Source organism: Macaca mulatta, chromosome 9 (assembly GCF_049350105.2).
Source record: "Macaca mulatta isolate MMU2019108-1 chromosome 9, T2T-MMU8v2.0, whole genome shotgun sequence".
NCBI lineage: Eukaryota > Metazoa > Chordata > Mammalia > Primates > Cercopithecidae > Macaca > Macaca mulatta.
In genome coordinates this window covers 38,607,352-38,728,752 of record NC_133414.1, presented here as the reverse complement: position 1 = coordinate 38,728,752, position 121,401 = coordinate 38,607,352, and the positions used below count along the sequence as shown (strand labels likewise).

Sequence of the window (121,401 nt, the reverse complement as noted above, 5' to 3'; positions counted from 1 at the left end):
GAGAACTCACTCATTATGGGAGAGGAAGGCACCAAGACATTCATGAGGGATCTGCTTCCATGACCCTAAATACCTCCCACCAGGACCCACCTCCAACATTGGGGATTACATTTCAAGGTGAGATTTAGAGGGAACAAACATCCGAACCATATCAGGTCTACTCTGATAGAAACATTGTTTGTTTATGCTCTCAGGTACTCTTATTCAATGGAGCAAACTATCTTCATTTTCCCCATTCTAACTTGTGAATAGAACATTTTCTTCTTTAGTCACAGTGACCATTGCTCCATTTAAACAAAGAAAAAGAAACTTTGTCTTTGCATTTCATGCACAGGGGTTGTAAGGATGTTAATTCAGAATAGATGTGATTTTGAAATCTTAAAAAGTAGTCTTCTGTGTAAATGTTACATTTAGTAGAATTTTAATTTTATTAAAGGTAAATATAATAAAAAGTGGCTATTGCAATGACAGTACAATATTGCAAAAATACTAAAATATAAACTACAGGAGTCAAGTTGAAGTAAAACTCACAAGTGGTAGTAAGATATGTCAGTTGTGGTAGGCAGAATTCTAAGATGACCCCCAAGGTTCTCACCTGCTGGTGCCACATGCTCTCAATAATCCCTTCCTCATGAGTGTAGGTTGGACCAGTGAATATGATGGCATGTCATGTCTTTGCTTAGGTTACATATTGTGGAAAAGAGAAAAGATTTTGCAGATGTAATTAAAATTCCTTGTTAGTTGACTTGAAGTTAAGCAAAAAGAGATACTCCTAAGTGGCCATGACCTAATCAGATGAGCCCTTTCTAAGAGGCTCTAAAGGTCTGACATGGAAGAAGTCAGAGAGATTCAAAACAAGAGATGCTCTCCTGTTGGGCTTGAAGAAGCCAACTGCCATATTTATGGAGAGGGCCATGTGCCAGGGAGTGGTGGACAACCTTTAGGATTGGAAGGCCTCAGTCCTACAACTGCAAGAAATTTAATTCTGCTAGCACCCAGTGAGCCTGGAAGGGGAACCTGATCCTCAGATTGGACCACAGCCCTGGCTGGCACCTTGATTACAGCCTTGTGAGACCCTGAGCAGAGGACCCAGTTGGGCAGTACTCAGACTACTGACCCATAAAAACAGTGAGATAATAAATACATGTATCTGTCCGCTAAATTTATGGTAATTTATTGTGCAGCAGTAAAAACTAATAACACTTGTATTATGGGACCGAACCTGTCTGTATGGTGGCTTCCTTCATCAAAGCCAACAGGGAAGGGTCAATAGACTCTGCTAACAAGACAGAGGTCATAATTTTAGGTTACATGATCATGAAAGTGACATCCATCTTTGCCAAATTCTGCTGGCTAGAAGCAAGTCACAGGTCCCACCCACACTCAAAGTGAGGGAATAGCACAAGGGCATGAATACCAGAAGGCAAGGATCATAAAGATCATCTTAGAACCTCCCCACTGTACTGGTCATTTGGCCAGTCATTCAAAGAGAGAAAGGGACAGCTTAGAGACCAAGGAAATCAAATAGCTTTTAGGCAAATAGCTTATTTCCAAAGAAAGGATTAAGTCCAGACACTTGGAGGAGGTGCATGAGACAAAGAAGATGAAGTCTCCCTGCTTTGTTAGAGGTCTCAAAACAATTGATACTTTTTAATAAGGTGATTTGTTGAAAATCATCAATACCAAGAGATAATTTTAATAATAAGGGTACACATTTTTATAAAAACCACTATAAAAACATACCAGCCATCTGCCCTTGGGCTTTGAATACTTGTATTATATTTCTTTTCTAGATTTGGTTCCCTATCTGGCATTTACATTGAAGAAATACCAAGTATCTCCTATATGCCAGAAACTAAGAAAACAAAGCTACAGTTACATGTGAGTGAAATGAAGAAAATGGGGTGTGACTCTGATGATCAATAAGAGATATTATGGCAATTTAAAAACCTATTTTCTAAATGAATGGACACTAAACTTAAAATATATCTGAGAACTCTTTAAAAACACAGAAGAGATAATCGATAGAATTGAATATAATGATCAATTTATACTAGTTTCAAAAATAAATGGAGTTGCATTTACTGATAACTTATTTATTTGAGACAGGGTCTTGCTCTGTCACTCAGGCTGGAGTGTAGTGGCGTGATCTCAGCTTACTGCAACCTCTACCTCCTGAGCTTAAGTGATCCTCCCACCTCAGTCTCCGAAGTAGCTGGGATTACAGGCATACACTACCACAAGCAGCTAATTTTTGTATTTTTTTGTAGAGTTGGGGTTTCGCTATGTTGGCCCGACTGATCTCGAACTCCTGGGCTCAAGCAATCTGTCTGCCTGGGCCTCCCAAAATGCTGGGATTACAGGCATGAGCCACCGCTCCCGGCTGCCCTTACTGATAACTTTATAGCTTTACAAAAAGTTAAATGATTTCTTCTAATCCCCAAACTACTCATATTTGTTATCTTTCCTATTCATTCCTTTCTCCTCTCTATAATGGTATGACTTTACACTTTCTTACTGACCTTAATGGGACCTGAAAAATAGAATCCATTGACTTGAGCATTAGGGAATCATTGACATTGTTCAGATATATTATGAACAATTGACATTGTTCAGATATATTATGGATCAAGTGTTAAATAGGTATTAATTTTTTAAATATCAGCAGTGATAAGATTTTTAGGTCTTATAAAAAAGCATGCAAATCCTTGTCAAAACATTTAAGATCAAAGAAAATTGGGTATTCAAAAAGTCCCTCCTTATACAATAAGAAAATGTAGTTTTGAAAGGTGCTTTTATATAATATTAGTTTCCCAGGGCTGCCTTAACAAAGTACTACAAACTGGGTGGCTTAAAAGAGCAGATACGTGTTGCCTCGCAGTTCTGGAGGCCGGAAGTCTGAAGTCACGGTGTTGGCAGAGCCGTGCTCCCTCTGAAGGGACCAGGGAAGGATCTCTCCCAGGTGTCTCTCCTAACTTCTGGTAGTCTCAGGCATTCCATGGCTTACAGATGTATCACTGGAGTCCTTTGTCTTCATACTATCTTCCTTCTGTGTGTATTTGTGTCCACATTTCCTCTTTTTATAAGGATACCAGTCGTAATGGATTAGAACCTACCCTAAGTATTCCCTTATAACTTGATTACCTCTCTAAAGACCCTGTTTCCAAATAAGATTACATTCCGAGTCACTGGGAGTTAGGACTTCAACATATCTTTTTGGGGGAAACAAAATTCAGCCCATATCAGTGCTTCAGTTTGACAGCTACACATCATACCAAGAAAACCCTTCAATTGTTTATAGTGTCTGGTCTCCTAAATTCTTTCGCTAGAAACTCTTGCTAAATCCTGGATATTTAATGATATGTCTCCGGTGGAGGCACTTTGTGATGTTAAAACTTTCATTTAATGTATCTCCAGTTACATCAAGGCAGGAATTGTCAGGGTTATCTTTTTCAGTATCCTAGACACAATGAGCAAGTATTAAATGTTAAGTGATGACTAAACAAATGATCACATTTACACTTGTAGTGTTTGGACAAGGATTTGTTTCTCAGAGATTTGTGCACACATGCATTAAGGTTAAACTCCATTTTTGAAAATATTTGCCACATGCTTCATTGCGGTACAATTCTGTTACCCATACGCTATTATAAATCCATAGAGGGAAAACAAAATCTTTCCATGAGCAGGGAAGACTGTGTCTCTTCCAACAGAACACCGTCAGAAGCATCCAAAAGGGGAATATTTGGTCAACTAGTATTATAATCATCAGGGTTGTGGCAACAAGAAAGAAGTTATTGTCACAGACCGCTACCCACAGGAGACCCAAGTGGCCACAGGATTAGAGATAAGATGCAGAATACGCATTATGGGACAGAGCCATACTGATTTCTGTACTATGTTCGTCAACTTCAGTTCAGAGATTTTCTGCCCACTTTGATTTTGTGAGGCAACCAAAATCGAAAGTATTTCTGTACTTAATATTTCCTTTTGCTGGGGCCCATGATTTAAAGATTTCTCATCTGATAGTAGTTCTTTAAAAAGCATAGAATACCCGCCAGGCGTGGTGGCTCACACCTGTAATCCCAGCACATTGGGAGGCCGAGGGGGAGGTATTACTTGAGCCCAGCAGTTTGACGTCAGTCTGGCTAACATGGCAATACCCCATGTCTATGAAAAATACAAAAATTAGCCAGGCATGGTGGTGCTCGCCTGTAATCCCAGGTACTCAGGAAGCTGAGGCAGGATAATTGCTTGAACCTGGGAGGCGGAGATTGTAGTGAGCCAAAATCGCACCACTGCGCTCCAGCCTGAGTGACAGCAAGACTGTTTCAAAAAAACAAAAAAAGGCTTAGAGTATCTTTTTAGACAGAACTTTAACATGTGCTTTACTTTTTTACCTTGTAAGAATAAGAAACTAGTAAGTAAAAAGAGGAGGCAAATCAAAAGGTTGGAAAAATCTTCTCAGGAATGAGGGAGATACTTTATTGAATTGAACAAAGAATGCATTTAAACTAGGAGTCACATAACTAAATTGTTTTCACTGGCTGGGCAGGTAAGCACATTGGAGCTGCTGCCAGTCTGTTCTAGCTGGCAATTGCTCTGTTTCCCAGTATTGTGCTCTGATTGCCAGCCCCTCAGCTGTTTTAAAAAGAAGCTGGAAATCTGGGTTTTTATATGGATAACTCATTCACATACACATGTGTGCATGCGTGTGTGTGTGTGTGTGTGTAATCTTAGGGCCAAACCATAACTACAGGCTGAATTTGGCTCTCAGGGGGCCAAGTTGTGACCTCTGTTTTAAACAACGTACATTATTTTGGCAAGAGAAAGTAGTTTACAAGGAAAACATGTTGAAATAGACCCTGGATTTATCTCAGTTGTAATCTTTCCTAATTTGATCTCAGATTTTAAGCAGGAAATGAGAGCTAAAGAATTGACTAGAAAAGTGATCATTCTACTAAGGTAATTGAAGTTTCCTGTTGCATACAGATGCATACTAAGCCTTTGGAGTGTGGGGAGTCAGGATCATGAGGTAGTGCAACTGTATTCAACAGTGAAGTAGGATGTTTCTGTTGGAAGAAGCTACAGGAAAGTTCAGAGACAGCAGACAGACTTGATAAGCAGTCCCTCTAACAATTGTGACAGAGGAGTACTTTGGCATAGTGTTACTGTACAATACTAATCACCAAAAACATCAGGAAATGTTATCCTAACCCTGAAAATATTCACTAAAACTACAACATGAAAACGTATCTGGCCACAGCAAGCTGCATTCCCAAATAGTTTCACTTGCTTCTATTTTCATCTGGTATGTATACTGTGTTTATTATAATAGATGAAATGTCTTAAGTAGCAGTGGGCTAGAGAACTGTATCTAACTCTAAGGAATGTGTAAGTGACGATAAGACACTTTTTATTTTTACTTAAGAAAGATCTTATCTGGTTCAGTGGTAAAAATCTGTCCCATCCTGGCTAACATGGTGAAATCTTGTCTCTAGTAAAAATACAAAAAAATTAGCCCGGCATGGTGGAGGGTGCCTGTAGTCCCAGATACTCGGGAGGCTGAGGCAGGAGAATGGCATGAACCTGGGAGGTGGAGCTTGCAGTGAGCCAAGATCGCGCCACTGCACTCCAGCCTGGGTGACAGAGTGCGACTCCATCTGAAAAAAAAAAAAAAAAAAAAATCTGTCCCAAGGTGAACACCTTTTCACCTTTTTAATATTCTAGAAAATCTTTTGAGTTTTAGAAGCAGTCTGTCCAAGTAATTTGTTCAGAACCTGTCAAAATAGTAGTACACTACTTTTAAAGATTTTACAGAATTTTCCCTGTGGACACAAAGGTTATTACAGCAGAAAAGTTTTCTGTTGTATTGTTTTTAGCCTATAATTACTTAAAAATCATTAAAACTCTGTGCATGTGAACATTTGATTTTATATTTATAGGTAACATATGTTACAACTTGCCATCAGATTTATATTGACTTCTTAATTATTACAATTATTTAATTTACTGCATATAGCAATTAATTAGAAAATTAATATAAAAGTTTAAACCAATTGGAGAAAACTTTAAGCAAAAGATAGACGTATAAGTTGTTTTTGTCAGTAATTACTAGATAATATAAGACTTTAGAAATTAAAGCTGGAAAATTTACTGTAAATATTAAACTTGTTTGTTTAAAATTAGTCTGTTGTGGTTTTTAAAAACTTTTTTATTTTGAAATATTTCAAATATACAAGAAAGTATAATATAGTAAATACCCAAGAACCCATCACATAGATCTTTCACTTATCCTTTGCTATGTTTGCTTCATGTTTTAACTAGACATCCTGACATTCCAACCTTAAATACATCAGGATGCATGTCAACAAATGACATTTTGTGCATTGTCCTGTGTAACCACAATACTCGTATCTTGCCTAACAAATTTAGCAATAATTTTCTAATGTCAACTGCTACCCAATCTCATATTCACATTTCCGTTGCTCTTCTCAAAATGTCTTTTACAAGCTGGTTCATTTAAACTGGAAATCAATCAAGGTCCATGCCCTGCATTTGTTTGTTAGTCTTTTAAGTCTCTTTCAATCTAAAAGAGTTCTCTTCCCATTTTTTTTTCATGGCATTGACATTTTACAAATAGGGACAGTTGTCTTGTAAAATGTAATCATGAATTTAAAAGCAAGTCTCTAGATTTCTAATAATTCCCAGTAAGTGGCTCAGACCATCCTACCACTGGGAACAGGTAGAAAAGTTGGACTAAAGTATATCTATTGAAACAAATTTGAAAGTATCTGAATGCTATCAGAACAGTAAAGAAGTATGAGGTTCGGATCACCTGAGGTGAGGAGTTCAAGACCAGTCTGACCAACATGGTGAAACCCTGTCTCTACTAAAAATACAAAAAAATTAGCCAGGCGTGGTGGCATGCGCCTGTAATCCCAGCTAATTGGGAGGCTAAGGCAGGAGAATTGCTTGAACCTGGGAGGCGGAGGTTGCAGTGAGCCAAGATCAAGCTACTGCACTCTAACCTGAGCAACAGAGCGAGACTTCATCTAAAAAAATAAGAAGAAGAAGAAGAAGAATTATGAGGTCAAAATTTGGGAGAGAAATGAAGCCCAAAGACATGTGCCTGGCACATGGGGCTGCTTTTCACCACGAGGTATTGGTTGTTTCTGAAGTTTAATATTTTCAAGGAATTAATACAAAACAGTGAGAACTTTAGTAGAAAATGGAAGCTGTGAAAAAAATAATAAATTTTAAATTCTAGAACTAAATACAAACAGTAAAATGAAGACATCAATGTGTGGATTTACTCATATATTGATGGAAGGAAAGTAAACTGAAAGAGTCCAGAAGAAAATATGATGTGAGAGACAAAATTATGCAAAATACAAAAGAGAGTTGTTGAGATATTTGTAGTAGTATGACATGATCAAATATATGTGTAATTAGAATCCCAAAAAGAGAAGAGAAAATGGAACAAAAGCAATAGTTGAAGAAAAATTTCTGAGAACTTTTCAAAATGAAAGGTCATAGCCCAAAGACTCAAGAGGCACTAAAAACCCCAAGCAAGAAAAATATAAAACAACACTAATCCATAATAAAATTACTTAACACCTGCTAGAGTGTGACTCCATTGGTGATGTTCATTGACAATTTTTAAGCCCACTCCTCCCTGTTTCCCTCTGCCCTACATCTGGGCAAGCTGATAAGAAAGCCCAGGTGCTCCCTCCTTTGGTAGTAGCTGGAAGTTCAAAACACTCAAGCCTCAGCCTGCATGTGGGAACATTTATCCCAGCCCCACCCCTCAACTACCATAAAAATCCCAAGTCAGTCTTCTTTCTCTATTTTCTCAAGACGTTTTCCGACCAGCTTAGGATGCGTGCATGCCTGCTTTCCCCAGTAAGACTCATCATGTATGTAATAAACATTTTCATACCTTCTGGATGTGTATGTGACATCATCATAAGTAAATCTTGTGTTGGGGGGAAATTCATTTCACCTCTGTGAGGTGACCACAGCACCACCAAACATAAAAATATTTAAAGCTGTCAGGAAGAATGGCATATTGAAAGGAACACTATGAAGACAAAACTGACTTCTCAACAGAAACTGTGAAAGCCAAAAGGTAATGTAATTATTTTTTAATGTAATGAAAGAAAACAGATCAGGTGTGGTAGCTCATGCCTGTAATCCTAACACTTTGGGAGGCCAGAGCAGGAGGATCACTTGAGCCCAGGAGTTCGAGACCAGCCTGGGCAACATGGCAAAAGCCCATCTCCACAAAAAATACAAAAACTAGCCAGGAGTGGTGGTGTGCTTTTGTAGTCCCAGCTACTTGGGAGGCTGAGATGAGAGGATTGCTTGGGCCCGGGAGGTCAAAGCTGCAGTGAGCCAAGATCATGCCACTGTACTCCAGCCTGGGTGACAGAGTGAGACCCTGTCAAAAAAAAAAAAAAAAAAAACCCTGCCGAATTAGAATTTCAGATCCAGAGAAAATTTATTTCAGAAATGTAGGTAGCAGAAACATTTTAAAACAAAAGGTGATATTTCAAAGGGATACCTGCACCCCCATGTTTATTGTGGCACTATTTACAATAGCAAAGATATGAAATCAACCTAAATGTTTATTAACAGATGAATAGATAAAATGTGGTGTATATATACACAATGTAATATTATTCATCCACCAAAAAGGATGACATCCTGTTATTTGCAGCAACATGGATAGAACTGGAGGTCATTATATTAAGTGAAATAAGCTAGGCACAGAAAGACAAATTTCACATATTCTCACTCGTGTGTGGGAAACAAAAATGTTGATTTCATAGAGATAGAAAGTAGAATGATTGTTACCAGAGGCTGGGACAGGTGCATGGAATGAGGATGAAGAGAGGTCAGTTAATGGATACAAACATATAGACATCGGATGTACAAACATATAGATAGAAGGAACAAGTTTTAATCTTCAATAGTAGAGTAGGGTGACTATATAATTAACAACAATGTATTGTATATTTCCGTATCGTTAGAAGAGAGGACTTGAAATGTTTCCAACACATAGAAATGATAAATACTTAAGGTGATAGATCCCTTAAATCTGACTTGATCATTACACGTTCTAAGCATGTAATAAAATACCACACGTATCTCATAAATATTCACAAATATGTATCAGTAAAAATTTTAAATACAAAAGGTGATATTTGTCACTAGCAGTCTCACACTAAAGTAATATTAGATGTTTCAATACCTTTAAGGCAGTATTCCTCAACCAGGGAGATTTTCCCTCTCCTCACCCCAGCGGACATTTGACAATATCTGGAGACATATTTGGTTGTTACAACTTGGAGTGGGGAGGTCGTGAGGAGAATGCTACTGGCATGTAGTGAGTGGAGGCCAGCGACACAGTATCCTACAATGCACAGGATAACCCTGAAAACGACTTTTCCATTCCTAAGTGTTAATAATACTGAAGTTAAAAACGCCTGCCCTCAAGAAAGGAAAACTTAGATTCACACAAAAACTTGTATTCGAATGTTTTATAGAAGCTCTATTCACAATCTCCAACACCAGGAAACAACACAAATATCCTTCGATAGTAATTGGAAAGCAAACTATATTAGGTCTGTATAATGGAATGCTACTCGGCCTTAAAAAGAAATAAATTGTTGATATCTGCAGCAACTTGAATAAATCTCAAAGGCACTATGCTGAGTGAAAGAAACTAATCTCAACAGTTTACCTACTGTATGATTTCATTTCTATGAGAGTCGCGAAAACACAAAACTGTTAATGATGGATGACAGATCAGTGGTTTCAAGGGGTTAAGGGTGTGACTTCAAATGAGTATTATGAGGCAGTGTTTTGAAATAATGGAATGGTTTGTGTCCTAATTTTTGTGATAAAGCATGAAACCGTAAATGTGTAAAATTTATAAAACTGTAGAACTGTTTACACAAAAAGATCAGTGTTATTACATGTTAGTTTTTTTTAAGTACAATCAAAATATACTTTAAAACAACCCAATCCAGGAAAATAAATTATATGGCCCCAAAACAATGAGGTCAGATAATCTGGCTTCATCTAAAGATAAAATCTGGGTTATCTTAGAGTAGTGATTCCTAGCCAAGGGTATATGTAAAACACAAGGAAGTTTTTCAAATATAACTGCCTATGTCTTATCTAGTTCTGATTCACTAGGTCAAGGCTAGTCTTTTGGGATATACGTCTTTTAAAATAGCTTCCTAGTAATTCTGATACAACACTAAGAATTGAGAATAACTGATCTGAACTTAAAAATTACTATACACCTTCAGAATGTTATTTCTCACAAATAAGCTTCTGGTAACAATTAGCAGAAATTTCCAGGTTATATTCTCTGAAAGTCACGGTTGTGTTAGTCTGGGAGTTTAACTGCTCTAACAAAGATACTCCAAATACGAGTTGTTAAATGATGAATGTTTATTTCTTGTTCACATCATAGTACTCTAAGGGTGAGTAGCTGGCTTTGCTCCACACATTCAGGGACCTTAGCATCTATCATCTCATGGCTTTAACATTTTCTTTGGGCCTTGGCATTTTCGAGGCCTGAAAGTGGCATGTATCACTCTGCCCACACTCCATTGGCGTTCAGTGACATGTGCCCAACTTACTACAAGGGGAACTGGAAAGTGTAGGCTAGTTGTGATCCCAGAAAAACAAGGAAACTACCACAATGGAATATACCTACTCTGTGTGCCAGTGAAGAGCAAATCCACATGCTCTCACAACTAACTCAGTGAAGGAACATGAAATATTTATTTTAATACTTTTTATAATTTAAAACTCGTTTTTAGAAGACAATTCAAACAGCATAAAACAGTCAAGTTTTCTCCAAAGCGTAAATGTGTTTTGATTTTCCTCTAATTCAGTCTTGAGGAATCTCTCTGGGGAGTGGCTATAGATTCTAGCCCTGCCCTGACAGAACTCCAGGGGAAGGTTACAAACAGCTTTTCATGGGACACCACTTTTTTTTTCTTTTTTTTCTTTCTTTCTTTTTTTTTTTTTTTTACCTGAAAGCATTTTACTGGGTCAAGAAAGACACAAAAAGGATCATGGGTCGGGGGTGGTGTTCACAGGGTTTGAAAATCTGATTGCCTCCAGCCCAGAGGATTTAGAAACCAGGCTCTTCAGGGAAAAAGCCAGGAGACTACATGTGGTCACAGTGTTCCCAGGCCAGGTGTGTGTGGAGCGGGACAGGTGCTGATCTAGGATGACAAGATGTCAGGGACTGATATGGTGGGACTGATCAGAAAGCAGGTGTATGTGTGCTGGAGGTTAGGGGGCAGGCCTAGATAGAGTCACAATGGCCTCAGGTGTCCCCAGGTCAGGTGGGTGTGAAGAGAAGGGGAGCCATCACTTGAGCACAGGTGACAAAGTCCTCGGGCTGGCTAGGGGTCGATGTGCATTTCTGGAGAGGTCAGACATACACTCACCAAGATGGTGGTAGTGAAACTGGTCACAGGGGTTTGACGAGGGCTGGTGTATGTGGGAGGGGGTTCTGCTGAACCCAATGCCAAGGTCATCGTGGCCAGGTTGGGGAAAAGGGACAACCACCCTCCCCCACGCCAGACACCGTCACAGGAAGAGCGAGTGGGAGAATCCTCGGGTCAGAAGAGATGGGGAGGGGTTCTATGTGGTCAGGTGACCTCAGGTGTACCCAGGCCAGACGTGCGTGTGTACATGGATTGTCTGCTGCACTGCCATGACAAACTCCCAGGCCGAGGGAGGGGGGTGCTGGACAGTCTCTGAGATGACGGGAGTGGAATCATCAGGTCAGAAAGGACGTGTCTGTGTTTTTGGGGCGACCTGGATGTGGTCACGGTCGCGTGGAGTCGGGGGTCCCCGGCCCTGAGGATCACGGCGATGGGGGCGGGTCATAAGCTGGGGGCCTCGCCTGGGTCCGGGAACTGGGCTGCCAGTCCCCCAGGGTGCGAACCTCCCAGAGCTCGCCGGCCCCATGCCCCCCAGGTCACCACGACCCTCGCCGCGTGAGCCCACAGCGAGGGGTAGAGAGGAGGAGCGCGAGCGCCCCTGAAGTGGGGACGGGGCCTCGGGACACTTCTTTATCCTGGTAGACAGTCTCATTCCTAAGTGATCAACTCATGACCAGGTGTCCCTCTCACAAGAAAGTTGTTTATAGTCGCAGACGCCCTTGTGACCCTTGTCTGACCTGTGTCCGGTGTATTCCTGCCAAGAGAGCCACTCTCTAGGAGAACGCCGACTGGGAAGGAAGTCAGGTCCGGGTGTGCGGGTGGCGTGAGACACAGAGAGGCAGCTCCACAGAACGCGTGAAATACCAGAGGCAGCGTCTTCTTTACAGATTCCTCTCAGGGCCAGCAGGAAGGAAGAAACCCTCTGGGCCAGCAGGTGGGGAGCAAGAGAGAGTGAGGGCCCTGTGGGCCTAGGCCTTAATCCGGGTCCAGGCATTCCCAGGCCGCTTTCCCGTGGGGAGTTCTCCTCGGTGGGTTGAAAGCCAGCAGGCAGGAGTTCCACGGAGGCACGCTGTGACTGAGAAGGGGTCACTGTGGCAGATCCGTGCGGCCCATGCAGAGTGTGGGGGGTCAATGGGGCCAGTCAAGTAGGTTGTATCTGGCTGTCCCGTAGGGAGGTGGTCACCAGCAGGTGACTGTATAAGGTGGATATCTGGATCGACCACATTGAAGAACAGGGAAGAGGTGGAGAGCTGGAAACTGTGTCAAGGGTGACTAAGCCCTGCTTCTGGTATGAGAAAGTCCAATATATTCAAAATGATGCTGAGACAACATAGTATAAAAATTCACTACATGTGTAGTCCTAAGAATACGAGAAAAATATGTAAAAGAGCTTAACTGAGTCCCAAATTCCCTTTTGCTAATGTAAGTACACTCTAGCATCATATGATGACACAACTTGGCAAGGCTCTTTGACCCTTTCCCTTCTCATCCCCAGTAAGTTTCCCCCATTTGACCTCTAATAACCCAGGATTTGGTCTTCCTATATATTCAAAGACTGGTGCCATAGCTATAACTCTCTTTTAAAAATATTTAGAAGCCTCCCTCCCCATTCTTACTTCTGATCACAAGGACCTGCGAACATCACCCCGATTGTTTCTCTTGTACCCGAGTGAACGATTTTGTTCTCCATGTTTTGTTCATCAGCTCTTTCTCTTCTCCAGAGTATTCAGTGAAGATCCAAACACATGTGTTTTCTCTTCACCTCCCATACTGATAATAGTGTGGACTCCAAAAAAATCCACGCAGTGCACATTCATTATTACAGTATGTACAAATATTATCCCTAACCGTAACATATGTACTCTAAGTCTTATCACATCCAGTAAATTGGATGTGGGCCGTGGGATGGGTATCACAGAACTACTCCAAGAAAATGGCATACACATGGAATACCCTTTATCCCATTCTTCACGCTCCACTTTAGTGCTACAAAAAATGATTCTTTGGCTTTTAGGATAGTGGTGGCAGCAACATTTTTAGTGGGTATGTGTGGGAAGGGGTGGGTAGAGGAGGAAACAGAATAATGGAAATTGTCTACAATTTACTAAGGCATGAATTTATCACTACTTTCTTAGATGGGCCTAAACATCAAATAAATGGAATAATCAATGCATTCTGTTTGTTCCCTAAGGCTGTAACAGACTCTGTTTGAATTTATTTGAAAGCAAGTTTTGTTTCCAAGATTAGATGACTTGCAAGGGATTTTATGCCTTCTTCTTGAAAACCTGAATAGAGCATCATAATTGGGTGATATTTTAGTCATTTTTCACAATCATTAGTAAAGGGATTACTCAGGCCACAAATATATCCAAGTCAGTGATTTCAGGAGTCAGAAGAGAAAATACTCCAAAAGACTGCACCCCAGTCTTCAGCATGGGGTCAGTGTCAGAACTATAAGATTATGCCTTCTTAGTGACAGGATTTCATATTTATAAAACCAGCAAAGTCTACTTTCATCAAGGATTGAAATATAAGACACAGGGCTCAGACAGTGTGTGGGTGAAGCAATGCAGAAAGGAGTAAGAAGGTACATGTGTAAACTGATAAAATTGATGTCAACTAGACAGTGGGTGTATAATTTACATGCCTATATGTTACTTATTCTCTAAAGTTCCTCCATGATGTAAACTTTGCATTCTCGAGACCTAGCAGAGCACTTTCCTAAGGGTTGGTATCCAATACCAAGGGAAATAACCATAAAAGAGAAATGTGATGGGTTGGAAGAAATTAGACATTAAGTAAACCATAGGACACATTAAAAAGAGATCTTGAAGGGATTGAAATGGCCAAGGTTGAAAGAAATGGAAATCCAGACAACACAGAGAAACATGGACCTCCCTCTGAACTATCTGGATTTGAGCACAGCTGAAAAAACTGAAGAAAAACTTGTTTTTTTAAGCAAACATAGTACACTTTGCTTAAAGCAACTGCCTGCCGTGACCAAGTATCTGAAAATAATATGAATTATGTTATCAATAATAATTCCAGAGTAAAAATATAACCTTCCATAAACAACTGCAGGAAACATTATTCTTGTATTTGTGTAAGACTCAATGGAGTTGGCAAATAGTTTTTGTTTCTTTTTCTTTTTTTTTGAGACAGAGTTTCACTCTTGTTGCCCAGACTAGAGTGCAATGGCATGATCTGGATCTTGGCTCACTGCAACCTTCACCTCCCAGGTTTAAGTGATTCTCCTGCCTCATCCTCCCGAGTAGCTGGAATTACAGGCACCCGCCACCACACTCAGCAAATTTTTTTGTATTTTTAATAGAGACGGGGTTTCACCATGTTGGCCAGGCTGGTCTCGAACTCCTGACCTCAGGTTATCCACTGGCCTCGGCCTCCCAAAGTGCTGGGATTACAGGGGTGAGCCACCGTGCCTGGCTTATATTTCAACACTTAATTGTTAATCACAAAAAACCTTTTAGAAAGAAAGCAGAAACATAATAACATTTGAAAATAATTATTTTCTCTGCCTTTTATGAATAATCTCTGTTTCAGAGATTAACAGTATGTCATTAAGTAATTTACTCTTTACAGCTGCCAAAAAAATAAAATAGGGCTCAAATAAATTGACCAAACTGACAGTTTAAACAGCTTTGTTAAAATCTTCATTACAAGAATGCCCTCTCTCACCACTCACATTCAACATAGTATTGGAAGTTCTGGCCAGGACAATGAAGCAAGGAAAGAAATAAAGGATATTTACATAGGAATAGAGGAAGTCAAATTGTCTCTGTTTGCAGACAACATGATTCTATATTTAGAAAACCCCATCATCTCAGCCCCAAAAATCCTTAAGCTGATAAGCAACTTTAGCCAAGTCTCAGGATACAAAATCAATGTGCAAAAATCACAAGCATTCTTATACACCAACAATAGACAAGCAGAGAGCCAAATCATGAATGAATGAACTATTCACAACTGCTACAAAGAGAATAAAATACCTAGTACTACAGCTAACAAGGGAAGTGAAGGACCTCTTCAAGGAGAACTAAAAATCACTGCTCAAGGAAATAAGAGACGACACAAACAAATGGAAAAACTTTCCATTCTCGTGGACGGGAAGAATGAATATTGTGAAAATGGCCATACTGCCCAAAGTAATTTATAGATTCAATGCTATTCCCATCAAACTACCACTGACATTCTTCACAGAATTAGAAAAAAACTACTTTAAATTTCATATGGAACCAAAAAGACCCCGTATAGCCAAGACAATCCTAAGTAAAAATAACAAAACTGGAGGCATCATGCTACCTGACTTCAAACTATACTACAAGGCTGCAGTAACCAAAACAGCATGGTCCTGGCACTAAAACAGACATATAGACCAATGGAACAGAACAGAGACCTCAGAAATAACATCACACATCTGCAATCATCTGATCTTCAACAAGCCTGACAAAAAGAAGCAATGGGGAAAGGATTCCCTATTTAATAAACGGTACTGGGAAAATTGGCTAGCCATATGCAGAAAACTGAAACTGGACCCCTTCCTTATGCCTTATACAAAAATTAACTCAAGATGAATTAAAGACTTAAATGTAAAACCCCAAACCATAAAAACCCTACAAGAAAGCCTAGGCAATATCATTCAGGACATAGGTGTGGGCAGAAATTTCATGATGAAAACGCCAAAAGCAATTGCAACAAAATCTAAAATTGACAAATGAGATCTAATTAAGCTAAAGAACTTCTACACAGCAAAAGAAACTATCATCAGAGTGAACAAGCAACCTACAGAATGGAAGAAAATTTTGACAATCTACCCATTTGATAAAGGTCTAATATCCAGAATCTACAAGGAACTTAAACAAATTTACGAGAAAAACAAACCCATCAAAAAGTGGGCAAAGGATATGAACAGACATTTCTCAAAAGAAGACATTTATTCAGCCAACAAACATACGAAAAAAAGCTCAACATCACTGATCATTAGAGAAATGCAAATCAAAACCACAATGACATACGATCTCACGCCAGTCAGAATGGCGATTATTAAAAAGTCAAGAAACAATAGATGCTGGTGAGGCTGTGGAGAAATAGGAATGCTTTTACACTGTTGGTGGGAATGTAAACTAGCTTAATTTACATTGTGGAAGACAGAGTGGTGATTCCTCAAGGATCTAGAACCAGAAATACCAGCAATCCCATTACTGGGTATATACCCAAAGGAATATAAATCATTCTACTATAAAGACATATGCACACATATGTTTACTACAGCACTATTTACAAGAGCAAAGACATGGAACCAACCCAAATGCCCATCAGTGATACACTGGATGAAGAAAATGTGGTACATATACACCATGGAATACTATTCAGCCATAAAAAGGAATGAGATCCTGTCCTTTGCAGGGACATGGATGAAGCCAGAAGCCGTCATCCTCAGCAAACTGTGACAGGAACGGAAAACCAAACGCCACATGTTCTCACTCATAAGTGGAAGTTGAACAATGAGAACACATGGACACCGGGAAGGGAACAGAACACACAGGGGCCTGTTGGGGGGTGGGGGAGGGAGAGCATTAGGACAAATACCTAATGCATGCAAGGCTTAAAACCTAGATGATGGGTTGACAGATGCAGCAAACCACCATGGCACACGTATACCTATGTAACAAACCCGCATATTCTGCACATGTATCCCAGAACTTAAAGTAAAATAAAAAGTAAAAAATTCATTTCAGTTATTGTGCTTTTTAACTCTATAATTTTTTTTATTTCACTATTAAGATTCTCTATTTGTTAACTCACTATTAACATATTTCCTTTTAATTTATCAAACATAGTTTTCTTTAATTTCTTTGGCAAATTTATAATACCTGCTTTGAAGACAGTCTCTGCTAAATCCAACATTTGAGTTCAATCAGAGTCAGTTTCTATTGACTACTTTTCCCTCTGCGTTTAGGTTACACTTTCCAGTTTCTTTATATGTCTATCAATTTTTAGTTTAGAATTGAACACTTCAGGCTACTCTCGGCACACTGCCTATAGGGTAACCCTGCTCTGCAAGGAGCAGTATTAAAAAAAATAGAGAGAGAAAAAAAGAAAATTGAACACTTCAGATAATATTTTATAGAATATATTATAATGATTCTCGATTGTTTTATTTTTCTGAAGCCTTTTTCTTTGTTTATTTTGCTTGTTTGGTGTTTAACACCTTTTCTGAACTTAAACTGCAGCATCTGCCTTCACTCACCTCACTCCTAGTATGCAGTCACTGATGTCTCTGCTCACATTTTTAATTCTTATTTAACATTTCAGCCCAACTTTCTAAAGATTGCCCCCATCTCTGAATAACTTAGTGATTGCCAATTAATTTGGCTGAGGTTGTGTTGAAACAGTTTGAGCTTATAAGGCTTCTACCCTCTGCTGATCGAACTATGTGTGGTTAAAAAATGTATTCAAAGTTGCAGCCAGTTTTCATGTTTCCCTTGGCTTTCACTTTTCCCCAGGATCTTTTGGGTCTCTCCCATGTGTTTAATTTGGCCATCCACCCGGGAAGTATGGAGAGCTTATCTCAGCACTTCTATGGTTCTCTGACTTCCAGACTCTTCCCGTTAAATATATGGCTGCAATCACCATTCACCTCGAACCAGGACCTCAGCCTTGGGAAACAAGCAAAGCTGAGGCTTTCCCCATCTATTACAAACTAAGCCCACCACTTATATCTGCAAAATCTATGGGTTTTCACCTTCCTCTTTATCCTTTACAGGTGTTACTCTTAATATATCTCCTGTACATCTAACTCCATATTGACATCTGCTTTCCAGAGGGCCTAAACTGACATGACACAGTTGGTGTCATAGTTAAATGGGCCATAAACTCTGCAGTTGTCACTGATAGGATGTCTAAACTAGAATGGATGATCCACATTATCATCATTTATAAAACTAGGATTGTGCTGGAGCCACCAGCTAGTCTCTGTCCAGGCCTATTGGCTGAAATCAAAGACACTGCTTAATGCTTTAAGGAACCCCAGGGTGAAGTTCCTCATGTAGAAAGGAATGAGGGAGAATTCAATGGTCATTTGAATTTGGGCAGTTGTCACCAACCTGAGGTGGGAAAGCTAGATTTGGAACTGAAGGAGGATCCATAGGAGATACCATTCTGGCAAAGAAAATGTTTCTAAAAACCTTCCAGGACTTCCTGATTGTATTAAGTATTGTATTCAGCTAGTTGTAACAGAGACTTGAATACAGTGGCTAAAAACACAATAGTTTATTCTCTTGCACAAAACAAGCTCATAGGTATACAGACGACAATTGGTATGATAACTTCACAAAGTCATCGGGAATCTACGATCATCCCAACTTTTTGCCTAGCCATTCTTACCATGCAACTTCTGTCCTTTAGGTCATCCCACATCCCAAAGTGGATGCTGGAGCTCCAGCCATTATGTCTGTATTCCATCTAGGAAAGAACAAGGAAGAAAAGCAAAAAGCCCTCCTTTAAACACTTAGCTCCTTTAAACAGCCTTCCCAAAGGTTGCACACACCTCCTCCACTAAATCCCATTGGCCAGAACTTGATCACATTTCTGCAACAAGGGAAGCCAGAAAATGTAGTCCTTTATTCTTAGAAGAAATATTCCTAGCTAAAAATCAGGATTCTCTTATTAAACAGAATTATTTGCCACACATCCTTCAGTTTAAAAAAAATCTACATTGATCTGATTTAAGTTGAACAGCATGGTCAGATAGAGAGGAATGTGGGTAACTTTTTTCCATATGGGTCCCCTGGAGACAAGAGGGCTGATGGCATGGAATCAACCATGACAATCAGGAAGAGCCCACTCACTACCTAGAGACCTTGAAAAGAATGCAGACATAAGTCTCAATGAATGCAACTGTATGATTTTTTAAAGAGATGGGTCTTGCTGTGTTGCTCAGGCTAGAGTGCAAAGAAGCAGTAGCAGATCACTGCAGCCTCAAATTCCCGGGCTCAGGTGATCCTCTTGCCTGAGCCTCCTGAGAAACTGCGAGTATGGGAATGTGCCACCATGTTCAGCTTGCTCCACTAATTTTTTAAAAATTTTTTTTGTAGAGTCAGGGTCTTGCCATGTTGCCCAGGCTGATCTTGAACTCCTAGCCTCAAGTGATCCTCCTGCCTCTGCCTCCCAAAGTTCTAGGATTACAGGTGTGAGCCACTACACCTAACCATCTCTATGATGTTTTTACATGTCATTGAATACCTTTTTTCTTTTTTATAAGAGAAATTGGAAAAGCCCAGCCATACCTGTTAACAAAATGCCATCAACCAAATTGGCTGTGAACATCTACTAATACAAACTCTGATTTGATAATAGCCTCTTGTGCACAGACACATACACACAAATACATACAGATGTTCGAGGGAAAATTATCAGCAGATCTAGAATTGAGTCTGATAAACCACAATTGTACTTGCTTGAATACCCTGGCTTTATTTACCTAAGAGGATGCCTTAACAGAAGACACAGGAAAAATTTTAGAAGAGTTTCTTTTTTTAAAGTAGATGGTCTCTGCTTTCTCTCGAATTATTCACAGAATGTGAATATATCACTGTTCTAGGTCAGAAGCCCCATGTCAATGACACACGTAAACATATATGCACGTAAGGTCGGTGCAAAAGTAATTGCGGCTTTGCAATTACTTTCAATGGCAAAACCACAATGACTTTTGCACCAACTTAATATATAAGTGATAATAATTCATGTTACTGAGCTATAGGTTATATCAGACATCTTTTTGAAAGGGAAGCATTCTGCAAGAGAGACTACAGACTTGGTTTTCCCCATTCTGGACAACAGCATCTTGCTTACAACTCTCAGGCAGGGGTCCCCATTCCAAGTACCTATCTGCCATAACACATGGAGCAACATTTCACCTGGAACTTCATAAAGACAACGTAGAAATTTACTGAGCATCATAAGTGTGTATCTTACATAAAGTTAAAGCATGGTTATATGTAATAACTAAAATATTAACATTTAATAAGCACTTATGCACCAAACACAGTTACAAGGGCTTTATTTTTATTAACTCTTTTAATCTTCACAACAACCCTATGAGAAAAGTTTTACTATCCCCATTTTATAGATTTAGAAATGAGTCACAGAGAAAAGAAGTCACTGTGTAATATCATACAGCTTGTAAATGGATTTTTGACTTTACAAAATCAGTGCTCTTAATCACTATACTTTAAATTGTGTGCAGCACTGACTATAATCATTTGATTTCCTACATTTAGTTTTTAATTGTTTTCTCTATGAATTGATGGATATTTTTAGCCAAGTGTGGCTGAGATAATTGTCTTCATTTTGATTTTTTTCTTACTTTGTTGTGTTACTCAAGTTCTGGGTGTCACACTGCCATCACTTTTCTGAGTCTGTATTACGTTAGGCTACATGTAGTGGTTTTGTAGGTCAACTTAGCTAACTTGGAACTATGTTTCTCAGAATTTCCTTCCCTGTGTGGTTCTCTTTTGTGGTTGGCCACATGAGAATTTAGAAGGTAAAGGTGAGGTAGTAGCCATTATTCTCTGCAGCTCAGTGTAAGGTGCCAGGCAATCCTGCAGGCTGTACATATCGCTGCGGATATGCTGGGTCACTTTGTTGATACGGGACAACAGCTGGACCCACAGATTCTTTACCTCCTTCCTGACCTCCTTCAGTTTCTTTAAGTTCTGAGCCAGATGCATATGCAGCTCCGTGACAAAAGATGCCAACTTCTGCAGGTCACGCACATCATTGAAACTGGAGACGGTCAGTAATGGATGGTTTCCAGTTTGTCCTTATGGGCTCCAGTTTGGCCTTGCTTTCTCCCACTTTATATCCAACGTTTCTTTCTGACTTCTGGCCCTGCTACCTACAGTGACTTCACACTCATCATCATATGCAGAGGCCATAACTCTTTTTTTGGCTATGATTTTATTTATTAGTTATTAATGTATTTATTTTCAATTTTATTTTAGGTTCAGGTGGTACACTGCAGATTTTTTTACGTGGGTACATTGCATGTTGGGGGTTTGGTGCACAGATAATTTTGCTACCCAGGTAGTGAGAATAGTACCTGATATGTAGTTTTTCAACCCTCACTCTCCTCCCACCCTTCACCCTCAAGGAGGTCCCTGTATCTATTGCTTCCTTCTTTGTGTACTCAATGGACAACAGCTTTCTATATGGTTCTTCACCAGCTTCCACAACTCCGTAAGATGTAATCCTTATCATAAATTCAAAATTCCATATCACTTACAGTATCTCTGCTTTCCTAATCCAACTCGAATGGATAAACCAATTCAAAATATAACAAATACACATCCAAACAAGTGACTTAATACAACAAAGGTTTATTTTGAGCTCAGGATATAAGTTAAATGTGGGCCAACAAGGTGAGCATTGCGGGTAGCTCTGTTCCACATAGCGACACAGGCTAATGGAGACGCTGACATCTTTGTTTTTGTTTGTTTGTTTTTTGAGACGGAGTCTTGCTTTGTCGCCCAGGCGACACTGCAACCTCCACTCCCCAGGTTCAAGTGATTCTCCTGCCTCAGCCTCCTGAGTAGCTGGGATTACAGGCGTGCTCCACTGTATCTGGCTAATTTTTGTATTTTTAGTAGAGACCGGGTTTGGCCATATTGGCCAGGCTGGTCTTGAACTCCTGACCTCGGGTGATCCACGTGCCTCAGCCTCCCAAAGTGCTGGGATTACAGGCGTGAGCCATCGTGCCGACGCTGATATCTTAGCATTTGAGCTTCATGATTGCTGAGGCAGGAAAAGAGAAGAACTAGGAGACTCTTAAATGCTTTGCCTTGAAAGTGACAAATTTTACTTCTTCAAGCACTTTGGCCGCATGACCCCATTTATTTGTAAAGAGGGCTTGGAAATGTGGGGAAACACATGGATATTCAATGTGCACTAAATGCTTCTGCCACGGTCCACACTTCTGTTTACCAAATATCCCCTTGCTTCCATTAACCCTGTAGTAGATGCTATTGGTGCTCCCCACCTTGATGACTTTCACCAGGCAGGTGCATACATCTCCCAGCTGCTGTTAGTGTTGGCCAGTGGCTCACAGCTGCTTCCTTTTCTGGAAAGTTGTCTTTAGCCAAAGGGAAACCTCCTCCTGATCTAAATACATTCCCATGTATAGAATACCCTCCACCATTCCCCAAAGGAGGCCACCCAAAGTCCCATGTAATCTATTAATATAGTTTATAATTCTGCATCTCTGGGCAATGCATGATAGCCTTCACCTCTGGACCAGTCCTGGTTCTTCTTGGTCCAAAAGCCTAATGAAAACAACAAATTGTCTGGCCTCCCCTTCCAACACACACCTAACATATAATGGTGGAAATAAGCACTCTCATTTGGAAAGGGAAAGAAAGAGACACACAGCAGTTACCGGATGTAGCAGTTCCAAAACTCTGCTGTGTGTGAGTGGAGGCCCCCATCCTGAGAGTGAAGAACATTCTGAATCAGGCCCTGATTTTTTCTCTGGAAGAAACTCTCTTGTCCATTGTTCTTGGTGGTCCCTGGCCTGCCCTCTAGCAGCTCTCCTTTTTCTATTCCACTTCTTGCAATAACTAGTTACTGAAGAACATACATGCCCTCCTTCAGTCTATCTAGTGTTGTCTGCTGGCCTTAGAAGACTGGGGACCCAAAGATGGTTTATTTCGTTTTATTTGTTTTTTTTTTTGGGGGGGGGAGGGGGGACGGAGTCTCGCTCTGTCACCCAGACTGGAGTGCAGAGGCGCAATCTCGGTTCACTGCAAGCTCCGCCTCCTGGGTTCACGCCATTCTCCTGCCACAGCCTCCCGAGTAGCTGGGACTACTGGCGCCCGCCAGCACACCCGGCTAATTTTTTGTATTTTTAGTAGAGACGGGTTTTCACGGTGTTAGCCAGGGTGGTCTCGATCTTCTGACCTCGTGATCCTCCCGCCTCGGCCTCCCAAAGTGCTGGGATTACAGGCGTGAGCCACTGCGCCCGGCCTATTTCGTTTTATATAAAAAAAAAATTTGATTGATTAAATAAAGGTTGTATGTACTCAAGGTCCTTGGAGGATTTTAAGGCTTGAATAGTCGTCTTATTTTGTTTCATTTGTTATTGCCCAGACTTGTGGCTTCTCCAGCAGTACAAGATTTTTTTTTTTTTTTTTTTTTTTTGAGACAGGGTCTCACTCTCTTGCCCAGACTGGAGTGCAGTGGCCCCATCTGGGCTCACCGCAACCTCCACCTCCCAGGCTCAAGCAATTCTCCTGCCTCAGCCTCCCGAGTAGCTGGGATTACAGGCTCGCGCCACTACTGCCCAGCTAATTTTTGTATTTTTAGTAGAGACAGGGTTTCACCATGTTAACTTGGCTGGTCTTGAACTCCCGACCTCAAATGATCCACACTCCTCTGCCTTCCAAAGTGATGGGATTAGAGGTTTGAGCCACCACACCCAGCCACAAGATTCTTAAAAACTTATTAGACTTAACAATGGGTAAACTGATTAATAAAAATGGTACATCTATGTAATGGAATATTATTTATCCATAAAAAGGAATGAAGCAGTGACACATGCTACAACACGGATGACCCTTAAAAACATTATGCTAAATGACAGAAGACAAATGAGAAAGGCTATATTTTATATAATACAATGTATAAGAAATCTCCAAAATAGGCAAATCCATAGAAACAGAAAGTAGACTAGTTTCCCGGGGTTAGCAGGAGGGAGGAATGAAAAGTGAGTGCTAATTAGGTATGATGTGTCTTTTGGGGCTGATGAAACTGCTCTGGAATTAGTGATATTGGTTGTACAACTTTGTGACTATACTAAAACCGCTGAATTTGACACTTTAAAAATAAACTTAATAAAGCCTTATTAGACTTCTTAAAATATGGTTGTAGTCAATGCTATGTAACAGCCACACCCATAGTTCTTTTGAGGACATAATTAACAGATCTGGCACATTTTTTGCTGTTTGTAAATCCCACGTCTTTCTCTCTCTATTGATTTAATAATGAAAGAATCTAGAAGAGGGCAGAGAAGGCCATCATCTTAATTATATTTTTTTCCCTGAGTAATGTTGTACAGGTGAGAGATTTTATTGAGGGCTACACCCTTAATCTGATCTTTACCTTACAGCAGTTTTGACAAAATGGTTTTATTGAAGTATAATTGAACTGCAATAAATTGCATATATTTAAAGTGTACAGTTTGACAAATGTTAACAAGTATATATACCATTACCACATTCAATATAATGAACACATCCATCACACCCAAAAGTTTGTTTGTACCCCCTTGTAACTTCTCTTTCTGCCCCTCTCCATCCCCAGGCTATTACTAATGTTTTCTCACTATACGTTAGTTTAATTTGTCTAGAATTTATAGAATTGGAATAATATACAGTATGTACCCTTTGTTCTGGCTTCATTCATTCAGCATAACTCTGATTTGGCTCATATGATAGATGTATGGTTAACTTTTAAAGAAACTGCCTATTTTCCAAGTCGTTGTACCATTTGATATTCCTACCAGCAGGGAATGAGAATTTTAGTTTCTCCATATTTTCCCCAACATTTGGTATATATAACCAGCCTTTTAAATTTCAGCCATTCTCATAGGTATATAGTAATATCACATTGTGGTTTTAATTGGAATTTCCCTAATGATGTTGAGCATCTTTTTGTGCTTATTTGTCATCCATATATCTTCTTTCGTGAAGTGTCTATTTCAAATTTTGGGGGCTTCTTTATATTCTTATGATTGGTTTTAGAGTTCTTCATATATACTGGACATGTAATTTACAAATATTTTCTCTCCACCTGTGGCTTGTCTTTTAGTTCTGTTAACATCATCATTGGAGGAGCATACATTTTTCGTTTCAATGAAGTTCATTCCACATTATTTTCCTCTTTTATAGATCGTGCTTTTGGTGTCATATCTAGGAAAGCTTTGCCTAGTCCAAGATCACAAAGATTTTCTTGTACGTTTTCTTCTAGACATGGATCAAAGTGCTCTTTTTATTGGCATATAGATGTGTGATTGTTACAGTATCATTTGTTGATAATACTATCTTTTTTTCACTATATTGCCTTGGCACCTTTGTCAGAAATTAATTGATCTTGTATGTGTGGGTCTATTTCTGGAGTTTCTCTTCTGTTGCATTGATCTGTTTGTCTGCCTTTACGCCAATACCACATTATCTTCATTAACATAGCTTTTTAATAAATCTTGAAGTCAGGGAGTGTTATTTCTCCAAATTTATTTTTCTTTTTCAAAGTAGTTTTTGCTGCTCTAGTTCTTCCCATTTCAATATCCATTTTAGAATTTGTCTGTTAATTTCCATGACAAAAGCCTACTGAGATTTTGATTTGGACTGAGTTGAATGTAAAGATCAGTTCAGGGAGATTTGACATCTCAAAAATATTGAGTCTTCTGATCCATGAAATTTAATTTTTCTCAATATTTAAATGTTTTTAGTACACGGATCTTGCACAGCTTTTGCCAGATTTGTCTACAAATCTCTCATATTTTTAATGCTATTACAAATAGCATTATTTTAAAAATTTCAATTCTGATTGCTTGTATAGTAAATGGTATATATAACTTACTTATTAGTTCTAACAACTTTTTTGTAAATTCTATTGGATTTGGGTTTTTTTAATAGACAGGGTCCACCATGTTGCCCAGGCTGGTCTCCAACTTCTGGCCTCAAGTGATTCTCCTGCCTTGGCCTCCAAAAGTGCTGGGATTACAGGCATGAGCCACTGCACCCAACCTGGATTTCCTATATAGACAGTCATGCCATATTTGAATAGATAGTTTTATTTTTTTCTTACTAATCTGAATACATTTTATTTTCTCTTCTTGCCTGATTTCATTGACTAGAACTTCCAGTACAATATTGAATAGAAGTGGCAAGAGCAGATATCCTTAGGGAAAATTATTCTACCTTCACCATTAAGTATGATATTAACTGCAGTTCTTTTGAAATGTTCTTTAGTGGTTTGAGGAAGTTTCCTTCTAGTCTTAGTTTGCAGAAAATTTTACCAGGAATAGATGTTGAATTTTTGTCAAATGCTTTCTCTGCATCTATCGAAATGATAATACTGTTTTTCTTTTTTGATCTGTTAATGTGATAAATTACACTGATTGAATTTTGAATGTTAAAACTACTTTGTATTCCTAGGATAAACTCTACTTGGTTGTGATACATTATACTTTTTATGTTATATATTGCTTGATTCAATTTACTAAAATTTAAAGAATTTTTACATCTATGTTCAAGAGGGAAACTGGGCTGTAGTTTTCTTTTTTTGTAGTCTTTGTCTGGTTTTGCTATCAGAGTAATTCTGGCCTCATAGACTACAGAGGAACATATTCTCTCCTCTTCAATTTTCTCTAAGATTTGATGAGGATTGGTATGATTTCTCCCTTAAATGTTAGATAGAATTCACTAGTGAAGTCAAGTGGGCCTGGCATTTTCTTTGTGGGAGGCTTTTAACGACATATGTTGGCTCTTAAATGCTTAAGCCTAGGAATAATATATCACACTTTTCACAGCCAGAACCAGCCGTATGGTTCTACCTAATTGCAGGAAGGCTAGAAAATGTAGAGAAGCACATAGATATTTGGTGGTCAGTAAATGTCTATGCCATAGGGTCTTTCTGAAAACATATAGAAAACTATGTCTACATGAGTAATTGCTCAAAAATTAAAGTTTTGAGATGTAGCAATTATATTACTAGGCTAGTTCATCTCCTCCAACATTCTACAAAAATCCCATTGCTTTTATTGTACAACTCTGGAAATAAAATCTTATTCTCTGTGCTGTGTCTCTGTCCTCTGTTCTATGGAAACTCAGTTTTCTCCTCCTATGGCTTCTGCTCCACATTTGTGAAGAAGAGGATTTTATCCAAGTTAGGCTTTAGCAGGAAAAAAATAACTTCTAGATTGGATCCAAGGTGAAAATGGTTCTTCAGTGTTACGGAAACACAAATACCATGATTCTTACTGTCTTACTCTATAAATATTCCAGTGTCTGCACAGCTTCTCTTGGCTATGGAATCATTTAAACATTTCATGTCTGCCAATATTTGAACTACAAAACCCCTAAAGTTTTAATTTTATTAATATTTTCATATTATTAACACTAATTAATTAGGCATGTCAGATACGTTTGTTCATAAATTAAGAACTTATTAGAAGTTAAATTATTCAGGGTAGATGCCAAGATGCTGTGACAGCGACCCACTGTAGATTGGCTGATTCAGGGTACATATTTCTTTCTCAGATCACAGTCCAGAAACGTGCAATCCAAGGCTAGTAAAGCCACTCTGCAATCCTCAACATGCTTCCATTTCATAGTTCAAGATGGCTGCCCAGTTTTCATCTCCCAGCCAAGATTAAAGGGAGAGGCTCAGGATAGCATGTGAACCTTCCATTATCAAGGAATAACTTGGAAGTAGCATACATTACTTCCACTTACATTCAGTGACCAGAACTTAGTCTTATGACTACATCAGATTGCAAGGGAGGGTGAAATATCCTGAGCTGGGAATTCATGTGCCTAGCTAAAGCTCAGGAGTTGTACTATTAAAGAAAGAGAGACTGGATATTGGTGAAATGTGAGCAGGATTTCAGGAGTACGCAATGTGGACAGGAAGGCAGAAGAAAAGGTTTGGAAGCAGGCAAAAGAGGGGCAGCTTTGAGTGGGCAGGGGTGGAGCACTGGGAAATAGGCATTGTAGGAACAGTCAGCGTGCTGCTATTGAAATTTTAAAAAATACAACCATTTTGTCACTTATTCTGTCTCTTCTTCTAATTCAAGGTCCAGATGGCCAAGAAAAGGTGCCTGCCTTACACTATATCAAGGAAATAAAGAAGAATCAGGTGGATGCTACTTCCTGAAACTCTTGGGCTTTCATAGTTGGATGGGGAGACATCTGGATTTCCCATTCCACCAGATTTTTCACAATAGGGAAAGGTAGCTCCCCAGAAAGAAATTGAGGCACCATTTGTTCTGGGCTATCACAAAACACAAACAGACCACGTCAACCACTTAAAATGTTTGCCAGAATATTGATTCCATCATTTAATTCGTTTGGCCATTCCAAAAACAAGGAAGTTTGTGACTATTATAAAAATGAAGTCACCATCGTACCTCCTAAAATCATACCTTACTCTAGACCAGTACTTTTTTGTTTCTTTTTTTGTTTTCTTTTTTGTTTGTTTTGTTTTGTTTTGTTTGAGACAGAGTCTCGCTCTGTCACCCAGGCTGGAGTGCAGTGGCGCTATCTCGGCTCTCTGCAACCTCCTCCTCGCAGGTTCAAGGAGCTCGGACTACATACAGGCGCATGCCGCCACGCTCGGCTCATTTTTTGTATTTTAGTAGAGACGGGATTTCACCGTGTTGCCCAGGCTGGTCCTGAACTCCTGAGCTCAGGCAACCCGCCCGCCTCGGCCTCCCAAAGTGCTGGGATTACAGGCGTGAGCCACCGCGCTTGGCTGACCAATGCTTTTTAACCATATTTTTATTATGGCTTCCTTAAGGAGCCTTTTTAGAGATTTCTTTTTTCCTAATTGCAACTTCATTCAATCCATAACACTTGAATGCTGGTCATGTGCTCTGAAGCAGCGCTGTGTGTTCTGGCCCCCTGGAAGCCTATGCACCACTGAGTATCTGAGATTTGTTTTGCCCCATCCTCAAGGAGCAGTTGTTGCTCCTTGGGGGTGATAAGTCACCCCTGCTGAGAATGCATGCTCTCGGTAAGGCTACTTCACATTGGTCATTGTGGAATATTTTTATAAAAGAGAGGATCTGTTTCCAGATTCTTTTCTGCAGGAAGAGAACCTGCGGTTATGCCTTACTCCCCCATTTTGTACAGTCAACTGCCTAGAGAAGTTAAGAGATAATCGTCCACTATGTTAATTTCCCCAGGACTAGGGCAACAGTGAGGGGAAAAATGGAGCCTTTTCTCTGATCACTCTCCTGAATTTTGTTTCACTTCTGAGAACTTCATATAATTGGGTCCTCAGAGGCTGTAGCTCCACCCAAAGCTGGATATAAAACTCATGGAAGAGGTTGGCCTAAGGTTAGACCACTAGTTCTGGGCCTAATCCAGACCCCAAGCTTACAAATACAAACTTAAATGGGCAAAGCCTATTTCGAGGCTAACAGAAACATGTGTTAAATATTTTATCCCAGGTAGAGAGGTTGGTACTGACCCAACACATTGATTACAATGGGAAACTGCTCAGGGAAATAAAGTTGTGTCTGCCTTTCCCAGCCCATACCAACTCACCCCTCCCATGCCACCCACACATTTAATCTCCTCTTTGTTTTCCTGAAAACCTGACAACCATGTGGTTTCTACTGTTAACGTTAAGATTTTTCACCTTCAGTGATGTTGGCTTCAGTTGAGGGCTAGCCATTTCCTGTCCAGAGATCACTATGTATTCTCCCATGCCCAGAGCTCCGGAAACAACTATGACTTGAGACATAGAGAATGACTTACCCACTGAGGTAGAGAAGATTAAGGTTTCTTCCTCCTTCCCAGGAGATCTGGGACCTACACCACCACTGAGTTTATACTATTAAAAATATCACACTCATCCCACAGCTATGAAAAGTGTAAGAAAAATATGTGTAAGCAAAATCTACCTCTATGTAAATAGTATCACCAACAAAAAGAGGATTCTATTTCAGCTGCAACAACAATCAATGGTGTCAAAAAGAGTCACATTTTACATTTCACTTCCACATATTTCACCTCATAACTAGATTTCAAAGTTCTACAATGTAATTCTAATGTTTCTAAATGTCTATCAAAAGCCAACCCAAAAGAGGTCATACCTTTCCAGCAGGTATATACCTATCCTGTGTCCCCGTTTTTCTGCTCCACGATGTTCTCTTCAAAGTTCTAAAATAAAAACAAACCAACCCACACACCCACAACCATCCTGCCTTGTGCTTTGCTATGATTCTTTCAGCCTCTTCCACTCTTACAGAAGCCTTGCCCAGTCATCTTAAATATTACCTTGTACAAACTAATTGAGTATCCGGAAGAACTGGAGAATCTGACTCCTTGAGACTCTATATATTTTGTTCATCAAGGGTTAATGGAAATATCTTGGAAGAAGAACTGAGTGGAATTCCCACCATGGTAGGACTTCATTATTAGATATTAATGCTCTACAGACCCAGTGTGAATTGACTGATTTTATGATTTAGCAATTATAATGAGAACACTCAAAATTATATCCCAAGAGTTACTCTACTTCGCTGAGTACAGTTAGATGATGAAGTTGAGTTTTAATTGCAGTGAATTTGGAATAGGGCAGTATATTTGTTAGACATGAAATTTCACTTGTGGGCAAATTGCCTCTGTAATAGGATCCTGCCTTCCTCATTCGGAATATCCCTCCTTTCTCTTCCAGCCTTCGCTGACCCTCTGTTGCAGGGGATCCCAATTAGACTGGGAAAGCTACTAAAATGAGCAAAAGGGTCAGAGGAAATGAGGGAGAGGTGAGACAAAAAGGGAATGAGAATAAAAGAGAGGGGAGACGAGAGAGCACTTCCCATACTTCACCCAGAGGGGATCTTTTGCCAGACATTGAATTTCACTCCAAGTCGCTTTAGCAAATATGGGTCCTTTCACATGGTACCTCAAGGGTTTTCATCTGGAACTTTGAAATACCTTGCTAGTGCTGAATTTCACAGCTTTGCTACAAACAGAAATCTGATATTTATGATTAACACTCTTACAGAAGCTCCAGGCCACAGACAGTCAGTGATCACAAGCACAGAAAAAATAGTCAGCAGAGCTGTGAGGGGCCATGTTGTGCCAGCACTGCCCTTAAACGCCTCCCTGTCTAGGCCACACGTGGTACTAATTGTCTTGGTACAGTTATCTCTTTAGATGTGTATTGCTTTTCTTCCCTAAATTAGAAGTTTCTTGAAGGCAGGGATTGTATTTTATTCACTTACATATTTCCTACAGGCTCAACAAACATTATAGTAAGTACATAATAAATAAGTTATTAGCTGATAATTAACAGTGAACTCTCCTATAATAATACACAGGGGTTTAGGATATTGAAGTCATCTCAACCAAAGAACCTAGTAGGCACGCTTTTGACATGCTGCTGCTGATCTTACCATAAAAGACAGATTTCATTAAATAGTGACGACCACCTCCAAAAATAAAAGAACAAGATGATTTGGGGAAAACAAAGAGTGGCCAAAAAGGAAGGAGGGAGGGAGGGAGGGAAGGAAAGAAGGAAGGAAGGAAGGAAGGAAGGAAGGAAGGAAGGAAGGAAGGAAGGAAGGAAGGAAGGAAGGAAGAAGGGAGGGAGGGAGGGAGGGAGAGGGAAGAAGGGAAGGAAGGAAGGGAGGGAAGGGAGGGAGAGAGGGAGGGAAAAATAGTTTAAGGCTGTTTCTCTTTAACTTCACCACCTACTTCTAGACCACCTGCCCCAACCCAGCAGCAAGAAGATAAAATTTCCCTTTGGGCCTTTATCATGGAGGGAAGAGATATCTAAGAACAGGCTGAAGACTAAGGAATAAAAACCTTCCATCCCATCCCTTTTGCTTAATTACAGCTGACAGGAAATCTCCTTAACATCCTGTTTGGATGTTTCCTATTTATAAAGGTCAGAGAAGGAAACACGCAGGACTGAAAGTATTCGGCCTTCCCCAGATCGCTAACAAAACTCCTGGAAAAGTACTCACCCAAACCGACTCCAGTCTAGCTTAAAGACAGTGTGTTTGCCTCAAACGCTACTATCTTTGTTTATCTCTACTTGTTTCCAGGCTTGAATACCTGGGAGAGTTCCATCTTGGCTTTATGTTGCAAACCTGTCAATGGCTGATTTAAGACTTAAAAGGAGGCAAAATCCTGACAGTTGTACAAATGCAGATCTAGCTGGAGACTTTCTCCTGAGGCTTCCAGTAATGTTCACTCAGAGTTCTGGGAAGGCTTAGGCCAGTGCTGGAGGCAGATTAGAAAAAAAAAAAAATCTGAGAATTGAAAAACCTGTCGTTGTAGCTGTGTGTTTCCACATATATTTAAAAGCATGGATATTAACAACAACAACAAAAAAAAAAAAAAAAAAAAAAAAGGCCCTGTATACAAACTAAGAGGCTGTGGAAAGAAGTGATCCTATTCTCTTGCTTTAAATATGTCAACTAAAACATATATATGTATATCTTTTGATAAAGCACAAGGGGAAAATAGTTTTTCTTCTGTTTGCAAAGGAAGGGAAAAAAGTAAACCAAAGTGAAAAACTGGCACTTTGTGTTTTTTCACTGAAGCCAAGCTATGTCAATCACAGGGATGTTCCTAGGGCCAGGAAGGCAGAGCTGTCCAGCCCAAAGCCCAGCAGGGACTCAGAGGGGCAACCTGCAGGGGAGCTGTGCACCCTTGAGGCCGGAGTCTCAGAAAATGCCATGCATCCAGGTCACAGAAGCTTGGAGATGCAAATTACTGCTATTCTATTGCAACTAGCTCTGCAGAAACAGAAACTAAGGGTGGGTGGTGATTGAGTTCTACCCTCAGAGATAAGAGCTGGGAGAAATAATTCCATGGGGTTTCCAGTTTCCATGTTGGCAAGGCAAAAAGAGATGGAAGGGGAAAAAGTAAGCTGAGTACCTGGGGCCAGAGAAAAGGTTTTGCATTTCTTTCAGGAATCTGTGAGCAGCTAGTCTGCTCTCACGTGGTCCCAGAGCTTAATGTTACAGATATCTTTGTGGGGATCTAACCAGAGAAATATCTAGAGGCAGCAAAGCATGCCTTAAAATGCTTTAAATCACTCAAGGCAAGCAGGTACCTACTTTGTCCTTGTGAAGAAGGACCTCATGCACCTGTTCATGCACCTGTTCACTGAGGCCCTGCTCTGTGTCAGTGGCTGAGATTCCAGTAACATGAGCAGAGCTCAGAGAGCTCGGCCCCCATGAATCTCACCATCCAGTAGGGAAGGAATCCCAGTCAAATCACACCAAGAATTGCAAGCAACTTCTGTAATAGAAGAAGGGTAAGAGCTTATGAAAGTATATAATAGGACTCCTAAACAGTGTCAGCTGTAGAGAAATCAAGTGTACACATGAGGATGAAAAACAGTATGTCTCAAGATGAGGCCGTACCCTTCACAAAATTCTGATTTAAAGTGGTGTTAGTGGGTTTTGTTAGGTAGCCAACTATTGTCAAAATCTTCCATGCTAGTTTTTTTTTTTTTTTTTTTTTTTTAGACTCACTCTGTTGCCCAGGTTGGAGTGCAGCTGCATGATCTCGGCTCACTGCAACCTCCACCTCCTGAGTTCAAGTGATTCTCCTGCCTCAGCCTCCCAAGTAGCTGGAATTACAGGCACCCATCACCATGCCCGGCTGATTGTTTTGTTTTGTTTGTGTTTTTTAGTAGAGATGGGGTTTCACCGTGTTGGCCAGGCTGGTCTCAAACTCCTGACCTCAGGTGATCTGCTCTCCTTGGCATCCCAAAGTTCTGGGATTACAGGTATGAGCCACTGCACCCATCCAACACTTGTCTTTATAACACATTAAAATTACTCTAAGCTGCCCACTGCCCCCCACCCCCCACATACATACAAAAATCTAATCGAGACCAATGACTACTGTTTTAATAAACGTTGGCTATCAGAAGATTCCAAGATCACATCTCTGGTGTACCTTGAACTAATTAGCAATTTAGCCTGAGTAGAGAAGAAGTTCACTCCAGGCGCTTTTATAGTGAAGATAAAGTACAAAGTTATTTTGCATATCTTAACTCATTTTTCAAAAAAAGAATGTCCGGAAGGAAACTTAATACCAGAAATGATTTTAGAGAGGCAGAATTTAATTATAACTCTCACATTTTCTATCTTGAAAATGCTGAATGAATCCTGATTGAGATCCATAAAAGAGATACGTACACACAGGGCTCATGATAAAAAGAACAATGAAAGAATAGTATTTCTTGCATTAGTTGCTTAAGATAGTTGAGGTTTTATTTTAGATGGTTGAGGTTTTATTAGGTAGTAATATCAAGCATTTTAAATAAAAAAGATCTGAATGACTTTTCTCTATATTTTGTTTTATCTGTACAAAGTATTCCCTTATAAAGGTATGCTTTCAAATGATAGTAAAAGTATTATTCACAACAGCAAAGACATGGGATCAACACGGATGGCCATAAATGGTGGATTGGATAAAGAAAATGTAATACATATATAGCATGGAATACTATACAGCCATAAAAAAGAACAAAATCATGTTCTTTGCAGCAACATGAATGTGGCTGGAGGCCATGATCCTAAGTGAATTAATGCAGGAATAGTAAACCAAACACTGCACATTATCACTTGTAAGTGGAAGCTAAACATTGGGTACACGTGGACATAAAGATGGCAACAATAGGCAGTGGGGACTACCAGAGGAGGGAGAAACGGAGGGGGTGTGGGCTGGAAAACTACCTATTGGGTACTATGCACATGCCCAGGTGATGGAATCATCTATACCCCAAACTTCAGCATCATGCAATATGCCCATGTTATAAACATGCCCATGTATCCCCAGAATCTAAAACATAAGTTGAAACGTTTTCAAAAAGATGCTAAAATGTATTGGCAGCTACTGTGGGAGACAGCAAAAATAGCCCCAATGTTAAACCTGCCATTTGTGCATACACTGCCATGTACCTTTGCCTCGAAATCATACTTTGATTCTGTCACTCTAGCTAAGAACTTCCAGGGTCAGCAGACAGCCAGGAAATCCATGAAATATGAACAAATCCAGTAGAGACCAGCAGGGCCACCTACAGCATCAGAGACACATCAGCAATTAGAGCTTTTCCCACATCCCAGACCCATGAGCAAAAGAGCTTACCAATGCATGCAGTTGAGGATTGTGGTGGTTTGCTAGGAGCAACACTGTGGCGATAGAGAGCTAAAGCAACTACCATCCCCAAATAATCATTCTCTTTCCAGCACACTCGGCTCTCTTGCCTTCATGCCCAATGTTACTCTCCTGAAAAATTCCATCCATGGATTCATCTAGCTTTCTGCTTCCTCCACTGCTACAACTGTGTGGCTAAGTAATCCTGGCAAAAAATCACAGAACCATTCAGACAGGGGCTACTAGAAACTGAGGATATTCTAGCTCAGTCATTATCACACACAGCTGAGGACCTCTGTACCATATCTGTGATGAGGTCCCTCCCTGATTCTCCTGGGGAGCTGCTTCAAACTTTGCTGGTGTACCTAAAACTCCCAAGTCTCTCTCTATAGCCTTCTTCATCCAAAGATGTTTCTGCCTCCTTAAAACTGCATTAGAGTCATATAATCCAGTAAGAGAGAGATGTCTTATTCAGTAAAGCACAGCTCACTTCCACAAGAAACTGTAAAATAACTTCAGTCCTTCACTTGCGTTTCTCTCAGAAGGTAAGAAGGAAATCCACACACATATATTACTGCTGCACTTAATCCATTTCTCTTCTCACTTTCTTATTTTGTCTCCCTTAAAAAAAAACTTGAGAAATTCTCACCATTCCCCCAAAAACTCATCTGCACTAGACAAAACTTCTTCCTTAAGTTCTTTTTGCCTGTTACTTAAAAATACACAGTCTTAGCCCCAAACTTAGACCTGTTGAACACAAATTTTTATGGAAGAAGCCAGGTAATTTTCACAGTTTAAAAAGACCATGGGGAGTGCCCAAGATGGCTGAATAGGAAGAGCTCCAGCCGCCAGCTCCCAGCGTGAGTGACACAGAAGACGGGTGATTTCTGCATTTTCAACTGAGGTACCGGGTTAATCTCACTGGGGTGTGTCGGACAGTTCTTGCTGGTCCATGGGTGCAGCCCGACCAGTGAGAGCTGAAGCAGGGTGAGGCATCACCTCACCTAGGAAGCACAAGGGGAAAGGGAATTCCTTTTCCTAGCCAAAGGAAATTGAGACACACAACACCTGGAAAATTGGGTAATTCCCACCCTAATACTGTGCTTTACCAAGGGTCTTAGCAAATGGCACACCAGGAGGTTATATCTCACACCTGGCCCAGAGGGTCCCACACCCATGGAGCCTCCCTCATTGCTAACACAGCAGTCTGAGATCTAACTGCAAGGCAGCAGTGAGGCTGGGGGAGGGGCACCCGCCATTGCTGAGGCTTAAGTAGGTAAACAAAGCTGCCAGGAAGCTTAAATTGGGTGGAGCCCACCACAACTCAAGGAGGCTGGCCTGCCTCTGTAGACTCCTCTGCTGGGGACAAGGCATAGCTAAACAAAAAGAAGCAGAAACCTCGGCAGAGGTAAATGCCCCTGTCTGACAGCTTTGAAGAGAGCAGTGGATCTCCCAGCATGGAGGTTGAGATTTGAGAACAGACAGACTGCCTGCTCAAGACTGCCTGAGTAGCCTAACTGGAAGACATCCCCTAATAGGTGCAGATCAACACCTCACACATCACACGGCAGGGTACACCTCTGAGACGAAGCTTCCAGAGCAAGAATCAGACAGCAACACTTGCCTTCAGCTATATTCTACCTTCTGCAGCCTCTGCTGCTGATACCCAGGCAAACTGGGTCTGGAGTGGTCCTCAAGAAAACTCCAACAGACCTACAGCTGAGGGTCCTGACTGTTAGAAGGAAAACTAACAAACAGAAAGGATACGCACACCAAAACCCCATCAGTACATCACCATCATCAAAGACCAAAGGCAGATAAAACCACAAAGATGGGGAAAAAGCAGTGCAGAAAAGCTGGAAATTCAAAAAATCAGAGCACATCTCCCTCTCCAAAGGAACACAGCTCATTTCCAGCAATGGAACAAAGCTGGACGGAGAATGTCTTTCACGATTTGACAGAAGAAGCCTACAGTCGACCAAACTTCTCAGAGCTAAAGGAGGAACTACGTAAGCAGCACAAAGAAACTAAAAACCTTGAAAAAGAATGGATGAATGGATAACTAGAATAATCAATGCAGAGAAGACCTTAAAAGAACTGATAGAGATGAAAACCATAACATGAGAACTACGTGACAAATGCACAAGCTTCAGTAAACAACTCAATCAACTGGAAGAAAGATGTATCAGCGATTGAAGATGAAATGAATGAAATGAAGCCAGAAGAGAAGTTTAGAGAAAAAATAGTAAAAAGAAATGAACAAAGCCTACAAGAAATATGGGATTATGTGAAAAGACCAAATCTATGTCTGGTGTGCCTGAAAGTGACAGGGAAAATGGAACCAAGTTGGAAAACACTCTGCATGATATCATCCAGGAGAACTTCCCCAACCTAGTAAGGCAGGCCAACATTCAAATTCAGGAAATACAGAGAATGCCACAAAGATAATCCTCGAGAAGAGCAACTCCAAGACACATAATTGTCAGATTCACCAAAGTTGAAATGAAAGAAAAATGTTAAGGGCAGCCAGAGAGAAACATCGGGTTACCCACAAAGGGAAGCCCATCAGACTAACAGCAGATCTCTCGGCAGAAGCTCTCCAAGCCAGAAGAGAGTGGGGGCGAATATTCAACATTCTTAAAGAAAAGAATTTTCAACCCAGAATTTCATATCCAACCAAACTAAGTTTCATAAGTGAAGGAGAAATAAAATCCTTTACAGACAAGCAAATGCTTAGAGATTTTGTCACCACCCTACCTGCCCCACAAGAGATCCTGAAGGAAGCAATAAACATGGAAAGGAACAACAAGTACCAGCCATTGCAAAAACATGTCAAAATGTAAAGTCCGTCGATGCTAGCAAGAAACTGCATCAACTAGCGAGCAAAATAACAAGCTAATATCATAATGACAGAATCAAGTTCACACATAACAATATTAACCTTAAATGTAAACGGACTAAATAGTCCAATTAAAAGACACAGACTGGCAAATTGGATAAAGAGTCAAGACCCATCAGTTTGCTGTATTCAAGAGACCCATCTCACATGCAGAGACACACATAGGCTCAAAATAAAGGGATGGAGGAAGATCTACCAAGCAAATGGAAAACAAAAAAAAAGCAGGGGTTATAATCCTAGTCTCTGATAAAACAGACTTTAAACTATCAAAGATCAAAAGAGACAAAGAAGGCCATTGCATAATGATAAAGGGATCAATTCATCAGGAAGAACTAACTATCCTAAATATATATGCACCCAATACAGGAGCACCCAGATTCATAAAGCAAGTTCTCAGAGACTTACAAAGAGACCTAGACTCCCATACAATAATAATGGGAAACTTTAACACCCCACTGTCAACATTAGACAGATCAACGAGACAGAAAGTTAACAAGGATATCCAGGAATTGAACTCAACTCTGTACCAAGCAGACCTAATAGTCATCTACAGAACTCTCCACCCCAAAGCAAGAGAATATACATTCTTCTCAGCACCAAATCGCACCTATTCCAAAATTGACCACATAGTTGGAAGTAAAGCACTCCTCAGCAAATGTACAAGAACAGAAATTATAACAAACTGTCTCTCAGACCACAGTGCAATCAAACTAGAACTCAGGACTAAGAAACTCAATCAAAACTGCTCAACTACATGGAAACTGATCAACCTGCTCCTGAATGACTACTGGGTACATAAATAAATGAAAGCAGAAATAAAGATGTTCTTTGAAACCAATGAGAACAAAAATGCAACATAATAGAATCTCTGGGACACATTTAAAGCAGTGTGGAGAGGGAAATTTATAGCACTAATTGCCCACAAGGGAAAGCAGGAAAGATCTAAAATTGACACCCTAACATCACAATTAAAAGAACTAGAGAAGCAAGAGGAAACACATTCAAAACCTAGCAGAAGGCAAGAAATAACTAAGATCAGAGCAGAACTGAAGGAGATAGAGACACAAAAATTCCTCCAAAAAAATCAATGAATCCAGGATCCAGTTTTCTGAAAAGATCAACAAAACTGATAGAAGGCTAGCAAGACTAATAAAGAAGAAAAGAGAGAAGAATCAAATAGATGCAATAAAAAAGGATAAAGGGGATATTAACACTGACCCCACAGAAATACAAACTACCATCAGAGAATACTATAAACACCTCTACGCAAATAAACTAGGAAACCTAGAAGAAATGGATAATTTCCTGGACACTTACATTCTCCCAAGACTAAACCAGGAGGAAGTTGAATCCCTGAATAGACCAATAGCAGGCTCTGAAATTGAGGCAATAATTAATAGCCTACCAACCAAAAAAAGTCCAGGACCAGAAGGATTCACAGTTGAATTCTACCAGAGGTCCAAGGAGAAGCTGGTACCATTCCTTCTGAAACTACTCCAATGAATAGAAAAAGAGGGAATCCTCCCTAACTCATTTTACAAGGCCAACATCATCCTGATACCAAAGCCTGACAGAGATACAACAAAAAGAGAGAATTTTAGACCAATATCCCTGATGAACATCGATGCAAAAATCCTCAATAAAATACTGGCAAACCAAATCCAGCAGCACATCAAAAAGCTTATCCACCATGAACAAGTGGGCTTCATCCCTGAGATGCAAGGCTGGCTCAACATACACAAATCAATAAACGTAACACACCATATAAACAGAACCAAAGACAAAAACCACATGATTATCTCAATAGATGCAGAAAAGGCCTTTGAGAAAATTCAACAGCCCTTCCTGCTAAAAACTCTCAATATATTCGGTATTGATGGAACGTATCTCAAAATAATAAGAGATATTTATGACAAACCCACAGCCAATATCATACTGAATGGGCAAAAACTGGAAGCATTCCCCTTGAAAACTGGCATAAGACAGAGATGCCCTCTCTCACCACTCCTATTCAATATAGTGTTGGAAATTCTGACTAGGACAATCAGGCAAGAGAAAGAAATCAAGGGTATTCAGTTAGGAAAAGAAGAAGTCAAATTGTCCCTCTTTGCAGATGACATGATTCTATATATAGAAAACCCCATTGTCTCAGCCCAAAATCTCCTTAAGCTGATAAGCAACTTCAGCAAAGTCTCAGAATACAAAATCAACGTGCAAAAATCACAAGCATTCTTATAAACCAGTAACAGACAAACAGAGAGCCAAATCATGAATGAACTCCCATTCATAATAGCTTCAAAAGAGAATAAAATACCTAGGAATCCAACTTACAAGGGATGTAAAGGACCTCTTCAAGGAGAGCTACAAACCACTGCTCAGTGAAATAAGAAAGGACACAAACAAATGAAGGACATACCATGCTCATGGATAGGAAGAATAAATATTGTGAAAATGGCCATACTGCCCAAAGTAATTTATAGATTCAATGGCATTCCCATTAACATACCAATGAGTTTCTTCACAGAATTGGAAAAAACTGCTTTAAAGTTCATATGGAACCAAGAAAGACCCCACATTGCCAAGACAATCGTAAGCCAAAAGAACAAAGCTGGAGGCATCACACTACCTGATTTCAAACTATACTACAAGGCTACAGTAACCAAAACAGCATGGTACTGGTACCAAAACAGAGATATAGACCAATGGAACAGAACAGAGTCCTCAGAAATAATACCACACATCTACAGCCATCTGATCTTTGACAAACCTGAGAAAAACAAGAAATGGGACAAGGATTCCCTATTTAATAAATGGTGCTGGGAAAATTGGCTAGCCATAAGTAGAAAGCTTAAATTGGATCCATTCATACTTCTTATATGAAAATTAATTCAAGATGGATTAGAGACTTAAATGTTAGACATAAAACCATAAAAACCCCAGAAGAAAACCTAGGTAATACCATTCAGGACATAGGCATGGGCAAAGACTTCATGTCTAAAACACCAAAAGCAATGGCAACAGTAGCCAAAATTGACAAATGGGATCTCATTAAATTAAAGAGCTTCTGCACAGCAAAAGAAACTACCATCAGAGCGAACAAGCAACCTACAGAATGGGAGAAAATTTTTGCAATCTACTCATCTGACAAAGGGCTAATATACAGAACCTAAAAAGAACTCAAACAAATTTACAAGAAAAAAACAAACAACCCCATCAAAAAGTGGGCAAAGGATATGAACAGACATTTCTCAAAAGAAGACATTCATACAGTCAACAGACACATGAAAAAATGCTCATCATCACTGGCCATCAGAGAAATGCAAATCAATACCACAATGAGATACCATCTTACACCAGTCAGAATGGCAATCGTTAAAAAGTCAGGAAACAACAGGTGCTGGAGAGGATGCGGAGAAATAGGAACACTTTTACACTGTTGGTGGAATTGTAAACTAGTTCAACCATTGTGGAAAACAGTATGGCGATTCCTCAAGGATCTAGGACTAGAAGTACCATATGACCCAGTCATCCCATTACTGGGTGTATACACAAAGGATTATAAATCATGCTGCTATGAAGACACATGTACATGTATGTTTATTGCGGCACTATTCACAATAGCAAAGATGTGGAATCAACCCAAATGTCCATCAGTGACAGACTGGGTTAAGAAAATCTGGCACGTATACACCATGGAATGCCATGTAACCATGAAAAAGGATGAGTTTGTGACATTTGTAGGGACATGGATGCAGCTGGAAACCATCATTCTCAGCAAACTATTGCAAGAACAGAAAACCAAACACCGCATGTTCTCACTCATAGGTGGGAACTGAACAATGAGATCACTTGGACTGGGGAAGGGGAACATCACACGTCGGGGCCTATTATGGGGAGGGGGGAGAGGGGAGGGATTGCACTGGGAGTTATACCTGATGTAAATGACGAGTTGATGGGTGCTGACGAGTTGATGGGTGCAGCACACCAACGTGGCACAAGTATACATATGTAACAAACCTGCACATTATGCACATGTACCCTAGAACTTAAATAATAATAATAATGATGATGATGAAAAAAAAAAGTCCATACTACCCAAAACAATCTACAGACACAACACAATTCTTATCAAATTACCAATGCCATTTTCACAAAATTTTTACAAAAGCAATCTTAAAATTTATCTGGAATCAAAAAAGAGCCTGAATAGCCAAAGCAATATTAAGCAAAAAGAACAAAGCCAGAGACATCATATTACCTGATTTCAAAATATACTACAAAGCTATATTAAGCAAAGCAGTATGACACTAGTAAAAGCAATGAACACATATATCACTGGAACAGAATGGACAGCCCAGAAATATATACACACATCAGCAACCAACTGGTCTTTTCAACAGTCAAAATATATGCAATAGGGAAACGACACTGTATTCAATAAATGGTGCTGGGAGAACTGGCTAGCCATATGCAGAAAAATAAAACTGGACCCATACCTCTCACCATATAAAAAAATTAACACAACATTGATGAAACTTAAATATAAGACCTCAAAAAACAAAAATCCTAGAAGATAACCTAGAAAAATATCTTCTGGACATTGGCATAGGAAATGAACTTAAGACTAAGACTTCAAAAGCAAATCCAACAAAAATAAAAATTGGCAATTGGAATTCTGCACAGCAAGAGATACAGTCAACAGAGTAAACACATAACCTGCAGAATGGGGGAAAATATTTACAAACTATGCATCCAACAAAGGACTAATATCTGGAATCTTTAAGGAACTTAAATCAACAGAATAACATAAATAACTGCAACAAAGTGGTCAAAGGACAAAGGTCAAATAAACACTTCTTAAAAAGAAGACATACAAGCAGCCAACAAATATAAAAAATGCTCAACATTGCTAATCAACAGAGAAATGTAAATTAAAACAACATTGAGATACCATCTCACACCAGTTAGAATGACTATTATTAAAAAGTAAAAAAATGCCAACCAAGCAAAAACAAAAAAACAAAAACAAATATTGGCAGGGATGTGGTCTAGCCAAAGGTGGGGGGGGGGTGCGGAATATATATATATATATATATATATATATATATATATATATATTCTAGCAAAAAGTCACCTGAACTTGTATGTTTATTTCAACACTATTAGCAATAGCAAATACATGAAATAAATCTAGGTTCTTATTACAGTAGATTGGACAAAGAAGATGTGCATATACATCATGGAAGACTATGCAGCCATGTAAAAGATTGAAGTTATATTATTTGCAGCACCATGGTTGCAGTTGGAGGCCATTATTCTGAGTGAATTAATGCAGAAGCAGAAAATCAAGTACCAAATGTTATCACTTATAAGTAGGAGCTAAACAATAAATACACACAGACATAACGATGGAAACAATAGACACTGGGGACTCTGAAAGGTTAAATGGAAGACAAATTTACCATTATGTTGAAAAACTAGCTCTTAGGTACTATGTTCACTATTTGGGTGATGAGGTTAATAGAAGCCCAAATCTCAACATGTTACCTTGCCTCTTTCCCTTCATTTATCATTCCTTGAAATGGATAATAAATGTATTTGGTTTTCACAATTCATGACAGGCTTCTGAAAGTCAGAACAACCTTAACATCTGTTGACATGCTTGTATTTTAAAGAGCTTTACAGGCATATATTTTATATAATATAGTAATCCCATGTTTGAAGTGTAAATTTTCTAGCTTTTTGGTATGTTTATATCACGGGGAGGGGGGAGGGGGGAGGGATTGCATTGGGAGTTATACCTGATGTAAATGACAAGTTGATGGGTGCTGACGAGTTGATGGGTGCAGCACACCAACATGACACAAGTATACATATGTAACAAACCTGCACGTTATGCACATGTACCCTAGAACTTAAAGTATAATAAAAAAAAATGCAATCAGTTACAAAATAACTTTAAAATATTTCCACTTTTGAAAGAAAAGTGCACTCTATTTTCATTCTCTTTCCTTTAGCATGACAGATTTAGACAAAAATTAGTAAATTTTACATCTCTATACATGAGCCTATTATAAAGATTTAAAATAAATGGAATAATAAATGATGTGGTTATTTGGGTCTTTTTTTTAACTTAGCTTAATATTTTTGTTACATTCCTTTTGAAGCATGCATTATTATGTAACTCTATCAAGAGGTAATGTTTGCATAGATAATTTATTATTTTTTCTTTTACAACTTGATAGATATTAGGTTGTATCTACTTGTACATTTTATAAATCTTGCTGCTCTGAGAATTCACATAAAAATCTTTTTATGGGTGTAGAAATTTCCTTTTACATACATACATGAGAGTAAAATTTATGTTTTGTATGTTGATTATATGTTCAAAATTTTGAGGAATAGCCAATTATATTTTTATTTCAAAATGATTGCAATATTTACACTCCCAGTTCTAATGTATATGGGTTCCACATTCTCTGCATGTTTTCAACACTTATTGTCTCTCAGTTATAACCATTCTAGTGGCTGTTCACTACTATTTTATTGTAATTTGATTTGTATTTCTCTCATGGCTGATACTGAACATGTTTTTACATAAAATTTGGCAATGTGTGTATTTTCTTTGGAAAAATAAATTTATGTAATATGTATTTGTCCATTTAAATTAATTGCTTCATTATTGACTTGTAACAATTGTTTATAAGTTCTGGATATTATGGCCTAAACTGATATATAATTTAAAATTTGTTCTCTTATTAAACATCTTGTCTTTTCGTATTCTTCATGTAAATGTTTAAAAAATAAAACATTTTCAACAAGATACAATCCATTTTTTTTCCTTTTGATTATGCTTTTGGTGTTCTATTTTTCAAAGTTCTTACCTAAACCAAGATCACAAAAATATCTTTTTCCTATTGAAATTTCTTGGTATCTTTGACAAAATAAGTTTACCATATTAATGTATTTACTAATGGACTGTCAATTTTATTCTACTAGTCTACTTAGATTTATCTTCATAATAGCACTATACTGTTTATCTACTGTAACACTGTAGTAGGAATTGATATTTTTAATATAAGCCATTGGATTATTTTTCAAATTTGTTGTGTATATTTGGTTTTCTTTGTACATTCATATTTTATAAAAAGCTTGTCAATTTCTATTTTAAAACAGAATTGGGAATTTGCATTGAATCTAAATTTGTTGGTTATTTTAATCTAAATACTAAACATTGTTATTCTTAAACATTGGATAGCTCTCAATTTATTCAATTTCTTCAATTTATTATTTAAAATATTTTCATGTCATAATTTAAAATATTTTAATGTAAATATGTTTGTCTTGTAGTTGTGATGTTAACTTGATTAAGTTTTTAGTGAATTTGTTACATATTTTTATGTAGAAGAGTATGTATTGTGTAATAAAAGATCGTGCTTTTTTTCTAATCTGGATAATTTTGCTTATTTTTCTAGTTTAATTTTAGGGGATAATACCTCTAGTACAATGTTGATTAAAATGGTTTAAATTATTCTCTTGTTTCAAAACTTATAACTAATGCTCTAATTATTTCACTATTATTTATGTTAGCAGTAGGTTTTAATAGATGGCTTTAAGCAGGACTCAGATTCTCTTTCTTTCAGTAGTTAGCTGTGAATCTTATTACAAATGGATATTGGATTTCTCATCTTGTCTTTTTCTATGTCTGTTAAATAATTTCCCCTTCACTAAAGTATATTATGCAATACTTTGGTTAATTTTTGAATATTTTGCCAACATTGCATTTGTGAAAATATCCTTCTTTGTCATAATGTATAATTTTTTTTATACATTGTTGGATTCAATTTGTATTTTTGACAACCTATGTGTCTATATTCATACAAAATATTGGTTCATGGTTTTCTTTTATGCGTGATTCTTTTGTATGCTTTTTTTTTATTGTGCTAATACTAACTAATAGATGAATTGGGAAATGTTACCTTTTCTTATATTGCTCTGAGTTTTTGTATATAATTTGTATTAATTCTTCATTAAAAGTTGATGTAATTTATAATTTAAGCAATTTGTCACTGAGCTTTTTTATGCAAAAACATTTTAATATTCTCAACATATAATTATTTATAAATTTTGTTTTTTCATATATGTCTATTTATATATTCAATTTTTTAGTTAACTTTTATAGTTTGTACCTATCAAAACGTGTATTTCTATTTTGTAGTATTCATAAAAATATATTTTCTAGGCAGTTGGCATCAAAAACTCTGGAGTATCCAGAGGCAGTGGCTAATGCCTGTAATCCGAGCACTTTCAAAGACAGAGGTATCACCTGAGGTCAGGAGTTCCAGACCAGCCTGGCCAACATGGTGAAACCCAGTCTCTACTAAAAACAAACACAGAAAATTAGCCAGGCATGATGGAGAATGCCTGTAATTCCAGCTACTAAGGAGGTTGAGGCAGGATAATCACTTGAGCCCAGGAGGGGCAGGTTGCTGTGAGCCGAGATTGCAGCACTGCACTCCAGCCTGCGCAACAAGAGCAAAATTCCATCTCAAAAAAACCAAACAAATAGATAGACAAACAAACACTCTGGAGTAATAATATAGAATAAGGCTGTATCCCAATTAATGAATGACTTAAAATTTTCTGTGTTATAGGATGGAGAATATGACTATAACTGTGCTGTTTAAAACTTTTATTTACTGTTTGACAAAAATAAGTTACTGTATCTAAAGAAAATTATTGAAACTGCCATTTCACTTCAGAATTTATAAAGGCAGAATATGCCTACCTCTTATTTTTTAGCAACTTTTAGGTAGGCAAAAATAAACTTTAATAAAAATACAAAATAATATTATATTTGAAGAATTGTTTGATAAAAGACAATTTTGTGAAACAGAGTTGCCATCACTTAGTATATACAATATTTTAGGTGTCATTCTAAGGTATTATATATATGCTTAATACCTTAGAATTTAAACTTAATAGCCCAAAGATTCCTTGAGAAAAAAAAGTTTGCACGTTCTTGTTTATATTAGTTTATATTAAAATTTTCATTAAAAAATCAACTGTCTTGGTATACAACAAATGAATATAGATAAATAATGTTAAATAACTTTATTAGAAAGCTTAATTAAGGCATATAATTAAATGGTTAGCCTTTTTGACCAATAAAGAGAGAATGTACATTATTATCAAATATCAGACAAAGTATATTAAATGGAAAAACTTAAGGTCTAAAATACGTCATTTAATTCACAATGGCAGAAATTCAGCAGGTCATAGATTTTGGCCACTGAAAATGACAATAGAAACCATTAAATAAAGTGTAAGCAACAAATAATATTTAGCCACATGGACATTTCATTAAGATCTTCTTACTTCTGGATTAAGTGAAAAATTAAAAATTTTTTTTATGGATTCAGGAAAAGTCTAATAAGGAAACACTGTGATTGCAGTCAAAAAGCTTAATATGAAATAATAATTCTACCAATATTAGCTTAATGCTATAGAAAAAAGAGTAATTTCTGGCTACCTATAGGTATTATTCTTTGTAGTAGAGTATTATTATTTCAGCAATGTGTCTAACATAAAATTAGATTTTTAATATAAAAATATGCTCCATAAATTATTTTTATCTTATGATATATTGGGGAATGGGGGTGTGTTCCACTTGGGATTTCTCAAGAGATGCTGATGTGCCACAAAAAAATACATGTGAAATGTTTTCATGAGTAGTAATGAATTGACGTTTGCGCTTTTTGGGAAAATATATATTTTTAAACGTCTTAAGGCAGACAGCTACGATTTTCAGAAAAGTACAAGAATAACTAAAAAATATGTGACATCTGTAGAGCAGGGTTTGAAAAAATAATTTCTTATGAGCAGAAACCAAAAGCATGCAGAAGTAATTACACTTATGTAACATAAGACAGACTTTAATTCAAAACCAGTAAAAGAAGACAAAGAAGGACATTATGCAATGATAAAGGAATGAATTCAGCAAGAGAATTTAACCATTTTAAATATATGGGCACTCAACACCAGACCATTCAAATATATAAAGCAAATATTATTAGATCTAAAGAGAGAGATAGACTTCAATACATAATAATTGAAAACTTCAATACCACCCTTTCATCATTAGACATACCATTTAGACAGAATATTAAGTAACATTACATTTAAACTGCAAATTAGACCAAGTGGATCTGACAGACATTTATAGAACACTTCATCCGACAATGACAGAAGCAAATTTTTCTCATGAGTACATTAAACATTCTCCAAGACAGATCATATGTCAGGACACAAAACCAGTCTCAATAAATTTTTAATAGTCAAAACCATATCAAATATGTTTTCAGGCCACAAGGAAATAAAATGAGACTTCAATAACTGAGAAACTTTGGAAACTGTACAAATACATGGAAGTTAAACAACATGCTCTGGAATGACCATTGGGTCAAGATAAAAATTAAGAAAGATATTTTTAAAAATTGTTGAAACAAAAATCAAAACATGATGTACCAAAACTAATGGAATACTGCAAAAAACCAATGGTAAGAAAGAAGTTTATAGCATCAAACTATATCAAAAAAGTACAAAGCATTCTAATAAAGAATGTAATGTTTTAAATGAACCAAACCCAAAATCGATGGAAGGAAAAAAATAATAAAGATTAGAGCAGAACTAAACAAAATACAAACTAAACACACAATACAATCAACTTCACATAAATTGGATTTTCAAAAAGATAAGCAAAATTGACAACTTGCTAGGCTACCAATAAAAAGAGAAAATCCAAATAAATAAAATCTGAAATAAAAAAGCCATTACAACTGATATCACAGAAATACAAAAGATTATCAGAGATTATAATGAACAACTATACACTAACAAACTAGAAAAACCTAGAGGAAATGAATAAATTCCTGGACAAATGCAGCCTACCAAGATTGAAATCAAGAAAAAATAGAACACCTGAGTAGATCAATAATGAATAATGATATTGAATCAGTAATAAAAAGTCTCCCAACAAAGAAAAGTCCAGGCCTGGATGGCTTCACTGCCAAATTCTACCAAACTTTCAAAGAAAGTTAACACCAGTTCTCCTCAAACCATATCAAAACATTAAAGTTAAAAGGAAGAAATTCTCTCTAACTCATATTAGGCCAGCATTACCTTGATATCAAAATCAGACAAGAACACAAGACTGAAAGGAACTACAGGCCAATATTCCTGATATACATAGACGTAAAAATTATCAAAAAATACTAGAAAACCAAATTCAATAACACATCAAAAAATAATAATACAGTATGATCAAGTGGGATCTATCTCTGGGATGCAATGATGGTTCAACATATATAAATCAACGAACATTTAACATGACATCAACAAAATGAAGGAAGGGCAAAAATTTTATAATTATTTCAAACAATCAGAAAAGTCATTTGATAAAATTCAACAGGTCTTCACAACAAAAAAACTCAGCCAACTAGGCATATCATAGAAGAAACATACCTCAACATAATAAAGATCATATAATCAAAGTCACAGCTAATACTATGCTGAATGGTGTAAAGCTCACAGACTTTCCTCTAAGCATGGGAACAAGACAAGGACACCTGTTTTCACTACTTCTATTTATTTTAGTACTGGAAGTTCTGGCCAGAGCTATCAGGTAAGAGAAAGAAATAAAATTCATTCATGAAAACAAACTCGAATTGTCTTTTTTTTTTTTTTTGGTAGATGTCATGATGTTATATCTAGAAAAACTTAAAAACTCAACAAAAAAACTATAATTTCCATACAGTTTTAGATAAAAAACCAACAAATAAAAATCTATAACATTTCCATACACTAATAATGAATTAAGTGAAAAAGAAATCAATAAGGCAATTTCATCTACAATAGCTACAAAAATAAAATATTTAGTGAATACACTTAATCAATAAGGTGAAATACATCTAAAAAAATACAATAAAACTTTGATGAAAGAAAATGTAGAGGACACAGACAAATGGAAAGACACCTCATCTTCATGGAATGAAAAAGTTAATACCATCAAAATGAGCATACTTACCCAAAGCCAGCTACAGATTCGATGCAATCTCTATGAAAATACTAACACTGTTTTCAAAAACATAGACAAAACAATCTTAAAATCTGTATGGAACATCAACAAAAAACCTCTTCAAATTATATCCCCACTGTGTGTTTATTGCAGCACTATTCACAATAGCAACGATATAACATTAACCAGTTTCCATCAATGAATAATTGGACAAATGCAATGTGGTAAACGTGTGTGTATATATTTATGAACAGTGTTGGGCCATATAAATAACATGGATGGAAGCAGAGGTCATTAAGTTACGTGAAATAAGCCAGACATAGAAAGAAAATCTTTGCATGCATTCTCTCATACGTGGAAGCTAAAAAGATGATCCTTATAGACACAGAGAGTAGAATATTATATGCCTGAGGCCCAGCACAGTGTGTGGGTGAGAAAGGGAATGAAAAGAGGGTGGTAAATGAATACAAACCCACAGGTGGAAAAGAATAAAATCTAGTGTTTAGTTGCACTGTAGGTTGGCCACAGTTAATTATAATGTATTTTATATTTCCTTGCTAGAACAGATAACTTGAAATGTTCCTGACATATAGAATGGATAAATGCTCAAAGTGATGGATACCACAAATACCCTGACTTGATCAGTACACATTCTATACATGTAGCAACATATCGCATGTGCTTTATAAATATGTAAAACATTATGTAAATCAATTTTAAATCTACTTTTAGCAATTTCAAAATATATACTGCATTATTATTTATTAAACTCATTTTTTTTGCACTAGATCAATCTTTTGCCTCCTGTGTAACTGAAACTTGGGTACTTTTTGATCAACACCTTCCCTTTCTCCATCTACCTTCTTCCCTAGTCTCTGACACATTTTCACTCACATTAGGTGACATTTAAATTACAAAAGTGATGGTTTTGGTATACAGCAAGAAAATAAACATAATTAGTGTTAAATAAATTTATTAGAAAGTTTGACTAATTAGGCATAGAAATAAATGGGAAGCACTTTTGGCAGGAAAACAAAAGATAATCATTATTTTCAACTACCAGACCCAAGGATTTGAAATGGAAAGATTTAGGCCTAAAATATGTTATTGAATTTATGACAACAGAAATTCAGATCATATTTTCTGATCATTGTAAGTAACAGAAATTATTGGCTAATATGTAGCCAACAAATAATATCTAGCTACATTCAAATTTTATTAAGGTTTTAAAAATTAACTTCTGGGTTAAAAGGAAGATTCAAACTGAGACTGCATTTATGGATTGAAGGAAATGTTAATAAGGAAGAATATGATGAGAACCAAAACCTAAATTCAAATAAGTAATTTTGCCAATGTAAGATCATTTGCCAAAATGTAAGATCAGTTTTCTAATATTTAAAAAATTACACACTACCAATTTTTGTTACCTCATAGTATACTGGAGGAGAGCTGTCTTTTAAATGAGGTAACTAGGGTGTTACCAAGATGGTCGAATAGGAACAGCTCCAGCCTCCAGTTCCCAGTGTGAGCAACACAATAGATGGGTGATTTCTGCATTTCCAACTGAGGTACTGGGTTCATCTCACTGGGGCATGTCATGCAGTTGGTGCAGGACAGTGGGTGCAGTCCAACAAGTGAGAGCCGAAGCAGAGCAAAGCATTGCCTCACCCGGGAACTGCAAGGGGGAAGGGAATTCCCTTTCCTAGCAAAGGGAAACTGTGACACACAACACCTGGAAAATCGGGTCATTCCTACCCTAATACTGCACTTTACCAAGGGTCTTAGCAAACAGCACACCAAGAGATTATATTTCATGCCTGACTTGGAGGTCCCACACCCACAAAGCCTCCCTCATTGCTAGCACAACAGTCTGAGATCTAACTGCAAGGTGGCAGAGAGGCTGGGGGAGGGGCACCCGCCATTGCCAAGGCTTAAGTAGGTAAACAAAGTGGCCGGGAAGCTCGAACTGGGTGGAGCACACCCCAATTAATGGAGGCCTGCCAGTCTCTGTAGACTCCACCTCTAGGGACAAGACACAGCCAAGCAAAAGGCAGCAGAAACCTCTGCAGATGTAAATGTCCCCGTCTGACAGCTTTGAAGAGAGTAGTGGTTCTCCCTGCACAGAGTTTGAGAGCTCAGAACGGACAGACTGCCTGTTCAAGTGGGTCTCTGACACCCGAGTAGCCTAACTGGGAGATATCACCCACCAGGGGCAGACTGACACCTCAAACATCCCATGGCCAGGTACACCACTGAGACAAAGCTTCCAGAGGAACAACCAGACAGCAACATTTGCTGCTCAGCAGTAATCACTCTTCTGCAGCCTCCGCTGCTGATATCCAGGCAAACAGGGTCTGGAGTGGATCTCCAGCAAACTCCAACAGACCTGCAGCTGAGAGTACTGACTGTTAGAAGGAAAACTAACAAACAGAAAGGACATCCCCACCAAAATCCCATCTGAACGTCACCATCATCAAAGACCAAAGGTAGATAAAACCACAAAGATGGGGAAAAAGTAGTGCAGAAAAGCTGATAATTCTAAAAATCAGAGCACCTCTCCCCCTTCAAAGGAATGCAGCTCCTCGCCAGCAACAGAACAAAGCTGGACAGAGAATGACTTTGACGAGTTGAGAGAAGAAGCCTTCAGACAATCAAACGTCTCCAAACTAAAGGAGGAAGTATGAACTCAGCGCAAAAAACCTTAAAACCTTGGGAAAAGATTTGACAAATGGCTAACTAGAATAACCAATGTAGAGAAGTCCTAACACGACCTGATAGAGATGAAAACCATGACACGAGAACTATGTGACAAATGCACAACTTCAGTAACCTACTCTATCAACTGGAAGAGAGGGTATCAGTGACTGAAGATCAAATGAATGAAATGAAGCGAGAAGAGAAGTTTAGAAAAAAAAAAGTAAAAAGAAATGAACAAAGCCTCCAAGAAATATGGGACTATGTGAAAAGACCAAATCTACGTCTGATTGCTGTACTTGAAAGTGACAGGGAGAATGGAACCATGTTGCAAAACACTCTGCAGGATATTGTCCAGGAGAACTTCCCTAACCTAGCAAGGAAATCCAAAATTCAAATTCAGGAAATACAGGGAATGACAAAAAGATAATCCTCGAGAAGAGCAACTCCAAGACATTATCATTGTCAGATTCACCAAAGTTGAAATGGAGGAAAAAATGTTAAGGGCAGCCAGAGAGAAAGGTCGGGTTACCCACAAAGGGAAACCCATCAGACTAATAGCGGATCTCTCGGAAGAAACTCTACAAGCCAGAAAAGAGTGGGGGCCAATATTCAACATTCTTAAAGAAAAGAATTTTCAACCCAGAATTTCATATCCAGTCAAACTAAGTTTCATAAGTAAAGGAGAAATAAAATCCTTTACAGACAAGCAAATGCTGAGAGATTTTGTCAACACCAGGCCTGCCTTACAAGAGCTCCAGAAGGAAGCACTAAAAATGGAAAGGAACAACCGGTACCAGCCACTGCAAAAACATGCCAAAATGTAAATACCATCAATACCAGGAAGAAACTGCATCAACTAATGAGCAAAATAACCAGCTAACATCATAATGACAGAATCAAATTCACACATAACAATATTAACCTTAAATGTAAATGGACTAAATGGTCCAATTAAAAGACACAGACTGGCAAATTGGATAAAGAGTCAAGACTCATCAGTTTGCTGTATTCAGGAGACCCATCTCACATGCAGAGACACACATAGGCTCAAAATAAAGGGATGGAGGAAGATCTACCAAGCAAATGGAAAACAAAATAAAAGGTAGGGGTTGCACTCCTAGTCTCTGATAAAACACACTTTAAACCAACAAAGATCAAAAGAGACAAAGAAAGCCATTACATAATGGTAAAAGGATTGATTCAACAAAAAGAGTTAACTATCCTAAATATATATGCACCCAATACAGGAGCACCCAGATTCATAAAGCAAGTCCTTAGAGACTTACAAAAAGACTTAGACTCCCATACAATAATAATGGGAGACTTTAATACCCCACTGTCAACATTAGACAAATCAACAAGACAGAAAGTTAACAAGGATATCCAGGAATTGAACTCTGCACCAAGAGGACTTAATGGACATCTACAGAACTCTCCACCCCAAATCAACAGAATATACATTCTTCTCAGCACCACATCACACTTATTCCAAAATTGACCACATAGTTGGAAGTAAAGCACTCCTCAGCAAATGTACAAGAACAGAAATTATAACAAACTGTCTCTCAGACCACAGTGCAATAAAACTAGAATCCAGGATTAAGGAACTCAATCAAAACAGCTCGACTAAACGGAAACTGAACAATCTGCTCCGGAATGACTACTGGGTACATAATGAAAAGAAGGCAGAAATAAAGATGTTCTTTGAAACCAATGAGAACAAAGATACGACATACCAGAATCTCTGGGACATATTTAAAGTAGTGTGTAGAGGGAAATTTATAGCATTAAATGCCCACAAGAGAGAGCAGGAATGATCCTAAATTGACACCCTTATGTCACAATTAAAAGAACTAGAGAAGCAAGAGCAAACACATTCAAAAGCTAGCAGAAGGCAAGAAATAACTAAGATCAGAGCAGAACTGAAGGAGATAGAGACACAAAAAGACACTTGAAAAAACTGACAAATCCAGGAGCTGGTTTTTTGAAAAGATCAACAAAATTGATAGACCACTAGCAAGACTAATAAAGAAGAAAAGAGAGAAGAATCAAATAGACACAATAAAAAATGATAAAGGGGATATCACCACCGACCCCACAGAAATACAAACTACCATCAGAAAATACTATAAACACCTATACGCAAATAAACTAGAAAACCTAGAAGAAATTGGTAAATTCCTGGACACATACACTCTCCCAAGACTAAACCAGGAAGAAGGTGAATCCCTGAATAGACCAATAACAGGTTCTGAAATTGAGGCAATAATTAATAGCCTACCAACCAAAAAAAGTCAAGGACCAGAAGGATTCACAGTCGAATTCTACCAGAGGTACAAGGAGGAACTGGTACCATTCCTTCCAAAATTATTTGCATCAATAGAAAAAGAAGGATTCCTCCCTAACTCATTTTATGAGGCCAACATCATCCTGATACCAAAGCCTGGCAGAGACACAACAAAAAAAGAAAATTTTATACCAATATCCCTGATGAGCATCAATGCAAAAATCCTCAATAAAATACTGGCAAACCAAATCCAGCAGCACATCAAAAAGCTTATCCACCATGAACAAGTGGGCTTCATCCCTGAGATGCAAGGCTGGTTCAACATACACAAACCAATAAACGTAATCCAGCATATAAACAGAACCAAAGACAAAAACCACATGATTATCTCAATAGATGCAGAAAAGGCCCTTGACAAAATTCAACAACGCTTCATGCCAAAAACTCTCAATAAATTCAGTATTGATGGAATGTATCTCAAAATAATAAGAGCCATTTAGGAAAAACCCACAGCCAATATGATACTGAATGGGCAAAAACTGGAAGCATTCCCCTTGAAACTGGCACAAGACAGGGATGCCCTCTTTCACCACTCCTATTCAACATAGTGTTGGAAGTTCTGGCCAGGGCAATTGGGCAAGAGAAAGAAATAAAGGATATTCAATCAGGAAATGAGGAAGTCAAATTGTCCCTGTTTGCAGATGACATGAGTGTATATTTAGAAAACCCCATCATCTCAGCCCAAAATCTCCTTAAGCTGATAAGCAACTTCAGCAAAGTCTCAGGATACAAAATTAATGTGCAAAAATCACAAGCATTCCTATACACCAATAACAGACAGAGAGCCAAATCATGAGTGAACTCCCATTCACAACTGCTTCAAAAGAGAATGAAATACCTAGGAATCAAACTTACAAGGGATGTCAAGGACCTCTTAAAGGAGAACTACAAACCACTGCTCAATGAAATAAAAGAGGACACAAGCAAAAGGAAGAACATTCCCTGCTCATCAATAGGAAGAATCAATATTGTGAAAAGGGCCATACTACCCAAGGTAATTTATAGATTCAATGCCATCCCCATTAAGCTACCAATGAGTTTCTTCACAGAATTGGAAAAAAACTACTTTAAAGTTAGTATGGAATCAAAAAAGAGCCCACATTGCCAAGACAATCCTAAGCCAAAAGAACAAAGCTGGAGGCATCACATTACCTACCTGACTTCAAACAATACTACAAGGCTACAGTAACCAAAACAGCATGGTACGGGTACCAAAACAGAGATATAGACCAATGGCACAAAAGAGAGCCCTCAGAAATACCACACATCTACAGCCATCTGATCTTTGACAAACCTGAGAAAAACAAGAAATGGAGAAAGGATTCCCTATCTAATAAATGGTGCTGAGAAAACTGGCTAGCCATAAGGAGAAAGCTGAAACTGGATCCCTTCCCTACACCTTATACAAAAATTAATTCAACATGGATTAAAGACTGAAATGTTAGACCTAAAACCATAAAAACCCTAGAAGAAATTCTAGGCAATACCATTCAGGACATAGGCATGGGCAAGGACTTCATGTCTAAAACACCAAAAGCAATGGCAACAAAAGCCAAAATTGACAAATGGGATCTAATTAAACTAAAGAGCTTCTGCACAGCAAAAGAAACTACCATCAGAGTGAACAAGCAACCTACAGAATGGGAGAAAATTTTTGCAATCTACTCATCTGACAAAGGGCTAATATCCAGAACCTACAAAGAACTCAAACAAATTTACAAGAAAAAAACAAACAACCCCATCAAAAAGTGGGCAAAGGATATGAACAGACACTTCTCAAAAGAAGACATCTAAGCAGTCAACAGACACCTGAAAAATTGTTCACCATCACTGGCCATCAGAGAAATGCAAATTGAAACCACAATGAGATACCATCTCACATCAGTCAGAATGGCAATCATTAAAAAGTCAGGAAACAACAGGTGCTGGAGAGGATGTGGAGAAATAGGAATAATTTTACACTGTTGGTGGGACTGTAAACTAGTTCAACCATTGTGGAAGACAGAGTGTCGATTCCTCAAGGATCTAGAACTAGAAATAACATTTGACCCAGTGATCCCATTACAGGATATATATATAAAGGATTATAAATCATGCTACTATAAATACACATGCACATATATGTTTATTGTGGCACTATTCATAATAGCAAAGTCTTGGAACCAACCCAAATGTCCATCAATGACATACTGGATTAAGAAAATGTGGCATATATACACCATGGAATACTATGCAGCCATAAAAAGGATGAGTTCATGTCCTTTGTAAGGACATGGATGCAGCTGGAAATCATCACTCTCAGCAAACTATCTCAAGAACAGAAAACCAAATACCACATGTTCTCACTCAATGGTGGGAACTGAACAATGAGAACACTTGGACACAGGAAGGGGAACATCACACACTGGGACCTGTTGTGGGGTGTGGGGATGGGGGAGGGATAGCATTAGGAGATATACCTAATGTAAATGATGAGTTAATGGGTGCAGCATACCAACATTGTACATGTATACATATGTAACAAACCTATACGTTGTGCACAGGTACCCTAGAACATAAAGTATAATAAAAATAAATAAATGAACTAACTAGGGTTTTGTTACAAGATGCTGTCATCTACAACAGAATATATATATGGTTTTCCTCATGTGTACACTATTGATATTTGTGCTTTTTGAGAAAATACAATACACATTAAAAACATTAATTCAGAAAGCTAAAATTCTTAGAAAGTCATAAGAATTCTTAAAAAGGTGAATAGAGTTGAAGGGAAAATATTATAATCTCTCAGGTATATAACTAAAATAAAGAAACAGTCCAGAAACAACTCATCATGCTAAGGAGCAAGTGCTGCTCTTAGATATGGGTGACTATAATGATGCCAAATCCATGCAGGTTGTCCGACTTCCCCATAATGCATATGGAAAAAAAAAAGTCTTAAACTTATGGCAGATCTCAAATCTGAGAATCAAATTATAACTTACCTTGCACACAGAGAAAAAAAGTTACTAGAATGAGTGTCAGAAGAAATTCAATACATTAAAAAAAAATGTAAAAAAAAATGGAAAGAACAAGAAGTTACAAGCTCAAAACATTATATTCAGCCAAATGGAGGATAATTACAAATAAAACAAATCAATTTAATACTCAACATATAAGTTAAAAATTAAAGTATTATCTAAGCTGATGAGATTAGTGAACAGAAATTAGTGAACATAATTATTATAGTCCAATAGAGTAAAAGGAGAAAAGGTAATAGAAAACACAAATATAATTATACATACATGAAGAGTAGAAATAGAAGAATGAGAAACAAAACAAATATAATTTTTTCTGTAAAATACATTTTAAAATGAATAGCAATAGTTGGCTGGTCGAGGTGGCTCACGGCTGTAATTCCAGTACTTTGAGAGGCTTAGGTGGGTGGATCACGAGGTTGGGAGATAGAGACCATCCTGACTAACACGGTGAAACCCCATCTCTACTAAAAATACAAAAAATTAGCTGGGCGTGGTGGCGGACACCTGTAGTCCCAGCTGCTGGGGAGGCTGAGGAAGGAGAATGGCATGAACCTGGGAGGTGGAGCTTGTAGTGAGTGGAGATTGCGGCATTGCACACAGCCTTGGCAACAGAGTGAGACTCTGTCTCAAAAAAATATATATAGCAATAGTCAAACAATTGGTAATTTATAAGTTTGTACAATTGAAAACATGAATCCTTGAATTCAGAAATTGTGAGTTCACAAAAGAAAAAAATAAATAATACATAAAAGAAATCATAATCTGTATAACACCAAAAATGAGGAAAACACTAAAAATTGGCAAGAGAAAAATACATAACTTTCAAAGATGAGAGAAAAATTCCACAGCTTTTGTAGAGCCAGAAACAGAGAATGAATACTAATACAGGTGAGTAAAATATTAAAGCAAGAATTAGATACTTAGCTAAAATACCTTAGTCAAAAAAAAGTCTAAGTTAAAATATTTTCAAAAGAAAACACTAAGTTTTTTGGTTACAAATAAGAGCTTCTTAAGAGCACACTTCAAGAAGAAAGAAATGCTTTTTGTGTATACAGTTAAAATTTAAAGAGTATAAAAATTAAAGAGTAAGAGACTTGATTTGGGAATATCAAAACCTGGTGGACTTTGAACTAAGGAAACCAAATAATTCTTGGTAGCCTGAAATTCAAAAGTATTTAGATATGAAATTATAATTTCACACATTGTACTTAAGTCAGATGAAAATCCTGTGCTACTTCAATAATTTAACTGATGAAGGAAAAATCGCTGTTTTCAGAGGATTATTTTTTTGTTATGATCTTATTAAAAATGATGTCTCTTTGAATTTATTTTTGCAGAACATTTATTATTCCTTTATCAATTGATTTGTACAAAAGGACAAATTGATCTGTACCAAAGAACAAACGTAAGCCTAAAGATGGATCGTGAGCCTTTGGATATCCGGGATAACTGAGTTAAAAACCTACCACATGGTTAAGGAAGATAAAATAATGATGTCCACTGAGCCCATGATCACAAAGCAACTCACCAGCAGCAGGATGGTATGGGTGGCCCTTTTCTCTGGGGAGGGACTGGAGCAGAGGCTGGGGCTGTGAAGGTGCTGAGATCACCTCTGATGGTTAAACAAGAGTATCACCATGCACACAATTGCGAGCAACATAATTTCTACAAAGTAAATATTCAGGGAAAATGCCAGAATAAAAATCAGTCCCTTGATTATAGAGATTATCTGGGAAAATGAGCAATATTTACTTGTCAGTATTTATTTGTCAGTTGCCTGGTCTGTGTCACTTGAAATAAGCTACTGTATACATGATCGTGTTACTTCTGGAAAATAAATTGAGGAACCAAAAAAAGAAGAAAACATGGATAATGTAATTTATGGATTTATGCTTAACTCTTGACAACCAGGAGGTGCTAGGATTGATGGTGATGGCCTGGAGAGTGCTCAGGAGGCAGGAGGTGCAGATGGAGAGGCCCCCTTGTCACTCTGCTCAGGTAGAATTACACTTTACATCTGAAGTCATTCCAAAAATGAAGTGACTCAAATACATCTAGAGAAAACAAATCCATTACTATGAGAAGCATCACTAGGTGAATAAAGGCCAAGTGGCAGGTGATCAGGTCATGGGGACTTAGGCTTGTTATTCAGAAAGAATGTGAAGATATGGAGGAAAAAACAAACAAACAAACAAACAAACAAGACAGTGTTGGTGGACTCCAATGCCAGCTTGGAAATAAAAGGGATCTTTTAATGATAACATAAGTGGAAAGTGGGTCCTTCCAAATGGCAAAGAGAAAATCTATTTTGTATATCTGGCAAAGAAAGACTTCATATCATCAGTGTTTATTATTTAGTAGTCAATATCATCACAAATCATCTTCATTTTTTACATTATCCTCCTACCCTTGATAAACCTAGACTATCGCATATGACTTCTTGATCATTCAGCCTCTACATTATTTTCTACACCAAATTGTGTATGTAATAATTTAATAATAATTATTAAAACATACATGTATTAATATTTGTCTCACCAAGCCATCCACAATTATGACCTTACAAAATGTACACTATCTATACTCTAATTGTACCTGGGTCTCCCCTTTTAGACATTATACTTTTGTTTTATATTCTCTCACTTTATATTGATGCTGTTAACATATAAAATTATCCAATTATATGTGTATAGTTTATGTGAACTTGGTAGAATTTTAAGCTAATATGGAGAAAATTACCAAAGCAAACAGTTGAAAAAATCTTTCTAAGATGCCATCATTTTGACACTTTCCATTCTCTGTATCTCTTTCACATTTCTGGACCCTAATTACTACATTGAACTCACCATTATAATTCATAATATCCCCGTTTTTCATCAGAAGATTAGCAATCTTGATCTGAGGTGTAACTTTGTATGCCCATTGCCATGAAATATAATATATTCCTAGTATCTGAGAACTAGAATGTAAACATCTTTGGAGGGCATTGTTGTGCTTACCAAAACCCTCTTAGCTATACCACCTAAAAATGGCCCTGGGTCTTTCTCAGTTTAGTTTCCATCTAAGAGATTCTTTATGTAAATTCATTTCAACACATCCGCGTATTTCTGATGTCCATCACTGACTTTTCAAGAGAGTAAACACTACTTGCAATAACTTTATGAAAACTATAAAGTTGCGACAAAATGATCATAACATGATTTTTTTTTTTTGAGATCCCTCTTAATACAGGAATCCCCTCTTATGCCTTGAACAATATTTTGGTCTCCAATTTAAAATATAATTTTCCTCAAATTGTCTCAGGAAATACATGACATCAGAACACCTTGCATGATTTCACTGAACAATTTTGCAGCTACTAATGTTATTTGCCAGGATTGTAGGCACCATTGTGCTATCAAATCTATTTAATCCAGTGACTCAAACATTTTAGCCTTACATCACAAAAAAACGAAAAAGTACCATAATTACTCAGCCTCTTTTGAGATAAAAGTGGGCCCAATTATATGTCAAGATCAATTATGACTATACTGTAGAACATTGCTCTACAACCTCCTGATATCTATGAGTTTATAAGAAACACATTTTATAGTTAAAATTGTTATCTTTGTCCAAGAGCATAAGTTAGTAAAGAAACACATTCATCTTACTGCCAGAACCGATAACTGAGAGTGCTTTAGCATCTGTCTGCACCCTCAGAACAATTTTGCTCAGCTGTCACGATAGAACCAGGAAAAGCGTTAGGGTACTATTGACTTAAGAGCTTAATGGTATATTTTGAGGATTATACTTCCAGTAACATAATACTTGGACATGCACTAATAATATTGGCAACTATTTGTAAACTACATGTTTATATAATTTTATTAATACAATACACACATTATAAGCCACACACCAAAAGAGATAAAATAATTAGATAAAATAACATGAGAATTTGAATATTTTCTTCTTTTGCCTAGAATATATTCAGCTCACCCCATGTGTTTTACGGCCCTCTTTCTGCTAATAACAATAACACACTAAAAAATACTTGCTCTGAGTCATCAGATGGAGTCTTCCTTCAACAAGGCTCTTCAGGTCATTAGTACTGAGGCAGGACAGGAAAACAGCATGATATAATGGATTAGAATTTATAACTAACCCAAATGTCCATTAATAATAGATGGGATAAAGACAATGTGGCACATATACACCATGGAATACTATGCAGCCATTAAAAAGGATGAGTTCATGTCCTTTGCAGGGACGTGAATGAAGCTGGAGAGTATCAGTCTCAGGAAAATATCACAAGGACAGAAAATCAAACACCACATGTTCTCACTCATAAGTGGGAGTTGAACAATGAGAACACATGGACACAGGGAGGAGAAACATTACACACTGGGGCCTATTGGGGGGTGAGGGCTGGGGGAGGAATAGCGTTAGGAGAAATAAGTAAGTGAATGACGAGCTGATGGATGCAGTAAACCAACGTGGCACATGTATACCTATGTAACAAACCTGCACATTGTGCACATGTACCCTAGAACTTAAATTATAATAATAATAGGCCTGGTGAGGTGGCTCACACCTGTAATCCCAGCACTTTTGAGGCGGCAGATCATGAGGTCAGGAAATCAAGACCATCCTGGCTAACACGGTGAAACCCCATCTCTACTAAAAATACAAAAAATTAGCCGGGCGTGGTGGCAGAAGACTGTAGTCCCAGCTGCTGGAGAGGCTAAAGGACTTTATCCAAAATAGACAAAGAACTCTTAAAATTCAACAATAAGAAAGTAAACACTGTGATTTAAAAATGGGCAAAACACTTGGACAGGTACTACACCAAAGGAGATATAGAGATGGCAAGTGAGCAATTGAGAAGATGCTCCACAGCATATCCCATTAAGTTATTGTAAATTAAAACAACAGTGAGATGCCATAACACACCTCTTAGAATCACCAAAATTCTAAACACTGGCAACATCAGGTGCCGGGGAGGATGTAGAATAACAGGAACTCTCATTCACTGCTGGTGGGAATGAAAATGGTACAGCTATTTTGAAAGATGATTTGCAGTTTCTTATAAAACTACACGCTCTTTCCATATGATACAGTAATCTCTTTAGCATGTACTTGAATGAGCTGAAAACTTATGTCCATACAAAAACTTGCACATTGATGATTACAGCAGCTTTTTAAAAGAATTACCAAATCTTAGAAGCAACTGAGATATCCTTCAGGAGGTAAGGGGATAAACACATTGTGGTACATCCAGATGATAGAATGTTATTCAGTGATGCAAAGATATTATCCATAAACAGGAAACTTAAATGCATAATACCAAGTGAAGGAAGCCAATCTGATAAGGCTGCACACTGTATGATTCCAAGTATGACAACCTGGAAAAGGCAAAACTATGGAAGCAGTAAAAGAGTCAGTGATTGACAGGGTTTAGTGAGGAAGGCGGCGTGAATAGTCAGACCACAGGGGAGTTTTAGGGCGGTGGAACTGTTCTGTATGATTTTGTAATAGTAGGTACATATCGCTGCCCATTTATCAGAATCCATAGCATGTACAACACCAAGAGTGAACCCTAGTGTAAACCATGTGTAAACCATGGACTCTGGGTGATGATGATGTGTCAGTGTAGGTTCATCAGTTGTAACAAATGCACCACTCTGGTGGGGGATGTTGATAATGGAGGTTGGGCATGTTGGGGGAGGGGTAGAGGCTAGATGAGAATTCTCTGTACTTTCTTCTCAGTGTTGCTGTGGGACTAAAACTACTTTTTTAAAAAAATAAAATCCATATAGACAGGTCATGGTGGCTCACACCTGTAATCCCAGAACTTTGGGAGACTGAAGTGGGTGGATCTCTTGAGGCCAGGAGTTTGAGACCAGACAGGCAAAATTGGGAGACTCCGTCTCTACAAAAACAAAAATCTAGCTAGGCGTGGCAGAGTGCATGTGTAGTGCTAGCTATTCAGGAGGCTGAGGCGAGACGCCAGGAGTTTGAGACTGCAGTGAGCTATGATTGTGCCACTACACTCCAGCCTGGGCAACAGAGTGAGATCCTATTAGAAAGAAAGGAAGAAAAGGAGAGAAAGGAGGGAAGGAGGAGAAGGAGGGGCAGGAAGGAAGACAGGCAAGCAGGCAGGCAGGATCTGTATATAAAGAAGTAAATCAGATAACTCTTACTGGAAATCTAACAGAACAAATGTCTACCCAGATGTATATGTAAATGATCATAGCCACTTCATTCATCATAGCCCAAAATTAGGGGGAAAATTAATCTTTTGTCCTGATACCAGTTTGGTCAGGGAGATCCTAAACCCAGCGGCACTAGAGGAATTAAAGACACACACACAGAAATACAGAGGTGTGAAGTGGGAAGTCAGGGGTCTCACAGCCTTCAGAGTCAAGAGCCCCAAACAGAGATTTACTCATGTATTTATTAACAGCAAGCCAGTCATTAGCATTGTTTCTATAGATATTTGATTAACTAAAAGTATCCCTTATGGGGAATGAAGGGATGGGCCGAAATAAAGGGTTGGGTCTGGCTAATTATCTGCAGCAGGAACATGCTCTGAAGGCATAGATTGCTCATGTTGTTGTTTGTAGTTTAAGAACACCTTTAAGCGGTTTTCCGCCCTGGGTGGGCCAGGTGTTCCTTACCTTCATTCCAGTAAACCCACAACTTTCCAGCATGGGTGTTATGGCCATCATGAACATATCACAGTGCTGCAGAGATTTTGCTTATGGACAGTTTTGGGGCCAGTTATATAATAATAGGCCTGGTGCAGTGGCTCACACCTGCAATCCCAGCAGTTTAGGAGGCTGAGGTGGGTGGATCATGAGGTCAGGAGATTGAGACCATCCCAGCTAACATGGTGAAACCCCATCTCTACTAAAAAAATGCAAAAAAAAAAAATTAGCCAGGCATGGTGGTGGGCTCCTGTAGTCCCAGCTACTCAGGAGGCTGAGGCAGGAGAATGGCGTGAACCTGGGAGCCGAGATTGTGCCACTGTACTCCAGCCTGAGAGACAGAATGAGACTCCGTCTCCAAAAAAAAAAAAAAAAAAAAAAAAGAAAATCTTTTGTTAAGGAATTATTGTGTTCCTTTAAGGATGTCATATTTCCTTGCTTTCTTATGTTTCTTGTGTCTGTACATTGATTTCTATGCATCTGATGTAAAAGTCACTTTTTATTTTTGAATTTACTTTGAGGGTGAGGATTTTTTTCCTGAAGATGTGAGTAGAATGTTGGTTGGGTAGGGTTTATTGGCTTTGCATTCAATTGTGAAGTCTCTGTGCGATTTCTTTGGCTGTAAAATATCATTAGTGGTATCTATGGTTTCCTCAGTGCATTACAGTGGGGCTATTTCTAGGGGCTACAGTGAAGTTGTGCTGGTTACACTGAAATGCTGTATGGGCCCATCTCTAGGTTTCAGTGCTAGTGTTGGTGAACTAAGTTTATCTATCCTTTTGACCTAGAGTGACATATGCTGGCACCTGTGTTGGTGACTCCAGGCAGGCCACCAGCAGGGTAACTTACTCAGATGCCAGTTGTAATTGTAGCATACTGGGAGGGCGAATGGACTCTCAAACTTCTGGACAGTCATGGTGGCATGTGCAATGGAAAAATCAGTAGTGATGAAATGCTCTTCCAAGTCTCCAGTGCTCTTCTGAGTCCCAGCTGTGTTGGCAATGGTTGTAATGGGCTGTGTATGCCAGCATCTAGGCCAGTTGGTGGCACTTGCAGGTAAAAGCCAGCTGTGATGGAAGCAGTGTGTTGTTTATGCCCAACTTCAGTGACCCCAAAAGACACACTTTGTTGTCCCAGGTGGTGGATTAGGTTGGGGAATCTCCTTACAACCCTGGATCCTGCACTTTGTCCTAAGGAAGGGGTGATACTGGATGGAGCTGAATTGCACTCAAACTTCCCCAGTGATGAGTGCCTGCATAGAGGTAATTGGTAGGAGTGAGGCAATCCTCAGGGGGCTGGTGAAATGCTTGGGTGAGGGGCAACTGTCACTGCTCTGAGGTCCTGCCACAGGGAGGGTGGTGGTGGTCTCAGCACCCACAACTTTGACTGGTGGTTGGGCAAATTTATCCCTGTCATGCCCAGCCCCACTGGCGCTTGCTCCCTCCTCCCACCTGTCACAAACACCCTGGCTATTCTGTCAGACCTGAGAAATTTATGCTGTTCTTTAGTTCAACCCTGGGTCATAGGAACTCCTCCACAGCTCAAGATGAAGCCACTGTGACAACTGTCATCCTGCTCAAGTCCTGGGGATAATGCCCACTTTCAGTGCTGTTGGCTGCTGTCCATGTCATGCTTGCTTCTCAGTCTTGGTTGTGCTAGCCCACTCCCTGCTCATGCCCCAGTTCCATGCGCAGTAGCTTGAGTTTCCTTAATGACTAGGAATGACAACAACCCTGATGACTAGGACCATGAACACTCTGTTAGGAGCTAGGATTAAAAAGGTCATCTTGCTATAGCTTCTTAGGCTACAGGAAGTGTGTGGAACCAAGGGCATGTTCCCTCCCTTGAGTGGTTTCTTCTCAGTCACCTGACTGCTCCTTTGGCTAGATGCAGGGATTGGGAGGGTCAAAGTGCTCTCTCATGATCTAGATTTTATGATTCCCTAGTGAGAAAATGGACCAGAGAAATGCTGTTGCTTACTTTCTCCTATATTATAGAGTCACTCCTATTTTCCAGCCAGTCTTGGCCACACAGGTTGCCTGTTTTTCTTTTCCTTTCTAGTTTTTGTCATTTCCTGTCACTTTTCTGTTGATCTCTTGTGTTCTCTCTTGGACAACGTACTGAATATATGATTGTCTATATACTATTATGGTACTAAATGGATGCAGTTGGTTTGAAATGCTCCTAGTTAGCCATCTTAAAAAAAATTGTACCGATGTTAAATCATGCAACCTTGCTGAACTCATTTATTAGTTCTAGTGGGTTTTTCAAAATTTCTTAGAAATTTTTATTTGTATGATAACATCATATGTAAAGTTTCCAATCGCAGGTGGAGTCCATTCTTGTCTTTTTTCTAAAATAACTTTCCCAAACCTAGGTTTTAACCATTACATGTGACATTAGCTGCACATTTTATAGATGCCTTTTAGCAGGTCTAGGAAGTTTTCTTGTATTTCTGGACTGCTTTGGGTTTTACTTTAAATAGATGTTGGTTTTGTTAAATGTTCTTGTGTGTATCAAATTTTTTTTGTATTTTATTTTTATCCTGTGTTACACTGACAAATTTTTGGATGTTTAGCCTAATTTGCATTTTTGAGATAACTCCTTTTGGTGATGGTTAAACTATTAAAATTATCAAATCAACAGTGATACTATTTACATAGAGGTAGGTTTTTTTTTTTTTTTTTTTTTGAGACGGAGTCTGGCTCTGTTGCCCAGGCTGGAGTGCAGTGGCCGGATCTCAGCTCACTGCAAGCTCCGCCTCCCGGGTTTATGCCATTCTCTTACCTCAGCCTCCCAAGTAGCTGGGACTACAGGCGCCCGTCACCTCACCCGGCTAGTTTTTTTTTTTTTTTTTTTTTGTACTTTTTAGTAGTGATGGGGTTTCACTGTGTTCGCCAGGATGGTCTCGATCTCCTGACCTCGTGATCCGCCCGTCTCGGCCTCCCAAAGTGCTGGGATTACAGGCTTGAGCCACCGCGCCCGGCCGAGTAGGTTTTCCTTACACATTTTTTTTTATACTTTTTATATCTGTGGGATGAGTGTGATATTTTTTATTTTATAGTATAAACTCAGTGGTGGTGTAGGTCCCAGATCTCCTGGGAAGGAGGAAGAAACCTAATCTTCTCTACCTAAGTGTGTAAGTCATTCTCTATGTCTCAAGTCATAGTTGTTTCTGGAGCTCTGGGCATGGGAGAATACATAGTGATCTATGGACAGGAAATGGCTAGCCCTCAACTGAAGCCAACATTATTGAAGGTGAAAAATCTTAAGGTTAACAGTAGAAACCATGTGGTTGCCAGGTTTTCAGGAAAGCAAAGAGGAGATTAAATGTGTGGGTGACATGGGAGGGGTGAGTTAGTATGGGTTGGGAAAGGCAGACACAACTTTATTTCCCTGAGCAGTTTCCATTGTAATCAAATGGAAAATTTTTAAAAGTGATTTGAAAAGATCAAGGAATTATAAACTAAACAAGCATATTTGGAAAGGAGCCAAAGATAAATTGAAAAAAAATGAATAAGTTTAATACACAATATTTGGGTTAAATATCAAGTTAGACTCACATGATAAAAAGATTAGTAAACTAAAATATTGAGCAGAATGAATATCACCAAATAAAGACAAAGTATAAAAATATAAATATAATTATAGGAAGATTATGAGAAGGAAAATACATTTAAATTATCCAATAGAATATATAAAACTATAGAATATATAAATAGAATGTATAAACATTTCCACCAACAATAAATGAGAGCTCTTGTTACTCTACATCCTTGCTAGGGTTAGTGTAGTCAGTGTTTTAGATTTTAGCCACTCTAATATGGGTGTAGCAGTATGTCATTGTTATTTTAAATTTCTATTTCCTAATGACACATGATGCTGAACATCTTAACATATGCTTATTTGCCATACTTTCATGCTCTTTAGTGAAGCCTTACAACTTTTACATTTGTATTTGTTTGAATCCTTTGCCATTTTATAATTGGGTTGTTTATTTTTTTATTCTTGAGTTTTAAGTGTTTTTTATTTTTATTTTTATTTTATTTTATTTTATTTTATTTTTTGAGACGGAGTCTAGCTCTGTTGCCCAGGCTGGAGTGCAATGGCCGGATCTCAGCTCACTGAAAGCCCCGCCTCCCGGGTTCACGCCATTCTCCTGCCTCAGCCTCCCGAGTAGCTGGGAGTACAGGCGCCCGCCACCTCGCCCGGCTAATTTTTTTTGTATTTTAGTAGAGACGGGGTTTCACCGTGTTAGCCAGGATGGTCTCGATCTCCTGAACTCGTGATCCGCCCGTCTCGGCCTCCCAAAGTGCTGGGATTACAGGCTTGAGCCACCGCGCCCGGCCTTAAGTGTTTTTTATTGTTTATTTTTTGAGACAGAGTCTCGCTCTGCCGCCCAGGCTGGATTGCAGTGGCACAATCTTGGCTCACCGCAAGCTCCCTCTCTGGGTTCACGCCATGTCCTGCCTCAGCCTCCCGAGTAGCTGGGACTACATGCACCCACCACCACGCCACCTGGATAATTTTTTTCTTTTTTGTATTTTTAGTAGAGACAAGGTTTCACCGGGTTAGCCATTTTTAGTAGAGACAGGGTTTCACCATGTTAGTTAGGAGATAGTCTCCATCTCCTGACCTCGTGATCCACCTGCCTCGGCCTCACAAGATGCTGGGATTACAGGTGTGAGCCACTGCACCTGGCCGGGTTGTTTATTTTTCATTCTTGAGTTTTAAGTGTTTTTTATTTTTCGCATATTTGGATACCAGTCTCTTATCAGTTATGTGTTTTTCAATTATTTTCTCCCATTCTGTGCCTTTTCTTTTTATTCTTTTATCAGTATCTTTTGCAGTACAGAAATATTATTCTGTACTGACATATATGGCCAATCCACACTCAAGGGGAAGAGAATTATAATCCATCTCATATTGAGGGAAATATAAAGGAGTTTGTGGCTCTATTTTAATGTTTTGATTGATGTATAATTTCCATACTATAAACTGCACCTGCTTATAGTGTAAAATTTGGCTAAGTTTTGACACATGTATACCCATGAAACCCTCACCATTATCATGATAACAAACGAATTCATCAACCCCTAAAAAATACAAAACATTAAGTTTAAAGAAGCTCAGTGAGATGCAAGGGAAATCTGAAAACCAATAAAAGAAAGTCAGAAAATCAATTCAAGGTACAAATGAGAAAGGAAATAGGTATCTTAGAAAAGAAAATAAAAACCAGAAATTCTGAAGGAAAAAAAAAATTATTGGAGGAAACCCAAAACACATTTAAAACGTTAAAAAATAGGTTATACCAAGGAAAAGAAAAAAAATTCTATGACTTGAAGATAGGTCTTTTAAAATAATCAAGAAAAAATTTTGCAAAATGAATTTTTAAAATAAGTGAAACTCTTTGAGACATTTGGGACTACATAGGGCAAACCAATTTATGAATTGTATTATCATGGTTAGGAGAATTCAAAAGGCCTAGAGAACCTATTTAATGAAATAATAGATAAAATCTTTCCACATTTAGCAAGAGATTTAGACATTCAGATATGGAAGGCTCAGTGATCCCTAACAAATGCAGTGCAAAAAGGACTTCACCACAGCACATTAAAATCTGACTGTCTCAAATCAGTGTAAATGCACAGATTCTAAAATCAGAAAGAAAAGTGCATCTATTCACCTATGAAGGAGACACCATCAGACTAACAGTGGGTTTCTCAGGAGAAACCATAAAGGCCAGAAAACAGTGGGATGGCATTTTCAAAATGCTGAAAGAAAAAATAAAGTCAGCTAAGAATTCTACATTCAGCAGGGCTGAACTTTATAAATAAAGTATAAATCAATCTTTTCCAGACAAGCAAATGCTGAAGAAATGTGTCACCACTAGACTGGCCCTACAAAAAATGCTCAACTGATTCCTAAACGTGGAAGTAAAAAGACAATATTTACAACCAGGAAAACACATGAAAGTATAAAACTCACTGGTAAAGCAATCACACGAAGGAGGAAGAGAAACAAATCATAGGACTCTACTACAGGACTCCACCAAACAACGACAGTCAAAGAAAATGAAAAATTCAAATAATTTATAAATTAACTAGAAAACAACAACATGACAGGAACAAAACCACAGATATCAATGTAAACCTTGATTGTAAATGGATTAAATATTCATTTAAAAATATATAGATTGGCTGAATACACTTAGAAACATTTTTGAGCTATATGCTGCTTCCAAGAAACTCATGTTACCTGTAAAGGCGTGGAAAAAGATATTCCATGTAAATGAAAACTAAAAGCAAAAACGAGAAGCTACACTTATATCAGATAAATCATACCTTAAGTCAAAAACAGTTAAGAAAATGCAAAAGGATTATTATATAATAATAAAGGGGTCAATTCATTAAGAACATGCATATTATAAATATATATTTACAAAATGCTGGATCACCCACATTTATAAAACCAATATTTAGTCATAAACAGAGAGATAGGGAGCAATACAATAATACTTGGGAAATTCAACACACCATTCAGAGCATTAGGCAAATTATCTAGACAGAAAAGAAACAAACATTGGACTAAAATTGGACTTTAGACCAAATGACTTAAAAGATATTTACAGAACATTCTACTCAACAACTGCAGAATATACATTCTTCTCATCAGTACATGGATTATTGTCCAAAATAGACCATATTTTAGGCCACAAAATAAGTCTCAACAAATTTTAAAATACCAAAATCAGATTAAGTATCTTCTCTGACCACAGTAGAGCAAAACTAGAAATCAATACCAAGAGAAATTCTGGAAACTATACAAATAAATGAAATTTAAACAACATGAATGACCATGAAGTCAACAAAGAAATTAAGATGAAAATTATTTATAAAATGAATTCTAAACTTGGAAGCAAAAGGATAACCTTCATGAAAACACATAAAAGTAAAAAACCCATTGATAAAGAAAATACACAAAAAAAGAAGAACAAGGACTCATGGCACCACTATAAAAAAACTAACAAAGAGCAATGACAAAGTCAGATAAATAGTAAGGAACAAAGAATATATAAAACAGTTAAGACAATAACAGAAACACTACCTTAGATATCAAAGACAACCTTGAATGTAAATGTATTGTATTATTCACTTAAGATAATAGACTGTGTGAATGAACTTAGAAAACATGGTCTGACTATAGGCTGCCTACAAGAAATGCACCTTACCTATTAAGACAAATATAGACAAGAAAATAAAAGCATGAAAAAAGATATTTCATGCAACAAGAAACCAAAAGTAAGCAGAAATGTCTATACTTATACCACACAAACCAGAATTTAAGTTAGAATATAAAAATTCTGAGTATATATATTCACCAAACACTGGAGTACCCAGATTCATAAAGCAAATATTACTACATCTAAAGAGAGGAATAGACTGCAATACAATAACTGTGGGAAACTTTAACATCCCACCTCAGAATGAAAAAGATTATTAAAACAGTAAATCAAAAAACAAACATTGGATTTAAACTGGAATTTAGGCCAAATGATTTTCATAGATATTTACAAAACATTTTATCCAACAAAGGCAGAATAAACATTCTTTTTATTAGCATATTCTCCATAACAGACTACAAATCTCAACATCTGAAAAACAATAGGCTGGCCCAGCACGGTGGCTCAAGCCTGTAATCCGAGCACTTTGGGAGGCTGAGGTGGGCAGATCATGAGGTCAGGAGATCGAGACTGTCCTGGCTAACACAGTGAAACCACATCTCTACTAAAAGTACAAAAAATTAGCTGGGTGTGGTGGCCAGCACCTGTAGTCCCAGCTACTCAGGAGGATGAGGCAGGAGAACTGGTATGAACCCAGGTGGCGGAGCTTGCAGTGAGTTGAGATCACGCCACTGCACTCCAGCCTGGGTGACAGTGCAAGACTCTGTCTCAAAAAAATAAATAAATAAATAAATAAAAATAAAACACAATAGGATATACATGACAACACATTGAAAAAATATGTATTGCAAATAACTCAAACCACCATAAAATACAAGTAAAAATCTACACCAAGAGGATCTTTGGAAATTATATCAATACATGAAAATTAAATAACATAATCCCAAATGACCACTGGATTAATTAATAGTTAAGATGGACATTTTTTTGAACTTTAAAAATGTATTTTAATCTCATTCCAAAAGGAAATAAAATTTCTAGATACAAATCATCTCATTCAAATCACTTTTTAACATACATTCTGCAACTTAAAATATTATAAGGAATCAATATTCCCATCTTTTATAATCTCAATATATTATATATTTAATATATAATAAATGTACAATACATACAGGTAGTCAGCAGGTTTACAAAGTAATTTCTTTAAAGTCTGATCAGTATCGATAAATACTTTTAGACTATTAAAAGGAGCTATTTAGGATCATAGAATAAAATAAAATATGGCAGGTACAAGCCTAATGGCAAGATTACAAATGTTCATATGGCCAATCATTTTAAAAGAACTCTCTAGTTGGGTAGAGTATGTTTTAAAACAATACTCTTCCTATTCTCAAGCTGAAGTAGTTGTAGATATTAACCATATTCACCTCCATTAAATTTAAAATAACTATGCAGTTTTCTTTACTGTAATATACAGTAGCTATCTCTTCCTTTCTGTTGGATTTTATCATTTCAGGAGTAACTAATACATTACCAACAGAAGAGACTTTAGCCCCTTTCCCTCCCCTAAAGCATGGCTCAGTTTGAAGATTGTTCTATAGACAGCCACTATGACTACCAACAGTACCATAATACCGTTAAAAGCAATCAATAACTAGAGTCATTTGAGATGTTTCAAAGACTGCTGGAGGTTTCTGTCAACCAAGGTAATCAGAAATATTACCCTTGTAGATAGCCCTCTCATACCAGTAAATACAGAGAGTTAAAATTCCAATGCCACAGTGTAACAGTTAACAATCTATTTTGTAATTTTAAATATTATAACATTAATTCACCCTGAGAATACAAAGGAAACATTTAATACAAGATATTCTGATTTTTTTCCCATTGTATTTACTTTCTTCTGGTTTTCATCAGCCCTTTAAGGACACAAATATTTGAATTTAAAGTGTGATTTTGATATGTATTTTTGTTAACTGAGATTCATGCCACAGTCAGATATTGGTGATAAAAAAGCCCAAAAAGGCTTGTAGAAAAGAGGCAAGCAGCAATCCACCAGGTCAGAAAAGACAGAAGTCCTCAAAAAAGAAGAAGAGTAAAAATATTTTTAAGCTGCTCAGTGTCACTGTTATTTGTGTAACAGTAACCTTCATCTTCCCTTCAGCTGACGGTAATTCAGAGTAAACAAAATTGTAGAGCAGACTATTATCCACTGGTAAGGTAGAGATAGATTCTGGATAAATACCCCAGGAATGATTGCCTAGTGTTTTCAAAAGCAGAGTGGTGTGAAACAGCATTACCAGAGGCACCACATACTGCAGTGCAATGACACAAAGATAATAAAAGACTCAAGCCACCGTTTTCTGTAGCTCAACTGTACTTATTCACCCTGCTTCTTTCTTCATCTGATCCACACATTTTTGGGCTAAATTTAAATAAGCTTGCAGGTGACTACACATCATGGCCAACCACAAAGCACACAGCAGGATTATTAACCAGAGTCGCGGAGTATCGAATGTGGCTTCTGGCATTAAAGGGATACTTTCTTCACCCAAGGTTGGGTTCTTAATGTAGTCTTTGGTGACTGGTTTTACCCAGAGCAAAACCATAAATAAATGTGCCAAGAAGCTGATATGAAGTAATGTTTGTGTAATTTTTTCTGTTGTCAAATTCAGGGCATCCAGAAGCATTTGAGCCAGTCGTAATCAAGGAAATGTCAAGAAAGCCCCAAAGGGTGAACAGAAAATAGCCAGGAAAAATTTGAAAGTAAGTTTTGAAACAGGACTCTGAGATTCTAAACCTTGCTTTTCAAGAAACTGCATCACACTATCTGAAAAATTTGTAAATCCTGTTTCAAGTCCAAATTCCAGATAATTTTCTGTTACCATCAACACTACCATTGCTTTGTCAAAGAAAAAAAATCCAAAGGTGACACAAATAGATTTTTCACCACCATATTCTACTTTAATATATTGTGTAGTTAACGAAAATAGAACTTTGATTGCAAAAGACAAAACAAACCGGCACCAGACTAAGCTGATACTCATTTCCTGTGTAAGCCTCATAAACTTGTAATAGACTTCAGTTACTAGATACACAACTGTAGCAGCCACTGTGAAATCCACCAGTCACTGGTATTCTGGAAAATAATGCAATGCTAAAGTATCCACTTCTGTATCTGACTTTGTTTCTAGATGAAGGTCAATATCCTGTGGAATGGTTAATGACTTACTTTCAATGTGACCATTATATTTCCTACCTTTTTTGCTTTTCCCTTTTTGCTGATTCCCCGCAAGAATTCCACTGAGCAAGAGAATAGCAAGGTATAATCTTCTGCATGACACTGGCCATCACCATGGTAACAACAGCTGTATATCTATCACACACTATGAGTGAGAACATGCAGTGTTTGGTTTTCAAGATGGATATGTTTTTAACTATTGAAAGAAGTGAAAATGAAAACACGACATATCAAAATCTATACTATACAGCAAACACATTAAGAACAGGTAGGCAATAGCAATAAACATCTACACCAGAAAGCAGAAAGATTTCGTATAAACAATATAACAATGCACCTCAAGGAAGTGAAAAAGCAAGGACACAGCAAACCCAAAATTTGCAGGATGAAAGAAATAATAAAGATTGGAGAAAAACTAAAGAGAGACTAAGGAAAGAAATACAAAGGTCAATGAAGCGATATGTTATTCAAAAATATAACCAATATTGATAAACTGCTAGCTTGACTAACCAAGAAAAGAGATAAGAAACAAATCAGCAAAATAAAAGAACAGACATTACAATTGATATCACAGAAATACCAAAGATAATTAGAGAATATTATAAATGCTAACAAACAGGAAAATATAGAGGAAATGATTGAATTTCTATAAACACATAACCTATCCAGACTGAATCAGAAGTAGAAAAACTCAAGTGATCAATGAATAATGAGACTGAGTCAGTAAAAAAATGTCTCCCAACAAAAAAAGAGACAAAATCAGGTCGAATAACTGCTGAATTATTCCAAATGTATAAAAAAAGAATGAACACCAATCCTCCTCAAACTATTTCAAAAACACATAAGAGAAAGGAATGCTTCCAAACTTATTTTGTGAGGACACAATACCAAACAAGACAAGGATCCACCACCAACAACACAAAACTATGGGCCAATATCTGTAATAAACATAGATGCAACAATCTTTAATAAAATGTTAGCAAACCAAATGCTACAGCACATCAAAAGGTAATGCACCATGATCAAGTGAAATTTATACCAAAATTCAAGGATGCTTGCATACACATCAATACACTGAATACGTTGCCTCAGTAGAATGAAGGACAAAACCCATATAACTAGGTCAATAGATGTAGAAAAAGTAATTGATAAAATTTAACATCTTTTCATATTAAAAACTCTCAACAAACTAGACATAGAAAGATCATTCTGTAAAGTAGTAAAGGTCATATGTGACAAACCCAAAGCTAACAATATACTGAACAGACAAAAGCTGAAAGCTTTTTCTCTAAGACATCGAACAAAACAAGAACGTTCACTTTCACAAATCTTATTGAACATGAAAGTCCTAATCAGTAATCTGGCAAGAGAAAAAAAAAAAAAAAAAAAAAAAAACAGACATCCAAATTGACTTGCAAAAGGAAGGTAAATTGTCCACTTTGCAGATGACATAATTTTTTATATAGAAAAACCTAAAAAAGACTCCAATAAAAGACTGTAAGAACTCACAAACAAGGCCAGGTGCTGTGGTTCATGCCTGAATTCCTAGCACTTTGGGAGGCCAAGGCAGGTGACTCTCCTGAGGCCAGGAGTTCAAGAACAGCCTGGCCAACATGGTGAGACCCTGTATCTACTAAAAGTGAAAAAACTAGCCCATGGTGGCATGCACCTGTAGTCCCAGCTAGTCTGGAGACTGAGGCAGGAGAATCACTTGAACCCAGAAGGCAGAGGTTGCAGTGAGCTGAGATCATGCCATTGCACTCCAGCCTGGGTGAAAGAGCAAGACTCCATCTAAAAAAAATAATTAACACACAAAAATCAGTAGTTTTTTAACACATTGACAATAAAATAGTCAAAAAATGAAGCTAGAAGGCAATCCTGTTTACAATAGCTATATAAATTACCAACAAGTAAATTTAACCTAGACATGAAAAATGTTTGTGAAGATAACTACAGAACACTGATGAAAGAAATTGAAGAGGACACAAACAAATTTAAAGAAATCTCATGCTCATGGATAGAAAAAATTACTATCATTAAAATGACTACATCATCCAAAGAAATCTAGAGTCAATGCAATTGCTACCAAAATAACATCATTTTTATAGAAATTTAAAAAAACACAGAAATCTATCATTTGTATGAAACCTAGAAAGAACTACAATAGACAAATTAATCCTGAGCAAAACCAATGGAAGAAAATAGAGAACCCAGCAATACACTTCTGTTTGTAGAGCCAAATGATTTTCTACAAAGGTAGCTAGAATGTACACTGGGAAAAGAATACCTTCTTCAATAAATGGTGTTGGGAAAATTGACTATCCATATGCAAAAGATTGAAACTGTATCTCTCACAATACACAAAAGTCAACCCAAGATGGATTAATGACTTAAACATAAGACCTGAAAGTATAAAACTACAAGAAGAAAACATTATAAAAATCAGAACATTGGTCCAGGCAAAGATTTTTTGGTTAAGACCTCAAAACCACAGTCAACTAAAAGCAAAATTAAAAAATTGAAACTATCATAAATGAAAAAGCTTCTGCACTGCAAAATAAATAATCAAAACACCAAAGAGACAAACTGTTGCATAGAATATACTGAGAAGTGTTCAACTGACAACCAATATTTAGAATATATAAGAAACTCAAGCAACTCAAGAATAATATTAAAAAGACTCATTAAAAAAGTGGTCAAAGGACATGAATGGATATATCTCAAGTGATGACACATTAATGAAAAACAGGTCCATGAAAAAATGCTGAACATTCTCTGGGAAATGCAAATCAGAAGCACAATGAGGCATCATCTTACCTCAGTTAGAATGGCTATGATTAAAAAGACAAAAAATAAAAGACACGGTTGAAAATATGATAAAAATTAATGTTTATATGCTGTTGATGGGAATGTAAATTAGTACAACCAGTATAGGAAACAGTATAGATATTTCTCCAAAAAGTAAAAATAGAACTTCCAGATGATTCAGGACCCCACTATTGGGTATTTACTCAAAGGAAACTAAATCAGTATATCAAAGGGATACATGCACTCACATGTGTATCACAGCATTATTCACAATCAAAAAGACACAAAATCAACCAATGTTTCTTCAATGAGCCAATGGATACAGAAGATGTAGTACGCACTCACACACACAATGGAATATCAGCTATAACAAAGAATAAAATTAAGTCATTTGCAACTGGAGGTGACTACATTGAGTGAAATAAGCCAGGCACAGGATTCAAATACCACATGTCCTCAACTCATACATAAGAGCTAAAAACTTGGTCCCACAGAGATAGAGAATAGACTGATAGATACCAGAGGCTGGGAAGTGTGGAAGGGTGGGAGAGGAAAATGAACAGAGACTAGCAAATGGGAAAAACACACTTACATAGAAAAAAGTAAGTTTTAATGTCCAGTGGAAGGCTAGTGTGACTTGTGTTAACAATATATTTTATATTACAAAGTAGCTAAAAGAGAGGTATGGAAATGTTCTCATCACATAGAAATTATGTATATTCAAAATGATATCCTATATACCTTGACTTGATCATTACACATTCTCTGCATGTAATAAATACTCACATGTATCCCATACGTATGTAAAACATTATGTGTCAATAAAAGAAAAACAAAAAATACAAAGTTTAAATCTAAGCAACTTTAAAATAAATAGACAAAAATATCCCATAACAAACATTTTTATGTTGTTAATTTGCTTTAATGCCCCATTCCCTGTGGCAGCTAGTGAATAAACACAAGATTCCAACCTTTGTCATTGACTTTTTCTTTCTAGACCGTGGGATACATTTCCATATGATGGATGCATTCATTACTAAGAAAGAGCAAAAGAAAATTGAAGTTTCTTGAGACTCAGTCATCTCAATAGAATACAGGTGTTTCTAAGTCTCCTCAGGGTAGCATTAACTATTTTTTATGTAGCTCTATATCTACATGAGGCTGAAAAATTTTACTCATTATGTGTTGCTTCTTTGGATATGTTCTATAAAATAACAAATACTCATTATTAAACATTTGAAATACATGGAAAATCATCCACAAATATTGTTGATATATTGGTATATTTCCATTCCTTTTATATTTATTTAAATATTTTTATTTTTACTTCAATGATTTTTGGGGTACAGGTGGTTTTTGGTTCATGGGTAAGTTTTTAATTTCTTAGATATTTTTGCACGCATCACCTGAACAGTGTACACTGTACCCAATATGTTTTTTAAATTATCACCCCCTCCCAACCTTCTGTCTGGAGTTAAAATTAGTGATGTTTAGTATTTTTCGTATGTTTTTGACTGTGTATCATTTTTTGATAATTGTCTATTCATGAACTTTGCGTGCTTTCTGATGGAATTATTCACTTTTTCTTGCTGATTTGAGTTCCTTGTAGATTCTAGATATTAGAATAATATAAGTCCCTTATGTTAATGTTATTCTTATGCATTTGCATTCTCATAGCTTAGCTCCCCCTTATAAGCGAAAACATACAATATTTGTTTTTTTATTATTGAGTTTCTTCACTTAGAATAATTTCCTCTAACTCCATTTAAGTTGCTGCAAAGGACATCATTTTGCTCCATTTTAAGGGGGAGTCATATTTCATGGTGCATATATATCACATTTTCTTTATCCGCTCCTTGGATGATGGGCACTTAGGTTAATTCTGTATCTTTGTAATTGTGAATTGTGCTGCTATAAACATACTTGTTCATATGTCTTTTTCATATAACGACTTTTTTTTTAAGACTTATATTTTAAGGGGGGTGGGGTGGTAGATACCCAGAGGTATGATTGCTAAATTGAATGGTAGTTCTACTTTTAGTTCTTTAAGGAATACCCATACTGCTTTCCACAGTGGTTGTACTAACTTACATTCTCACCAGCAGTGCAAAAGTGTTCCATTTTTATCACATCTATGCCAATATCTTTTTTTTTTTTACTTTTTAATTATACCCATTTATGCAGGAGTAAGGGGGTATCTCACTGTAGTTCTAATTTGCATTTCTCTGATAATTAGTGATGTTCAGCATTTTTTCATGTTTGTTGGCTGTTTGTATATTTTCTTTAAAAAATTTTCTATTCGTGTCCTTTGCCCATATTTGATGGGATTATTTGTTTTTCTCTGGCCAATTTGCCTGAGTTGCTTGTAGTTACTGGATATTAATTCTTTCTGATATGCATAGTTTGCATGCAAATTTTTTGTCTCTGTGGGTTGTCTGTTTACTCGGCTGATTGTTATTATTTGCTATGCAGAAGCTTTTTCGTTTGATTAGGTCACATTTATTGATTTATTTTTGTTTTATTTGCATATGAGATCTAAGCCATAAATTCTTTTTCTAAGCCAGTGTCTGGAAGAGGTTTTCTGATGTTATCTTCTAGAATTTATGTGGTTTCTAGTCTCAGATTTCAGAATTTGATCCATCAGAAGTTAATTTTTGTATAAGGTGAGAGCTGAAGATTTAGTTTCATTCTTCTATATGTGGCTTGACAGTTATTCAAGCACCATTTGATGAATAGGGTGTCATTTTATGTTCTTGTGTGCTTTGTCAAAGATCAGTTGGCTGTATCTGGCTTTATTTCAGGGTTTGTCTATTCTGTTCTGTTGGTCTGCATGCCTATTTTTATACCAGTACCATGCTGCTTTGGTAACTAGAGCCTTGTAGTATAATTTGAAGTCAGGTAATGTGATGACTCCAGATTTGTTGTTTTTGCTTAGTATGGCTTTGGCTCTGAAGGCTCTTTATGGGTTCCACATGAAATTTAGAATAGTTTTTTTTTCCAGTTCTGTGAATAAAAATGATGGTATTTTGATAAAAATTACATTGAATCTATAGATTGCTTTGGGCAGTATGGTCATTTTTCACAATAATTTTTAATATCTATTAGCCTATTTTCATATGCTGTAAAGAAGTGCCCAAGACTGGAAATATATATATATTATTTATTGATATATAATATTTATATATTATATATGTTATATAAAAATATTTATATATATAATAAAATATAATGGAGATTTAATTGACTCACAGTTCCACAGGGCTTGGGAGGACTCACAAAACTTACAATTATGGTGGAAGGTAAAGGGGAAGCAAGCAAGGCACCTTCTTCACTTGGCAGCAGGAGGGAGAATGAACACAGGAGGAACTATCAAACTCTTATAAAACCATCAGATTTATAAGAATTTACTACCACAAAAATAGCATGGGGGAAATCACCCCCATGATCCAATTACCTCCACCTAGTCTCTTTCTTGGCAAATGGGGATTATGGGAATTACAATTAAAAATGAGGTTAGTGTAAGGACACAAACTTAACCATGTCACAATCTATGAGCATGAAATATGTTCCACTGCTGATTTCTTTCAGCAGTGTTTTGTAATTTTCCTTGTAGAGAGCTCTTTTACTTTTTTTGTTAAATATATTTCTAAGTATTTTATTTATTTATTCATTTATTTATTTTTGCAGCTATTGTAAAACAGATTGAGTTCTTAATTTGATTCTCAGCTTCATTGTTTTTGGTGTATAGCAGTGCTACTAATTTGTGTACATTGATTTTGTATCCTAAGACTTTACTAAATCTGTTTATAAAATCTGGAGGCCTTTTAGATGAGCCTTTTGAGTATTTTAAGTATATGATCATACCACCAGTGAACAGAAACAGTTTGATTCCTCTTTCCCAGGTTGGATGCCCTTTATGTATTTTTCTTGTTTGATTGCTCTGGCCAGGACTTCCACTACTATGCTGAATATAAGTGATAAAAGTGGGCATCCTTGTCTTGTTGCAGTTCTCAAGGGGAATGTTTTCAAATTTTCTTATTTAGTGTGATGTTGGCAGTGGGTTTGTCATAAATGGCTTTTATTTGTTTGAAGTAAGTGCCTTCTATGCCTATTTTGTTGAGGAAATTTATCATAATATAATTCTGGATTTTATCAAATACTTTTTCTGCATTTTCGAGATGGTCATACTTTTAAAAAAATTCTGTTCATAAGATGTATCACATTTATTGACTTGCATATGTTAAACCATCCCTGCATCCCTAGGATAAAACCTACTTTGTCATGATGTATTATCTTTTTGATGTACTGTTCAATTCAGTTAGCTGTATATTGTTGAGAAGTTTTGCATATATGTTCATCAGGGACATTGGTCTGTAGATATCCGTTTTTGTTGTAGCCTTTGCTGTAGCTATTAGTATGATACTGGCTGCATAGAATAGTTTAGGAAACATTTCCTCTTTCTTTATTTTTTGGAATAGTATTAGTAGAAATAGTACCAATTCTTCTTTGAATGTCTAATTGAATTCAGCTGTGAATCCCTCTGGTTTTAGCCTTTCTGGTTGTTGGCAACTTTCTTTTTATTACCAATTCCATCTTGCTGCTTGTTATTGAGTTCTTCATTGTTTCTATTTCTTACTGATTTAAGAGGGTTGTATATTTTCAAAGACCTGTCAATTTTCTCTAGATTTCCTAGTCTGTACATGTAAAAGTGCTCATAGTAGCCTTAAATAATTTTTTATAATTTTTGTGTTATTGATTGTAATATGTCCAGTTTTATTTCTAACTGAGCTTATTTAGATTTTCTCTTTTCTTTTCTTGACTAGTCTTCAAATGGGCTCTCAATTTTATCTTTTCGGAAAAATATCTTTTTGTTTCATTTATCTTTTCTATTTTTTGTTTCAATGTCCTTCAGTTCTGCTCTTATCTTTGTTGTTTCTTGCTTTCTGCTTTGTTTGGGTGTACTTTGTTCTGGTTTCTCTAGTTTCTTGAAGTGTGACCTTAGCTGTCTATTTGTGCTCTTTCAGACTTTTTGGTGTAGGCATTTAATGCTATAAACTTTTCTCTTAGCACCATTTTTGCAGTATCCCAGATGTTTGGATAATTTGTGTCATTATTATTGTTCATTTTAAATAATTGTTAAATTTCCATCTTGATTTAATTTTTAACTCAAATATTAATCAAGAGAAGATTGTTGAATTTTCATTTATTTTTAGAGTTTTAAGGGTTCCTTTTGAAGGTAATTTCCAGTTTTATTTCACTGTGATCTGAGAAAATTCTTGATATGATTTTGATTTCTCTAAATTTATTGAGACTTTTTTTTGTGGCCTATTATATGGTATATCTTGAAGAATTTTCCATGTGCTGAAGAGAAGAATGCATATTCTGCAGTTTGGGAGAACGTTCTGTGAATGCCTGTTAGGTGTATTTGTTCTAGAGTGTAATTTAAATTCATAGCTTCTTTACTTTATGTCTTGATGATTTGTGTAGTGCTGTCAGTAAAGTATTGAAGTTCCCCATTATTACTGTGTTGCTGTTTTTCTGAGTTCTCAGGTGTTAGTGTGTCCGGAATTGGTGGGTTATTAGTCTCGCTGACTTCAAGAATGAAGCCACGGACCCTCGCAGTGAGTGTTACAGTTCTTAAAGATGGTGTGTCTGGAGTTTGTTCCTTCAGATGTTCAGATGTGTCTGGAGTTTCTTCCGTCTGGTGGGTTCATGGTCTCACTGACTTCAGGAGTGAAGCTGCAGACCTTTGCGGTGAGTGTTACAGCTCTTAAAGGCAGCGCATCTGGAGTTATTCATTCCTTCCGGTGGTTTCGTGGTCTCCCTGGCTTCAGGAGTTAAGCTGCACACCTTCACAGTGAATGTTATAGCTCATAAAGGTGGTGCGTCTGGAGTTGTTCAGTCCTCCTGGTTGGTTCGTGATCTCACTGGCTTCAGAAGTGAAGCTGCAGACCTTCACCTTGAGTATTACAGCTCATAAAGGCGGCATGGACCTAAAGAGTGAGCAGCAGCAAGATTTATTGCAAAGAGTGAAAGAACAAAGCTTTCACAGCATGGAAAGGGACCTGAGCTGGTTGCCCCTGTTGGCTCAGGTGGCCTGCTTTTATTCCCTTAACTGTCCCCACCCATATCCTGCTGATTGGTCCATTTTAGAGAGAGCTGATTGGTCCATTTTACAGAGCGCTGACTGATCCATTTTACAGAGAGTTGATTGGTTCGTTCTGATAGAGTGTTGATTTGTGCATTTACAATCCTTTAGCTAGACACAGAATGCTGATTGGTGTGTTTATAATCCTTTAGCTAGACACAAAAGTTCTCCAAGTCCCCCACCAGATTAGCTAGACACAGAGTGTTGATTGGTGAATTTAGAAACCTTTAGCTAGACACAGAGTGCTGATTGGTGCATTTACAAACCTTTAGCTAGACAGAAAAGTTCTCCAGGTCCCCACTAGACCCAGAAGCCCAGCTGGCTTTACCTCTCAATGGTACTCACCACCAGACTGTGGCACCTAGCCCAAGAACTCTGGCAGCCCAGAGGGAGCTTGCCCCCAATCAAGCCCAGCAGGCACCGGCCGGCCACACCGAATGCAGGGCACCCAGAGCCCCTACCCACCCAGAACCTGCACCAGCCCACAAGTGCCACATGCAGCCCCGACTCCTGCCAGTGCCTCTCCCTCCACAGCTCCTTGCAAGCAGAGGGAGCCAGCTCGCCTTGGCCAGCCCCAGAGAGGGCTCATAGTGCAGTGGCAGGCTGAAGGGTTCCTCAAGCATAGCCAGAATGGACCCGGAGGCCAAGAAGGTACCAAGAGTGAGTGAGGGGCTGGGCGCGGTGGCTCAAGCCTGTAATCCCAGCACTTTGGGAGGCCGAGATGGGCAGATCACGAGGTGAGAAGATCAAGACCATCCTGGCTAACACAGTGAAACCCCGTTTCTACTAAAAAATACAAAAAAATAGCCAGGCGAGGTGGCAGGCACCTGTAGTCCCAGCTACTCGGGAGGCTGAGGCAGGAGAATGGCGTAAACCCAGGAGGCGGAGCTTGCAGTGAGCTGAGATCCGGCCACTGCACTCCAGCCTGGGCGACAGAGCGAGACTCTGTCTCAAAAAAAAAAAAAAAAAAAAAAAAAAAAAAAAAAAAAAAAGAAGAAGAAGAATGAGTGAGGGCTGCTAGTATGTTGTCACTTCTCATTAATAAGAATTGTTTTATAAATCTGGGAGCTCCAGTGTTAGATGCCCATAAATTTGGGATTGTAATATTTTCTTGTTGGACTAATCCTTTATCATTATATAGTATTCTTCTTTGTCTTTTTTTAAGACAAAAAAGGAAACTGATCTTCCTGTTGGATTAATCCTTTTATCATTATATAGTATCCTTCTTTGTCTTTTTTTAAATATTAAAAAGGATACAGACTGTACAGCAACAAAGCTTTGTAGCTTTAAGGTTTTTTTTGTTTGATATAAGAATCGCTACTCCTGCTTGCTTTTAGTTTTCATTTTCGTGGAATATCATTTTCCACCTTTTTACCTTAAGTTTCATGAGTCCTTATGTGTTAGGTGACTCTCTTAAAGACAGCGAATATGTGGTTGGTGGATTTTTATACATTCTGTCATTCTATAATCTTTCACTTGGAGCATTTAGGCCATTTACATTCAATGTTAATCTTAAGATGTGAGGTACTATTCAATTAATCCTGTTGTTACTTAGACACTTTGTATTTTTCATTGTGTTATTATTTTATAGGCCCTGTTAGTTTTATGCTTTAAAGAGGTTCTATTTTGCTGTATAGCAAGCTTTTGTTTTAAAATTTAGAACTCCCTTTAGCATTTCTTGTAGTGTTGGTTTGGAAGTGGCAAATTCCCCCAGCACTTGTTTGTCTGAAAAAAGTCAATGTGAAAGAGAGAATTTTAAGAGCTGTGAGACAGAGTATCAGGTAACCTATATATATTAAAAAAAAAAAACCTGTCAGACTAACAGCTAATTTCTCAGCAAAAACCTTACAAACCAGAGGGATTGGGGTCCTCCTGCTTTTAGCGTGGAACCTTATAAAAGCCAGCCAAGAATTTTGTGTCTATCAAAACTAAGCTTCATAAATGAAAAAGTGATAAAGTATTTTTCAAGCATTTTAGTGCATAGTCTGTGGTTTTGTTTTCTTCTATATAATTGCCTATATACCAAATACAGAATTTTCAGTTCTTTTTATTTTTAACACATTTTTCTATTCCATTATAAAATTCTCTTAAATATTTTAACGTCATTTAATTGACTACATCAGTAAAATTTTGCATAATTTACTTTATTTTACAGTATTATATAAATCATGTGTGCCTTTTATGTCCAGATAAAATAATAGATGTAATAATACTACAAAAAAAAAACTAAATAGATGTCATTCTTGCCTTTATGAAACTTAAAGTGAAGGAAATAGAGATTATAAAATCATACACATATTAATGTTATCATGAAAAGTTGCTGAGACCAGCTCACGGACACCCTAACCCAGCAGCGCTAGAGGAATTAAAGACACACAAACACAGAAACATAGAGGTGTGGTGTGGGAAATTGGGTGTCTCATAGCCTTCAGAGCTCAAAGCCTCAAACAGAGATTTACTCACATATTTATTAACAGAAAGCCAGTGATAAGCATTGTTTCTATAGATTATAGATTAACTAAAAGTATTCTTTATGGGAAACAAAGGGATGGGCCAAAATAAAGGGATGAGTTTGGCTAGCTATCTGCAGCAGGAGCATGTCCTTAAGGCACAGATCTCTCATGCTATTGTTTGTGGTTTAAGAATGCCTTTAAGCAGTTTTCTGCCCTGGGTGGGCCAGGTGTTCCTTGCCCTCATTCCAGTAAACCTACAACCTTCCAGCATGGGCATCATGGCTATCATGAACATGTCACAGTACTGCAGAGATTTTGTTTATGACCAGTTTTGGGACCAGTTTATGGCCAAATTTTGGGGGGTCTGTTCCCAACAAAAAGTTGAAATGTGCTTTGACAGAATTTTAAAAGATGACCACTGAGATTAACAGTTTAGAGCAGGTATCTCTGCAAAAGTGACGCATCGACTAATAAGAAATCCTTAGAAACAATTTCTGTTGTTTTTACTTACTCAGAATTCCTTTCAAATAGCATTATATTCTTTCCCAAATAGCATTATATTTTCTATCAGTGAATTGTGCCTCCCATATTTCATACCCTTTTGGCCCATGGCTGAACATGTGACCCATGCCAAGACAATAATAGTTTCTCTTGGGTGTTTAAACTTTAAACATGTACTCAAAAGGGCAGAAAATGGTCAGACCTATGTTAGTCCAATGGTAGTAAAATGAAGCCTATTAGTTAATTCTTGTTCATCTAACTCTTAAAACTAAGCTTATTTCTGTCCTTCCAGAATTACGAGACAGGCATTGCACTTAATTCTGTGCAACAAGCAGAAATAGGTAATATATTCCCCCTTTTTGCTTAAATTGCACAGAATTTACTTCTGTGGCTTATGCAACAATCAACCTAGCTGATACAGTCATTATGGTAAAGTAAGAAAAGAAATAAGATACAGATGAAGCTAGGAGTCAATTGGTGTAGGCTTTCAGGGCATAAAGGACTTTTAAATTTCATTCTAATGGAAAGCCATTTAAAAAATTTAAGCAGGAGACTGCATAATCAGAAGTATGCTTTCATAATAAAATAGCTTCGATGTCTGGAGTAACACTCGAGTTTCATTGTCTCACAGCTATGGAAAACAAGGACATGGACACACAAAAAGTGAGGTTGAGAGCAGAAGTTTAACATGCAAAAGAAAGATAATAGCTCTCTGTTGCAGACAGGTGTCTGGAAAAATTGACTGGTGGTCTGTTGTGAAATGCTGGAGTTTTATAGATAAGATGGTGAGGGGGTGGTGTCTGACTTATATAGGGTGTAAAAAACTGGTTAGACCAGGTGTGCCCTTTGCATAGAACACAAATCTTTGATAACTCCCACCCTAATCTTTTATTATGTAGGTGGATTTCTCTGTCTAAGGTGTGTTAATCCTTGTTGAAAGTGAGCTAGGGGGTTATATGCTAAGCCAACTAAGAGGTCTCTTTCCTTAAAATAAAATCATTTGTAAGAAAAGACCATCCATATAGCATTTCAAAAGGGTTCAGCCCTAACTTTGAAGGGTAAAGCCACAGTAAAGCCTTGGAAAGAATGACCCAAAGAAGGTGTGTTCCTTGGGACAGTTGTATTGCAGGGCTGTTACAGGGTTTGATGAGGCCCTGCATTTTCAGGTTATTAATAATGGCTTCTTGCCCTTTCCTAGCATCTGGCTTTAGGGAATATTGTCCTAACTATCGCCTAAACCCCTCAAAAAACTGGGATCCATAAGGTGAATCTGGACTGGCCTAGTGCTTATAACTTGACCTATTCTTCCATGAATTGCCCACACTTCTGAATTGATATTAGTTTCCACCAGGGGGAAACAAAGAGTTTGTTCTGGGGCTATAAGAATGCTGACCCCATGTGAGTTAAAATATCTCTACCTAATAAAGGAGTGGGATTTTAGGCATGATTAAGAAGATATGTGTAAATAATAGATCTCCCAAACTACAACTAAGCGGTTGAGAAAAATATCAGGTTAGAATCTTTCCTGAGATGAATATCATGGTTATGCTACAGAAAGAGGGGAGGCCTGGATTAGAGAGAAGTAAAAAACTGGCTCCAGTGTCCAGAAAGAAATTCATCCTCCTTCCTTCAATTTCCAGAATCACCAGGGTTCCTGAGCAATAATGGCAGTTCGAACCACTGGAGCTGGGGGTCTGATCCCAGGGACTCATCAGTCCTGCTGGACCATTGGTGAAACCAGTTTTGGACATGGTGACCTCCATCTCTGGAGGCAGTTTGATTTCCAGTGGTCACTGCCATGTGCTGGACAGGGTCAAGATGGCTGCTTCTTGCTCCCTGGGCAATCTTTCTTAAAGTGCCCTGACTTGTCACATTGGTAGCAAATAGCAGATGCACCTCAGGGATCCTGGATCTTGCATGTGTGTAAAGCAGTTACTACAGCCCCTGTCCTTCTCTGTGTTTCCTCTCTTTCTCCTGGACATCCTCCTGGTTCCTACTATAAAATACCAAGGTGGCCATCCTCAAGAGATTTTCCAAGGTGGTCTCTGGTCCTGTAGCCTCCTTCTGTAGTTTCCTTCTAATATTAGGAGCTTCCTGTGTAATAAACATGTCTTTTAAAATTAGCTGTCCCTCAACTGTTTCAGGTGATATGGAGGTATGTTTTATTAGTGCTTCTCTCAGCCTTGCCATAAAGGTTGTGGGATTCTCATGTGGATTTTTGTCTGTCATGGACATTTTAGAGTAACTAAGAGGTTTGGCACTAATTCTTCACAGGCCTTCCAATATGCACAATAAAAAGTGTTTTCTTTTCCATTTATCTGTGAAGTCATTGGGGTTCTAATGAGGGTTGTCAGGAGTTATTTCCTCTTTTATTGGGAATGGTGTTTTCCCCTTTTTTGTCCTTACCTATTTTCTCTTTTGCTTTTTGGCCTACTAGAAGAGACATGTTGCTCATCTTTAATTCCTCTGATGTCGGTAGAGCTGCCTGTTTTTCAGCAGCATTTGAGCTTGGCTTAGGAGCAGCATAACGTCCCTCCACAAGAGGTCAAACACCTGAGATAAATTTTGGAAGGCTTCTATATAGCTATCAGGGTCATCAGAAAATTGGCCTAAGTTTCCCTTTATTTGCCTAAGGTCCTGAAATGAGAAGGGAACTTGAACGCTAGTGGCATCACCTTCATTGGACATTTCCCATATGATTAAGAGCAAAGCTGGAGGAGTGGGAAGTTTTGGATATGGTGGAAGTGGAAGAGCCTATGGTGTGGTTAGAGGAGGACCTGAATAAGGGGAACAGAAGGGGCTAGGACACTAGATTGCTCCCTCAGATGGTTCTCCTAGAAGTTGCCTTTCTAGTTTTGGAGAACTATTTCCTTTGTGCCTCCCTGATATAACTGCTAAAAGAGCTGGGTCAATTGTGCAATGTTTGCAAAGGTCTAGGTTGTCTCACAGGGCAAAGAAAACCTGTACATAGAAAACCTTGACCCATTTGCTCTCTCGTCTACAAAGATCTAATTTTTGGATAGTATTAAAATCAAGGCTTCCCTCCAAAGTCAGGTCAGTTCAAGCTAATAAGAAGGGCATACCTTTGTGCAAAAGAAAATTAGCCACTTTTTCTTCAAAGTCCTGGGGTCATAGGAGTCCCAATGCTTCATAATGCACTCCAGAGGAGTACAGGCTGAAGATAGTCTGTTACCCATCTAAAAAGAGAAGTGAGAAAAAGGTATCCCTTTAGTCTCCTTCCTTTCTTTCTTTTTCTTGTTTTGTTTTTGTTTTTCTTTTTTTTTTTTTTTTTTTTTTTTTTTTGAGATGGCTCACCCAGGCTGGAGTGCAGTGGCGTGATCTCGACTCACTACAAGCTCTGCCTCTGAGGTTCACACCATTCTCCTGCCTCAGCTTCCCTAGTAGCTGGGACTATAGGCCCCCACCATTATGCCTGACTAATTTTTTTGTATTTTTAGTAGAGATGGGGTTTCACTGTGTTAGCCAGGATGGTCTGGATCTCCTGACCTCATGATCCACCTGCCTTGGCCTCCCAAAGTGCTGGGATTACAGGTGTGAGTCACTGCACCCGGCCTAGTGTCCTTCCTTTCTTTTGGAATCATCCAGGGTAAAGGAGGTGCCAATGGGGGTATCCTTTCAACTGTTTCTTTCCTTGATTCCCTGAGCCCCAGCATCCATTAAAGTGGATGCAGACATCACCCTCAGACATGGATCCGGGGGAACTAAGCAATGGGATTAGTCACACTTACCAATTCAACTTTAGTCCTCTGTTGGCGATTTCCCTTTGATTTTCTAGACTTCTGTGATCTCTGTGGCTTCCCAATAGATGGCTCTCAGGACAGACTATGTAATAGTTGTATGTGGGCAAGGCCCCTTAATGGAGTGAGAGTACTGAGTTGAGCTCTATATGCTGTTATTATACCCCAGATTAAAGTATATATTCTTAGGCAGTGGTTCTGGTTAGCATCCTTACTACATGAAATCCCCTTATTATTTAAGTATTGTTGTAACAGGAAGTAGAACAGGTGCCTTTAAAACATGTAGTGACCAAATGGCAGTTTTTCTGTTGAAGGGAAATTATTGACACAAAATTTGGTTTTGGGAGACATTTTCCTCCTCATTGTTGAGTTTTCCCATTCATGGATGGGGCATAAAGCTTGGTTTATAGTTGAGGGGTGCAAAAAGGGAATAGTATTGGGAAAATACAGTGTTCCAGCAAAGGCCTGACAAGGTATCAGTTGGAGAGGATTCCTATTCCACTGGGTGGCACTGTAGGTCTTGAAATATCGTGTACTTTCCAGACAAAGGATAGAGAAAAAGATGTTCACTGGGTAGGGGAGGGGAGACCCTCTGTTCCTAGAAAAATCACAAAAATGGCAATCTCTTAAGCTATATGCCCAGTTACTGTGGAATTGCTGATCTTGCCTGATATGATTATTTCCTTTAACTGTAAAAATTCTTGCAGCATTGTATACAAAGAGGGGACAGGAGACATGGTGGTCATGGAGAGGAAAGAAAAAAAATTGATGAAAAAACCTTGGAGATTGTGTTGCTGATGCCTAATGAGCAGTAAGAGGCTGGAAGAGTACATCCAGAAGCCTTTGGGTAACATTGGGGTGTAGCCTTGGCCAGGAACTGCCTCTGGATCTCCTCCAGTCCCACAGGACGGCAAGGTTCTTTGTGAAAGTTAATCCGTTCAAAACAGAACCAACATTCCCAGCATCCTGAGGGCACTGGGGGATTTGCTCAGCATTCCACAGCAAGCCTGTCACCTCACCTGCATCTTGAGAATGGTAGTGAGCACAACTGGCCATCTCTTAACTGGCCATCAGATACCCAGCCTCTTAACTGGCCATCAGATACCCAGTTTTAAGTTTGATTTTACAATTTAAAATTGAGGAGCAAAGACCTCAAAATAAAAGTAGAGATTTGGGGTCCACTGCTATACTTACCCAACACCCATGGTTCCTTATCTTATGGCCATGTAAAACTAGGATGCAGACACACAAAGAGTGAGGTTGAGAGTGGAGGTCAAAAGAAAGAGAATACCTGTCTGCTGCAAAGAGTTGTCCTGGAAAAATGGGTTGCCTGTCTATGGCAAAATACAGAGGGTTTTAAAGATCAGCTGGCGAGGAGGCAGTGTCTGATTTGAATAGGACATAAAAAACTGGTTAGACCAGGTGTGCTATTTGCATAGAAGGTGAATCTCTGGTAGCTCCATTTTAATCTTTTATTATGCAGGCAGGTTATCTGCCTAAGCTGTGACATGTTGCCCATTTCTATGTTCCTATAAACATGGTAACAAAAGGGAAGATGGAACCTCCATGTTGACTATGTGTGGCCCCCAGGTAGCATTTTTCTCTTGGCATAGTTGCCAGCATTGCCCCATGCAAGCTTCCAGTATGTTTATCTATGTCTGCAGCTCAATTTTTCAGGCTGCTCTTTGTTAGAAAAAAGAAATAATTTTCTGGGCTGCTTTTTATTAGAAGGGAAGCTCTGTCAATGACTCTTTATCCCTCATTATATGCTTAAATTATTTCTTTCTACATAGCTCCTGTATCAATAATATTACTTTGGGTCAGATACGGAGGCTCATGCCTATAATCCCAGCACTTTGGGAGGTTGTGGCAGGTGGATCACCTGAGGTCAGGAATTCAAGACCAGACTGGCCAACATGGTGAAACCCCATCTCTACTAAAAATACAGAATTAGCCAAGCATGGTGGTACATCCCTGTAATCACAGCCACTCAGGAGGCTGAGGCAGGAGAATCACTTGAACCGAGGAGGTGGAGGTTGTGGTGAGCCGAGATCACACCATTGCACTCCAGCCTGGGCAACAAGAGCAAAACTCCATCTCAAAAAAAAAAAAAGAAAAAAAAAAGTGAAACTTTATCTCAAAAAGAAAATCACTTTGACTGCAGGGTGGGCAATTCCTTGAAAGACAACAGAGGAGTAGAGTCAGGGAGATCACTTCAGTAGCCATTGTCATATTGGAGAAAAAATATTTTAAGTATTAAAATCTGATAAAAATTGTGGAGTGAGAAAAGCAAACGTCCAAGGAATTTTTATACAATTTAGGATACAACAAAGCTATGGGAAAACTAAAAATTATCAGAATAGTAAGACCATGAAATACTATGCAGCCATAAAAAGAATGAAATTATGTCCTTTGCAGAAACAGGGATGGAACTGGAGACTGTTACACTTAAGAACCCAATGCAGAAACTGAAAGCCAAATACCACATGTTCTAACATATACGTGGGAGCTAAACGTTAATACATAGACCCATAGAGGGGAACAACAAACACTTGAACCTATCAGAAGGTGGAAGGTGGGGTAGGATAAGAGAGAAGATCAGAAAAAAAAAATGAATGGGTAATAGGCTTAATACCAGGGGAATAAAATGATCTGTATAACAAACTACCATGACACTAATTTACCTGTATAACAGACCTGCACATGTAGTCCTGAAAAGATTAAAGTGAAGTAAAAGAAGAAAAAATAGGAAAGCCAAGCTAAGCACACTGTTACAAAAGCAAAAATATTAGAATATTAAAGCAAAAAGTGTTTCTAACAGGAATATCTCAATGAAAACGTTTTTGATGAAATGTGGCCTAAGATCAAGACAAAATATTTACTGACTTGGCAATGTGAAAGTCATTCCTGACATGAGTGGAGTTGTAGTTGTAGAGGTCATAAAACTTGGTTTGAAAAATAAATCACTGAAAGAATTTCTGTTTCTGGTAAAAAGAAAAACTAGACAACCTAAAAACTATCCTAATTAAAATTACCTAAAATGAATACCTGAGTCCCTAAGAAACTAAGAAAAATCTTTAGAGGTCAGAAATAAAATGGATACCTTAAAACTTAAAGCTCAAAGAGGCTGCCTTAGAGAAGTTATCCTGTCTCAATAATGTATGGACTTTGGTTTGAATGTTCCAAACACAAAGATTTCAGGCTTCTAATAAATGAAAGTTTGAAACTGATGAGACCCTGTTCATATGGCTGAAACTTTCAAAGGGGTACACATTCAGCAGAAGGGTAGAACGTTTAACAACAAAAACAAACAAACAAAAAAACACACATGCACAGAAATCACAAACCCCAAACCACGACATTGGGAGACAATAATAAAGCTTGTCCAGTTTGCTCTATGCTCTGGAGAGGAGGTACAGAGTGTGCTATAATAATGTAAACAGGTTTGCTTTCAAATAGATTTTGGGCTTGAATTTACACTATGTGCCTGGTTTGATTAGTCCCAAACATTAAATTAACATAAGGAGTCAAATGGTAGAGTAAACACAAAACCTCAACCCAGGCTGAAATAAATTTACAATCAGACATAAGGAAACATGAAGGGAACCAATCCCTATGATCACAAATTAACAGACACAAACATTTAGACTGCCCTCCAAGGGTCTTATAAAATAACAATGCAAATAAAGATTATAAGATAAGTATTTTCAATGATTAAGGACCTAAGAGGAGGAATTTTAAAATATGAGGAAGAAACAACACTCTATATAAAAGAGAGGAGCCCAGAATATCTTCTTGGGGTAGGCAGAATTCTCAAGAAACCCCCAGTTCCCTATCCCGAGGTAATTTAATAAAACACTGTAATTGTATGTAAGTTCTGCTGTGAAAGGACTTTGCAGATTGAATTAAGGTTACTGGTCAGCTGACTTTAAAATAAGGATTTTATCCTGCGTTATCTGGGCAGACCCAATGTAATCACATGAGCCTTCAAAAGCAGAAGGGGAAGGTACAAAGCCAGTGGAAGATGTGGCAGAACAGAAAATAAGAGACATGCAGCAGAATGGGAAGTCAGAGAAATTCTAAGTATGAGAAGGATTCAACTCATTTTTGCTGGCTTGAAGATGTAGGGACAAATACAAAGTCCTTATAAAAGCCTCTAGGATATAAAGGTGTCCCCTGTCCTGGAGTTGACATCCAGTAAGGAATGGTTACCTCAGTTCTATAAACGCAAGAAAGGCAATAGATTCTTCTAACAGCATAAACATGCATGGAAGAAGTTTCTTTCCAGAGTCTTCTGATAAGAGCCCAGCAAGCCAACACCCGATTTCAGCCTTATGTAATGTTTTCTTGTATAATATTTTCAAGGAGTTTTAGAACTTGGGGCACTCTGAAATTCTCATTTTACTTAGAAATTGCTTATGCTTGCTCAGCAATTGTGTATACCTGAGAACTCTTGAGATATAAGAAAGCCTGTGAATTGTTTCTAAATATGATAAACTCATTGTGCTTCCTAAGCTTAACAGTTATTACAACTGATATTCATTTTACAGTGTTTTAAGTGTTTCTTAGTTTTATTATGCAAAGGTTTCCTGCTCCCCAATTTTTGGAGCCTATAAATATTTTTTTCAGGTCCCAAAGAATGTTGTAGGTCCTTAAAACTCTAGTAGGTTCTGAGCCATGTGCTTAAGCCAAGTGAAATATAGAACAATCCTGTGCATGCCTCACTCACATGTAGCAGTTGTATATACACTTGCAGTAAAATCAGACCGGTATCCCCACATATTGACAATTTTAATTTTATTGAATACAGTGCTTTTTGTGTTGTTGACTGGTAATTTTTTTTTTTTTTTTTTTTTTTTTTTTTTTTTTTTTTTTTTTTTTGGAGATAGGGTCTCACTCTGCCTCCCAGGCTGGAGTGCAATGGCATAATCTCGGCTCACTGCAACCTCCACCTCTCAGGTTCAAGTGATTCTCCTGTCTCAGCCTCCCTAGTATCTGGGATTACAGGCATGCACTACCACGCCCAGCTAAGACTGATAATTTTTTAGTGACTAGCGTAGGTGCTATAAAATGAATGCTTAATAAGTGTACTTAATGTAATCAAAAATCTACAACTTCAACTATATGTCATAATCTCCTTCCTAAAATATTTATTTGAAATTATATTTCTAAAGCCTCTCAAAATTTTTGGATTCTCTTTAACAAAAAAAGCTTTCTTTATTGTGTTAAAATGTGGTAGAAATAAAATATAAAACCCTACACAAAGTGGAAATCTCTATAAATATTTTACTTCTAGATATGTGTTTCATTAGAAGTTACTTACAGATTTCCTTCTAAGCATTTATAGAATGATATCCAAAATATTCTAGACATTCCATATCCTTAATACAGCAATGGCTTTTTAGTATTCTGAAAATTTTTCTCAAGGCCAGGAAAATTTTTCTTGGTGGTATAGAAATATTAACAGAGTACACTCTAAGACAGTCTTAACATATGTGATGAAACAAAAATTATGCACAGGCCTAGCTGTTACGTGCAGGGAAGGCAGGCAGGCTGATGTTCATAAGCAATTAGGAATGCAAGAAGCAATATTGTTCCAAAGTTCACACGATCCTTCTCAACCCCAGCAGAAATATTAGTTAATTAAAAACAACTCCCTCACCTAGATATGCTGAAGTGGGATTAACAAGATTTAAATGAATAATAACATGAATTATTTCACATGCAAACCTTCATGTGTGATACTCATCCTTGGATACAATAATTGAGTCTGAAATTCAAAGGCTTGGATTTAACTCCTCTGTGGAAGACTTGTGGGAAAGAGAGTTTCTGGGGTGTCAGATGAGTTGGTCTCCCCTGTGTGAGATACCCATGGGGAACCATGGGCGGCCTCTCAGGAGAAAAGTCTCCTTATTGCCTTCATGTCTTTATGCCCCGAGAGCATAACCACTCAGCGACATTCCACAGGTTGCTCAGGGAGGTAACACTCCCTTGAGGCAGTGGAGTACAATCAAACATCTTGGCTCCTCCTGAAACCCACTCCCATCCATTTCAGTCCCGATAAGTCAAAGATCCTAAGTAGTTTAGACACATGCCTTTGCTCAAGGAAATTCACAGAAGCCACCTCTGCTATGCATCTTATTGAGTTCTCCTTCACTGATTAATCCTTTTCCTCATCCCTTCCAACCCCTCCCATCTGCCCTAAGAACAAAGATCTTGTAAAGCAATAAATTGGGTGGAGCCCGAGAGCTTTGGGCAGTGAGCAAGCCTCTGATGCTCCGGTCCCCTGGACCCACCTTTTAAATGCTTATTCTGTCTCTTTCTAACTCCTTGGTCTCCACCAAACTGGGGGTACCCACTGGGTGGTGTGGGGCTGGGTGCTGTGGGGCTGGTTTCCCCAACAATATTGCTAAACCTACACCTTTCCACCTTAAGATAATAATGCTATGACATCAATTTTTTGGCACATGGATAGTTTTGCTCACCTCTAAACCCAATAAAACCCCCATTCTTACCTAGAGACAGACCCAGTGACCCAGAAAGTCAGACTTCATGTGGCCACTGAAAGAGTGCAACTTAAATTTGAGTATAACCAAAAATGCTTAAAACTGAGCATGTTGTGCTTCTATAGAAAACCAATATGCGAAAAAAAATGTATAAATAGAAAAACAGAGAAAGGGACTGGGAGAATTTGTTTTCTGTAGGTATTGGGATGAAGCTCCCTACCTCTTTCCACTGCTCTTCCACACCACTGCTTTTCCCAGGACAGGAAACTTGGTTTCCAGCTCTTGCACCTCCTCCAGCAATGTCTTTTTTGCAGATGTGCTTGGCCTTGTATTATGAGGAAAAAAACAAAAGAACGTGGTGTAAGAATTTGATGCAGCTGAAAAGAGAGGTTACTCCCATCTTGGGCCATTCCCAAAAGCCCTTTGATAGAGGTTGAGGCTTGAGAAGTGGTGTAGCATGTACAGTGAACATGCATGATGTATACTCCATCTCCATAGGCTGGAGGCATTCTAAGTGCTGCAGATCAGATCTGGACAATAAATGTCAAGAGTTACCACCACCCCACAAAGAACTAGACATCTGTAGACCTGCTGAGGAGCCCAGTCATTCAAAGACAGGATGGAGTTCACAGAGACTCAACGTCTGCCTCTGAAGCTTTTCTTGGTAGGATTTGAAAACTCAGAAGATGCTTTAAATCCTCACCCTAGTGAACAGATGCTGGTTCCCTCGTCCTTGGCCTGACTGCAGTCAGAGAGCCCAGGAGTTAGCCCATTTTCTCCCTCCATTTTTGGTATGAAAACAGCCACTGGCACAGCACCCATGGATTTAGGATGGTAGAGTGCATGGTCTGGATGCAAAACCTTTGCCCTGAAATGTGGCATCAACACAAATACAGACTGCAGATTTTTCATCTTCCTCTGGTGATGACTCATCATTAGTGTCCACATATGTAAGCTTTGATGAAATACTACTTGTTATTAAATAACCCTCAGCTAGTACAGCTCACTCTTCTGGAACTGTAGGAAGTGTTCCTATATCTTTTTTTCTGATTAAACTGATTAATACCTAACAATGTTCAAATATTTGGCTAATCTCAGGGTTTTTCTAAAATTGAGACTGAATAAAACTAAAATTGAGCTGCTATTGAAAACAATCTAGAAGAAGAAAAGACATTTAATAAGATATGGGTTATACAGGAGGAAAAAACTGTAAATAGAATAGGCTCAGGAATTAGCAACATATCGGGTAAAAATTTTTGCATTGGTTTAATTTCAACATAAACACATGTGAAAATCCTGCTGGGTATCAGAACTCAAAAGACAGAATGAGAACAAAAACTGAGCACATTTGCCTCAAAATAAAAAGTGCCAGGAGAACATTCTGAAGACGTGGACCTTTTCTGTAGAATCACATTCTACCACCACCCACCCTCCACCTTCAATAACGGAAAGCATGCTACAATAATATGAGTCATCTCCCAATGCTTTGAGTTAATCCATCATAGAGTATTAGCACTGAGACATTGCATATGTGCCTGGCATCCTTTCCCCCAAAGTAAACAACAGAAAGTCACACAGGCCTTAACACATTATACATTAATTCCATCGACAGTGTCCTGAGACTCAGGATAGATAAAATACTGCAGGTGAAAGCAGAGCCTGTGGAATTTTATTTTAAACAATAGATGAGAAAATGTCTTTTGTTGGGAAAAAGACAGTCAAAAAGGTTGTTAAAATATATGCTGTTTATTATGAATTATTTGGGAACTCAAACTTTGCCTTTTATCTTATGGACTTCTAAAGCTAGACTAACAAGGCCACTGAATGTGTGCCCCACCTGCTGTGAGCCATCAGCTTGCACAGGTACCAGGAGAAATAGGAAGGCTGGGCACTTATAATCTACATCTTAGGCCAAGAACAAAGAGAATCCGATCCACTGTGGAAGCTTTGTTTCCTCTCATTCAAAACAAGTCCTCAGAGGGCAATGGTCTGAGCATCTCTATGCTCCCAGGCATTGTACATGGTCTCAGTGGATGAAATTGCATCCATATACGAGAGTTATTCAGCAATTTGTTAATATTTCCACTAGGCTAGCCCCTGTGAGCTAGCCTGGAAACTTTGCTGCTATTGGAGAATACTGCATTGCAATGCTGGGAATGACTTGACTTCTCTTTCTGCATGTAGCACTTGAGTAGAAGGGGTGCTGGTAATTTAAAACAGTGTTCTCAAGCACATTTTATCTCATAAGGCATGAATTAGGGAAAAAAAGGTTCTAAAATATTCCCTGTCTGAAATCTACAAGTGAATGGCCTAACATTAATATTCATAGATCATCAAGTGAGTTGTTAAGCATTAGCCACTGGCACATCACTTAAGTCTCACCAGGAGCCAGGATTTTGTGTGTTCTGCATCACAACTTTGACAAAGTAAGCCCCATTATCTGAAAATGGCTTACCCCTGAGTGGTCCAGGCTTCATTTAATCCCACATCAAGGGGACAGATGACTACAGAAGGGACAAAGTAGGGTTGTGGCTACTGACACATGAGTATGAGACTTGTGACTCTTCAGTCTACCTAAGAGCATTTCCAGGTTCTTAGAGACTTTTAAAATAAATTGATTGATTTAGGATCTTACTTTCCATTTTTTGTTTTGGAAATTTTTTTCCTGGACTCCTTTTGTATGCAAGGATAGCCAGTCAAAGTGTTTAATTCTAAACATGGATGAAAATGTAAATATAATGTGCTTCCAAATAAATTAGTTTAGTTAGAAAGTTAAAAAAATCAAGGCCTATTTGTATATAGAAATAGCTCATTTTCTCTTATTTCCATTTAACTGCTTATCTGAGATTATAATAAGAAAATAAAGGCCAGGTATGGTGGCTCATGCCCTTAATGCCAGCACTTTGGGAAGCTGAGATGGGGGCATCACTAAGGTCAGGAGTTCAAGACCAGCCTGACCAACATGGTAAAACCCTATCTCTACTAAAAAATACAAAAAATAACCAGGTGTGGTGGTGCTGAAAGGAATGAGACACATCCCCCATATATCTCCCAACTTCCTGAGCCCAGCACAAACACATTCCTCCATATTTCTTTCAAACTTCAGAAAAACACCACCTGGGAAATCTCCGATAAGGAAGCAGCAGGAACCACTAAAAAATGCTAAATGTATAATATTAACCAATTGTAATGTTGTAACCGAGAGAATTACCTTGTTCCCCTGTAACTTTACATATCCTGTTTACATCGGGCTATAAAAAGCAAGCACTCACATTGTTCGGGGCCCTCTTGTATGCTGTGGAATGGAGGGACCAAGTTCGAACTTGTAGTAAAGATCCTTGCCGCTTGGCTTTGACTCTGGACTCTGGTGGTCTTCTTTGGGGAACAAACGGTCTGGGCATAACATCTGGGAGCTCGTCCAGGATTCCCCAAGCCCACCAGACCCCTGGTCAACGGATCTACTATGATCGATCTACTGATAGGTGAGCCGGCTCGTCTCCGTTTGTCTGTCTGTGTCTGTTCTGAACCTGAATCTGTGACTCGCAAGGTCTGAAACTGAAGCTGGCGCAGTCCTGGTGGACGTGCTATAGGACGGCCATCGGAGACCAGTGGGAGACGTCCCCTGGCTCTCGTCTGATTTTTATCCGAGCGGCTGACTCTGACCCGGGTTACCAGAGCGCGCTTGCGATCTGTGCTGCCGGAGCGCGTTTGCGATCTGGGCAGCGGCTGACTCTGACCCGGGTTACCAGAGCGTGCTTGCGATCTGAGCTGCCGGAGCGCGTTTGCGATCTGGGCAGCGGCTGACTCTGACCCGGGTTACCAGAGCGCGCTTGCCATCTGAGCTACTGGAGCGCATTTGTGATCTGGGCAGCGGCTGACTCTGACCCGGGTTACCGGAGCACGCTTGCGATCTGTGCTGCTGGAGGGCAGTTGCAATCGGAGCAGCTGACTCTAACCCGGGGTACCGGAGCGCGTTTGCGATCTGTGCTGCCAGAGCACGTTTGCGATCTGGGCAGCAGCTGTTTCTGACCCGGGCTGCCAGGCGCGCTCGCAATCTGAGCTGCCAGAGCGCGTTTGCGATCTGGATAGCAGCTGTTTCTGCCCCAGGCTGCCAGGGTGCGCTCGCGATCTGAGCTGCCGGAGCACGTTTGCAATCTGAGCAGCAGCCGTTTCTGACCCGGGCTGCCAAAGCGCGCTTGCGACTAGATATCATTAATGTCAGATTTCCTTCACAGGGATTCTAACCCACATTCCTTTACAGGAAGAGACTACAAATTATTACAGGATGGGTAATACCCAGAGCACTCCCCTATCTCTCCTTACAAGTAATTTCAAAGATGTAAGAACAAGGGGCCATAATCTTAGTTTGGAAATCAGGAGGGGAAAGCTCATTACCCTATGCCGCTCCGAATGGCCTGCCTTTGATGTGGGATGGCCACCCGAAGGGACGTTCCGACTTGATGTCATCACTAGAGTAAAGTCCAAGATTTTCCTACCTGGGCATGTGGGCCACTTGGATCAAATCCCATATATCCTCATATGGCAGGACCTTGTTGAGAACCCGCCTCCTTGTCTGTCACCTTTCCAATTAGCCCCTGAACCTTGTAAGGCACTGGTTGCTCGGCCGCTAAAATCCAAGCAACCAACTGCCCCCCCCATCCTGTTCTACCTGAAAGCGGGGACCCACTGTTCACAGAACCCCCTCCGTACTCCTCCGGGCCCCAGGCCCCAGCCCCCTGGCCTGAGCTGCAGGAAGGAGCAGGTGGACGGGAGGAGGCCAACGCACCCGGACCCACCCCCCGGGCTGAGCCGCGGGAGGGAGCAGGCGGACGGGAGGCGGCCAGCACACACGGCCTGCCGAAAGGGAAAGTAACTTTGAAAGGCCGACAGGGTGGACATGAGGGTGCACTTTGCGGGCTAGCCCCCCCCCCAGCCACCTGACTCCATGGTGGCTTTACCCCTTCGGGAAATAGGACCCCCAGATGACAAGGGAATCCCCAGGCTCCAGTACTGGCCATTTTCTACCAGTGATCTGTATAACTGGGAGACCCAGAGTGCTCGGTTTTCAGACAACCCCAAAGATTTAATGGCTTTACTGGATAGTGTCATGTTCACCCACCAGCCCACTTGGGATGATTGTCAGCAGCTCCTCCAAATCTTGTTCACAACAGAGGAACGCGAGAGAATACAGGTAGAAGCTAGAAAGCTGGTCCCGGGGGACGACGGTCAACCGACTGCCAACCCCGACCTCATAAATGCGACTTTTCCTCTGACCAGGCTGGCGTGGGACTACAACACGGCAGAAGGTAGGGGACGGCTACGCCTTTATCGCCAGACTCTAATGGCGGGTCTCCGGGCAGCTGCTCTCAAGCCCACTAATTTGGCTAAAGTATACTCTGTTCTGCAGGGAAAGACAGAGAGCCCAGCTACCTACATAGAAAGATTAATGGAAGCTTTTAGACAGTACACCCCCATAGACCCAGAGGCTCCAGGAAGTCAGGCAGCTGTTATAATGTCTTTCGTAAATCACACAGCCCCAGACATTAAAAGGAAGCTCCAGAAATTAGAAGACTTAGAGGGAAAGTGGATTCAGGACCTCCTTCAGATAGCCCAGCGGGTTTATAATAACAGAGATACTCCAGAGGAAAAGCAAATAAAGGCCACTGAAAAAATGACCAAGGTCCTGGCAGCAGTGGTACAGAAAGAGCATCTACAGCCAGAGAACACCCAACCTAGGCGGCCTCCCAGGCATGATAATCTGAGCAAAGACCAATGTGCCTACTGTAAGGAAGCTGGCCACTGGGTAAGAGACTGCCCCAAAGAGAAACAACGAGGACAGGGACCCCCTAGGTCTACACCCGTACTAGTCACTCAAGACAAAGACTAGGGAAGACGGGGTTCGGACCCCCTTCCCAAACCTAGGGTAACTTTGCAAGTGAAGGGGTCCCCAGTCCAGTTCTTGGTTGATACGGGAGCACAGCACTCAGTCCTAGTTAAAACTAATGGAAAATTATCCTCCAAGTCCTCGTGGGCACAAGGGGCCACAGGAGTTAAGAAATACCCATGGACAACACAAAGGACAGTAAACCTCGAGGCAGGAATGTAACCCATTCTTTCCTGGTCATCCCTGAGAGCCCCTGTCCCCTATTAGGGAGAGACCTGCTAACTAAAATGGGAGCACAGATCCATTTCCTCCCTGAGGGGCCCGTTGTGACCAACTCCCACAATCGGCCCGTGTCCGTCCTGACTATAACCCTAGAAGATGAGTACCAGCTCCACCAGGAGCGAGCGGCCCCTGACCAGGACATAGCAACCTGGCTCCAGCAATATCCAGAAGCTTGGGCGGAAACGGGGGGCTTAGGACTAGCAGAACACCATCCTGCCTTGTTTGTTGTACTTAAGCCTGGGACAGACCCCGTGCGGGTACGCCAATACCCGATGCCCCTAGAGGCCAAGAAAGGAATTGCCCCACATATCCGCCAGCTCCTTGACCAAGGGGTCCTTCGCCCATGTCACTCGCCCTGGAATACTCCATTGTTGCCGGTACGAAAACCTAATAGTGGAGAATACAGACCTGTACAAGATTTAAGAGAAATCAATAAGAGGGTTGTGGACATACACCCAACTGTGCCTAACCCGTATACCCTCCTGAGTACCCTAAACCCTAAACATCAATGGTACACTGTTTTAGATTTGAAAGATGCTTTCTTCAGTTTGCCTTTAGCCCCTCAGAACCAAAAGCTCTTCGCCTTCGAGTGGAATGACCCTGGAAGGGGCATAAGTGGCCAACTGACATGGACCAGGCTGCCGCAGGATTCAAAAACTCTCCTACCCTGTTCGATGAGGCCCTCCATGAAGACCTGGGTGAGTACCGACATAAACACCCTGAAATAACTTTACTACAGTATGTTGATGACCTCCTGGTTGCTGCTGAGACCCAAGAAGCTTGTATTCAAGGGACCAAGAGTCTCTTACAAGCTCTGGGAAATCTAGGCTACCGAGCCTCGGCAAAGAAAGCTCAAATCTGTAAGCCAGAAGTAACATATCTGGGGTACCTGCTAAAAGGAGGGCAGCGCTGGTTAACAGATGCCCGGAAGCAGACTGTTCTGCAGATCCCCAGGCCACAATCCACCTGACAAGTGAGGGAATTCCTGGGGTCGGCGGGATTTTGTAGACTATGGATACCTGGGTTCACAGAACTGGCTAAACCCTTGTATCAGGCAACACGGGGGCAGCAGCCATTTAATTGGACAGACAAAGCCGAGTCGGCTTTCCAACAGATCAAAACAGCCCTACTCTCTGCGCCTGCACTGGGACTACCTGATGTCACCAAGCCCTTCCACTTATACGTGGACGAGAGTAAGGGTGTCACCAAGGCGGTAATAACTCAGAACTTAGGCCCCTGGTGGAGGCCGGTTGCCTACCTGTCAAAGAAGTTAGACCCAGTGGCTGCCGGGTGGCCCCCTTGTCTCCGAATGATTGCAGCCATGGCTCTGATGGTACAAGGTGCTGATAAACTTGTCATGGGTCAAGAATTGCGGGTCGTTACCCCACATGCCATCGAAGGTGTACTCAAACAGCCACCTAATCGATGGATAAGTAACACCCGGCTCACTCACTACCAAGGACTACTACTAAATCCTATCAGGATAACCTTCCTGCCCCCAACGACCTTAAACCCTGCCTCGCTGCTGCCCAACCCGGACCTGAACGCGCCACTCCATGATTGCACCGAGATACTAGCTCAGGTATCTCGGTGAGTTCAGGTACCTCAGGTACCTCATGGAGTTCGAGAGAACCTGCAGGACCGCCCACTCCCTGACGCTGACCTCGTCTGGTTCACTGATGGGAGCAGCTTCATGCATCAAGGCCAGAGGTACGCTGGAGAGGCAGTGACTTCGGAGACTGAGGTAATCTGGGCGGAATCCCTGCCCCTGGGGACATCGGCCCAGAAGGCTGAACTGATAGCGCTCACCCAAGCTCTTACCTTAGGGGCAGGGAAGAAGCTGACAGTATATACAGACAGCCAATATGCTTTTGCTATGGCGCACATACATGGGGCCATTTACAGGGAGCGAGGGTTACTAACGGCTGAAGGAAAAGAGATAAAAAACAAGCAAGAGATCCTAGCCCTGTTAACAGCGCTATGGAAGCCAGAAAAGTTCGCCATTGTGCATTGCCCAGGGCATCAGAAACCAACCACTCCAACTGCTCAAGACAATTTTCTGGTAGACCAAACTGCAAGAAATGTGGCAAAGGCTCCCAGCCAACTCCTTGCACTCCAGGTCCCTGACCGGGGCCCCCGCGACTTGCCATATTTCCCTGATTATTCAGAACAAGATCTCCAGTGGATTGACAAGCTTCCCCTGAAACAGATCCAGAATGGGTGGTGGACTGATACTAATGACCAAACTATCCTACCAGAAAAATTAGGACAACAAGTGTTAGAACACATCCATCGAACCACCCACCTGGGTGCTCGGCGGATGATAGACCTGATCAGACGCTCTAAGCTCAAATTCAGACATACAGCCGAGATGGCCAGCAGCATCGTGACAAGTTGCAAAGTCTGCCAGCTTAACAACGCCTACCCCCAGTCCCAGGCTGCAGTGGGAACAAGGCTTAGGGGAACCAGGCCTGGTATCTACTGGGAAGTAGATTTTACTGAAATAAAGCCAGGAAAGTATGGGTATTGGTACTTACTTGTCTTTGTAGATACTTTTTCAGGGTGGACTGAAGCATTCCCAACCAAAAGAGAAACTGCTCAGGTTGTAGCAAAGAAAATTCTGGAAGATATCCTTCCCAGGTATGGCTTCCCCGTCCAGATAGGGTCAGATAATGGGCCCGCCTTCGTCGCTAAGGTAAGTCAGGATTTGGCTTCCATCCTTGGGGCAAATTGGAAACTACATTGCGCTTATAGGCCCCAGAGTTCAGGACAGGTAGAGAGGATGAATCGGACCTTAAAAGAGACCTTAACTAAATTGACTATGGAGACTGGCGCTAATTGGGTGGTCCTTCTCTCCTACACTCTGTTCCGGGCCTGTAATACCCCTTACAGACTGGGCCTTACCCCGTACGAAATCATGTATGGCAGACCCCCACCCCTGGTTCCCAGTCTAAAAGATGATCTGCTCAAATCTGAAACAGAAAATGTCTCTGAATTCTTATTTTCCCTACAAGCCTTGCAGAAAATTCATCAAGAAATCTGGCCCAAGCTGAAGGAACTATATGAGACTGGTCCCCCACCAACACCCCATCCGTACCAGCCGGGAGACTGGGTCCTGGTTAAGCGACACCGACAAGAGACCCTAGAACCCAGGTGGAAGGGACCACTCCAGGTACTCCTGACAACACCCACCGCCCTGAAGGTAGAAGGCATCACGTCGTGGATCCACTACACCCACGTCAAGCCAGTGGACCCAACCTCCGACCTTCTGGGACCAATCACGGCAGCATCTGAAACACTGGCCACATGGACTGTGGACAGAGCTAAGAACAACCCCTTAAAACTCACCCTGCGCCAGCAACATAGCTCACTGCAAACATGCAGTTAGGTAGTCTAGCCCTAACGCTAGCCGCCCTAGTGGCCGCTGGGGAAAACATCAAACCAGCATCTAATCCCTTTGTCTGGAGATTCTGGCTTTATGAAAACCGAACCCACCCTGGACAACCTCATAAGTCGGGGAAATTATTGGCCAGTGCTGATTGCCCCTCCTCAGGGTGCAATAGCCCAATCTTACTAAATTTTACTGGCTTTCAAATAGCCAAACTAGTGACACCAATAATATGTTTTGAGTTTGATCAGACTGAATACAATTGTAAACACTATTGGTGGCACCAAGATGCCGGCTGTCCTTATAACTATTGTAACATCCATAGGTCCCGTTATTGGGGAGAGAAAGAACAGTTGGACCCTAAGTGGCCCTTCCATCGTAGATGGGATGGAGACTTTTCATATACATGGATAGTTAGAGACCCCTGGAACTCCCGCTGTACCAAGCCTCAACATGGGGCTGTATACTACTCCCCCTCCTCCACATGGCCTAGCAGTCACCTCTATCTGTGGCGAGGCCTAGTGCAGGTACTGCCCCTGGTCCACGGGAATATCCAACGACAGGAAAACAGACTAACACAAGACTTACATCCTTTCTCCTGGTTAAAATTATTACAGGAAGGACTAGAGCTTGCTAACCTTACAGGACTTCACAGCCTGTCTGGCTGCTTTCTGTGTGCCACCCTAGGGCGTCCACCGCTAACCGCTGTCCCTCTGCCATGGGGATCCTCTACCTCTGCCCAAGCTAACAACCTCCGAAACCTCTCATATGCCCCTATCCTAAACGTGCCCCTATACCTAAACCCCAGTCAGGAGAAGTTTCCCTACTGTTTCTCAGGAACCAATTCCAGCCTCTGCAGCATCACTGCAGTGCCCCCTAATATCACCCTAAGGGCTCTGCCGGGCATATTCTTCTGGTGTAATGGGGCATTATCTAAGGACCTATCTAGTCCCTCTGTTACCAACCTACTGTGTCTTCCTGTCACATTAGTTCCCCGGTTGACTCTACTAACTGCTGGCGAGTTCCTAGGGTACACCGGTAACTGGACTAGTACTGCTATTCACCCAGTCCCTAGACCGAGACCTGCACGAGCCATATTTCTCCCCCTCATTGCAGGAATCTCCCTCACCGCATCCCTCGTTGCGGCCGGGATAGCGGGGGGAGCCCTAGGTCACACCCTCATAGAAAGCAACAAGTTGTACCAACAATTTGCCATTGCTATGGAGGAGTCAGCTGAGTCCCTTGCCTCCCTTCAGCGGCAGCTCACGTTCTTAGCCCAGGTAACCTTGCAGAACCGGAGGGCCCTAGACCTACTCACTGCTGAAAAAGGTGGTACATGTATGTTTCTGAAAGAGGACTGTTGTTTCTACATAAATGAATCAGGGCTTGTAAAAGACCGAGTCCAACAGTTATGCAAGTTAAGCGCTGAAGTAAAAACACGGCAGTTTGCTTCAGCTACAGACCAATGGTGGAATTCCTCTGTTTTCTCTGTTAGCCCCCTTCCTTGGACCCCTGCTAAGTCTACTATTTCTGCTAACCGTAGGACCTTGTGTTGTTAACAGAATTTTGCAGTTTGTCAGAGAAAGGCTTGACACTGTTCAGCTCATGGTCCTCAGAGCCCAATACCAACCTGTAAACGCTGAAACAGAGTCAGACTTATAAGACCCAAGATTGGCTCTAGAGTTACCTGAAAAGAAGGGGGGAATGAAAGGAATGAGACACATCCCCCATATATCTCCCAACTTCCTGAGCCCAGCACAAACACATTCCTCCATATTTCTTTCAAACTTCAGAAAAACACCACCTGGGAAATCTCCGATAAGGAAGCAGCAGGAACCACTAAAAAATGCTAAATGTATAATATTAACCAATTGTAATGCTGTAACCGAGAGAATTACCTTGTTCCCCTGTAACTTTACATATCCTGTTTACATCGGGCTATAAAAAGCAAGCACTCGCATTGTTCGGGGCCCTCTTGTATGCTGTGGAATGGAGGGACCAAGTTCGAACTTGTAGTAAAGATCCTTGCCGCTTGGCTTTGACTCTGGACTCTGGTGGTCTTCTTTGGGGAACAAACGGTCTGGGCATAACAGTGCACGCCTGTAATCCCAGTTACTTGGGAGGCTGATGCAGGAGAATCACTGGAACCTGGGAGGCAGAGGTTGCAGTGAGCCAAGATTGCACCACTGTACTCCAGCCTGGGTGAAAGAGAGAGACTGTGTCTCAAAAAAACAAAACAAAAGAAACAAAAACAAACAAAAAAAGAAAAGAAAGTCATTCTAGAATTGGGGACTGTATTGTTTGAACAAAGGCAAAGTACAAGACATACAGTTAGATAAATGAAAATGAGTTTCTCTGTATTCAGTGGCCTTGAGCTTGTATTAGTTTTATAAAGCAATACTAACACATTTCTCCTAAATGAGAACTGGTACACAGCAGCTTACTTAAGAATGTTGTCATAGGCAAACATTTTCTGTGAATATAAACTAAGGGATTCTAAAACAGTTTTGGGTAATTTAAAATTCATACTTCTAAGACAAATATTCATTAGCTAGGTATCACATATACTCAATCAATTATTTTAATAAAAGATAGGTTTGGTTCCTCATGAAAAGTTTGGTTAAAAGGACAATAGTGTAGGCATTTTATGGAGTTCCAAATCTGACTTAAATATTGTAATAATAATGGGTCTGTATCCAGAAAGTTGACAGACTCCAAAAAAAAGTGACTGAATTGTCTCGTTCTGGTTCTCTTTACTTTCTCTTAACAGCCAGGTCTTGAAATTCAAGTGAAAAACTGCGGGAAAAAAAATGAGAAGGTGCAGAAAGATGGAGCAACTCAGTTTCTTAAGCACTCAAAGAAATATATTTGAAAAGGTAGGCCTGCTTTGCCCTGGAATTTAAAAGCTCTTTCCAAAGAGAGTGATGACCATGAAAATTTAAAACAAAACAAAACATCCTTAAGATTGATCAAAGGTGGCTGGTCACAATTGCTCAGTCCTGTAATCCCAGCAGTTTGGGAGACCGAGAAGGGCAGATCACAAGGTCAGGAGTTTGAGACCAGTCTGGCCAACATAGTGAAACCCCGTCTCTACTAAAAATACAAAAGATCAGCCAAGTGTGGTGGTGTATGCCTGTAATCCCAGCTACTCAGGAGACTGAGTCAGGAGAACTGCGTGAACCCGGGAGGCGGAGGTTGCAGTGAGCTGAGATCAGGCCATTGTACTCCAGCCCAAGCGACAGTGTTAAACGTCGTCTCCAAAAAAAAAAAAAAAAGAAAGAAACAAAGAAAGAAAGAAGAGAAAAGAAAAGAAAAATTTGACCAAACTCAAGATGAAAGAACAGCAGCATCACCTTGGAAGCTCCCTAACATCAACATGTGTTGCTATCACAAAATAAGACCTTCAGCTGCTCCTCAGTTCCCTCTCACTACTGTAAACCTATTCTGGGAACTTAAAGGTACATCATAGCATATTGTGCCTCAGGAAATATTTGACAACATATATCCAATGATGAGTGGTTGGAGACAATCAGGATTAATATTTTTGTTCAATGTATGTGAAGAAAAAACATGTTTTCTAAAGCTGCAAATTCAGAAAGATAAATCACATAAAGCACTGTAGCCTTCTCAGAGGAAAACAATTCACAACATCTTTCTTCTCCTTGGAAGAAGCCTATGAATTTACTTGCCTCAACAAATATTTTTGGTTTGGAGTATAATATGAGACATAATACGGGTCTCATGATCAAAGAGAAAATGCCCAAATAAACTCACCAAATTCTTGTCTTTGAGGAGAGGGGTGAGTATGGTTTAAATATTAAATAGATATTACAAATTGAGCATATTAAATAGATATTACAAATTGAGTATAGCTTAGATATCAAATAGAGATTACAAATTTGGGCAAATACTCCAGGTGGCCGCCAATATATACTATCTTTCATGCTCCCCTCAACAAAACAAGACAAAAATGCCTTTCAGAAAAGTGCCTCTAGACTTCAGTAGTGGTCTTTCTAGCCCAGCCCAGAAATGAGATGCTGTGGGCTCCTGGAAATAGCTGAGTTCTGGGGCTGTGATGCCAGGCAGTGGGCAGCAGTTTGTTCCTATGGGCAAGACTATGCTTTATTTATCTAAAACTAACTTATCTTTGCAAAACTGAACAAATTTAGCAAGGGATTATGTTGTGTCACAATAGGGCATATCAGCTGAAAGAGCAAATAACAGAACTAATATTTTAATACAGTATATCCATTAGATTAAGAAAACAGCTTTTCTGGCTATAATCCTTTTATTTCCAAAGGATTATGACTCTGTTATTTTCAGAACATGGTTTTACAAAAGAAAATAGAAGTAGTGGTAAATCAAAGCATTTAAGAAATTAAAATGATTTACTTTTCATGAACAGTGAAAAAACTTAATGAATGGGGAAAAAAAAACAAGAAAATATGACTCTAATATTCTTTCTCCCCTCTCTCTTTGCATTGGATATCATTGGTTGTCAAGATAATGCCAAAATGAAGACCTTCCCAAAAGACATCCTTGACTGTCAGGCAAGAAAAATTCTCAATGCATGTGGGAGAAATGGTGAGATAAAAATGAAATCTGACGTCTTTACCTGTAAGGTTTGAATTAAAGTCTCAATTGTTAACCTCAGGAACCCAAAATAATTGTGTTTGCCCAGAGTCTCAATTTTCTTTTTCTTTTTCTTTTTTTTTTCTTTTTTTAAGACGGCATCTGGCTCAGCTGCCCAGGCTGGAATGCAGTGGTTCAATCTCAGCTCACTGCAATGGCCATCTCCTGGGTTCAAGCAATTCTGCCATCTCAGCCTCCAGAGTAGCTGGGATTACAGGTACCCATCATCATGCCTGGCTAATTTTTGTATTTTAGTAGAGATTGGGTTTCACCATGTTGGCCAGGCTGGTCTTGAGCTCCTGACCTCAGGTGATCCACCCACCTTAGTGTCTCAAAGTGCTAGGATTACAGGTGTGAGCCACCACACCCAGCCCAGAGTCTCAATTTTCAAGGAAGTTGCCACGTATTTGCAGGAGAAATTGGGACCACCAAAAACAACAATCAGTATTATGTTTTTTAAGCAGCCCGTCTTTTTGCTCATGGATAAAATTAAAATTTACATGATCTTGGAAATTAGTCCCTACATTTATATTGCACACAAGACATTTTGGAAGTAATACATTTTGAAAGAAAAAAATTGAGTAGTATTTTCTATTTTACCTGCATAATAGTGCCATCTTTGTGATTGATTTTCTCATAGACCTGTGAGCTACCTCTCTAGAAGAATTTATTGTAAATATATCTATTTGGGGATGTTTGGAAAATGAAGAATACTTCACTCTTCTAATTTGAAGTGCCTTACCTATATACAGTTTTTCTCTTAAGCATGGGATATGAAGCTGGGCCATATTTGTGATCTTTGTGATCATATAGCAAGCACTCAGTTAGGTATAAACAGAGATAAATTTTGAGCCATACTTTATCAACTTGATGGAGTTTAGAAACTCTGCCTTACAAGGCAGCATCCCTACTGACTTCACAGGTTTTCTCAAAGCTGCTTTTTGTCTATATATTTTCCTATAATGACATATCCTTTCTTTTCTTTTTCTTTTTTTAAGATACAGAGTCTTGCTTTCTTGCCCAGACTGGAGTGCAGTGACATGATCACAGGCAGTGATACTGATATACCTGATACTACAGGTATACGCCACCATGCCCAGTTAATTTTTAAATTTTTCTATGGCTGTCTATATTTTCATATCAAGATAAAGCACAAGTTTAGATTTACCATTTCTTTTTCAAAAATAATCTTTTACTAGGAGGTAGCAAGAGACCCATTTCTTCAGAATTCCAGTAGTGCTCATATTCTGGGTCAGGGATTGTGGGAAAGACAATTCCAGGGATAGATGAGCCCTGCACTCATCTCTTCAACTTATGCTTTCCATGCCACATCTTCAATCAAACAGGCAGTAAAAACCAGAAATAATCCCAACCAGAAGTGTGCATAGTTCAGGATCACAATTGCTTTCAAGAAACAGAAGTGACACATGTTTGAGTATTCTCTCTTTCAAAAATGGTGCAATGCAATTTCATCAAGACATGTATTTCACTACACCAAAGCAACAATTACTATTACATTTAATGAGAGGCAACCCATGCACTGGCAGGAGGTTCAAGGGGACAGAAGGGGCTTGCTCCTCTCTGGAGCCCTATCTCCTCTCACCTCCATCCTTCTAGTTTGACATGTGATCTTCTCTCTCCCTTTTATAAAGTGCTTCCAGGCCCTTTTTATTAGGATGCTGTCCCAAATCCTTCCAAAAGAAAGATTTTGGAGCTACCAACACTGCTTCATTGTGTAATAAACTTCTCTTATTAACATTCTTCATTCATCCATAATCATCTCCTTTTTTCCTCACTGCTCATCCATTTATGGAGCTAGTACCCATATCATAGCTACTTGGTCAGGGCATGGTGATACTCCCCACTTAGGAGAGGAAGATGACTAGGTTATAGCTCTTGCCCTCAGAAAATTAAAAACCTTCAGAAAATTAAAAATTAAAAATCTACATTACACCATGGAATATGGTATATATCATGAAAATATCCTATGGGGTTTCTGAGAGGACTTCTTAAAGATGAAAAAGTAAGGGATGTACCTGGAAAGATGAACACAACTTCAGCAGACAGAGACAGGTAGAAGGAGAGAGATTCCAAGTAGAAGGATAAAGGAGAGGGAAGAGCAGCAAAGAATGTAGCTTTCAGGAAGATTTTCTGGTTTCTGGCACTGGTCACAGATAGCTTGGGAGGAAACAGGCAGAGAGGGTTTTGGGGAAACAGAGCTGCAGGGCCAAGTAAGATGTTAGGTGAGTTGAAGAAAGAACTTAGGGCAAAAGCAGAGGGAGGACGGGAGGTATTTACTCTGAACAGAGATGACAGGGTGGGGAGGACAGATTGGTTTGAGTAAGCAAAGGCCAGGAGCATGAAGCAAGCATGGAATTGGGAGGCTGGCCTAGAAGCATGGGTCACCTGGGAAAAGGACAAAAGTATGCCAAACTCTTTGTATTCACTAAATTTCTTTTCTGGAGTCCTTAACCATTTGATCTTACTGGACTAGAAGTTATACTAGAACTCACTGCAAAGTGGAGTGAGGCTTACAGAGGGAAAACAGCAGAGGGCCTAATGCAAGATTAACCTTTTCAGGGACCCCTGCAGGGACTGATAGGGCTAAGAATCGGGGAGGCCTGGAACAGCTCACTTTACAGTATAATGAGAACAGACTCACCTGGCTCAGGCCTGGCATCCAATCATCAGCCCTCTGGTTTCCATTTTTTGCTCCAGCTGAATGGCCACATGTACTGCAGCCATTGTTGCTCCCTTTGCCCTTCAGGGTGTCCTTCCCTAGCACCTATCCCCAAAGCACCCCCACCCCCTCACTCTAATTCTGAGCACTCAACTTGCCCATCAGGCCAAGCCTTCTCCTAATCACAGCCCTCCTACCTCTGAGTACCTTCACAGAGCCCTGTTCGTTGTGCTTGGCATTTTATGACAACTAAACCAAAAAAGCTTTCAGGTTTGAAAAAAAAAGAGCCAAAAGTCAGTTCTGGCAGGGGAGAATTTGTTCTTTGTCTTAAAAAAAACAAGAGTACCAGCTTTTGATGGAAAAATTTCAAACCTCAAACAGTGAGTTCTTTTTGCCCCATCAATTAAATCTCTGAGAATTCATCCTAAGGAAAAAAGAAAATGTGTAAAGATCAAGCACAAGAATATTCATGAAAGTGCCATACTATCACATAAACTAGAAATAGATGTCCCAGAAGAAGATCTATAAATATACTGTGGCAATTATATACAATGAACTTCTGTGCAGCAATTAAAGTAATATAGAATTATAATAGATGTCATATTCTGCAACTACTGCATAATACGAGATCTATGACAACATCTCATAGACAACCTATGAAAGGGAAGGGAAGCACGATTGACTCAAGCCTCAAAATTAAACTTGAAATGTTATCCACAGATGAGGTAGGTATACCCACAAGTTATATCATCTTACACATCTTTATTATGTTACATCTGTATTATGTGACATATCAATATATACCATAATTTTCATAGTCCTGTTTTGGTATTTCCTCACTTTAAGCAAACACATTCCGGAACTTCAAAAACAGTGGACATCCAAGACCTGATGGACTTAAGAGTACCTACCTTTATGTATACACTTTAATATATTCAAACCAAATTCATGGAACAGTATGTGGAAACAAGTTCTGGGTGGCAGGACTAGTGATCTGTATTGTCATATCTCTTTACCTGTCTCTATTTCCTGTTTCTTCTCCATAATAGTAAAATTCAACTTTTCCTCCCAAACCAAGGAAACTACAAGAAAGAAGTTGGATTTGCCTGCTCCTTCTGCCTCCTATTGTAATACTTCTGAGGTAAAAAGCGTCTCTGGAGTCCAGCCAGGACCTTGGATTTTGCTCATGCTAGAAATGCACAGGGTGGTGCTTGGTCCATGGAAGGTGGACTTGTTCAAGCTGTAGTTCTGATGACACAAGTGGGATAATTAACAAGGTACATTTATTTTTAAAAGTACTGCTGATTTTACAACACTAAGGTATTACTTAAAATAGATCATGACTCATAGCTATCCCACAAATATGTAAAATATCATGTATCAATAAAAATAGATTATTTCACTTAGAACTGTAGTTGCTGGAAAATAATGAACTTTGAACTCTCCTGTTGAAAATACAAAGCCCCTCTCAAATGAGCAGAGGTTAGATGGAGATCTGGAAGTATTGTTGTGTTGCTGGTCTTCAAAACTAAGATCTGTAAGTATAGCACACATTGTAATTAATTTTAAACTAATTTTAACTAGTTCAACCATTATGGAAAACAGTATGGCGATTCCTCAAGGATCTAGAACTAGATATACCATATGACCTAGCCATCCCATTACTGGGTATATACCCAAAGGATTATAAATCATGCTGCTATAAAGACACATGCACACGTATGTTTATTGCGGCACTATTCACAATAGCAAAGACTTGGAATCAACCCAAATGTCCATCAGTGACAGACTGGATTAAGAAAATATGGCACATATACACCATGGAATACTATGCAGCCATAAAACTGGATGAGTTTGTGTCCTTTGTAGGGACAAGGATGCAGCTGGAAACCATCATTCTTAGCAAACTATCACAAGAACAGAAAACCAAACACCGCATGTTCTCACTCATAGGTGGGAACTGAACAATGAGATCACTTGGACTTGGGAAGGGGAACATCATACACCGGGGCCTATCGTGGGGAGGGGGCGGGGGGAGGGATTGCACTGGGAGTTACACCTGATGTAAATCACGAGTTGATGGGTGCTGACGAGTTGATGGGTGCAGCACAGCAACATGGCACAAGTATACATATGTAACAAACCTGCACGTTATGCACATGTACCCTAGAACTTAAAGTATAATAATAATTAAAAAAAAAATTAAAAAAAAAAAGTTGTGTCTCAGAAAGTTTCCTACTGCCCTGATTTTTACAGATGAATTGAGATCTGGAATCCTAAAATCATTCTAAGGCAATATCTTAGGTGTCATATGCCTAGGAACCCACTGCAGTAAATTACAGGAAAGTGAGGCTCAGGTTGGTGAAATTCTTGATGCATTAGGACACAAGCTGGTGAGAGTTGAAGACAAAATTAGAGGCTTGTCTGATTGTAAGGCCATTGAGCTGTGCAGCAATGCCCTGGGGTTAAATAACAAAGAATATTAATGAAAGACACTCATGAACCTGGGGATCAGGATTAGAGAATGCATTAGTTTCAGCCATGCTATTACTCATACACACCACAGAGCGCCAGGACCAACTGTTTATAAATGTGTTGACAAACTACAAAATTTTTTGTCTCTTTCTCTCTCTCTCTTTCTTTCTCTCCCTGTCTCTATTTCCTATTCCTTCCTTCCCTCCCTCCATCCCTTCCTTCCTTCCCTCCCTCCCTCCCTCCCTCCCTTCCTTCCTTCCTCTCTCTCTCTTTCTTTCTCTCTCTCTCTCTTTTCTAGAGTAACCAACACAACATAAAATCTGTTTGTGTTCCCCCATTTTACAAACAAAAATTTAAGTCTGCAACTTGCCCCAGGCATCTGCAGCAAAGTGGATTTGTCAACACCCAAAGCTGCTGATCTGCCCCTGCATGCTGCTCCCTGCCCTAAGTGTGAGGAGGAGGAACTGCCCTCTTTTCACCTGCACCACCCTGGGCAGAACAGAGCATCTCCATAATACTTTATGCAGAAATATCCCTTCTATTTAACACTAGGCGCCAACTTTAAATTTTAAATAAAGGAAAATCTGGACCACTTGCAAAGTTACAAAACAAAAAGAAACACAGGAGGTAAATGTTCGAATCCATTCTCTACTCTCAGCATTAACACAACAAAATAAAACAAAACCTGCAACAACAATCAGATTTGTAAAAATACTTGTAGTCAGAATCCCTACTTTATCTTCTCAACAATTTGGCTTTCCAAAATCATTGGTTTTCATGAGTGTGCATGTCAAAAGTTAAATCCCATTCTCATGTTACCGTGAGCTGTTTTAGAAAGGGTGGGAATGGAAGTTCCAAACGCACTTGCTAAAGGTGGCTGTGAAACGCTGACAGTTAGTAACTGTGCATCCTTCGAAGAGCTTGACTGAGCTGCAGGTGTGCTGAGTTCAACCATGACCTGCTGGGAATGCACATTCTTAGTGCAGGAGAAATGAAATTGGCTCTAACTCTGCAATGCAGCAGAAAAAATAAAATGGCTAGACATGAAGAATTATGCCTGAAATTCCAGCAATTTGGGAGGCTGAGTCAGAAGAACGGTTTGAGACCACTCCTGGAAAAAGAATGGTCTATTTGAGACCAGTCTAGGAAACATATAAGACTTCTCTCTCTACAAAAAATAAAATTAGCTGGTTATGGTGGTGTGTTGCGGGAAGTCAGGGACCCTGAATGGAGGGACCGGCTGAAGCCATGGAAGAAGAACATAAATTGCGAAGATTTCATGGACATTTGTCCATTCCCCAATCAATACTCTTGTGATTTCCTATGCCTGTCTTTACTTTAATCTCTTAATCCTGTCATTTTCATAAGCTGAGGATGAATGACACCTCAGGACCCTGTGATGATTGTGTTAACTGTACAAACTGTTTGTAGAGCATGTGTATTTAAACAATATGAAATCTGGGCACCTTAAGAACAGGATAACAGCGATTTTCAGGGAACAAGGGAGATAATTTTAAAGTCTGACTGTCTGTGGGCCAGGCAGAACAGAGTCATGTCATGCACATCCGTGTGAAGAGACTACCAAACAGGCTTTGTGTGAGCAATAAAGCTTTTTAATCACCTGGGTGCAGGCAGGCTGAGTCCAAAAAGAGAGTCAGTGAAGTGAGATAGGGGTGGGGCCGTTTTATAGGATTTGGATAGGTAAAGGAAATTATAGTCAAAGGGGTTTGTTCTCTGGTGGGCAGGGGTAGGGGGTCATAAGGTGCTTGGTGGGGGAGCTTTTGAGCCAGGATGAGCCAGGAAAAGGAATTTCACAAGGTAATGTCATCAGTTAAGGCAGGAACAGGCCATTCTCACTTCCTTTGTGGTGGAATGTCATCAGTTAAGGCAGGAACCAGCCATCTGGATGTGTACATGCAGGTCACAGGGGATATGATGGCTTAACTTTGGCTCAGAGGCCTGACATTCCTGTTTCCTTGTATTAATATGAAAAATAAAACAAAATAGTGTTGAAGTGTTGGGGCAGCAAAATGTTTTTGGGGGTCGTATGGAGAGATAATGGGCGATGTTTCTCAGGGCTGCTTCAAGCGGGATTAGGGGTGGCATGGGAACCTAGAGTGGGAGAGATTAAGCTGAAGGAAGATTTTGTGGTAAGAGATGATATTGTGGGGTTGTTAGAAGGAGCATTTGTCATATAGAATGATTGGTGATGGCCTGGATGAGGTTTTGTACGAATTGAAAAACTAAATGGAAGACACAAGGTCTGAATAAGAGAAGGAAAAAAAACAGGTATTAAAGGACTAAGAATTGGGAGGACCTAGGACATCTAATTAGAGAGAGTCTAAGGGGATTCAGTGTAATTACGTGCTTGGTTGGTGAGATTTTAGGCTCTAAGTTTTTGGGGTGCAGTTCAAGTTGGGCTGGTGTCTGGAAAGAGACTGGGACCTAATCAAAAGGAGTGTCCACACAGGAGTTCAAATGGGCTGTAACCTGTAGCATTCTGAGGACAGGCCTGAATTTTGAGAAGGGAAAGTAGTAAAAGTATTGTCTAGTCCTTTTTAAGTTGGTGGCTGAGCTTGGTGAGGTCTGTTTTTAAAAGACCATTAGTCTGTTCTACCTTTTCTGAAGATTGAGGATGGTAAAGGACATAAAGATTTCACTGAATAGCAAGAGCCTGAAAAAATGCTTGGGTGATTTGATTAATAAAGGCTGGTCTGCTATCGGACTGTATAGAGGTGGGAAGGCCAAACCAAGGAATTAGGTCTGACAGAAGGGAAGACATGACTGCAGTGGCCTTAGACCCTGTGGGAAAGGGCTCTACTATCCAGTGAAAGTGTCAATTAGACCAAGAGGTATTTTAGTTTCCTGACTGGAGGCATGTGAGTAAAGTCAATTTGCCCATCCTGGGTGGGGGCAAAACCTCGAGCTTGATGTGTAGGGAAGGGAGGGGGCATGAGAAATTCCTGAGGAGTAGTAGAATAGCAGATGGAACACTGAGAAGTGATTTCCTTGAGGATAGATTTCCACGATGGAAAGGAAATGAGAGGTTCTAAGAGATAGGCTAGCAGCTTGTAACCTACATGCAAGAGGTTATGAAATGATGACAGAATAGCATGGGCCTGTGAGGCTGAAAGGAGATATTTTCCTTGGTCTAAGAACCATTTGCTTTGTGTGGGAAGAGATTGATTGGTGGAAGTTTCAGTGGGGGAGTAGGTGGGAGTGACCGAGGTTAAGGAGGAAAACTGCCTTGAGGGATAGAAGATGGAACTCTAGCTGCTTTTTTAGCTACCTTATCAGCATAAGCATTGTCTTGAGCGATGGTAGGGGGAAGAAAATAGATTTTGGAAGTTATGAGAACTGTAGAGAATGAGTTGAGCATAGTTTGTGGTTTTTTAGGGCCTCTGAAAGTATTAAGGCAGCGGCAGCCAGTGCACACAGACATGAGGGCTAGGCTAAAACAGTAAGGTCATGTTGTTTGGACAGCAAGGCGGATGTGGTCCTGGCTCTTGTGTAAGAATTCTGACCTTACTAACTATGCCTAGGAGGAAAGGAGTTGTTGTTTTGTAGAAGGGGTTGGGGTTTGGGAGATTAGCAGAGAGAGCACATGTGTTTTTATGAAAATTATGCCAAGATAAGTAACAGATGAGGAAGAAATTTGAGCTTGACTGAAGTAATGGGGGCTGTCTGTGAAGCTTTGCAACAGCACAGCCTAGGTAATTTGTTGAGCCTGATGGGTGTCAGGGTCAGTCCAAGTGAAAGTGAAAAGAGGATGGGATGAAGGGTGCAAAGGAATAGTAAAGAAAGCATGCTTGAGATCTAGAACATAAGAATGGGCTGTGGAAGGAGGTATTGAGGATAGGAGAGTATATGGGTTTGGCACCACAGGGTGGATAGGCAAAACAATTTAGTTGATAAGGTGCAGATCCTGAACTAACTTGCAAGCCTCGTCTGGTTTTAGGACAGGTAAAATGGGGGAATTGTAAGAGGAGTTTACAGGCTTTAAAAGGCCATGCTCTAACAGGTGAGTGATAACAGGCTTTAATCCTTTTAAAGAGTGCTGTGGGACAGGATATTGGCATTGATCAGAGTAAGGGTGATTAAGTTTTAAAGAGATGGTAAGGGGTGCATGATTGGTCACCAAGGAGGAAGTAGAGGTATCCTATACTTGTGAGTTAAGGTGGGGAGATACAAGGGGAGGATGCAAAGGAGACTTTGAACTGGGGGAAAAGGTGGCAATGAGGTATGACTATAGCCTAGGAATAGTCAGGGAAGCAGATAATTTAGTTAAAATGTCTTGGCCTAATAAGGGAACTGGGCAGGTGGG

General features: G+C 39.1%; 1 long non-coding RNA gene and 2 pseudogenes across 1 annotated transcript; all 3 read right to left on the bottom strand.

The window, feature by feature from the left end:
• Positions 59,858-60,710, bottom strand: MACMULV1R-PS1024 (vomeronasal 1 receptor macMulV1R-ps1024 pseudogene; annotated as a pseudogene).
• Positions 62,284-113,233, bottom strand: LOC114669916 (uncharacterized). Its single transcript, XR_013397794.1, has 5 exons — positions 113,091-113,233; positions 99,332-99,395; positions 97,957-98,061; positions 70,822-70,909; positions 62,284-62,536 (listed from the first exon to the last, which is right to left on the bottom strand). It is a non-coding gene; the product is annotated as an uncharacterized LOC114669916 (long non-coding RNA).
• On the bottom strand, positions 74,305-75,681 carry LOC106996307 (transmembrane protein 161B pseudogene; annotated as a pseudogene).
• Positions 113,234-121,401: the final 8,168 nt, after the last annotated feature.